The sequence below is a fragment of the Pongo abelii genome, chromosome 22 (assembly GCF_028885655.2).
Source record: "Pongo abelii isolate AG06213 chromosome 22, NHGRI_mPonAbe1-v2.0_pri, whole genome shotgun sequence".
Taxonomy (NCBI): domain Eukaryota; kingdom Metazoa; phylum Chordata; class Mammalia; order Primates; family Hominidae; genus Pongo; species Pongo abelii.
In genome coordinates, this window is record NC_072007.2 from 51827664 (window position 1) to 51971842 (window position 144179).

Below are 144179 nucleotides of genomic sequence, written 5' to 3' on the forward strand. Positions count from 1 at the left end.
AGCCCCAGACAATGCCTACTCAGAAGTCATTCAAGGGGCTGGGTGTGGTGGCACACACCTGTAATCCCAGCACTTTGGGAGGCCAAGATAACTTGAGGCCAGGAGTTAGAGACCAGCCTGGTCAACATGGGGAAAACCCATCTCTACTAAAAATACAAAATTTAGCCAGGCATGGCGGTTCACGCCTGTAATCCCAGCTACTTGGGAGGCTAAGGCATGAGAATAGCTTGAACCCAGGAGGTGGAGGTTGCTGTGAACTGAGATTGTGTCACTGCACTCCAGCCTGGGTGACAGAGTGAGACTCTGTCTCAAAAAATAATGATAATTGATAATGGTTTGGCTCTGTGTCCCACCCAGATCTCATCTTGTAGCTCCCATAATTCCCATGTGTTGTGGAAGGCAGCTGGTGACAGATGATTAAATCATGGGGACAGATCTCTCCTGTGTTGTTCTTGTGATAGTGAATGGGTCTCACAAGATCTGATGGTTTTAAAAAAGGGATTTTCTCTGCACAAGCTCTCTCTTTGCCTGGTGCCATCCATGTGAGATGTGACTTGCTCCTCCTTGCCTTCCACCATGATTGTGAGGCCTCCCCAGCCATGTGAAACTGCAAGTTCAATAAACCTCTTTCTTTTGTAAATTGCCCAGTCTCGGGTATGTCTTTATCAGCAGCGCAGAAACGGACTAATACAGTAAATTGGTAACAGTAGAGTGGGGCACTGCTGTAAAGATACCTGAAAATGTGGAAGCAACTTTGGAACTGGGTAACAGGCAGAGGTTGGAACAGTCTGGAGGGCTCAGAAGAAAACAGGAAAATGTGGGCAAGTTTAGAACTCCCTAGAGACTTGTTGAATGTCCTTTTATTTATTATTATTATTTTTTTTTTTGATAGAGTCTCGTTCTGTTAGCCTAGGCTGGAGTGCACTGGCATAATCTCAGCTCACTGGAACCTCCACTTCCCTGGTTCAAGCGATTCTCCTGCCTCAGCCTCCTGAGTAGCTTACAGTAGATTATGGGCACCTACCATCATGCCTGGCTACTTTTTGTATTTTTGTAGAGATGGGGTTTATTCACCATGTTGGCCAGGCTGGTCTTGAACTTTTGACCTCAGGTGATCTGCCTGCCTTGGCCTCCCAAAATGCTGGGAGTACAGGGGTGAGCCACCACGCCCAGCCTTTTGAATGGCTTTGATAAAAATGCTGATAATGATATGGACAATGAAATTCGGGCTGAGGTGCTCTGATAGAGATGAGGAACTTGTTGGTAACTGGAGCAAAGATGACTCTTGTTATGTTTTAGCAAAGAGACTGGTGGCATTTTGCCCCTGCCCTAGAGGTTTGTGGAACTTTGAACTTCAGAGAGATGATTTAGGGTATTTGGCGTAAGACATTTCTAAGCAGCAAATCATTCAAGCAGAGACTTGGGTGCTATTAAAGGCATTCAGTTTCAAAAGGGAAACAGCATAAAAGTTTGGAAAATTTGCAGCCTGACAATGCAATAGAAAAGAAAATCCCATTTTCTGAGTAGAAATTCAAGTCAGCTGCAGAAATTTGCATAAGTAATGAGGAGCTGAATGTTAATCCCCAAGACAATGGAGAAAGTGTCTCCAGGGCATGTCAGAGGTTTTCAAGGAAGCCCCTCCCATCACAGGCCCAGAGGCCTAGGAAGAAAAAGTGGCTTCATGGGCCAGGCCCAGGGTCTTTGTGCTGTGTGCAGCCTAGGGACTTGATGCCCTGCATCCTAGCCATTCCAGCCATGACTGAAAGGGGCCAACATAGAGCTTGGGCTGTGGCTTCAGAGGTTGCAAGCCTTAAGCCTTGGCAGCTTCCATGTGATGTTGAGCCTGCCAGTGCACAGAAGTCAAGGATTGAGGTTTGGGAACTTCTGCCTAGATTTCAGAAGATGTATGGAAACGCATGGATGCCCAGGCAGAAGTTTGCTGCAGGGTGGGGCCCTTATGGAGAACCTCTGCTTAGGGCAGTGCAGAAGGGAAGTGTGGGGTTGGAGCCCCTACACAGTCCCTACTGGGGCACTGCCTAGTGGAGCTGTGAGAAGAGGGCCACCATCCTCCAGACCCAAGAATGGTAGATCCACCAACAGCTTGCACCATGTGCCTGGAAAAGCTGCAGACACTCAACACCAGCCCATGATGCAGCCAGGAAGGAGGCTATACCTTGCAAAGTCACAGAGGTGGAGCTGCCCAAGACCATGGGAACCCACCTCTTGCATCAGCGTGACCTGGATATGACAGATGGAGTCAAAGGAGGTCGTTTTGGTGCTTTAAGATTTGAGTGCCCTGCTGGATTTTGGACTTTTAAGGGGCCTGCAGCCCCTTTATTTTGGCCAATTTCTCCCATTTGGAATGGCTGTATTCACCCAATGCCTGTACCCCCATTGTATCTAGGAAGTAATTAACTTGCTCTTGATTTCACAGGCTCATAGGTGGAAGAGACTTGCCTTGTGTTGGATGAGACTTTGGACTGTGGACTTTTGACTTAATGCTGAAATGAGTTAAGATTTTGGGGGACTGTTGGGAAGGCCTGATTGGTTTTGAAATGTAAAGATACGAGATTTGGGGGGTGCAGGGGCAGAATGATATGGTTTGGCTCTGTGTCCCCACCCAAATCTCATCTTGTAGCTCCCATAATTCCCATGTGTTGTGGGAGGGACCTGATAGGAGATGATTGAATCATGGGGGCGGGTCTTTCTCGTGCTGTTCTTGTGATAGTGACTGGGTCTCACAAGATCTGATGGTTTAAAAAATGGGAGTTTCCGTGCACAAACTCTCTCTTTGCCTGCTGCCATCCATGTAAGATGTGATTTGCTCCTCCTTGCTTTCTGCCATGATTGTGAGGCCTCCCCAGCCATGTGGAATTGTAAATCCAATGAACTTCTTTCTTTTGTAAATTGCAGTCTTGGGTATGTCTTTATTAGGAGTATGGAAACAGACTAATAGAATGATAATAAGGAGTCATCCATGGGACCTCTCCAACAGGACAGGCTGCAGGAACTGAGGGCACCAACCAGAGGAGCACCAAGTCTGGCCTTGCCTCACCTTTGGTCCCCTGACCAGCAGCCTCAACATCACCCCCTTACAAGGAAATGGAGGCTGGTCCTACTCACCAGGCAGAACTTCAAAGATGCAGTAATTACTTTGAAAAAAAATTGCATAATTTATTTGCATGATATTCATTCTCACAATTGAACTTTACAGTTTAAAAAAGACAAAAAAAGACAAACAATTGTTCACATAAATAAAAAGGGGTGATAAAGAAGGAAGAGGTTTTCACCATTACAACACCTTTTAGGATGTGTCTTGGGGAGCAGGCACCTTACAGTGCCAACTGTTTCCAAGGTCCCTGGGAATGCTGCTGTCTACAGAGGCATGCGCACAGATGGATCCTGCAAATAGGATTGCATGACTTTCCATTTCAAGGTTAAGTCCTAGCAGTAGAATCATTCATTTCATTCTTGCAAACCAGCCTGCTTGGCTAGGAGGCAGAATCATGGTAGAGTAGTGCTCATGGTTATGGCACTTGGCAATGCAAAAGGGACCCTTCCCCTGGTTGGAAACCCACAGCATTGGAAGGGACCACAGAGAGTCCAAAACAAAACACATCTTTCTCTTCTTCACTGCCACCATGGGCACTTTCCTTCAGCACATTCATTTATAGAACGTTAAGTCAGGAGCCAGTCATTTTGTCAAAGTAGCTCAAATAGGCCACCACTCTTACTTGGCAAAGATGATACAGTTTCAAAGAGTTAAATGAAGATGGACTACTTGGAGACATCAAAAGCTAAGATTCCAGGAGCACTGAGGTAGCAATGTGTAGAAACATAACATGGAAACAGTGTACCTTAAACTGAGCATCCTTGATTTCCCCCATGGACCTCAATTTCCAGTGACTAGCAGGCCTGAAGAGGCCAACATGGTGCCAGACTTGGCGCCCTGCCAGGACCAAGGGGCATGTGCACTCTCCAGGGTGCTGGGAGCAAGGTCGGGGAGGATGAGGAGGAAGGCTGAGTCTCCCTCCCAGGAGTCCCACCTGATGTGCAGGTCACCAGGTGTGCTCAGGGCAACTTCCTTTGCAATTTCTTCCCTCGCACCAAGGGCACTGTCTATATTCTCACCCCATAAGAACAAAAATGTTTCTGTTCCCCTTACAAGTGACTACCACGTCACCACCCATGAAGGGCTGGTCCCTTTATTTCTGGCCACCATCCAGGGCTGCTAAGGCTCTAAGAACCAAGCAGCAAAATCCCCTTGTAGGGAGCTAGGCTGGGGACACTACCAAGTAGCCCCAGAGGGCAGCCGCTGCAGGTGCCACCTGGCTGTCTCCCTTTCCATGTCTCTCCTTTTTCATCTCAAGCCGTCCAGCAGCTGAGAGGCGACAGCTCCATGCTCATCCAAAATTGGCCCCTGGAAAGGACTCAGAAGGAAGCTGTCAATGGGGCAGTCTCCACCCCTCTCCTCCACACTTGACCGCCAGTGCCCGCAACCAGCCGGCCATCACCCCTTGTGGATAAGGGGTTAGGGAGAGCAGGCTGGGCAGGGCAGCCACTGAAGCCTGCACAGAATGGCAGAGAGTGCCAAAGCCAGACAAGTTCACTGTTTAATAAAATGAAGTGACCTCTGAATCATCTCTAAGAGTAAATCATGCACGGGGAAGCAAAACCAGCCCCTTTGTTTTCTTGTAGAACGACGTCAAGGACAAAGACCATGTGGATTAGCCATCTGCCTGTTCAAATAGGAAGAAAAATAAGTGTGTTATTTTCTTAAGACAAAGGTGGAAAATAGTTTTTTCCTCTAGGTTCGCATGAAGCACTTAGAAACCAAATAAGCAAGCTTAATAGCACAAAGGGATCATTTTTCTCTCCAACGTGTTGGTCAGAGTCAGGCTGAGCATGGCGGGGCAGGAGCTCCAGGAGGAGCAGGCAGCGGATGTGGAGGCCGGCACGAGGGGCATCTCTTCACCAGAGTCTGGGCCTCCCCCGGCTGCTCTCCTGCCACACAACCCTTCCCTCCCTGCACAGCCACGAGGACCCACCTGCAGCCGCCAAACACACCCGGCTCATTTGCTAGCTCCATCCTGGCGCGAGTCCGCCCCTCAGCCTGGCTGACCGTCCCAGCCCTGCCAGCTTCCCTCCTGCCCTGCCTCCTCCTCCTGGGGTCATCTGTTTCCAGCACTGGGCCCTGTGCCAGGCAAGGCCCAGCTGGGCCCCATGGTCATGGGAAGGCCCTGAGTCCTGCGTGTCATTTGAAGGAGACACAGGTCGGGCCTTAGCAGGAAAGGCCCCCTGGTTCTGCTCCTCCTTCAACAGACTGGGCATCTGGGATACTTGAGAGAAGACAGAATAGAGTGCTTTCTTCTGCTAGTAGCCCAGCCCCAGAAAGCATAGAAATCTGAGAAAACTATAGGTCTGAGGTCCTGGAGATGAGAAGATCTGGTTCTCTCCCCCTATCCGGACAATGCCCAAAGCCAGGGCTCTGCTAAGCAGAGATGTCCACGAGGCTCACAGGGAACCCCTGAGACCTTCCCTCGTGCTTGAGTCTGGGGCATCAGAGGACCCTGGCTGCTCCTGCACTTCCTAACCTTGGGGGCTGCCCAGGGGCCACTCGATAGCCCCAGAAAAGGATGGGCACAGTCGGCTCTTCCGTCTGCTCTCTATGAATCAAAAGTTTCATGTGAGGCTGGGCACGGTGGTTCAGGCTTGTAATCCCAGCACTTTGGGAGGCTAAGGTGGGTGGATAACCTGAGGTCAGGGCTTCGAGACAAGCCTGGCCAACATAGAGAAACCCCATCTCTACTAAAAATACAAAAAGTAGCTGGGCGTGGTGGCACGTGCCTGTAATCCCAGCTACTTGGGAGGCTGAGGCAGGAGAATCGCTTGAACCCAGGAGGCAAAGGTTGCAGTGAGTCGAGATCATGCCACTGCACTCCAGCCTGGGCGACAGAGTGAGACTCCATCTCAAAAAAAAAAAAAGTTTGATGTGAGGTGGCTTGGGTGGAACAGCTGAGTCAGCTGAGCCAGAACTAAGTGTGGTAGGCAGAGCACCAAGGAATTTCACACAAGCCGAGCCCCAGCGCTTTTCATCCAAGCACCAGGGGAAATATGCAAGTGAAGCCAGTGAGAGGCAATGGGCAATGGGCAATGGGTGGACACCGAGGGGATGGGGCTGTGGCTGGAGGAAGCAGGGTTTGCTTCATGCTGACCAGTGGTCAGCAGTCAGCTTCCAGCAGCAGGACCACGCCTAACAGATGTCTGGCTTTGGCTCGAGGAATCGGAGAAGACAGTCAGAAGGAGGACAGGATAGTTACCCTCATTTGTCGATAAATCCAGTCCGTGAATACCGTCACATTCCCATACACTCCTGGTCTGTAAGCTTTGGCACAGCCAGAACCCCAGCTTGTATCCCCGATCAGCCACCAGACATTGTCCTTCCAAGTGACCAGAGGCCCTCCACTGTCACCCTGTGGGACACAGCAAGGTACAGAGAGCAGAAAATCAAGTCACAATCTGCAGCACACCACTGACCAGGCCTAGAAGAGGTGGGGCGGGATGGGGGGGGGTGTCGCAGTGTGAGTTACAAGTGACTGTGTGGGCTTCGAATCTCCACCATCAAGGGGTGATGGTAACAGAGATGTAACCCCCAAAGAGACAGCCCCCATCCTGAATTTTAATCTGTTCAAGCTAATAGTTACTAAATAAATTGCCGTTCATAATTTAAAATAGTCTAAATACTTGTTTCTGTTCCACTGGCACTTTTACCAAATACCAGTTTTTCAGAGGGCGTGTGTGATTTGTTGATTGTACTTGCTTCTGCCACCAGAAGCGTCTGCACTGTTTGTGGCCATCACTTCCCATGACTGTCCCGAGCTGGCTCCGTGTCACTGAGGAGGCTCTGCTGACCCCAAGAATGCCCTCTCTCTCATGGGGGGTTCAGTAGGATCTGGTAAGGGTCAAAGGTAGAATAAAAATGTTGAATTACCTGGCAAGAATCGACGGTCCCCTGCAGGAAGCCGGCACAGATCATGGCTGGTGTGATCAGGTTGTCATAGACATATCTGCTGTTGCATCTCTGTGTCTCAATGAGAGGCACCATGGCCTCGTTCAGCACATCTGAGGTCTTCCCTAAGGACAGGGAGACTTGTTGAGCTCCCAGTGTTGCCAGCAGCTCTTGCAGGGAGAGCACACTTCCCTCCCTGAGACCTCCACACACACTACACAGATGGTCACTGCCCTCTTCTCCAGCCCTGCCCCTGTCAGCTCATCCCAGAAGCAAGCCCTCTCCTGGGAAACCTGGATTCTCCTTATAACTGGCAGTGCCTGTGCTGAATGCAGCTCTGGAGTTCAGCTTCAGGGAAAGAACTTCCCAGCTCTGAAACTATAGGGCTCTATCAGTGCCGTGGAATCCCCCTCTTATTCACCCAACGGCTTGGTTCTGCTGAACCAATTTCCCACTCCTCACTGAACACTACCCAGGACACACAGGGTCTTGTTTCCCCTCTGGCGTGCACACACTCTTCTGGAGCACACGTGACCCTCCCTAGGCCGCCTGCTTCTCGGCTCCCCTGCACATTAGAGCTTCTCAAGACACGGCCTGCACTTGCCACCTCTGCGTTTCCCACTCTCGCTTTGCTGCCTCCCCTCGGGTGTCTTCTGGGCACCGTGGGCTTAACGTGCAAAACCAGAACCCTCCATCACACCTTCTCCCACCCCAAATTCTCACCAACCAATATTTCCTGGCTTGAAAAATGGCACCACCCGCCACCTGGGGGCTTCAGCCGCAGAGTGGAAAGCCATCGTCCCTGACTTCTCACTCTCTCTCCCACAGACATGCAACCCATCAGTAAGTCTGGTGGCTCTAGCCCAAATGTACCCTCATCTCTCTACATCCACACCCGCACTCTGTTATGAGCTGCCTTCCTGTCTCAGGGAACCACAGCAATGGACTTGTCACCATCATCCTCGTCTCCATCCATTCATCCCCACTCCCCACACAGCCGCCAGATCATGGCACTCTCCGGCTCACGATCTCCCTACCTCAAGCAGACGAGAAGCTGGTGTCTTCACCATAACCCACAAGGACCTATGCAATCTGGCCCCAGCCCACCTCCTTGGCCCCTTGACCACACCTTAAGGAACATGCACTAGCCTTTTTGATGTGTACACATTTCTGCCATTTGAGTCTCAGCTCAAATGCCACCTCTTCCGAGAAGCCTTTCCTGACCACCCCTTCAAAGTAGCCGGGACCTTGCGATCCCCACCCTCAGATATTTGGAAGTACCTCACTCAGTTTTTTGTCTCCCATCTGTCTGACCACACCTGCCCCGCCCCCACCACCCACATCCACAAGAGAGGTAAAGCTCCTGACAGCAGAGACGTTTGTCTTACTCTGTTCACTTCTGCATTCCCGGCACCTGAGTAGCACCCAGCCTGATATAGGTGAAGGTGCGCACAAGTATTTGTCGATATTCCCTTCATCTTGGATTCCATGAGGTCTTTTGCCCAGCCTGTAGCTCCACTGTAGTAAGTTTCTGCTGATGAGGAGCCAGGATGCCCTCCACTACCTTCCCTGACACTCCCCACAAATCACCCAACCTTTGTACTTTTCGCCTTGTTTGAAAGGATTTGTTGTCTGTATGGCCTAGTTGCTTTTGAGAAGGATATAAACAATATGTAAAATGAACCTTTGTGCCTGCCACTAAGCACTTCCAACCCTCCATAAAAATGAAGCAGCCAGGCTCCCTTCATTTGAAAGACTGTCAGAGAGAAATGCAGATTGCAACTGAAGGGGGCGGAGAGAGCCTCTCTCTGGTTATCAGGGCAGAGGACAGGCTTAGATGTGGCCACCACGGGTCTAGGATGCCCGTCCTCACCAAGTCCCCGGTCACTCAGCCATGCAGGCCTTGGTGGGATCTCCAGGGCAGCTCTAAACTCACAATGAGTGCAACACAGGAGATCCTGCACCTCTAAACTCGTATGGCCCAGATACTTCAAAAGCCATTCCACATGCTGCTCTGTGTGATTGTAATAAAAACACGGTGTATTAGGTAGGCTGGGCAGGATTTCTCCTATTTAGCAGATGGAGAAACTGAGCCACAAGGACTGGGGGAATCAACTAAAGTCATCCAATCATTGAGTAGTAGAACTGGGATTAAAACCTGGACCTCCCACTTCCGAACCCAATGCTCCATCTGTGGGCCCTGCAGTCCTGTGTGCCCAGGAGCCTCACCTTTCTCCTCGGTGGCCCCCCACCCGGAAATCCAGCAGGGCTGTTCTGGCTCCAGCATCATGCCTGGGTTGGGCAGACACACTGGTTTCACTAAGTCTGTTTCAAGAAGAGAAAACACAGTGAGCCAGGCTGGTATTACCTAAGGCCTCGGGCTATGTCTCCACCTGGCCTTCCCACACGCAGGCCGCTGGGCCTGGCACCCCGGCCACCGTGCCCAGAGGACCCTGCAACCCAACAAGTCCCACATTCTCATTTTCTCCCCCTGCCAGACCCCTCCTTCTGGCAGGCAAGAAGTTATGCTACTTATAGGTAGAATTATTTGCTAGCTCTGCTTATAAGAGGAATTATTTGCTAGCTCTGCTTCTAAAATTACGTATCTCCAGGTGACCAAGATGGGAAAGACACACAGGAGGCACAGCCAAAAAGCCGATTGAGTCAGCTTTCGCCCAAGAGGCACCACGCCGTTGCTCATGCATTCGCTCTTCTATATGTGAACCATTTCCCAATGTGAATACAGACATGCTGTAGGGAGGGCTGAGGTTTTGCTTCTTCTGTATCCACATGGGGCTAGAACATTCCAGACCCTTGGATGGACCAGAGTGGGACCGAATAAGAGGCTAAGAGAAAGCATGTTTGTCCTGAATTAAGCAACTTGGTTTTAGAATGTATCTTTAAAAATCAAGGATCTTTACACGTTTTAGGCCAGTAGTTCTCAACTGGAAGTGACTTTGCCTCAAAGCGGATGTTTAGCAATGTCAGCAGACAACATTGGTTGTCACAGCTTGGTAGCTACTGGCCTCCAGTGAGTAGAGGCTGGGGACGCTGCTAAACATTCTACAAGGCACAAGAGAGCCCTACAACAGAGAACCGCCCCAGATGTCAAGAGTGCTGCAGTGGGAAAGCCCTGTTCTAGCCTTTTCCATGCCTGGCTTCAATCACCACCACTCAGTACAGTACAGAAGAGACGTGGTGGCTGCTGCCTCCTCCAAAATGCGGCAGGTGCTCTTAGCCTCTGTGAGCCTCTCCCATTGGCCACCAGCTGCACGCTACCCTTGCTCAACGCAAATTCCTCCCTTCCATTTGGCATAGCACAAGTGTCATTTCCAATCAACATCTCTTTAAGATTCTGCCAACTTGCTTGCCAAGCCTAAGCCACACGTACCATTGAAAGTCAGAGGCGTCTGCAGCTTCATCAGCGCAATGTCATTGTTCTTGGTCTTGGAGTCATAATTTGGATGAGAAATCACTTTTTCTACTCGGTGTCCACTTTCATAAAACATGAAAGATTGTCTCAAAATCCCCGCAAATGCCGTCCAATGCCATGGATTGTTAAGAGGTCTGGGAGAGAAGAAGGACTCAGTATCTCAGAGCCATAAACACAGAGCTCTCGGTGGATGAACTTCCAATATCAGAAGCTGGAGGCAAGACACCCAGAGGCGGGATGGTTCACCAAAAACCACACAGGGAGATAGTGGAAGAGGGGCTCAGCCTCCCCTTCTCCCCCACGTTCCCCTCACCCAGACTCCCTGCCTCAGCTCCTCACATGGTCCCTCTTTCTGGCTCTTGCATCACCTTCAAGGAATCTGCAGCACCCACAATGGGCCGATATCCCTCCCTGAGGTTTAAAGGCCATTTCTAGCAGGACTGGTCCTTATTTTCCTTTGTACACCAAAGCATTTCCTGGCACAGGGTAGGTGCTTAATAAATGGATACTGATGAACAGACTTGAAGTCCAATATCAATCAAACCATTTCCTTTATCCAGGAGTTTCCCTCTTATGAGAATCCCAGCTCCTAGTGGGCCCAGAGCACCCGGGGGTGTGAAGAGGGGGAGAGAAGGGAGCACCCTTGGGTAACAGCCCTTGAGAGAAACCCAGTTCCTAGAGGGCCCAGAGTACCTGGGGGTGTGAAGAGGGGGAGAGAAGGGAGCACCGTTGGGTAACAGCCCTTGCTTCCTTGACCTTCATAACAACCCGAGAGGAGAAGGGCATGCTCATCTTATAGTTGTACACGCCATGGATCAGAGACGTTGTGTGAATCGTCTAAGGGCACGCAGCCAGAGAGGGCTGGGCCAAGAGTCAAACCCAGTTCAGCCTCTCTCTAAGGCAGAAAAATACATCTGCCAAGTTTGGCCTCCTCCAAAGCAGCATGTGACCAAAAGCACTATGTGTTTAAGGAAAAGGGGAGGGGGTGGTAGCTTCCATAAATGCTAACACTGTCACAGCTAGCCTCACCCCTACCTAACCCTCTGCATAAGCAATGCTGTGGCCAAGAACACTTAACCCCAGGGGCCTTCCAGCAGGGCAGCCTGAAGCCTGTCTGAGTGTGCCCTCTCCTGGGACTAGCGTCCCGGAGACAGGATACCTCAGGGGGCGGGGGCTTTGCTTAAGGGCAGGACAGAGCTCAGAGGACAGTGGCTGGAAGGAACGCTGGTCATGGCGACATCGTGGAGAATGTTCCACCTGCACCCTGTGCCCCGCGTGCAGGGGACACTCAGTGTATACAGCCATGCGCCGCCTGGCATGAGCGCACTTGGTGCCTCATAACCCTAGGAAGCAGGTGCAATATAATACTCTCCCCATTTAAACACAAGGACGCCGGGGCTGCAAGGGTTGAGACCCTGGTCAAGGTCACAGGGTGGCTGTAGGCCAGCCTGGAGCCCCCACCCGGCCCGCGCCGCCCCTGGCATACTTTTCCACGCAGTGGGCGGCTGTCACGATCCACTCGCGGGTGATGATGGAGCCTCCGCACACGTGGACGTTCTGGACGTGCAGGCTGACCTGCCAGGGCCAGGCCCCCGGGAGCGCACTCTGGCCACCCACGATCCTGCTCTGGCGTCTTGAGTTCAAGTTGACCCCGCAGGCTGAGGACGACAAACAGGCCAGTGGGGTGAGACCAGCAGAAGCCGTCCAGCTACCCAGCTGCAAGGGTCTCCCAGGCTGCAAGGACAGGGTGGGGCACCACTGCCAGGGATAGACTCCGGAGGCTCCTGGGGGTTTCCTCTTGCTTGGGGGAGGGAGGATGCCCCTCCAGCCCACCCAGACCCAGGATGGACCACTTCCATGAACACTCCTGTGATCCCATGGGGTCTCCCGGGACCCAGGTGGGGGTGTTCTGGATAACGAGGCCCTGGGGACTCCTTGAGTCTTGGAGGGACTGACACCACTCAGGGACCCCAGATTCTCACACAAAGAAAAGGAAGATGGGAGGCGCAGGGCTGGAAGTGAGTGAGGGGGTGAGGAGACGAGGAGGTGAGTGAGAGGGTGAAGGGGTGAGTGAGTGAGGGGGTGACTGAGTGAGGAGGTGAGTGAGGAGGTGAGGGGGTGAGTGGGTAATTGAAAAGATGAGGGAGTAATTGAGGGGGTGAGGGGGTAATTGAGGGGGTGAAGGGATAAGTGAGGAGGTGAGGGGGTGAGTGAGGAGGTGAGAGGGGTGAGTGAGGGGTGAGGGGGTGAGTTGGGGGTGAGGAGGTAAGTGAGGGAGTAAGGGGGTGAGTGAGGGGGTGAGTGAAAAGGTGAGGGGGTGATTGACGAAGTGAGGGGGTAAGTGAGGGGATGAGCGAGGAAGTGAAAGGGTGAGTGAGGGGGTGAGGAGGTGAGTGAGGAGGTGAGGGCGTGAGTGAGGAGGTGAGGGGGTGAGTGAGGAGGTGAAGGCGTGAGTGAGGAGGTGAGGGGGTGAGTGAGGAGGTGAGGGGGTGAGTGAGGAGGTGAGGGGGTGAGTGAGGAGGTGAGGGGGTGAGTGAGGAGGTGAGGGGGTGAGTGAGGAGGTGAGGGGGTGAGTGAGGAGGTGAGGGCGTGAGTGAGGAGGTGTGGGGGTGAGTGAGGAGGTGAGGGGGTGAGTGAGGAGGTGAGGGGGTGAGTGAGGAGGTGAGGGGGTGAGTGAGGAGGTGAGGGGGTGAGTGAGGAGGCAAAGGGTTGAGTGACAAGGCGAAGGGGTGAGTGAGGGGGTGAAGGGGTGAGTGAGGAGGTGAGTAGGTGAGTGAGGGGGTGAGGGGTGAGTGAGGGGGTGAGGGGGTGAGTGAGGAGTGAGGAGGTGAGTGAGGGGTTGGGTGAGGGGTGGGTGAGGTGGTGGGTGAGGGGGTGAAAGCATGAGTGAGGGGGTAAGTGAGGGGATGAGGGAGTGATTTAGAGGGTGAAGGGGTGAGCGAGGGGGTGAAGGGATGACTGAGGGGGTGAAGGGGTGAGTGAGGGGGTGAGTGAGGGGTGAAGGGGTGAGTGAGGGTGTGAGTGAGGGGTTGAGGGTGTGAGGGGGTGAGTGAGGAGGTGAAGGTGTGAGTGAGGGGGTGAAGGGGTGAGTGAGGGACTGAGGGATGAGTGAGGGAGTGAGGGGTTGAGTGAGGAGGTGAGAGGGTGAATGAGGGGGTGAAGGGGTGAGTGAGGGGGTGTGGGGGTGAGTGGGGGGTGAGGGAGTGAGTGGAGGTAAGTGGGTGGGTGAGGGGGTAAAGGGGTGAGTGAGGGGGTGAGAGGGTGAGTGAGGGGGTGAGGGATGAGTGAGGGGGTGAGGGGTTGAGTGAGGAGGTGAGCAGGTGGGTGAGGGGATGAAGGGGTGAGTGAGGGGGTAAAGGGCTGAGTGAGGGGGTGAGTGAGGGGTTGAGGGGGTGAGGAGGTGAAGGTGTGAGTGAGGGGGTGAGGGGGTGAGTGAGGAGGTGAAGGTGTGAGCGAGGGGGTGAGGGGGTGAGGAGGTGAAGGTGTGAGTGAGGGGGTGAGGGGGTGAGTGAGGAGGTGAAGGTGTGAGCGAGGGGGTGAGGGGGTGAGTGAGGGGTTGAGGGGGTGAGGGGGTGAAGAGGTGAAGGTGTGAGTGAGGGGGTGAGGGGGTGAGTGAGGAGGTGAAGGGGTGAGTGAGGGGGTGAGGGGGTGAGTGAGGGAGTGAGGGATGAGTGAGGGAGTGAGGGGTTGAGTGAGGAGGTGAGCAGGTGGGTGAGGGGATGAAGGGGTGAGTGAGGGGGTGCGGGGGTGAGTGAGGGGGTGAGGGGTGAATGAGGGGTTGAGTAGGGGGTGAGTGAGGAGGTGAGGTGGTGAGTGAGGGGGTGAAGGGTGAGTGAGGGGGTGAGGAGGTGAGTGAGGAGGTGACGGGGTGGGGTGAGGGAGGGATGAGGGGGTGAGTGAGGAGGTGAGGAGGTGAGTGAGGAGGTGAGGAGGTGACTGAGGGTTGAGGGAGTGAGGGGGTGAGTGAGGGGCTAGGGGATCGGGGGTGAGTGAGGGGGTGAGGGGGTGAGCAGTGAATGAGAGGTTGAGGGGGTGAGTAGGGAATGAGTGAGAGGGTGAGGGGTGAGCGAGGCCTTCTGCCTTCTCCACCAGGAGGTGAGTGCATGGGCAGAGGGCAGGGTGGGTGCCACGCGCCCTTGGGGCTATGCTGGACCCCCACTCAGGACCCAAAGAAGACCTGAGCCAGCCCTGCCGGGATGTGACTGTGTCAGCGCCTTCCACCTCTTCAAATGAAAAGCTGAGCTCAGGACCACGGCCCCATGACAGCACTGGGCCATCCCGGAGGAGAGGGACGGTGGTTTCCACATTTGCAAAGTTTGGAAACTGTAAGCACTCCAAACACAGAGATGGGGACACCCAAGTCTAAGCCACCGTCCAAAATTCAGGAGAGAAGAGGCAAGAGCGCTGTTGTTCTCCGGGTTTGTCCCTCCTTCCGGGTCCCACTGGCTGATAAGCGCCTGGTGGCCACACCGTGGCGCTGGACCACAGCCCTGCAGATGCTCCTGGTCCACGTTGGGTGGCTGCCAGGGCTCACTAACGCCACCCCCCTTTGCTTTCTGGAGAAAGAGACCTGCCGGACCTCCAGCTCATGGGTGGCATAAAGCGTAGGGCTTTGTCAGCTTCCTGAGCATGCCTGATCTCAGGGGGTATCCCTTGGACCCAAGGCTGAAGGTGTCTACAGGCCTTGGAAATCTAAACCAGGAGCTCCTTGGAAAGAGCAAGATGCCGCTGGGCACATCCCAACCCGTGACTCCACCTTCTTCCTTCCCATGCCCCCAGAGACACAGGGAGTACTGTTCTGAAAGTAGAGAGCTTTTCCTAGTTAGAAGTATCAAAAGGGGGACTCTAGATGAACTTACCTATACAGCGTAAAGAAACCACTGCTTTTGAAGAACAGGCATCACTACAAAAAGAACAGGGGAAATTCTCGTCACGATAGTGAGGAGTCACCTGCCTCTCACATGCTTAGAAATCAGTCATTTCTTCCGATGTTCCCTCTCCTGTCTTCTGAGACATAGAAGGGTCTGCTACTTACAACTCCAATAAGGTAAGTAAATCCATATAGAGACAGTGGCAAAGACCAGACACTGAGCCAAGGTACACGGCTCACATCCCCACGGTGTGACCTTGGGCAAGTTACTTAACCTCTCTTAAAATTGTACCAGCTCCTAGGGTGGTTGTGAGGGTAAGCATACAATAACGCTAGTTTTTCTTTTTCCTCTTGGAATTTAAAATCATCTTCTAATTTTGTAAGGAAGCCATTTGGAAACCTCTGGGCTCCTATGACTGCTTTAAATTATGTAGTGTTGAAAGCAATATAACCAATAATTTCCCTAGGATTAGAAGAAACGTAAAAGTTACTCATTTGGGAGTCAAACATCCCAGGTTATAGACGAAGAGAAAGTAATCGATGCATTTTGTCCTGCAGTGAATTTCCCAGGCTATGCTGAGAAGGAAAGACGCAGCCCCTGGCATGCAGAGCTGGCCCGCCCCGACAGCTGTGCCATGTGCTCTGCGGAACCTGAATGATTTCACTGAGCATCAATATCGGACTAGGTCCCTCCATGCCCAAGATAGGGCAAGACACAAGGAGCCTCCTCTGAAATGATGTCTGAACAGACAGAACAGGAACCTTGTGGTCACAACCACAAAATCACGACCTGATGTCTCCTCCTGTCCTGGCTAACTTGAGTGATGGACGTTTCTTTATCAATCATAGCTTTAGCCTAGCCTCATTCCAACCTCCTCCTAGAAAAAAAATAATAAAGCAGCCTCACAGAATTACCCCTGCTTCCTGGCAGCATCCAATCCAGAGCAAATCTCTGCTTCCTCCAACCGCCCCCAAACCACCTTGCAGGAGCCCAGGCCCTACAATAATAGGTCCTTCCTGACACCCTCTTACTGAGGCACACCCCCCAGGTTCCCAGTGACTGCAGGTGCATTCCAGGTGGACTCTGGCTCTGGGGCACTGACACGGCCAAGCGAAGACATGTCCCCTTTAAGAGAAGACATTTCCTAAGAATCCTAAGGTCGGTAGGGATAGCCCTGTGTGGTCACAGCGCCAGGGCCCATGTGGTTATTCACAGAAGCCCGACAGAAAACAAGCCAAGAACTCAGGCATCAAAGGGCAACTGCTGCCCAGAAAGAGGAAAAGAGGTGCGCCTCCCCGCCCCTCACCACTGAGGCAGAACAGAGCCTACCAGACAATGGCCTTCTCTTCTTTCTTCCAAGCCCTCCAGCCTCCTTGTGAGTTCCCAAGGCTCTTGCCAACGGATCGCAGCACCTCCTCCCCTCCCCCCGCCCCTGCCCGGCTGGACTTGGCTCCCTGATTCCGTGTGTAACCCAGGAAGACAAAGAACCACTCAGCATTTACAAAGCGCCCAGGCAGCTGTGTTTAGCTTCTCCACAGGGACAAACCACAGCCCTGCTGTTTTGATGGGTGCACCTGGCCGTGCACAGCCCTCCCCACTGGGCTTGCCCTGCCACATTCCCCAGGAAAGCAGGCTGCAGTGGAAGTCAGGCCCCCAGACACCTCTGCCAGCGGCCACCAGGAATGCAAACCTGCCCCAGGCTCCCGCTCAGAGGAAAGGTGGCACGGGGTGATTAGTTCATCCTCCCCCGAAACACAGCACCTGGCACCTGGCGGGCAGGGAGGTGATGCCTAGACACCAGGCATAAGCCCTGGGGACCTGGGAGGCAAGGAGAGCTCATGCGCAAAGGACACTGTGTATCTTTCACGTCAGAAAACACTCGCATAACAGCAACAATCATAGCAAGACTGCAAACATCCTAAATGTGTGCAAAGCAAAAGGAATAGCTTAAGTCCATCCCCTCTTCTGTCCTCCCAGCCAGGTCAGCCACTCATCACGTGACCTGTGGCTTGTGCCCACTTCTATCCCCTGGACACATCACGACTCGTTCCCAGGCCGCCAGAATGCTGCCCATCCCTCACAGAGCACCCTCTGGCACTGCTGTCCCAGGGTTGGGGCTAAGGAGACCAGCCAGCCCAGCTGCCTGGAATGGAGCAGGACTTTCCTTGCTCAAGCCAGTGAAGTACCTGGCAAACTCGGATGAGCCAGTCACCCCGGCTGGGACACTGAGATATTATCTTGGATTCCTAGAACCACGCCCTGACACAATAGGTACATCTCTAAATGTCTGAAGAGGAAAGAAAACTAAATAGAGTTGAATGTCAATGTTGCAGTGTGAGCCGCTACCAACAAGGGCAGACGGTAGAGGCTGAAAATGAAATAGCAGAGAAACCTCGGCCACTTCCTATGAATAAACCAAGGGCTGCTTAGAGTAACTAGGCCTGGTCAGACTCTGATCTCCTCCCAATGCAAAATCCATCCAGACTGAGTATTGCAGCTCAGAGAAATCAGACTCAGGACAGCGATTCCCCATGGTGCCTCCTAGTTGATTTCATTCCAAAATTTTTCAAAGAAGAAATCACTGCATACCTGTGGTACAGTTTTTTATAGATATCGACATTGCCGGCACTTGTGTTCAGTTTCATAAAGCTGGTGGCTCTGCTGTCATCCTCTATTCCTTGGCTAGAGTAAAAATTATCCCTAAAAAAGACAGAAAACCTTATTTATGATAATGGTTAAGGCATAAGCAAATATAAATCCTATACTATGTCATAATACCTCTCATATGACATTCAGAATAAGAGGGAAAAACCTTAATATTTAGGAAAAAAAAACACACGTTCTAACCAAGTGCTATAATATTGTAACGATTTTTCGATTCAATAACCCTAAAGTGTCAGATAAAATTCCTTCATTGGTCGTGTTTCTTATCCGTTAGGATCAAGAAACTATGAGAAGGACATAGGATTCTATAATCATACATACATTTAACCTAATAAAAGGTACAGATGTTAAAATGGCCCCAGTTATCAATTCCACCAGGTTCCTGGACTGTGATGGGGGCTTTGCTGTGTAATTCACCCCTGCTGTTTAGGGATGCCACAGTGACTAGCTAAGATGCCAACTTTCTCATCGAGTGGTAATTCATTCTGAAAACTGGCATATTGAATATCCTAAAGTTGCATAAAAATCACCTGGGGACCCTCCCATGGAAAACGAAGTGGCAGTAGCACCCTACCACTCTCTCCCCCGATGCCTGAGGGCGGCTGCCTCTCCCCAGGCAGTGCTGATAAGTGGTATCCAACCCCCTCCCACCCCTGTTAGGAATCACTGGCAGAGGACACACACTCCCTTAAGCCTTCCCACCTTCCCTCAGAGCTACGAGCAGGAATGACATTTTTTAAGTATCGATCTGATTGATTGATTCTCTCCCCAGCTCAAAAGGCTTCCACGGCTCCCGAATGCAGTGAAACTGGCACAGGGTTTGTCTCTGCTGCTCTCCCCAGCCCAACCCTCCTCGCCGGCTGTTCTGGCCCAACCTCTACCCAGGGAGGTGAATGGACCCTGGCTGAGAGGCACCTTGGAAAAAGAGGCACCTAATGCCCTCAGCCTGCCCCTTTGACCGCATGGCCACAGCACTGGGCACTCCCGAGCAATCAGGAGTCTATAGAGGCCAAGGAGAAGGCAGAGTAGGGTGGCAGTGAGCCAAGGTCCGTGTGCTGGGCACAGCCCTAGCAGGACAAGTTCCACCTGCTGGTTATAGGGCTCAGCTTTTGGAAGGTGACAATTGTCCCCAGCACTCATGTGCCGGTGCTTTCACAGGGAGGCAAAGAGAGGGTCTTCTCCTGTTTCTGCTGTCTGTTCCTGTCACTCGGCGGGTGCTGCCCCGTACTCACTTATAGCCCATGTCCCTGCAGGCTGCCCGCCCATAGTTCTCGTTCCAGTCATCTTGGCACACAGGGTGCCAGGACTTCCTCTGAGATGAGTACACCTGAAGGATGAAGTTTGGTCCATAGAGGCGAACTGCACGAGAAGGAGGATTATCCATGAGTTTCTTTCATTTTTTTTTTTGAGACGGAGTCTTGCTCTGTCACCTAGGCTGAAGTGCAGTGGTCTGATCTCCACTCACTGCAGCCTCCGCCTCCCAGGTTCAAGCGATTCTCCTGCCTTAGCCTCCCAAGTACCTGGGATTACAGGCTTCCACCACCCCGTCCAGCTAATTTTTCTATTTTATTAGAGATGGGGTTTCACCATGTTGGCCAGGCTGGTCTCGAACTCCTGACCTCAGGTGATCCCCCTGCCTCAGTCTCCCAAAGTGTTGGAATTACAGGCGTGAGCCATTGCACCTGGCCTTGTCCCAACTCGTATCGTCCTAGCTACTACCCGAGCCCCGTGCTCCCCGTGGCTCCAGAGGTGACAGCACAGAGTTTACTCTTCTCGAGGCACTGACTGCACACAAAGGGAGGCCACACATTTATTCTTTTTCTGCTAAAAAGTGCTCTCTACATAAGAGAATTGAAAACAAGCACTGGGTCTAAAACTTGCACATATGTTCACTGCAGCCCTCTTAAAACAGCCGAAAGGCGAAAACACTCCAAACACCCACCAACGGCTGGGTGAGCAGAATAGGATATGTCCAAGATACACAATGGAATACGATTCAGCCAGAAGAGGGAATGAAATTCAGACACAGGCTGCAACCTGGATAAGTGCTGAAGACCTTGTGCTCAGTGAAAGGAGCCAGACATACTGCATGAGCCCACTCACATGGAATGCCGCTCATATTGCGTGAGCCCACATATTACATGATCCCGCTCACATGGAATGCCTAGAGTAGGAAATCTATAGACACTAAGTAGATTAGTGGTTGCTTAGGAGTAGGAGGGATGGGCTGGGAGGAGGGATATGGGGTGATAGTTCAAGGGCTTGGGGTTTCTTTATGAGCTGATGAAAATATGCTAAAATTGTCTGTGGTGATAGTTGCACATATTCGTGAATATATAAAAGCCAGTGAATTACATATTTAAATTTTATGGTACATACATTACATATCAATAAGCTGTTTTATATAAAAAATTATATCTCAATAAGCTATTATATATATATGTTTTATATATAAAAGCACTGAATTATATATTTGAATTTTATGGTACATAAATTAGATCTCAATAAGCTGTTTTTAAAAATAAATAAGATAGGCCAGGCATGGTGGCTCATGCCTGTAATACCAGTACTTTGGGAGGCTGAGGCGGGCAGATCACCTGAGGTCAGGAGTTTGAGACCAGCCTGGCCAACATGGAGAAACTCCATCTCTACTAAAATGCAAAAATTAGCCAGGTGTGGTGGCACGCACCTGTAATCTCAGCTACTTGGGAGGCTGAGGCAGGGGAATTGCTTGAACCCAGGAGGTAAAGGTTGCAGTGAGCTGAGATCACACCACTCCACTCCAGCCTGGATGACAGAGCAAAACTCTGTCTCAATAAATAAATAAATATATATATTATAAGATAAAAGGTTTTTTTTATTGTCCAGGAGACTCTAAATCAACATTCTGCTGAAATGATCTCAGCTATTTTATTTAAAGAAACAAAACATTATAAACACTGTTGAAGTCGCTCCCTATTCCCAATCTCTTCTCTCCCTCCCTAGAGGTAACTACCATCCAGAGTTTTGGGGACTTTTCGCTGGGCAGGATAATATGTGGGGTGGGCGTATTCACAGAACAGAATCCCATGCAGCTAAAGGGTTAAGCAGAGCATCATGAACAGGAAGAAGCTTGAAAACAGTGCTGCGGGAAAGAGAGCAAGTGCTAAATGATGCGTTCAGTATCACGTTATTCATGCAAAGCTGAAAGCATGGAAACAATGCTGTGTGGTTTAGGAGAAATATACATGGGCTTAAAGTATAAAGTGAGGACCTGGCTGTGCTCTAGCCTCTCTTCTTACTTCCTACGAGTGGCCCTGACTCACTGGACAGTCCGGTACCTGTGGGCTTGTTCCCCCATGAAATGACTTGGGTCTGATTATTGTCTAATGCCTCTGTGGTGAGTGATTCCGCATCCTACCTGCGAGTCGGTCACAGGTTACGTGAATGGATAAACCTTGTGCTACATCTGGACGACGGAATATTATTTGGTGCTAAAAAGAAATGAGCTATCAAGCCATGAAAACGTATGGAGGAAACTTGAATGCATATTACTAAGTGAAGGAAGCCAACAAAGTGAAGGAAGGTGTATGTGGTGAAGGCTACATACTCCATGATTCCAGCGCTACAACATCCTGAAAAGGCCAAAACTTTGGAGGCACTAAAAAGATCAGATAGCTGGGGTGAGTGGGGAGAGAGAAACAGGTGCAGCCCAAGAGGTTCTAGGGCAGGAGAACTACTCTGGACGGTACTATCATTGTGGCTGTACAGCATTATGCATTTGTCAAATCCCACAGAACTGTACAAGAGAAAGGGTGAAGTCCAGGACTTGAGTTCGTCATAATGTATGCATCAGGTTCATCGGTGTTAATGAACGCACAGCACTGATGTGGGATGTTCATAACAGGGCAACTGTGTGCTGGGGAGGAGTACAAGGAGCTCGCTGCACTGTCTGTTTCATTTTCTGTAAACCTAAAACCACTCTAAAAAATAAAGTCTGTTCATTTTTTTAAAAGTAACTGAAATGAAATACACTTCTTCTTCTTTTTTTTTTTTTTCCTGTTGCCCAGCCTGGAGTGCAATGGCACGATCTCAGCTCACCGCAACCTCCACCTCCTGGGTTCAAAAGATTCTCCTGACTCAGCCTCCTGAGTAGCTAGGATTACAGGTGTGCACCACCACACCGGCTAATTTTGTATTTTTAGTAGAGACGGGGTTTCTCCATGTTGGTCAAGCTGGTTTCGAGCTCCTGACCTCAGGCGATCCCCTCACCCCCCCGCCTCGGCCTCCCAAAGTGCGGGGATTGCAGGCCTGAGCCAGCACACCTGGCTCGAAATACACTTCTGTGATTAAAAACAAAACTGCCACTGTGGCTCAAAGGGAGACACTTCATTCTTGGCTTGTGGGTAATTTTAGGGATTTTCTTTCCCTTCCAGCTATCTGCGTCCGGAAGAGATGGCAGCTGATAAGCCAGAGAGCTGGAAAAGGTCTCAAGCTAGTCCTTTTTTTTTTTTAAATATTAGGATTTTTTTTCTCAGCTTTGTCAAAGTATAGTTGACAAATAAAAATTTTACATGTAGGCCCAGTGCTGTGGCTCATGCCTGTAATCTCAGCACTTTGGAAGGGCAAGGCGGGAGGATCACTTGAGCCCAGAGTTCGAGATCAGCCTGGGCAACATGGCAAGACCCCATCTCCACCAAAAAATATAAATACATATGCATTAGCCTGGCATGATGGTACATGCCTGTGGCCCCAGCTTTTCAGGAGGCTGAGGGGGAAGGATGGACTGAGCCCAGGAGGTCGAGGCTGCAATGAGCCATGACTGAGCCACTGCACTCCAGACTGGGTGACAGAAGGAGATCTTGTCTCAAAAAAACCCAATTGTACATGTTTAATGTGTACAGCATGATGACTGGATATCTGCTGTGAAATGCTCACCGTAATAAAGCTAGTTAACACGTCCACCACCTCACATAATTACCATTTTCTTTTATCTTTTCTGTGGTGAGAATACTTAAAATCTGCCCTTTTAGTAAATTCCAGGTATAGAGCACAGCATTGTTAACTAGAGTGAACAATTTAGTTTCTTTTCTGAGATTCTGAGAAAGACTCACAGAAAGAATAGCAACAGAAGTAGAAAGTGAATTAATGTTAAAATATGCACACACACACCCTTGGGAAGAAAGCGCTACACACATTTTTTAATGTTTTCCATGGGACGGGTCATATTCTTCAGCATCCTAAGGTGTGCATTTCAGCAAAAACAATTTCTACTCTATGAAATGGACAAATTAAAAGTGCACCCTATGCCTGTTCCAGTCTAAGAGAGAATACAGGCACAGCGTTATGTTTATCTGTTTCGTTTTATACGAATAATCAATATGGAAACTGGATAAAACCAAACTGAAGCCGGTCTAGGTCTGTCAGGTTACAGATCCACACACCCTCTGACCTAGCAACCCTAGTCCTGGAAGCGTTTCCTACTGATATGCTCACACACTTGGAGCAGTGTGTGTTGCAGCAAAAGGTGGAAAAAACCTTAAGATCCACCAAGAAGAGACAGGGGCAATAATGGTGCATCCATGCAAAGGACCAACTGTGCCGTGGTGGGAAAAACAGGCGGCTCATTTCCCTACAGAATGCTGTCCAGGATGGTATCCAGTGCAGGACAGTCAACTGGTAGGAACTACTGGGAAACAGGGTCATGGTAACGCAGAAATACATGTGCTTCTTTATGCAAAAACTCTCTGGAAAGAGAAGCAACTCAGATGAGTTGCCCCAAGAAATGTGAATGGCTGGTAAGCAGGTGGGCATGTATGTGAGTGATGCGTGCATGTGTGTGTGTGTGTGAGTGTGTCTGGGGTGTATGGGGGGGAAGGGGCGGTAGGTAAGTAAGCCGAGCAAGGAAGAAGAGATTTTCCACTGCATACCCTTTTGTACTTCCTTGATTTTGACCCAATAATACTTTAATAGTGTACAACTATTAAAGTATTTTAATAAATACGACTTAAATATTAAGAAGAGAGCAACTCTTCAGGTAACATAAGGACTTTGCTGGTGTTTATTCACCCACATGTGCACATAGGAGAACATCAAAAGCCATTCCAGGCCAGGCGCGGTGGTTCACGCCTGTAATCCCGGCAGTCTGGGAGGCTGAGGCGGGAGAATTGCTTGAGGTCAGGAGTTCGAGACCAGCCTGGACAACATCGACGAAACCCCATTTCTACAAAAAATATAAAAATTAGCCAGGCATGGTGGCGAGCACCTGTAGTCCCAGACACTTGGGGGAGCTGAGGCTGGGGGATCGCTTAACCCCAGGAGGTCGAAGTTGCAGTGAGCCGTGATCATGCCTCTGTACTCCAGCCTGGGCAACAGAGTGAAACCCTGTCTCCAGGAAAAAAAAAAAAAAGAAAGAAAAGAAAAAGCCATTCCACGTGCTATCTTAACCTCACGCTACTCAATCTCAAAAACTCCCCACTTTATTTAAGAAACTAAATAAAGCAAAAGAACTATGTTTAATCAGCAAATGCATCATTTTCAAGTGCTAATCCTTTTCTGAGAAGCAAGGCTGTGCTGGAGGAAAGGTATCAGGAACACGGAACACTTGGGCCTGCTCAAGGCCGGCACAAGGGCCGAGATCCACGGGCCAGTGCTCCTCACCAGGAAATTCCACAGCCAGGACTGACAGTGAGGGCGTAACAGGAAACCAGTCCCCACCAAGGATGGCCCTTAGGAGAGGGGGGATTACTTTAGCACGGAAAACTCTTTGTCTAGAATTCTCGGCCAGCTCTGAGGCTTGTGGTTTCTACAGAAAACTCCAGGAGGTTAGAACTGCACTTGAGGGAGGGGAGGAGAACTACCTAAGAGATTTCTGGTAAGTCCTCTGACTCCACAATTCTGAAATTTCTATTTCTAGAAAAAAAAAATGGTTCTAGTGTAAACATGTCAGATTATGCTTAGCGGGAACTAAGATATGAGAGCACACACCACCACCAATGCTGATCCGCAAGCCTGGAATACATGGCTGTGCTTGGGAAAAACTTTTTTTTTTGAGATGGAGTCTCGCTCTGTCACCCAGGCAGATTGTGCAGTGGCGCAATCTTGGCTCACTGCAACCCCCTCCTCCCAGGTTCAAGCAATTCTCCTGCCTCAGCCTCCCGAGTAGCTGGGACTACAGGCCCGCACCACCACATCTGTTTAATTTTTGTATTTTTAGTAGAGACGGGGTTTCACCATGTTGGCCAGGCTGGTCTGGAATTCCTGACCTCGTGATCCGCCCACCTCGGCCTCCCAAAGTGCTGAGATTATAGGCGTGAGCCACCGCGCCCGGCCGGGAAATAAGTTTTAAAGGAAGAGGAAGAAAGTAAAAGGCAGCTCTTAAGGAGAAACGAGCCAGCTCCGTGCCAGCTGCAGAGCCCCGTTCCATACGCAGCTGGCAGGAGGGGGATGATTAGCACAACCCTCATACTCAGGCTCGTTTCCCTGTTCCAGCTACTAACTGCCCTTGAAATCACCCTCAAAAATTCATGAAAAATACAAATAAAAATGCAAATGAAACCACAATGAGGTATATCATTTCATACCTCTTCAAATGGCTACTATCAAAAAGATGGAAAATAACAGGAGTTGGTGAGTGTGTAGAAGAGAAATGGAGCCTTTGCACCCTGGGGGAGGGAGTGGAAGTTGCTACTGCCATTATGGAAAACAGTATGGCGTTTCCTCAAAAAGTTAGAAACAGAACTGCCAGGTGATCCAGCAATCTCACTGCTGGGTTTATATCCAAAGGAAAGGAAATCCGTGTGTTGAAGAGGGACCTGCACGCCCACGCTCACTGCGGCATTTTTCTCAACCTAAGTGTCCATCAGTGAATGAAGGGATAAGGAAAATGTGGAGTGTATGCACAATGCAATACTATTCAGCCACAAGAAAGAAGGAAATCCTGTCATTTCCAACAACATAGATGAAGCTGGAGGACATTATGCTAAGTGAACAAGCCAGACACAGAGATACAAACACTGCATGAAGCCACTTACATGTGGAATGTAAAAACCTCAAACTCACAGAAGCAGAGAGTAGAAAGGCAGCTACCAGAGGCTGGGGGTGGGGGGTGACAACACTGGGGAGATGTTGGTCAAAGGTCACAAAATCTTAGTTAGACAGGAGGAATAAGTTCGAGAGATCTATTGTACATCATAGTGACTGCAGTTAATAAACTATATGTTGCATATTTGAAAATCACTACGAGAGTAGGTTTTATGTGTTCTTAATAAGACACATATATGAGGTAAGGCCCATGTTCTAACTTGACTTAGCCATGCCACAGGCATACACGTATCCAAACATCATATGGTATGCCATAAATAGGAGCAATGCTTCCTAGTTCATTAAAATAAATAAATAGATAAACCACAGAAAAGAAAATGAAACAGATGAGCCCACTCTGTAACAACAGATAGACCTTTAAAGGCAGCTTGTTTTGGAAATAACATACTGCATCTCCAATTTTGTTTTTCATTAATTAATTAATTAATTTTTTGAGACAGCTCTGTCTCCCAGGCTGGAATGCAGTGGTGTGATCTCAGCTCACTGCAACCTCCGCCTCCCAGGTTCAAGTGATTGTCCTGCCTCAGCCTCCTGAGTAGCTGGGATTACAGGCACCCGCCACCGTGCCTGGCTAATTTTTGTATTTTTAGTGGAGATAGGGTTTCACCATATTGGTCAGGCTGGTCTCAAACTCCTGACCTCAGGTGATCCACCTGCCTCGGCCTCCCAAAGTGCTGGGATTACAGGCGTGAGCCACCGTTCCTGGCCTTCATCTCCAACTTTATAAACAGCTTGCTCATCTTAACTGACTTCCTGTGGCAGTTCAGAGCACGTGTGGTTCCAATGACACAGTCCTCGGTGGCCCTGTCATCTCCCTCCCACCTGCTGGGCGAGGTTGGGCTGGAAACACAACCTCTCTGAGCCCCAGGGCTTAGCCTGGAGCAGGGATTCAATGACATCATGTGTCAGCGTACTGGACGCAGGCAAAGCCCAGTCACCCAAAGGGCCCTGGACCCGGCTGCTGTCTCTAAGGTGAGCAGAGCAGTTCCTTCCCAAGGCCAAGGCTGACTCACCACACCGATTCTCGTCCTCCCCGCCGGGGCAGTGTGACACGCCATCGCACCAGTTAGAGGGGCTGATGCAGGTACCTGAGGAGTTGCACTCTATCCCAGAGTCGGAGCACTTGCTGCCCACTTGCCAAGAAAACAGAAGAGAGGTGCCCATCAGGCTGAGAAACCAAATGAGCCTCATGGAGTGAGGAACACGGTGGCATTACTGTAGCTCTCTGCAGCCTCCAACTCCTGGCCCCACTGTGTTTGGTTTGTTTTGTTTTGTTTTGTTTTGTTTTTGAGATGAAGTCTCATTCTGTCACCCAGGCTGGAGTGCAGGGGCACAATCTTGGCTCATTGCAACCTCCAACTCCTGGGTTCAAGTGATTCTCCTGCCCCAGCCTCCTAAGTAGCTGGGATTACAGGTGTGCGCCACCACGCCTGGCTAATTTTTTGTATTTTTAGTAGAGATGGAGTTTCAACATGTTGGCCAGGCTGGTGGTCTCGAACTCCTGACCTCAGGTGGTCCACCTGCCTTAGCCTTTTAAAGTGCTGGGATAACAGGCATGAGCCAATCCTCCACTTTAATAAGGAGGAGAAGTGTCCTTGCCACCAGCACGTATAAGTGGAATTGGCACTGGGGCACCTTACTTCCGTGGGGGCAATGGGAAGGACCCTCTCAGTGTTTGGGTTTGGACGGCACTCACACGTCCTCTCTGCCACACAGGTAACTTCAAGGATCCACAATGGCACGTGGGTCTGCACCACCCCAGGCTGATGGGAAGGCTCAGGCTGCAGTTGCAGGAGGTGGGACGGGGAGGGGCGGGCCTGGTCCCCAACAGCCACTGCTGTACAGTGAGATACAGGTAACTGGGTGTGGCCCCCAAGGTAGAAGAAACTGTGCTCACAGTGCTGGGTGGCACAAAGCACCCCAAAGCACTGGGTACATTCTAAATGCTTTCCCCATGATGTGTCAATCTCATAGCTAAACAAGAGAAGGGAAGAGAGACAGCCTCGTTATGTAAGAGAGGAACCTCACGGAGGGCCTCCAGAGGTCTCAATAGCCCAGAGAGCAGGGTCTGGCTCAGAGCACTGGGGACTGCAGGAGCACATGGTGGGACCGAGGCTCCCTGCACTCACTGAACTTCCAGAGTAGGCCAGCGGCCAGCGCAGCTCCCACGAGGAAGGTCCCCAGGGTCAAGGTGATGCACAGTGCTTTCTTAGTCTCTGGAAGAAGGAGGAGAGTGCAACGTTCAGATCAGAGTTGTTTAGAAGTCATGCTCTCAAATGTTATCTATTATTTTCATAGTACACCATATTAAGAAATAATTGTTTCATATACACTTAAAAATGTGACTTTTAATTTTAAGAAATATCATGGAAGATCCTACTTCTTCCATAACACTAAATCTTATGCAATTTGGAGACCAACAGGAGGAAGCTGTGATCTTCAGCAAAGTACACGGAGGTTAGGCTCTTTTAAAAAGTGTGGTATGCTTCGCTGGGCACGGTGGTTCACGCCAGTAATCCTAACGCTTTGAGAGGCTGAGGTGGGTGGATCACCTGAGATCAAGAGTTCAAGACCAGTCTGGCCAACATGGTGAAACCTCATCTCTACTAAAAATGCAAAAATTAGCTAGGCGTGGTGGCAGGTGCCTGTAATCCTAGCTACTTGGGAGGCTGAGGCAGGAGAATCACTTGAACCCAGCAGGCAGAGGTTGCAGGGAGCCAAGATCACACCATTGCACTCCAGCCTGGGCGACAGAGCAAAAACTCTGTCAAAAAAAAAAAAAAAAAGGATGGTATGCTAAAAGAGGGTCTTAAAATAGGCAGATGATTAATGTAAAAAAAAAAAAAAGAACTAAGACCTCATCTTGGTAATTACAAGCATAAGCAAAATAATAATACTGTCCTAAAAACTATCATTACTCTGTTACCAGTACTCAAAGCAGAATAAATTGTCTTACCCAAGGCTGTTTAGCGAATGGATGCTACTGTCCCATTCGGACATCCGCCAAAGCCACATGTGGCTATTTAATTAATGTTCCATAGAATTAAGTAAAATGATGTAAATTCAAGTGCTCAGTCATCACATGTGGCCGGTGGCTACCATGTCAGACAGTGCAGCTGTAGAACCTTCCCATGGCGTCCCTAAGTCCTGCTGGACAGCGCCAGCACAGGCCTTTTGGTCCAAGGGCAGAAATACCAAACTCAGAGGAAAGGCACATTTCAGAAAAAAATGAATTTGGGAAAGGTCACTGATTTTCTCTAGTGAGACATAGCATTATTGGTCAGAGGGTAAGCCAAAAGTCACACAGAGTTCAGAAGATAGCTACAGGCACCAGAGAGGTATGGCAGAGTCAGACGCTGGGCTCAGCCAGCTCATGGACTAGGAGGGAGGGCGTCCATCCCCATCACCCCAGTGATGCCCAGCAGCCCCAGGTCCAGGAGCTCCTGGGAGCTTTCCCTGAAGAAAGGTGCAGAGGTGGAGGAGAGGGGAGGAAAAGGCATTTGAACAGACCCTCACAGGCTGGAGAGGCGGCTTGGCAGCCTGAAACTGCCCACCTGGCCACACCTGTGCCTCCGGAGGTCTGCCAGGTCAATAAGCTCAGAGCTGACCCATCTGCTGAGGGCTCAATGCCATGCCTCTCTCTTTGTGACAACATTCTGATAATTCTACCATCACTCTCAAACTGTTACAGGCTTAAGAATTACCTGGGGAATGTGGTGGTTCCCATCACCAGAGATTCTATTTCAGTTGGGGGTCGGGCATGAATCTGCATTGCATTTTTTTTGAGACAGGGTCTTGCTTGTTGCCCAGGCTGGAATGCAGTGGCACAATCATGGCTCACTGCAGCCTCCACCTCCTGGGCTCAAGCCATCCTTCCACTTCAACCTCTCAAGTAGCTGGGACCACAGATGTGCACCACCATGCCTGGCTCATTTTTGGTAGATGAGGTTTCACCATATTTCCCAGGCTGGTCTCGAACTCCTGGGCCCAAGTGATCCACTCGCCTCAGTCTCTCAAAGTGCTGGGATAACAGGTGTGAGTCACTGCACCCAACCTGAATCTGAATTTCCAACAGTCTCACAGATGAGGCTAGCACCACTGGTCTGAGGGCCATGCCCAGGCACACAATGTTCTCATAACTCGGCTGCAATGATTATATATGATGGAGGCAAGCTGGGGCCAAGGTAGTTCATGAGAGAAATTCCAGATGGCCTCTCTGGCCCATTACCAAGGTCACTTTCCTCCATCAATGGCTTCCCGAGTGCCGTTTTATCCAAGATAAAATGACTGGTCTGCTGAGATGAGGGCTATTCAATTAGGTATCCTGAACCTCACACTGAGCATGTGCCGATCTGTACAGGTCTCACCAGGAGCGTGTATAAAGCGGGAAGCCCTAAGTTTACTTTGCTGGACAGGCGTCTCTAGTCAGCGCGTGGTCAGTACAGACACCACTGGGTCTTGGCTTGTCACAGCTGCTGTTGCACAGTTTAATTACAACTCACTGGCCGGGCACGGTGGCTCATGCCACCTATGCCCTTTGGGAGTGGATCCCAGCACTTTGGGAGGCCAAGGCAGGCGGATCACCTGATGTCAGGAGTTCGAGACCAGCCTGGCCAACGTGGCAAAACCCCGTCTCTACTAAAAATACAAAAATTAGCCAGTCGCAGTAGCGCATCCGTAGTTCTAGCTACTCAGGAGGCTGAGGCAGGAGAATTGCTTGAACCTGAGAGGCAGAGGTTGCAGTGAGCTGAGATCGTGCCACTGCACTCCAGCCTGGGCGACAGAGCGAGACTCCGTCTCAAAAAACAAACAAACAAACAACAAAAAAACCATGCACACACAACCCACTATCCATTTCCCTCAGTCGTGACCAACTTAAGTTTGTCAACTCAGCCTTATGGTTTCTCATGTTTAACTGCTTGTTTCACATGCACATTTGGAGGACTATGGACCTTCGATTCTCCAAAGCCTAAGCTTTAAGCTGCGTATTCGCTCCTATTCAATCATCCAGCTTCTACGGCTGTAGCTAAAGCAAATAAATACATTAAGTCTGGAAAAATTCCTTATACTCCTGATGGGTGCTTCTGAATTGGTGCTACTCAATAACTGGGAGAAGAGTTTCAAAGCCAAACATTACACTTTCAAAATGTATACATTTCTATATATTAGATGCCGACAGTGTTTTATTAAAAATAGTACCAGGGTAAGTTCAATTAAATTACTAAATTATTTTTGAGTCTACGAGTTTTATAATGCAAAAATCATACATGTAGGTTCATAGTCTTCCCTTATAAAAGCAACTGATAAGGGACTGATATATCCCCGTCCAACTCTGTCATCATCTAGTCTTTCCCGGGAAACGTGGAAATGTGTCCATCAGGTGGGCCAGGGGTTCGTTTGCCTTCCTGGGTTTGGCCGTCACTGGTGGGAACACCACCGTCTGGAGATGCTGACTTCAGGAGAAGACCTTCACTGCCATTTCTTAGGGGGGTAGCTCACACAGACAGTTCCTTAACCCTTTCACCCTGGCTGCTTTCCATCCCCACAATGGACAAAGACCAGGAGTTCCCAACCTCCACACTAAGCGATATTTTGCCCGGAGGATTCTTTGCTGTCGGGGGGCTGTCTTGTGCCTTGCAGGAGGTTGAGCAGCATCCCCGGTGCCTACCTCGGAGCAGCACCCCCTCCCCACTTGTAACAATCCACACTGTCTCCAGACACTGCCAATTGTCTCTGGGAATCCAAATTGTCCTGATTGAGAACCACTGGCCTTGACCTACCCAACCACCCCCAGAAGAACATCAGTGCAAACACAGGTATCTGCTTGGTGGGGAGCATCGGAAGGAGGGAAAGAGACAAAGAGAGAAGGGAGAGAAAGGAAGGAAGGCTCATGAAGGGGTAGAAAACTTAGAGACAGGAGGTGGCCGGAGAGGAACAGGGTGGAAGAGCCATTTGTGAAAGGTGAGGGGGTGAGAGGGGGGGTAGAAACACAGGAGCGACAGCACTTGTCCTGAGCAGAGGAGAAGTGGGGACAGACAGGGCTTCACAGAGCACTGGCATTAATCACGTTGAAGACTGATTATGTGATGTGAACACATGGAAATTCACATTCTGACGAATCTCTAACTGTACAAGTTGTAGAGACAGGATGCACATTTCACAAAATAAAATAAAAACACTATCAATTAAAAGATCAATGTAAAAGATCTTTGGCATAGCCACTGCTGTGCGGGTTCCACCTGGGCAATTCTTAGCACTGAAACTAGCCTGAATTAACAGCTGGGAGGCAGTGCAAGAGGGGGCGGACTGGAAAGACATGAGACCAAATGAAATGGCAAAGAAAGGAGATGAATGGAAGGATGAGGAAGAGGAGGGACTGAAGTGACAGCAAATAAAATTTAACCTCCAGTCCTCCCACGCTCACTCTCTTGCTCCGGCCACCTGCAGGACCCTGAAGCCCACTGAGACAGCTCAGACACTTCTGTGCGACAACCGCACCAGCCAGGTCATCCACTAAACACAAAGTAACAGAGAGCATCTTAAACATGACCTGTCATATCCAGGGGACTATATGACAAAGAAAGGTAAGATAGTTGATTTCTGCTCTTGGAAGCTTACCATTTATTCAAGAACAGCTATCAATAAACCACACAGCCAAGAAACCCAGAGAAGGTGATCTCGAAAGCCTACGCTGAGTAGAACAGGCAAAGCTGTACAGGAGAAGTTAACAGAAGACGGAGGTCTCTGCAGGCCCTAGGCAAGAGGCTAGGCCTGGCGGCGACAGCTGTGACCCAGCAGGAAGAGAGTGGAAAGGCATGAAGACAGGCTGGCTCCGGCAGATGGAAGAGAAGGGTCAGACCAGGAGAGCTGGCGACAGTGGTGGTGGGAGCAGAGAGCCCACTGTGGAGGCAGACCCAGGACCCCGGGCTTATTATAGGAAATAAACACAAAGAGAATCCTACTTGAGGTGCACACTGTCCCCAATGGGGATTTGGGCTGCGTGTGGACGACGGGGTTGGAAGCCTGCGTCAGGACCCTCGGGGCGTACTGGGGCACGGGGGACGGGTAGTACTGAGCCGGATGCACCTCGTAGACACTGGGGGCCACAGTGGGCTGTGCGGGGTAGGGGTTTTCCGGTTGGTATCCATGATTTTCATAGTAAGGTCCAATAGCTGGCGGTGACCCCTAAACAATTGAAAAGAAGATGAATAATATAAAACTCTTATTTGCACTAAAGGGCTACGTACAAACTATCACATCATATCACAGCTATACCAATGATCTTTTAAATTGATAATGTTTTTATTTTATTTTGTGAAATATGCATCCTGTCTATACAACTTGTACAGTTAGAGATTAATAAGAAAGTGACAAGATATTAAAAAGGTACTACAAGGCTGGGTGTGGTGGCTCATGCCTGTAATCCCAGCACTTTGGGAGGCCGAGGCGGGCGGATCATGAGGTCAGGAGATCGAGACCATCCTGGCCAACATGGTGAATCCCTGTCTCTACTAAAAATACAAAAATTAGCTGGGTATTGTGGCGGGCGCCTATAATCCCCGCTACTCGGGAGGCTGAGGCAGGAGAATGGCTTGAACCTGGGAGGGAGAGATTGCAGTGAGCCGAGATCGCACCACTGTACTCCAGCCTGGCGACAGAGCAAGACTCTGTCTCAAAAAAAAAAAAAAGTAAAAGAAAAGAAAAGGTACTACAGATTCTCCCTAGGTGTCTACAACTATGTCAAACATTGAACTTATTTAGAATAAAAACTAACCAGAACTTTCAATTACCAAAGTTTTCTGTTTTGGTTTGGTTTTACTATTCATTCTTTTTTTCTTACATGTCCATTTATTAAACAGGAGTTCCTTCATGAAAATTTAATACAATATTTATTCACGATTACAGTTGAGAAAATTATTTCCCTCTACATACAAAAATACAGATTTGGCTGGGCGCGGTGGGTCACTCATAATCCCAGCACTTTGGGTGGCTAAAGCAGGTGGATCACCTGAGGTCAGGAGTTCGAGACCAGCCTGGCCAACATGGTGAAACCCCATCTTTACTAAAAATACAAAAAATTAGCCGGATATGGTGGTGCACGCCTATAGTTCCAGCTACTTGGGAGACCGAGGTGGGAGAATTGCTTGAACCCGGGAGGCGGAAGTTGCAGTGAATGGAGATCGCGCCACTACACTCCAGCCTGGGCGACAAGAGCGAAACTCCCGTCTCAAAAAAAAAAAAAAACACTATGAAAACAGTCAAGACAAGTACCATGAAAAATGGGTCCTTCAAAAGAAAGAAAGAAGGAAAATTGAGGTCATTGTGAGGCTTTGTTTGCTGTTGGGGAGAAATCAATGGCAGCAAAGCTCTGGGGCCCCTGACCCACTCGAGACACACAGACTCAAACTCGAGAACCACACAAGCCAGGGCAAAACCACCCCAGGGCTTTCGCATCTGCTGAAAAGCCAAGCGTGCAAACCCAAGTTTGCCCAATGGGCTATATATTGTTTAAAATAAAAAAAAAAGTGGCAGACATTGGGATTTAGTAAAATATAGTCATAATTTTAAAAAGTTGTGTAGAGGTCTGGAGTTAGAATCCATTAAGCCAAAATCCTATACTTTTAGTTCCTCCAGTCTTTTCCTTGAATGTTGATATAGAAAATTATAAACTAGCAATACCATAATTATAATGAGAAGAATAATAGCTGACATTGGAGAACTCAGCTGCTGCCACGCTCCTGTACTCATAATCTCCTTGATCACTCACCATAATCCCTCCCGCTGCCAGCAAGACTGGCACAGGTATGAATTAATACAACCATTTTGCAGAGAAAAAAACTGAGTGAAGAAATGTGCCTGAAGGAGCATAGTCTCTGTGTTATCCTGCAAATACCTCTTCTACATCCTCTTCTCTCATATAAGGAATGTATCGTCATTCACTCACCATCTCTTATTAATGGAAATTTGAGTGGTTCACAACATGGGCTGTTAGCAGCTCTGCTGCAATAAACGTTCTTACACATTACATGCATTTTTGTGCAGAGGATAGAAAGGTGTAGCTACATCCCTTTAAATGAATTTTCTGGGTCAGAGTGTGGCCATACATAAATGTGAAAGGAACTGCCTAGAAGTAGCATTTCATTCTCAGCTCTGTCCTTCAGCTGGTGCCTATCTTCTTAGAATGCCCACCTCCCCTTCCTCAGCCTACTTAAAAATTGCCTTCCCAAGGCCTACCCTGTCAAGACTCGCCCCAAACAGGCCACTCTGGGCCCCACCAGCCCACATCTTCCCCTTCTTTCAGCTCTACCTGGTTATCTGTTGGCTGGGCCATTCTGGGAGGCCATGTTTTTCCTCTTATCTGTATCTAAGGGCCCCCATGCAAAACTTTTTCCTATTCATTAATTTCTCCCCCTTGTCTCTCTCTCTTTTTTTTTTTTCTTTGAGACAGTGTTTCCCTCTTGTTTCCCAGGCTGGAGTGCAATGGCGCGATCCTGGCTCACCGCAACCTCTGCCTCCCAGGTTCAAGTGATTCTCCTGCCTCAGCCGCCTGAGTAGCTGGGATTACAGGCATGCGCCAGCACACCTGGCTAATTTTTGTATTTTTAGTAGAGACAGGGTTTCTCCATGTTGGTCAGGCTGGTCTTGAACTCCCAACCTCAGGTGATCTGCCTGCCTCGGCCTCCCAAAGTGCTGGATGACAGGCATGAGCCACCGTGCCCAGCCTGCCCCTTGTCTCTTATTGACCTCAGAGAATGACAGCAAGTTTGTACTCAACGGACAGATGTTCTGAGCAGAGGCAGCATAGCTCTTAGAACTTTAAATGAGGCCTCCAGGGAAGTTGATTATAATGGAATGAGCCAAACAAGGCCCGCAGAGTTCACCCCCACTTAATAGCTCACTAATGCTATCCTTCAAAAGTCCGAAGATTACAACTCTGAACCAGAGCAGCACACGGAGGGAAAACACAAGGTAATCTCTCATCTAAATGAGGGAGCCAGAGGCTGCAATCTCAGCCATCTAAGAACTTGCCATCCACTAGCAAGCAGGTTTGTCCCTGAAAATTCCTGAGCAGTGGACTTGAAATTAAACACAGACCCAGTAAAAAATGAATATCAGTAACAAATAAAGGGGAAAACAAGGTATATTTTCCAGATATAGAATCTAGGAAGTGTTTAAAACTCTTTACTAAATGCATTTATTTTAGGTGTAAGGCAAATGGGTCAGTTACAATGGGGAGCAGAGATTAGCCACATTTGTCTCCAAAGGGAGTGGGCTCCAGGGAGAGGGAGGGCCGGCCCATGCCTCACGCAGTTATGACTTTTCCTAGTCCTTCAGTTGGGCATCGAAGGGATCCCACGTGAGTCTCTTCCCTGGGACATACCCCTGTTATCGCCATCCTGCCTCATCTGTCCCCACTCCTTGTCCCTGCCCCCTGCCCTGCAAAGCAGGAAGGGACGAAGTCAAGGTGAGAATGCATATCACCCACGTCTACCCAACAGCCATGGCTTTTGCGACTCACCTGGGCAGCTGTGTGGCTGCGCACCTGACTCACTCTTTCTAGAGGGTGCCTTGAACAGCATCAGCGTGGCCCAGCATTCCCTACAAATAGCCCTTGCAATTGCTGACCCCAAACAATGTTGGGAGTAACAGAATGACAAAGGAACAAAGAAAAGGTCAGGAAGGTAATAATTAACCACTTACTGAGTTCAAAGCCATCTTGCTTTTATCAACAGCATCGAGTAATGATAGGTATCTGGAATGTTCAATATGACCTAGAAGAAAGAATTACAGGACTGTAATATTTAGTTAGTTTTTAGAAGATAAATCTGGAAAGAACTAGAAGAATCTCTAGATGAAGGTTACCTACAGCAAAGACCAGTGTTGCCTGCTGACCTTTGGCCTGCCTCTTCACCACTGCTTCCCCACATCCCTCCATATTTAAGGACTTTGGGACCCACTTATACCTTAGAGGTTACAGCAGAAGCACTCTCCTCTGAGATCAGAGTGGGTAGGAGGATGGGGTGCAATTGTAAGTGCTGCGGCCAGGACAGCCTGACCAGAAAGAAGAAGGAACACACTCAGTGACTCAAACATCCATCGGGAAGGGCTCTCAGGGGACTGCCTGGGGCTCAAGGCCACCCACAACTCCACTGCCACTAAGCCCAGGCATCCTGCTGGAATTAACCCAGTTCTAACCAGGCAGCTGTGATATCCCCTATACGGAACATCTACTCAAGGGAGACTGCATGGGATAAAACACTGAAGAAACACAACAAGGTAACTAAACCCATCAAGGTCGGCAGAGGTTAAGGACAAGATAGGCCCAGGAGGGAAAGACCTGGGCCAGTTCCTGGCAACACAGCTCCCTGGAAGTGTTGATGGGTGAGTTACTCAACCTTGTTGAAATCTCAGGGTCCTCATGGGAAAACGGACAAGGCAATCACCACCATTGTGTTAAGCTGAGGGTTCCCGGAGAGTGGGGAAGGAGTGCCTCACAGTACCAGGAACTGAGGAAGAGCGGGTGTAATCAGACCGTCTTTCCCCGAGAACGTCCACAGGCACTGCCAGTAGCCACCCACCGCCCAGCGGGTGGTCCAGGGCTCAGCACCAGATACAGCTCATGGTTGACTTTTTAAAGCAGGCCATGTGGGCCCTCCCAATTTTTAATAGATACATACATTTAAAATAATCCATAAAACACGTCCACAGTCACTCAATTTTCTACCCCAAACCCAAAAAAGAAAGAAATTCAGAGCCAACCATTTTGACTATTGCTAAGATTAGCAGTAATGAAAAGAAAGCTGTGGGCCATTTCGTTTGTTGTCCTTTGTGAACAGTTAACAATGATAGATAGAGATACCATCAACACGAAATGCTTTATAGTAAAGCCACATTCTGACATCATTCTCCATGGACAAAGATTCTTTGCTTGATCAAACTTATATCCAGATCCTGAACTTTCTAGGCCATCTGTGCATTTCCTTGTAAAATCCGGTTTTAGCAAAAAACCTTGCTCAGTCAGCTTAGCCAGAACCTCCCACCCTCGGTATCTGATCACTCTGGATATCTGATCGGGTTCCTCAGCCTCCACCGTGCCACAGGTGATGTCTGATCACCCAGCCTGTCTTCAGCAAGAATCCTGTTTGGTTGGTTTAGCCAGAATCCCCCTTACCCTTGATGTTTTCTCTTAGTGATTTTTCTACCCACCAACCCCACCCTGATCCTTGGTTATAAATTAACTCCCACTTGCCCATACTGTACTCAAGTGGATCCCAGTCTCTTTTTCCCACTGCAAAATCTGCTGGCTGTGGTCCCTGTACCTGTCTCCATGGTCCTGAATAAAGTTCACCTCACCATCTTTAACAAGTGTCGTTGGACGATTTTTTTTCTTTAACATGCACTTCTTGAGCAAATAAAGGGCTTTTTTCCACTGCTTCCCACTTGGCTTTAAATGACCAAAGAATATTTTAAGAAACGGGGTTCAAGATTATCCATCCACAAGACCGTGTTCCCAATGAGGGAACAAGAGCCTGGAGGAGGCTCTGGGCTTTGGAGCTGGCCAGACCAGGGTCCACTGCCTGTGACATGCCCACAGAAGGATATTTCCCACCTGCTGGCACAAAGCAGGTGCTCAAACAGCAGCAGGCAGCACTGGGCAGTGGTTCAGCCCCTGACCTCTGAGACTAGACTCTAGATCCAAACTCAGGCACAGCCACTCACTATCCATGACCTGGAGGAAGCTATCAAAGGTTCTGTGCCTCAGTTTCCCCATCTGCAAATGCAGATAGTAGTAACACCTACCTCCAGGGCATTCAGTGAGTTAATACTAATGAAGTGCTTCATGCTTAGCATAAAATGAATGCTATATAACTTTCCGTTAAATAAGAGGAATTATAAAGCTGATAAACATTTAACGACCTGCTGAAGGAAAAGAGGGCTGTCTTGATTTGCAGGTTTGCCTTCGGTAAGTATTCCCAGGCTACCAACATGAAGCCCACCACGGAGCCAAGTAGAGTGGGGCCAACTTCAGCACACCATTGCTTTCCTGTGTCCTAAGCAGAACTAGTTGCTGAATCATTAAACTATAAAACCCCAACAGCCTGCCATGAATGAAAATGAGTATATGGCTTTTTAGTCTCGAGAAACCTCACCAAACAGGTTACGACAAACATACACCGATCATTTATTTACTCTTCACGTACAGATAAAAATATAAGAACCAGGTCATGTCATAGCTTTGGGATTTTTTCTAGGATTAAAACTAGAGTTCACACCTTCCTGGGTATGAGGAAAGGAAAGTGACTAATATACAGGTGGGAAGGATCACCATTTAAAATGTATCGAAAACGTTTTAGCCTTTAGTCACATCTTAATAAACCTTGCCTATGTCTGCTTTGTGAAGAGAGAGGATCCTCAGGCCTGACAACACAATAAATCCCGCATTCTTGTCTCATAAGCAGCAAAGAACTCAGTACCGTCTAAGATTGCTTTCAAAGAGTCCTGCCTAACCAAACACATTCTCACGCCTCTGGTTTCTCGGCTCTCGTATCTCCCCAGTTACAGGTTTGGTTGAAGTTTCAGGAAGTGAAAATCTGATCCCACTGGCGGCTCTCCCAGCTCAGAAGCCCTCTGAAAGGAGTGAAGAATCAATACTCAAAACCCACACTTGCTATTCACTCACGATCCCTAACAAGGAAGCCAGGGAAGGAGCACCGGGAGCCACCACCATTAATTGTCAAATAAAAGCCACAGGACCCAGAGGCAGTCACAGGATAATCCTATCTCTTCCAGCAATCAGAACATGATAAACAAAAATATTCAGTGTGCCCAAATCAGCTACCACGGACTTTGGAATGGAAGACCAGAGTGATGCTGCCAATAACATTCTCCAGCTGGGCCAGGCGCGGTGGCTCACGCCTATAATCCCAGCACTTTAGGAGGTCAAGGCGGGCAGATCACCTGAGGTCAGGAGTTCAAGACCGGCCTGGCCAACATGGTGAAACCCCATCTCTACTAAAAATACAAAAAGTAGCTGGGTGTGGTGGCGGGTGCTTGTAGTCCCAGCTACTTGGGAGGCTGAGGCAGGAGAATCACTTGAACCTGGGAGGCAGAGGTTGCAGTCAGCCAAGATTAGGCCACTGCATTCCAGCCTGGGTGACAGAGAGAGACTCTGTCTCAAAAAAACAAAAACAAAAACAAACAAAAACAAACAACAACAACAAAAACATTCTCCAGCTGAAAATAAAACAAGGGGGGGAATGTCCCGCTCTGACATTAGATCTGCAAGGGGAAGCACTGCTGTCCCAAAAAGACCAGGGAATCACACTCAGTCCTGTTCATCTTCAAAACAGGCATTTCCTCATTCACACAAGCTTGTACATCTCATTAACTCGTTTCTGAAAGGAGCAAGATGTAACGTAGATGGCGAGAGACAATGCTGTTTAGCGAATGCTTGCTCCTGTCATTTAAAGGACCGGGATGATGTCTCTCAATTCTGGAAAGCCAACCATCATGAGCACTCGGGGAAATTTTCCTTTAAGTGCAAAAGAGCAACAGTGGATGGCACTCAGTCTCCATTCCTGGCTGGCAGGGAGCTCCTCCTTCAATACAGACAGTGTCAGCCACTTGAATCTCACAATGGCACGCAGCTGTCCTCGCACTGTTTTGGTCCATCCTGGACTGAGAGCTGAGTCAGCCCATGAGTCACCTGCCTGACCACCATGCAGCAGGACGATGCTGTGGCATCGTATCCGCATCCCATGACGCGATGAAGTTACTGCCAAAACAAGAATCTTTTCTCCTAGTTTCTCTCCTCTGGAGATCTCAGGACACGTTTACTGGAGACTTACTTTCCAAACAACCAAGCCAACGCGAATGAAGTTAGGCTCGTAGACACTGACTCCCACCCAAGATCCAGGGGTATTCTCTGCAATGAAGTCTCCACTGACCTCACTGTGCACCACTGTGCACACACCTGCTCCTTCTCGAAGCCCCCATGTGTGACTGGTACAGTTCGAGTTGCTGGAGGTGTGAGAGGGAACAGACAGCCTCAGACTCAGTGCCCCTTCTTCAAACTCCAGACAGCACTACCACCATCCACGGACACATCCCAGCCAATGACCAAATCATCAAAAAGAGCCCTTTATGCCAAAATAACCGCACTAACATCACATTATACAACGAGATGTTCTATCCTCTTAAGGATAGAATGCACGACTAAATGAAAGTTAGCCAACAGTGGATTTCAGTGGCTGTTCAGCAGAAACTTGTTTATGTATAATCGGGTAAATTGCATACACAATGATTGGCACAAGAGTTCTACTGAGAGAGAAAGGTTGAGCGAGAAACAGAAAGATCACCTCAGGACAGGTATTGCCCGCATCATCCAAGTTTCTATTCCTGTAAACGACTCATTACCACCTGTACCCCAAAAACTATTGGGGAAAAAATTAATAAGCATGTTTGGCAAAGTTGAGGGATACAAGATCAATATAAAAATTTATGTGTTTTTATATACCAACAGCAGATGATCGGAAATGTAAATTTGAAATACAATGCAATTTGCAGGAAAAAAAATATATTTTTTGAATTCCAAAGGCCAAATGAGTAAGATGAAATTTAGCAGAGGGCGATGAGATGCCCACACCCAGACAACACCAGCAGCCCAAGTCAGGACAGTGGGTGACCTCCCAGGAGTCCAGGTGCCCCAAGCTGAGTGCAACTTGGCATGACAGGCAGGAGGGCGGCAGAGGCCCTCAGGTCACTCCAGGCGGAGACTTCAACACCACACACAAGCCACTGGCTAAGGTTTAAAGAACTTGTCCAAGTCAATCTGTAAAATGGGGATGATACAGAAATAGGGTTGTTGCAGGGATTAAGTGAGACAGCAAGGCCGTAGCTCAGCGCCCAACCCATCATGAGCACTCAATAATAACATAATGATGGCAGATAAGGTTTATCTTCCAACACCTAAAAGCCGGCTACATGGAAAAGGAATTCTATTTATTTTGCATACATCCAAAGGACAATACCAGAATCATGATCAGAATTTCCAGAAGAGCAGGCTTGGATTCTATCTGGGGAAATCAAGATTCCAACAATTAGAAAGTTCACATATGGCCTGGAGCTACCTTAGAATGTACCAGATTCCTCAAACCTAAAAATGTATGTTTCAAGACTGGAGGATCATTTCTCCAACATATTCCAGAACAGAATTAGGCTTGAGCATCGAGACCAGACATGGTGATCTTTCAATATTACTCCCAACTCCTTATAAATGCATCATTACCAGTGAACTTGAAAATGTCAGCAAATTCTCTGTTATCAGAATCTTGCACAAAGAACTCCAAGCCCATCATCCCTAGAAAGCATGGTCTCCCATGACCCCTGGGCTATACTGCAGTGGGGTCAAGCTGAGTGCCCTGCCAGGACAGCCCCTTGGAAAGCAATGGCCTTAAAGGGAATTTGACACTGCATTGTGCACCTCGTACAAACAAGCAATAATAAAAAGCCTCAGCTTAGTTCCATCTGCCAAGTCAGACCTCACTTGAAAATATTTTTCTAACAAATCAAATCGTCACAGCCTCTCATTCTGAGTCCCACTTGACAGCCCCGATTTTTCCACCTGGTCTGCCCTTGAGTGAACTTCCAGACTTCTGCTGCCACAACCACAAGCCAAGGTGCCCTTCAAACACTTCCTGCTTTCTTGCCACAACCCTGTGCCCTAAACTCCTCCTGCCCTCCTGCCATGGATGCCCAATGGCTCAGCGCCGTCCACACGTAGATGTCAGAGCCCTCACCTCCCTCTCCCAGACTCACGTTCAGGAGGATGAAAAGCCTGTCTTTGAGTTTCCTGCCCTCTCAAACTTCACTCTGTTTACAACAAAAGTAACTACCCACACCCCTGCCGGAAAACCAGCCTCGACTCCCAACCAGCGCATTTCCACTCATTCAGTTCCTCTCTCCCGACCATTGCTCAGTGACTAGGAATAACCAAGTCCCAGGTCAGGCTCTGCCTCCTCCTGGAGCCCAGCCTCTGTTCTAGGTCATCCTGAAGAGCTGCCTGTGTGCTCAACCAAGCTGCTACCCTGTCACAGATCCCCCTTTTCCTCCTCCTTAGGTGTCCACAGGCTAGGTGGGGCCAGGGTGGTGAATGGCCATGGGGACATCATAAGCCCCCTCCTTCACACCCAGGCCCATACTCCTGGTGCTTGCAAGTCAGGGCTTCCCAAATCACCCTTAGGGCCAGGAGGGGCCCCACAAAGGCTGACTCCTTACAGGCCTCAGCTCTCAACATAATGCTCCTGCACCCCAATCCTGAGGCCACGCAGTGTATCCCATATTGGAGGATCCCCTGGCAGGTGTCCTGGAAAGTAAGGAGGTGTGGGAAAGAGTAGCAAAGACCTGGTGACTGTGGGATGAGGGACACTCAGGGAGTGCAGAGCAGGAGGGACCAGAGAGCAGAAATGCACCTGGGCCTTCAATGCTCCTGGGCTCTCTGGCTCCCCGCAGGGAGCTCTCCCTGGCCTCACTCTCCCCATTAGCAAGGCCACCTTCCAAGTCTTCAGCAACCAAAACCGAACAAGCACTCCCTTGACCATTCACCTTTCCTTTCTACCTCAATGTTCAAGGCTTAGATCTGATCAGTGCTCCCCAAACCCAGAATTTTCAAGAGGGCTTAGAAAAAAAATAAATAAATAAGATGCCTGGACCCCATTCTCAGAGTCTGATGCAATAATTGGGACCAAGGCAATGATCCCATATTATTACGAAGATCCCGTAGGGAATCTTGCCACAGATTCAGGTGGAAAAGAATAAAAGTTATCAGCCAGACTTCTGGTTTACATTTCCTGGTAGGGGGACAACACACTCCAATGATGATGATGGTGGTGGTGGTTACTGGCATAAGGTACTGCATGCATCTACCTTTTCACCTACGGGACATTTGCACCAGAGTCTTGTCACTCAATGCCTCCATGGCCTAGGAGGTCAGCCCTCCGCAGGTCCCCTTTCAGAGTTCCAGGCACTCTGGCCGTGTCATACTGCTAGAGGGGGCAGCACGGAGCCCAGGTGGGGCTGTGGGCAGGAGCTGCACTCTTTCAGGTCAGGGAGAACCAGAGCCTGGCCCAGGAACAAGCCCTTTTCAATCAGGATTCTGGGCGCCTTGTTTCCAGCTTCCTTCCCTCCTTTCCTCCACTTGCTGGTAACTTTCCAACATCCTGGAGGGAGAACCCAGGGAAGGAGCAAAAGCAATCAATACAGTGCCGATTGTCACTAAAGCCCCTTCTAAGCATCCTGTGTCTCCAACTCAGAGCCCGACACTGGAAGTACTGACCTATGGAGCCAGACAGGCCATGTTTATCCCCAGTTCTGCCCCTTACAGGTTACAAGACCTTGGACAAGCTACCCAACCTTTCTTCCCCAGTTTCCTTACAATTGAGTTAAGTATATTATAAAGGGTTTGCAATGATGCCTGGCTGAAAAAAGTGCCACATCAATGTCTGTGGTTATTATTATAATGCCAGTGCAGCCAAATATACTCCTACAATTAAGGTGACTTGAGTTCAAGATACAGCGGCCAACGGTGCCAGGCAGGCCAGCACCTAGCAACATGGGAGGCCCTGCCTGAGGCTCCAGCAACAGCACAAGCTTGTTGTCAGAAGGTTGTCCTTGGCTGGTGGGAATAAGGGAAGCTGCTGGGGACCAAACAAATGTCCAAGCAGAGAATAAAAGCCCAGCCAGCTCACCAGTTGATAATTAAAAATAACCAGAGGCCGAGGTGTAGATGGCCGTCTCCAGGCAGAGGTCTCAGCCGGTAGGATGCACCCCGAACTCTCCAGCCTAGTGTGTCCTTATCTGAGGGTGTTGCTAGGTTTCATTCTAATCTCATCTGTCCAGTAGTTCTGCAGCAGAGCAGGGCAGGTCCCACTTCTTCAAAAGCACTCAGTAAAGGTGGGGAAGTCCTGAGCAACCTCCAGTGACTTTCTGGGGGAGCTCCTGGTTACCTGGCCCACCAGGCCCTCCCTTCACAGCAGCAGCTAAGGAGCCAGGACTGACTTAGCTACTTGCGTCCCCAAGGCCCTTTGCGCTGGTAAACTCTCCCTGCCACTCTCCCAACCCCCATCCTTCCTGCAGGGGAGGCTGGCTCCATCCCCACTTCCTGGAGTACCTTCCCAGATCTCCTGGGACAGGTCAACAACCTTAGTCTCACTTTAGGTTTTCCAAACGCCTTGTAACTGGGCTGCGTAGCCTTTGTAATTTTCCATGATTCGGGAGGTTCTCGCGGCTGGGAGCTCCGTGAGGTCAGGCATTGCCTTGGGCGCGATGCGCTCATCTTTCCCACGGGACCACTGCACAGGTTCGCACGGAGGGGAGGGCTGCGCAGCCTCGAAGCCGAGCCCTGGGTGCTCCCTGCCCACAGGGCTCACCTTGGGCCGCCGTGCTATCCTTTCCTTCCCAAACAAGCCACCAGGATTCCTCGTGACCAGGCCTGCCACTAGGGCGTTCTGAACAGGATTCAGGGCCACCGCGCTGTGCCCTACGGCGGAGCGGGCGAAGGCCCTCCTCTGCCACAAGCGCTCAGGGCTCTCGGCGCACAAACTTTCTGGACGTGGGGCAGTTTTTCAGCTGGACCCGTGCTCGAGCAGAGCGCCCACTGCCAGACTGGAGCACCTGACCACTCAGGGTGCCACTGTGCCGAGCCGGGCAGGACAGGATGAGGTGGACCGAAGCGCCCAGGTGCCCCGCCTTCCCCCCAACCCGGCACCGAGCGCAAGTGGAGGAGCCAGACCGGCTCCTCCCGGGCGGGTTCCTGCCGGTGCCGGGTGTCCAGGCGGCCCCGGCCCTGATCGCCGCCAGCGGGTCGCCGCAACGGGGCCTGAGTCGCGAGCAGTCCCTCCCCGGGACTGACGGGACGTTTGCACCTCGCCCGGGGGCCCTCCAGGAGCCTGGCCCAGCGGTCCCCGCCGCGCCGCCCGTATCGTTCCCGGCATCTCAGCGAGTTTCCAGTTTCTCCCTACCTCTTAGGGAACCAAGAAGCAGAAGGAGTTCAGGTAACACTGCGGGACTGCAGAGATTTCCCCCAAACAAAGAAGCCAACCGACAGCACTCCCAGTCCTCGTCCCCAAAGAGAAAAGGCGCACCGGTGCTCCCAGGCAGGGGCCGTGGAGGGCAGGCGGACTAGGAGCCAGCTTCGGGGACCCCGGGGGACTCTCTTCCACCAACTGGCTAGGGACTCGCAGGACCACCTGCCCCAACGTCGCGACGCCAAGCCAACAGGGGCGGCCAGGGCTCTCCGCAGTGCGCAAGGGGTCCCAGGAGCCCAGCACTCTCCCAGCACCCCCGGAAGGCGCCCTGCCCGGCTGGCCCCAGCGCTCGACCCTCGGGCGCACTCACCTGCCGCGCCGCGCTCCTCACACCCGCTTTCACCTCCGGGCGGGGCAGGGGGCATCGGTGGGTCCCAGGCGCCCAGGTTCCCCTCCCCAGCCCGGACCCCAAGCCGGGACCCTGGTACCGGCGCCGCTCACCTGCCGCGCTCCAGGCGGCGCTCCCCGCCCCTCGCCCTCGTCCTCCGCCTCCTGCTTGGCTCGCGCCTACTCGGCCCGGCCGGCCCTGGCTCTCGCTTTAATCTCAGGAGGCGGTGTCCCAGGGCCCAGGGCGACACCCCCAAGCGGGTCGCGGGTCACCCTGGGCGGGCGGGGGCGGGGGCGGTGGGAGGAGGCGTTTCCCAAGGGGAGCCCGGGACTGGTTCCCTGCCTGGCTCAACCCCGGCTGCGGCGGAACCCACAAGGGACTCTGGGGCGCTTCCCGGGCCGGGCCCCAGAGGCCAGCCTGCCCCTCTCCGGTCCGCGGCGCAGCGCTGCCCGAGGGCTCGAGTTTGGGTTAAGGAAGGGGATTCTGGGGAGCGCTCCTCGAGTCCTGGGTGAGCCCCCGGAGCTGCTACCTCACGAGCTCCTGCAGGCGGCCGGCCCCGTCTTGGCCTCCGGGGAACCCACTGTGGCTTCTGTGCAAGGACCCAGGAGTCGGCCTTGGGGAACCGCTGGCCCAAGCACGAGTGGCGGGGACACAGCGCCGGGCGCTCAAGACCCTCCCCAGTCCGCCTAGGCTGGCCTTTCTTGGCCCCCACCAGCGTCCTGTGGAAAGGGCTCCCCAGGATGGTCTCGGGTCTCTCGGTACCACCAGCCAGGGCGGGAGTGAGGAAGCGGTGGGACACACCTCAGCCAGGAAGACGTGGCTGTTCCCGGGCACTTCAGAGGTTCTTTCCAATGTTTGCAATTGTGGGGGCTCAGAATTCACCAGAATTTAATAGGACCGTAGGAGACCAGAATTCGCCACCCCAAGTAGGACTGGAGGAGACCAGAATCTGCTACCCCAAAATAGTCCTCTTTGGCACATTGTTGATTTGGAACTGATTATGTTGAGAAACTGCAGACACCGGAGTACCTCTGAGCAACTGCCCTTTTGTAAAGGAAATTTGCACCTATAAAGGAAACGTTTGTTAGTCAACATATCTGTACCAGGAAGAGAGCTGTTCCCGGACGACTTTTATCACCTGGGAAACTTTTATCTGCCTCACATGGCAACCTGCGTTCACCAGACACCCCCTCTCCTCACGCTCCCTTCACTCCTCCACCGCTCCTCAGAAGCTTCAAACCCCCATTTCTTTCTGTCACTCAGAGTGACAAATAAGCCTCAATCATCGGGCTGCTACACCTTGATCCCCCCCCGCCCGCCCGCCAGAAGGGGTCTCACTGTGTTGCCCAGGTTGGAGTGACTCAATCATGGCTCATGGCAGCTTCAACCTCCCAGGGCACAAGTAATCCTCCCACCTCAGCCTCCCGAGTAGCTGGGACTAGAGGCGTGTGCCACCACGCCCAGCTAATTTAATTTTTTGTAGGGATGGGGGTCTCCTTATGTTGCCCAGGCTGGTCTCCAATCTGGGCTCAAGCGATCCACCTGCCTTGGCCTCCCAAAGTGCTGGGATTACAGGTGTGAGCCCCCGCACTGGACCCCTCAGTCACCTGGCCTGTTCTTTAGGTCTCATATTCTTGTGGGATTCCCATCTGTGAGTACATACATTAAAACAGCTTTTCTCCTGTTCATCTATTTGATGTCAATTTAATTTGTAGACTAGCTGAAGGAACTAGAAGGGTAGAGGGGAAGCATGTTTTCTCCTCCCCTGCATAATATACAAATCAACATGATTTGCTTTAAAATGAGGTGAAAGCAGAAAAAAGCCTCATTCAGTCCCATCCCAGCCTGCCTTGGCTCACTGCTCCCTTCCTGGGAAGCTCTCCCGGAAGTCTCCTGTGGGGCAGGACTTTCCTAGTAAACCCTTCCCTCTCACTCCCTCCTTTGGCATCTTTTATGGTCTGCTGGTGGCACCCACAACAGGGATTGTCCCCAATATGCCCCAGCCCTCCCCATCCCCCACACTGCCCTGTGCTCCAGGCTGCCCCAGTGGGAGACCCCCAAAGACCCTCTCCAGCACACAGGTCAGGTCCAGTTGTCTTTCCGCGGCACTTATTTCTGTCTTGACAGTGTGTTTGGTGCCTGCTAATTCCACACAGAAACCAGGGAGTAAGTGCTGCCGCAGACTCAGGCCTCTTGTAGTGGTTGTTCATTCACCATTTATTTTTGCTTTTATATTAATAATCAGGGTTCTCCAGAGAAACAGAAACAATTGGAGAAATACAAATATATACACACACATGTATATGCACACACATGTGTATACACACATCTATATTTCTATATATTATTTATAAATATTCTAAATATCTTATATATTATAAATAAATACATACAAATATATACATAAACATGCATATTTATATGCATAATATAATACAGGCATTATATATTATACATAGCTTATATGTAATAAATATTATTTATTATATATAATAATGTAATACATATTATTTATAATATATATAAAAATTTATTATAAGAAATTGACTCATACAATTATGGAGGGTGAGAAGCTCTACAATCTGCCATCTACAGACTGGAGATCCAGGAAAGCTGGTGTTGTAGCTTTCAAAGTCCTGAGGGCCAGAGAACTAGAGAGTAGATGGAACAGATTCCAGTCCAGGTCGGAAGGCCTGAGAACCAGGAGTGCTGAGGGCAGGAGAGGATCAAAGTCCAGCTCACACAGTCAGGCAGAGAGCAAATTCAACCTTCCTCCCCTTTTCTGTTCTATTCAGGCTCTCAACAGATTGCCCAAATTGAAGGCAATCATCATTACACAGTCTTTTCAAACATTAATCTCTTCCAAAAACACCCTCACATGCAGACACCCAGAAATAATGTTTAACCAGTTACCTGGGCATCCCATGACCAAGTCAGCTTCACACATAAAATTAACCACGGCTGGATGCAGTGGCTCCCACCTGTAAACCCACCACTTAGAAGGCTGAGGTGCGAGGATCTCTTGAGCCCAGGAGTTTGAGACTAGACTGGACACCACAGCAAGATCCTGCCTCTACAAAAAGTTTATTAAAAATTAGCCAAGTGTGGTGGTGTGCACCCGTAGCCCAAGCTACTTGGGAGGCTGAAGTGAGAGGATCAGTTGAGCCCAGGAGTTTGAGGCTGCAGTGAGCTTTGATTGTGCCACTGTACTCCAGCTTGTATGACAGAATGTGACCTTAGTTTTATCTAAGCATGAATATACACATATATATATACCGCCATAAGTTGACCCCTTGTCAACTTCGCACCCACACATCTCCTTACACCATACTTTATCTCTAAAGACAATAGCAAAGTAATAATTTTGCCTAATGTGATAAAACTCTTCTGCATACAACCAAAAAATGCACTAAGCCCTTCCCCAGAAGTGGATGTAAAATTCTCAAGTGTTTATACTTCTCCTTGGTATTCCATAACTTAAATACCATAATGTAAAATTAACAATACTTAATACAATGATATAAAGTCAATACACCTTAAGTTATATAATAAAGGAACATGAGAGAAAAGAAAACAGATATATACTGTATATACAAGTATGTGCACAAATGTATTTAGAAAAAGTAATGAGAAAATACTCGTGACAATCTAAGGCTTTATAACAGGTTGCATGGGCAATAGCTGGTGTTTGTAACTGTCTTCTTCCACTACTCACCCTGTGTTCCCTCTGCCTTCGGGAAGCATGGCAGCTGGTCATGGTTCTTAACCTGATGGAGTGATACAAACCTTCATTCCTCAAGGGTCTGGGCCATTAATAGCCCTGCCTGGATTGTGTTGTAGTTTTCCATTGACCTTAATCACAAGCATGGTAAAACTAAAAGATGCCCTAAGGAATCGTTGTATTCCAGACACACTCTTCCTTACTTTCCTGGTGGAGTAGTAGTAGTCTATAGCTTCTCCTTAGTAGTCCAGATCGGTCTCCCCAGCCAATGCATAACTCTCTCTTTGCCTGTTGATTCAGAGGCATGTGGAACTCAGCATGGCCAGGTGGCAGTCGTAAATTCTACTTTAATGGAATCATTGTTGTGTCTCCTGGTGGCAGCATTCCTCCCTCTGGAACTAAGACCTCTAGGTCAGCAGAGCGTAAAGTCACAGAAACAGCAAGCGAAAATTTTGCTAGTGGGCCACTTGGAGTAATAGTGCGTTGTGCCACTCCCATTTCCACCCCTTGATTCCTGGACCGGTGAATCCTGGCTATGGGAGAAACAGCACTGCATATTGGATGCTGATTTGGAGCATATACAGCTTTCTGGAGAACCTTGTCCCAGCCTGCAGAGCATTGTCCCCTAGCCAGCACTGTAACTGCGTCTTCAAAAGGCGATTCCACTATTCTATCAAGTCAGCTGCTTCATGGGGGTGGGGAATATGGGAAGATCAGTCGATTCTGTGAGCATAAGCCCATTGCCACGCTTCTTTGACAAGTCAGTTCCTTGCTCAAAAGCAATGCTGGGTGGAATACCATGATGGTGGATGAGGCATTCTGTGAGTTCCACCAGAAGCACTGTGTGCAGGGAAGACAAATCTGTATCCAGACTGTGTATTCCAGTAAGGACAAAATGCTGCCCCTTCCATACTGAAAGCGGTCCAATGTAATCCACCTGACACCAGGTTGCTGCCTGATCATCCTGGGGAACCGTGCCATATCAGAGCCTTGGTGCTGGTCTCTCCTGCTGGCAGATGGGCACTCAGTTGTGGCTGTAGCCAGTTTGGCCTTGTTCAGTAGGAGTCCATGTTGCCGAGCCCATGCATAATCTCCAGCCCTGCCACCGAGGCCACTTTGTCCACGAGCCCATTGGGTGATGACAGGAGTGGCTGGGGAAAGGCTGACTGGTATCTACAGAATGGGTCATCCTAGCCACTTGATTAATATTATTATTATTATTATTATTATTATTATTTTGGAGATGGAGTCTCACTCTGTCACCCAGGCTGGAGTGCAGTGGCACAATCTCGGCTCACTGCAACCTCCGCCTCCCGGGTTCAAGCGATTCTCCTGTCTCAGCCTCCTGAGTAGCTGGGATTACGGGCACCTGCCGCCATTCTCAGCTAATTTTTTGTATTATAGTAGAGACGGAGTTTCACTGTGTTACCAAGGCTGGTCTTGAACTCCTGAGCTCAGGCAATCTACCCATCTTGGCCTCCCAAAGTGCTAGGATTACAGTTGTGAACCTCCGTGCCCGGCCCCACTTGATGACTAAAGTCCTCTCCTGGCCAGGTGCGGTGGCTCACACCTGTAATCCCAGCACTTTGGGAGTCTGAGGCGGGTGGATCACAAGGTCAGGAGTTCAAGACCAGCTTGACTGACATGGTGAAACCCCGTCTCTACTAAAAATACAAAAATTAACCAGGCATGGTGGCATGCACCTGTAATCCCAGCTACTTGGGAGGCTGAGCCAGGAGAATCACTTGAACCTGCGAGGTGGAGGTTGCAGTGAGCTGAGATCATGCCACTGCACTCCAGCCTGGGTGACAGAGCGAGACTCCATCTCAAAAAAAAAAAAAAAAAAAAAAAGTCCTCTCCTGATGAGGTCATCCTTTGGTGGCCATTCACATGGGACAGAAATATCCTCACATCCTTTGCCCACTCAGAGAGGTCTACCTACATACCTCTGTCCCAACTTTATCACCAATTTTCCTATCATGTTTCTTCCAAGTCCCTGACTATCCAGCCACAACATTGATTACAGCCCATGAGTCCATATATAATTGCATGTCTGGCCATTTCTCCTTTGAAGCAAAGTGCACAAGCAGGTGCACTGTCCTACGTTCTACCTGCTGGGAAGATTTTCCTTCACCACCACCCTTCTGGGTCCCAGAAAAGGGCTGTGGTGTTGCAGCTGGGCACTTCTGGGTGGTGCCAGCACATGGTGCTGAACCATCTGTAAACCAGGCCTGGGTCTTCTCTTTCTCTGTCACCTGATCATAGGGAACTTCCCATGTGGCCATGGGTGCAGGCAGGGGAAGAGAAGGCAGTGTAGCAGGAGGGGATACCATGAACATTGGCTCACTTCTTTATGTAATCTACTTAAGCTTTCAGGACCTCATCAGGCCTGACCACGTATAGACGCTTCCATTTGATGATGGAGTGCTGCTGTGCATCCTCAGCTTTATGATGTGGTGGGGTAGGTAACATCCAGTCCATGACGGGAGCTCAGGTCACATGGTAACTTGTTGGCCCATCGTCAAGTCTTCCATCTCTACTAAGGCCTGGTAGCTGGTAAAGAGCTATTTCTCAAAAGGAAACTATTTATCTGTGGAGGATGGCAGGGCTTTGCTTCAAATCCTAAGGGCCTGTGCTACAATTCACCTCCAGGGCATGCAAACAGCTCCATATCACATCTCTCTCTGTCACTGAAACTTCAAGCACTATTGGATCTGCTGGGTCCTATGGCCCAGGTTCAGAGCGGCTTGCACAGCAGCCCGGACTGTTGTAGAGCCTTCTCCTGTTCTGGGGCCCACTCAAAACTAGCATGTTTTCAGGTCACTCAGTAAGTAGCCCAGAGTAACACATCCAACTTTGTTGCCTCCAAAATCCAAAGACGCCCTCTAAGCATTGTGCCTCTGTTTTGGTTGCAGGAGGGGCCGGATGCAGCAACTTACCCTTCACCTTAGAAAAGGCAACTCAGTAGGCCCCACACCACTGGACCCCTAGAAATTTCACTAAGGTAGAAGGCCCCTGAAATTTTCCAGATTTATTTCCCACCCTCTGACATGCAAACATCTTACCAATAAATCTAGAGTAGTTGCTACTTCTCACTCACTAGGGCCAATCACCATAATGTCACCAGGGTAATACACCATTGCAATACCTTGTGGAAAAGAAATGCAATGAAGTTCCCTGCAAACAAAATCACGGCATAGGACTGGAGAGACGATAGACCCTTGAGGTAGGACAGTGAAAGTGTATTGCCAGCCTTGCCAGCTGAAAGCCAACTGCTTCTGGTGGGTCTCATGGATAAGAAAATGGTGTTTGCCAGGTGAATAGCAGCATGCCAGGTGCCGGAAGATGTGTTCATTGGCTCAAACTGATACAGCAGCTGCAATTGGAGTCACCAGCTGGTTGAGCCTACAGTAATCCACTGTCATTTTCCAAGATCCATCTGTCTTCTGCAAAGGCCACACAGGAGAGTTGAATGGGGATGTGGTGGGAATCACCACACCTGTGTCTTTCAGATTCTTGATGGTGGCATTAATCTCTGTAATCCCTGCAGGGATGCAATATTGTTTTTGATTTACTATTTTCCTAGGTAGAAGCAGTTCTGGTGACTTCCACTTGGTGTTTCCAACTATGATGGCCCTCATTCCACGAGTCAAGGACCCAAGTGAGGATTCTGCCAGCTGCTGTGGATATCTATTCCAATTATGCATCTGGAACCAGGAAATAACCATAGGATGTGTTTGGGGACCAATGGACCCACTGTAAGTTGGACGTGAGCTAAAACTCCATTCATCACCTGTCCTCCATAAGCCCCTACTCTCTGACTGAAGGGCCACTCTGACATTTTTAGTCTCCTGGAATCAATGCCAGTTCAGAGGCAGTGTCCAGTCATCCCCAGAAGGTCTGATTCTTTCCTTTCCCACAATGCACAGTCGCTCTGGTAAAAGGCCAGAGGTCCCTTTCCTTTGGGAAAGGATGGGAGAAAGACTAACAGGATCCATTTTCGGTAGTGTCCTGGGATCCTTCTTCAAGGGGACCCTGTCTCCCCTTCACTCAAAGGGTTCTGGGTTGTAAACTGGCTCAAGCCTGGGAATTAATTGAGGGGCATGAGTCTCCGTTTTGATGATTCAGGTTAGGCCTGCTCATTTACCCTAGAACTTTTCTGCTCATACAAATCAAGTAAGGGTTTAGTAGGCTTCCCATCCAGTTCATGTCTCAGAACACCATGAATAGTTGATGCCATAGATCCACATGAGTCAGACTATTCTGATTTTTGTTTTATACCCACTGTCCATTAGAGTGACCGTGCCCACCTTGCCTTTGGCAGTTGAGTGCTTCCACTTGGCCCCCACCACCTTGGGATCCAACTACTCTTAACTGCATTGACGTTTCCCAATTTAGTGATTGCATTTCTCACTGTAAAGTCTGGCCTAGAGCAAAGAGTAATCACAGAGCTCTTTAACGATGCTGAGGCTCCTCTTACAAACTTATTTATCAAAGTACTAGTGAAAAGTAAGATATACTGGCACCTCCCAGTGTGGATAAGCAGGTCTTAAATAACAAATCCACCCTCACATTTCAATCTTCCTGAGTATTTGAATCCTTTTGTCTATGTTAAACCAAGGCAAGTCCAGCATTTCCAATTCACTGGCTGTGGGTCACCTTTTGATCCATGTTTCAGCCAACCTACCAAACTGTTAGAGCCCTTTCTAACTCCCTGAGCTGCAACATTCAATGCAGAGTCCCTGCTTAGCAAGCCCATTTCAATGAATTTGGTTTGATCCAAAGTTGTGTTCCTTCCACCATTATCCATACCTTTAATATCCATTTCCACACATGTTCCCTGGATTCCTGTTTGTACAAATTAGAAAACTCAAGTAGTTCTTTTGGAATGCAGCACATTTCTTTATGGGTCACACTTTGGACCTCACCTTTAGGAGCCTGTTATAACTTGAGTTTAGTTACAGGTCTAAGCAAAGGGTGGTAGGATGGGTCCTCAGGGGAATCAGGATTGTTTGAAATTACCTGGCAGAATTGCAGAGAAAAAAACTAAAGAGGACTTCTAGAAGTAAAAAGCTGAAAGTTTTCGATAGCTGAAGATGGAATCAGTGACATGGAATATAGACCAGAAGAATTATTCAAAATTCACCTAGGAAGACAAAGCTTTTTGTTTTTTTTTTTTAATATGAGAAAAAGCTAAGTGGTATAGAAAATAGAGTAAAAAAATCTAAAATGTGTCTGATTAGTTTTTTGGAAAGTGATAATTGAGATAATAGGGCAGAATCAATATTTAAAATAATAAATAATCAGGAATTTTCCAAAATTGATAAAAGTCAGAAAGTCTGAGATTATTGAAGCACAACAAATCCCAAGCAAAAAAAAAGAGGAACCTGTAGAAACACATCCTAGTGAAATTTCAGAATCCCTGAAGTGAAGAGAAGACCTAAAAAGCATTATGGGCCTGGCATGATGGTGCACACCTGTAATCCCAGCTACTCAGGAGGCTGAGGCACAAGAATCACTTGAACCTGGGAGGCGGAGGCTGCAATGAGCTGAGATCATGCCACTGCACTCCATCCTGGGCAACAAGGCGAGACTCCATCTTAAAATAAATAAATAAATAGAAATAAAAAGCATTATAAAACAAAAGACAACATCCAGATTGGAGCTAGAATATAGTGGAATAAAATACTTAAAGTCTTGGGGAAAAGTGACCGTCAACATAGAATTTTTTTTTTTTTTGAGACAGAGTCTCACTCTGTCACCCAGGCTCAAGTGCATTGGATTGATCTCAGCTCACTGCAGCCTCTGCCTCCTGGGTTCAAGGGGTTTTCCTGCCTCAGCCTCCTTAGTAGCTGAGATTACAGGTGCCTGCCACCACACCCGGCTTATTTTTGTATTTTTAGTAGAGACAGGGTTTCACCATATTGGCCAGGCTGGTCTCGAACTCCTGACCTCCATGACCTGCCCACCTCAGCCTCTCAAATGTTTGGATTACAGGTGTAAGCCACCACACCAGGCTACATAGAATTTTCTATCCTGCAAAATATCCTTTGAGAGAAGGAAAAAACATTTATGGGCAAAACAAAACAGTGTTGACCACAACAAAAAAACTTCTAAAGGGTATTGCTCAGGAAGTAGGAAAATAATCCCAGGAGAAAGTCTGACATGCAAGAGAAGACGGTGAACCAATAAAATCCTGACAATGTGGGTAAATCTAAGCTAATATTTACAGCATAGAGCAACTCCAGTAGTAACATTTAACTTGTAAAAGAGCAACAACAACAACAACACAAAGATAGAACTGAAGTATTGGAAAACCATACCATGAAAGCCAGTAGTGCGATGAACACAATTAAAGCGAACACAATTAAAGCGAACACAATTTAAAGCCTTTTAATCACTGTATTCTTCTAGTGGAAAAAAGACTTACTATTAACTTTAGGCTTTGTTGAGTATGCTTACTAAAAGCGTAATTACAAAAGAAGAAAAATAGCCAGGCATGGTGACTCTCACCAGTACTGCCAGCTACTTGGGAGGCTGAGGTAGGATCACTTGAGGCCAGGAGTTTGAGTTGGATGTGTTACACTGGGCCACTTACTGAGTGACCTGAAAACATGCTAGTTTTGAGTGGGCCCCAGAACAGGAGAAGCCTCTACAACAGGTCAGGCTGCTGTGCAAGCTGCTCTGACACCTGGGCCATAGGACCCAGCAGATCCAATAGTGCTTGAAGTTTCAGTGACAGAGAGAGATGTGATATGGAGCTGTTTGCAGGCCCTGGAGGTGAATTGTAGCACAGGCCTTTAGGATTTGAAGCATATATATATATATATATATATATATAAAATATATATAATATATATTATGTATATATGTATAATACGTATATATTATAATGTATATTATATATGTATAATATGTATATATTAGCATCCATACCCAAATAATTAAAAAATGGGATGAGAGGAGCCAGGAAGAGATGACTCAATGAAACCAAGCAAAATAAAGCAAAGAAGAATGCCTAAATCTGCAACTGCTCTGCCTTCCCCCGGATCTTCCATCAGCTCGTCTGATTCCAGGGCCAGGTGTGTACGTTCAAGATGATGAGCCCATGCCCCAGCCCCAGCTTGACCCTCTTGTCACTGCTATAGGCAATGGTCTGGCCTTGTGGCCTCCAGCTCATGCTCATTGGTTCCAGCTTGTCCTTGTTCTTCCTCATTTTATAACATCCTTCCCTTCCCAAATGCTTGCCTTGTGGACTTCAAGTCCCAGCATCAGATGCAAAGACAAGAGCCATTGAGAGACCACTTAGTCAGATCCCACAGTTTGACCCAGAAGGCCAAATCCTCTAAGCAATCCCTTTTAAGCACACACACACACACACACACACACACACACGCACACACACACCACATCATTATAGCAAGTGAAACACAAAACCAAATGAGTGCTCAGCATGGAGGAACCTTGAGGACACTATGCTCAGTGAAATATGCCAGTCACAAAAAGACATGTACTGTATGATTCCACTGATATGAGGTCCCTAGAGAAGTCCAAAGTAGTCATAAAGACAGAAAGTAGAATGGCAGGTGCCAGGGACTAAGGGGAGAAGGTGGAGGGTTGGGAGTTAGTGTTTAATGGGTAGAGAATTTCAGTTTGGGAAGATGAGAACATTCTGAAAATAGATGGTGGTGATGATTGCTTGACAGTGTGAATGTACTTAATGCCACTCACCTGTACACTGAAAAATGGTAAAAGCATAAATTTTATGTTATGTATATTTTACCAAAATTTTAGAAATGAGTTACCATTTTATACACACCAGACTGGCAAAAATTAAAATTGCTCAATATTATGTATGGCCAAAATTGGGGATCTGCTGGGGGCAGAGGGAATGAGATGAGCGTATAAATTGGTACAACCACTTTGAAAACCTTTTCAGCATCACGCTGTAATGTTGAAGATATGAAAATCTTTCACCTGGAAATCCCGCTGCTAAGTATGCGCCCTAAAGAAACTCTTGCAACATACCAAAAACCTTCACATGTTCAGAGAAGCACTATTTCTACTGCAAAACCTGGAGAAAAAGAAAACAAATACTGATAGGAAATTCTGTCAGTTCCTACTGACAAGAGGAAAGATAAACATGCGGTGGTGTATGCATGTGACGCAATGCCCTCCAACAATGAAAGATGGTGAACTGCCATTGTATCCATCACGGATAACTCTCAGAAGCAAAGTACTAGGCAAGAAAGCCAGTTGCAGATCTCATTTGCATAAAGCTCATAAACAACCAAAGCTAAATTATGTATAGTTAGAAATATATGCCTAGATACTAAATCTATGAAAAAGGGAAAGAAATTAATAAACACAAAATTCAGTAGGGTGATTTCCCCTAGTGGGAATGAATGGAGATTCAATGGGCGTGGGGGTACAAACTGGGGAACTGGGCAAAATAGTATTGGCAATAATCTGTTTCTTAACCTAGATGAGAACCTAGGTAAATACATAGGTGTTCACTTCATTTTTTTCTTCATTCCTTTTTTGTATTTTATATATATATATACATACATGTTCTTGTATGTATGAAATATTTCCTAATTCGAAAAGTGACATTTGGCCAGGCACGGTGGCTCACGCCTGTAATCCCAGCACTTTGGAGGCCAAGGCGGGTGGATTGCCTGAGGTCAGGAGTTCGAGACCAGCCTGGCCAACATAGTGAAACCCTGTCTCTACTAAAAATACAAAAAATTAGCTGGTCATGGTGATGGGTGCCTGTAATCCCAGCTACTTGGGAGGCTGAGGCTGGAGAATGGCTTGAACCCAGGAGGCGGGAGGTTGCAGTGAGCCGAGATCACAACATTGCACTCCAACCTGGGCAACAAGAGTGAAACTCTGCCTCAAAAAAAAAAAAAAAGAAAAAGAAAAGTGACATTTGATTCATCATTAATGGATTTTAAAATGTGTGTACCTGAAAAGGAATAATGCAGCTATTCATGATGTCAGCAATAAAACAATATTTGTCCCAGTGTTTGTCCCAGTGTCTGTACTTTAGTTTCGATGTGAACCAGCTCTAAGATTCCCACAAGTACTCGTAGTCAGAAGGCAAAACAGAATTCACGAGTTCCTTGTAAAGACAGGATGTGTAGAATGCTATAGATGGAATGATCAGCACTTTTAAGAGCCAGGTGAAGCAAATCTCTGGTGTGCTGAGGACCTTTGGCCATGTCCTCAAGGGATGAATGAGGTCCCTTGTTTAGAAAAACATAACAACTGTCTTAGTCTGTTTCGTGCTGCTGTTACAGAATACCACAGACTGGGTAATTTATTAACAATAGAAGTTTATTTGGCTCATGGTTCTAGAGGCTGGGAAGTCCAAGATCAAGGGGCTGCATCTGGCGAGGGTCTTCTTGCTGCATCATAACATGACAGAAGACATCACATGGCAAGACAGCAAGAGCTGGAATACATAGCCTCAAACCCTCAAGCCCTCTAATCATTAATCCATTCCTAAGAATTAAGCGTCATGACCTAAACACTTCCCATTAGGCCCCATCTCCCAATATTGTTCCATCAGGGATTAAGTTTCCAAAACATGCTTTTGGGGGGACACATTCATACCATAGCAAAGACTTTCATGGCTCTCTTCATACAACCACCAAGCTTTCAGCAAATTCTTCAGATGAATTCCAGATGCCAGTTGTTCAAACAAGGAAAAGGTTGTTTAATATTTGTTGTTTTTCATGATTGAAGCATGTTATAAGGCTCAGCCCCAAGGCTCACTGTGTATTCTATAAAAACAATTACCTTTTACTGAATATTTGCTTTGCCAGTCACCACACTTGAGTTTACATTACCTCAGTACAAGATGGATATGCTGATTTCCCCATTTTGCAGCTGAGAATGCTGGGGTTCAGAAAGGGCAATTGACTTGGCTGTACCACACAGCCCCTAGGAGATGGGCAGCTGAGTTGGAATCAGGAGCTGGGGTTCCTGGGGACAGGATTTGGGAAGGGAACCCTGTTGGTGAGGCTGTTCTGCTCCCATTCGGTCCCCAGGGGCCCCAAGTCCTGCAGGCTCTCTTAGCTCCAGAACCCAGAGGGAGGCAGTTGCAGGGGGAAGGGTGTTTGGGAGCGCATGGGGAGTTCAGCAGCAGCTGAGGGTGAGACACCCGGTCTGCTTCGTCTCCTGCTCCCCTCTCTGTAGGCCTCCTTCTCCTCCCACCTCACTGCTGTCCACTCCACAGGGGCCCCTGTGTCTAGGATGGGGCACCAGCTGCTGAGAATCCTCTCGCTGGGTAGGCAGGTCTTCTGGAGGTGGCTCTGGGGCCTCTGTCATAACTCTAACTGGTCCAAACACAGCCCATTTACAATGATGGGGAGACACAGGATCATTGCAATAAGAACTTCCCCCGTGAAAAAGGTGGGGAGGAGGCTTATATGTCACTCTGAGTGACAGAAAGGGATGGGGATTTGAGGCCTCTGGGGAGCCCATTCTGGTCTCCTCCAGTCCTATTAAATGCTGGAGAATTCTGGTCTCCTCCAGTCCTATTAAATCCTAGTGAATTTGGTCTCCTCCAGTCCTGTTAAATCCTGGCGAATTCTGAGCCCCCACAATTGCAAACATTGAAAAGAGCCTCTGAAGTGCCTGGGAAAAACCACGTCTTCCGGGCTGACGTGTGGCCCACCACTTCCTCACCTCTGCCCTAGTCAGTGGTGCAGGGAGACCTGGGCCCCACAATGGAGTGCACTGTCCTCTGCCTTGCTGCGTGAAAAAGTTTTTTTATCATCCAGGACCAACATTTTCATTACATTGTTGAATGTCAACATTTTTAGACAACAAATGACCACCTGGTGAAGTGCAGATGCTAATAAGATATGAGTACCTGCCGTACCCTTTAAAGCTTTTAATAGACGCAGCACTAGCTCCAACAATAAGAGTTTATGATTAAACAAACTTCATTAAAGGTCAGCTTCCAGAATTACATTTCAAGCTCACATCCTGGGCTTTTTGAAAAAGCACCATTTTGAATGAAAGGCTATATATGTCAAAGATGGGTGAAGTATCACAAGGCTTTTTTAAAAAAGGCCTACAAGGTAAGATCACTGCCCCAAATCCTTCCCAGAAAGGCAGCACCTGCTTTCCATGGTTGAAAAAGTTATTCAAAGACCCTTGTTAAAGATGAAAAGGCAGACCATCCAGGACCATTGCAATAGGTACAGGCACCATGGCAATGGGACTTTCTGGGGTGGGAGAGATTGGGCTCCACTCTACAGCACTGGCAAGTGGGAACTGATAGCCCAGGAGCAGAGTGGGGTCCGTGGATAGAAAATCACTAAGGGGAAACATCAGGGGTGAGAGAGATTCTGGTTAAACTGCCCTTGCTGAGGACAGGCTGGGGTGATCAAACATCATCCGGGGGATGGTGGAGGGTGAAGAACCCCATCAGATATCAAGGGTGGAGTTCTCATCAAACTGACTTAGCAGGGTTCTTTGCTGGAGTTGGATTTTAGAAAGAAATGCACATATGGGCCCTAAAAATGCTCAGGAGCTTGACTAAAGTTCCATCAAGCAGAGAATCTTTTTTTTTTTAATTTTAATTTTTATTTTAAGTTCTGGGGTACCTGTGCAGGATGTGCAGGTTTGTTACACAGGTAAATGTGTCATGGTGGTTTGCTGCACCTGTCAACCTACCACCTAGGTATTAAGCCCAACATGCATTAGCTATTTATCCTGATGCTCTCCCTCCCCGCATCCCACCTCACAACAGGCCCCAGTGTGTGTTGTTCCTCTCCCTGTGTCCATGTGTTCTCATTGTTCAGCTCCCACTTATAAGTGAGAACATGCAGTATTTGGTTTTCTGTTCCTGCATTAGTTTGCTGAGGATAATGGCTTCCAGCTCCATCCATGTCCCTGCAAAGGACATGATCTTGTTCCTTTTTATGGCTGCATAGTATTCCATGGTGTATATGTGTCACATTTTCTTTATCCAGTCTGTCATTGATGGGCATTTGGGTTGATTCTATGTCTTTGCTATTGTGAATACTGCTGCAATGAATGTACAAGTGCATGTATCTTTGTAATAGAATGACTGATATTCCTTTGGGTATATACCCAGTAATGGGATTGCTGGGTCAAATCAAGCAGAGCGTCTTTGTCATCATCTCGTCCCTTGGGAGTTCTCCACGGCCTGGGAGTTCCCTGCAGTAGGAAGGGATGAGGAAAGGAAGCCAGAGGCTCCAGTGTGGGGCAGAAGGAGCTTGGAGGAGCCGCTTCTCCCTCCCCAGGACAGGAGCCCTGGTACCTAGCTCTGCCTGTGGCGTGGGGCAGGGCAGTCCCACAGCAGTGGGGAGGGGATGGCCAGGGTGGAGGCTGAGGGAGGGCAGGCACCAGCAGTCTGAACACCGTCTGTTATCCACCTCGGCTGGGGCCCATTTTGAAGAGGGTGTGCAAGATTTCATCTGCAAAATAGAGGCTGCTGCTTTCAAAGATTTGAAAGTCCCTGCTGTTTGAGGAGGAGGCAGGGATAGATGAGACCCTGGAGGCATCGCAGACTCATCCAAAGAGCTTAGTTTGACCTCAGGGCAAGGGCATCCTGCAAGGGTTCAAGAGGGGAGTGACTTCTTTCCTCAATGTATGGACGTTGAACGTGCACCTCTGATTTCTCCTGCCCCGTCCCATCTTCTGCCCACCCCAGCCAGGTCCACAGTAGGAAGGGGCACATGCCTATGTTCTGGGGGATAAGACGTCAGTGTGGTTGGAAGCCCAGGAAACTGGTTTTAAAGCTTCATTTGCATAGAAAATAATCTACCTCTCCTATACTTTTAACATTTTACTAAAATTTCTTTCTAAATGAGTAGTACAGTTTTTATTATGTGTTTCAGAACACATTACCTACTGTGTGTCAAGAGAAAATAAAGTATATCTGTTGCCAAATGCAATTTTATTTCCAGAAAGGTGGCTCTGATAGAATGGGCCTCACTGAAGCCCTCTCCTAAGGCTGGGCCTTTGCCCTCCTCCACTCCCACCCAACAAAGAGGAGTCTCTTCAGGGGTGAAGATAATCTGGATCATATTTTTTTTTCATTGCTTTGAAAAGGAGAAAAGTGAGAAACATTATTCCACTTAGAATAAGTTTTTAAAGATCTAAAATTCAAGGTTTTGTTCACAAGTCTTTTTTTTTTTTTTTGAGACAGAGTCTTGGTCTGTGGCACAGGCTGCACTGCAGTGGCGCGATCTTGGCTCACTGCAACCTCTGCCTCCGGGGTTCACGCCATTCTCCTGCCTCAGCCTCCCGAGTAGCTGGGACTACAGGCGCCCACCACCACGCCAGGCTAATTTTTTGTATTTTTAGTATAGACGGGGTTTCACCGTGTTAGCCAGGATGGTCTCCATCTCCTCGTGATCCTCCCGCCTCGGCCTCCCAAAGTGCTGGGATTACAGGCGTGAGCCACTGCGCCCGGCCGTTCACAAGTCTTTATAATCATAAAATATGCTTTTTGATCCTTGTACATTTCTTTTTTCTAGCTAAAATACAGGCAAGTAACTTTTTAAAAATAGGTTAAGCCAGCTGGGCATGGTGGCTCACACTTGTAATCCTAGCACTTTGGGAGGCCGAGGCAGGAGGATCACGAGGTCAGGAGATTGAGACCATCCTGGCCAACATGGTGAAACCCCATCTCTACTAAAAATACAAAAAATTAGCCAGGCGTGGTGGCGGCGCCTGTAGTCCCAGCTACTCAGGAGGCTGAGGCAGGAGAATGGCCTGAACCCGGGAGGCGGAGCTTGCAGTGAGCCGAGATTGTGTCACTGCACTCCAGCCTGGGCAACAGAGCAAGACTCCATCTCAAAAAAAAAAAAAAAAAAAAATAGGTTAAGCCAACCGGGCAGTCCACGGATGCTCCCGCGGTGCTCACGCTTAAACGCCTTTGAGGCTCTGGGTTACTCTGGGGCTCCTAAAGCCTTGACGGCCAGGCACTGCTTCTCCTGCTGCACTTACCCACCCCCGGCCCCTTCCATCTCCTCCCAGTCCCAAAACCCCGCTGCCCAGTCAGAGAGTCCACTTAGGGAACTGCACCTGTTTTCTGTTTGTTTGTTTTTTTTCCTGAAAATGGCTGGCCCAAAGGAAGGTTCATAAAAGCCTTGAATCTCTGTGTTTGCAGAGAAACAAACAAGAAGTGTAGCTAAAGAGGGACTAAGCAAAGAGTCCGTGAAACACACAGATCCATAGGGATGGGGGCGACAGGCTTCCGCGCTGAACAGGAGCGACCCTGGGGTGGCTGCCCGTCGCAGATGGCTAGGTCACTCCTCTTTCATTTCTTCAGGGACAGAGAAGCACTACACTGTGAGCCTGCTGTTATCACTCCCAACATCCAGTCAGGAAGCAAACCAACTGATCAAGGAGCAACATAGTTCATCCTACTTGAGCACCTCGGCTTCCAGATTTTGGGATATATAACATGCTGAGAACAACTTAATTATCTATGCACATATATGTGTATGTGTGTATGCATGTGTATACATATGTGTACAAACAGGCATATACACAGTATGTATACATAAATATAAATATAGTTAAATATATATTTATATTTGTAAATATATAGTTAAAGATTCAAATACACAAGTGCCCATTTTTCCCACTGGTTTTTGGAAACTGTAGATGCTTTAGCGAATCTGTCCTTTAAGAAACAAGAACTTTGGCCAGGTGCAGTGGCTCAAGCCTGTAATCCTAACACTTGAGGAGGGCCAAAGTGGGTTGATCACTTGAGGTCAGGAGCTTGAGACCAGCCTGGCCAACATGGTGACACCCTGTCTACTAAAAATACAAAAATTAGCCAAGCGTGGTGGTACACACCTGTAATCCCAGCTACTCGGGAGGCTGAGGGAGGAGAATCCTTAAACCTTGCAGGCAGAGGTTGCAGTGAGCAGAGATTGTGCCACTGCACTCTAGCCTGGGTGACAGAGTGAGACTCTGTCTCAAAAAAAAAACAAAAAACAGAAATGAACGCTTAAACCACCTGTGCCCCACACCCCAAACAGCTCCCTGTGTAATTAAGGAGAGACTTTGCTCTTTCACTGTTTCCATTCACGTGACTGGCAGTCATTCCAGGAGACTCCAGCCCCAGTAAATGGAATGGGGCAAATTTCTCATGGAAACCTCCAGAAAGACCCATCAGCTCTTCAATGGAAAGCAGCAACTTTGTGCTCTAAGATTCTTTGAATCTCTCACTTAAACGCCTTGCCTGGCTGTTTCCACCAAGCTTGGCTGGTGTAACATGGTCCACACCCACTCCTCATCAACCCCTCGACCCCTCGACCCCTCGACAGGGAATGTTCCACCTTATCCCAACTCCAATCTTCAGGGGGTTCCAACCTCGCCCTCCTGCCTCCCAGGCACTGCGTGTCTTCGCTTATCGCTGTGACTAATAAGCTCGTTTTTTGTTGGTGTGTTAGGGATCTGGAGAGCCTATGTCTGCCAATAACCAATGTCATATGTAAATATACAGTGATAAACTACTCAATAAAACTAACAAAGAAAATAAAACTGGCTATGTTCCTGGTTGTAAAGGTCTTCCAATCACAGGAACAAAATGTCTGCTGTAAAATAGTAAAGAATTCTACTATAAAAAGAAAGCGGGGTGTGGGGAAGCTACTTCCTTCTTACCTACTCTGTCCTTCAAAAATCACCTGCAAACCCTTAGGCTAATGGCAGTTTGAAAATTGTTTTAATATCTGAGATCCTAAAAAAATGGTCAAGAATTTCAAGATTCCTGCACAAGGTTGAGTTAGAGCTTTTAGGTGATGAGGTCGTCACAGGTGACAGGAGGTCACAGGCGTGTGTGTAGTGATTATGCTCGCCTCCTGGGTGTCACCCAGCCCCCTGTGTGAGATGCACGTGGAAGGCGAAAGCACCTGTGCTCAGCGCCTGTGAGCTGGCTCAGCCAGGCATTTAACTGCTCACTGGAACACTGATTCCTGGTCACCCCAGGCAGCACACTGGGAGGGACTGGAGCTTACCCCCAGGGTGGACTGTGGGTGCTGGGGTAGGGGTGAGGATACCCACCTGCCCAAAGGATAAGGAAGATGCACCAAGTCATGCAGGGTGGAGCATATCAGCTCCAGGGACCCCTTAGATCAGAGCACAGATTTGCCCTTCACTGTACCTGTAACCACTTCCGTAATCTCATACACAAATTGCTCAGCTTCCCTGAGAATTAGTTGCTTTATCCACAAAATAGGCATAATAACGTACTTCCGGGTGATGAAGAATTAAATTAACCAACGAATAGAGAGAGACTCGTGAACTACAAAGAGCTAGACAAATACAAGGTATATTTTCCAAGAAGCAGAGAATTCACGCAACTTGCAAAGCAGTCTAGGGCTGGACTGGGCTGGACAGAGACATCCATACCTAGGGTTGCCACATGTAGTTGTTCAGGTTGTATACTGTACAAATGTAGGGATGACTTTCACATTTGTAGTCATGAAGGATATGTATATTTAATATGATATTTTCCTGCAGATGCCTTAAAATGTCTTATGGAAAGGATGATGTATTCATATTCATAAGAAAATGTTGAACAAACTCATGGTGAGGTTATCTGTCCATGCCCTATTTTGTAAGATGAAGGAAATTAAACCTTAAGGCTGAACTCTCTTCTACATGGGTTGTAACACTGAATCACAGTTTTGTATCTTAATTGTTCTTTGACTTACATATACAGCTGGAGGCCAGAAATAAAAGCATCAGCTTTTAAAAATGCATCAATCAACTTTAGATTGATCCAGAACAAAGCTGTCAGTTGATTGTAGTGGGCCAAACCAGGTACAATGTGTCTTACTAGAAACACAGAAGTTTACAAACATTTGAACTGACATCTTAAAACTAGGAGACTTCACATAAAATTCAGCTTTCCAGCTTCTCTTTAAAACATGGAAGACCTGGCTCACCGGGCCACCTTTTAGAGGAGCAGGAAGGAGCTCCCCAGCCCTGCAGGCATCTGAGTGGCAGCCCTGCAGGCAACTGAAATTCCACTCTCCTAGGCTGTTCCAGGAGATGCTGGGGTCTGGTCAACCCCTGATGCCCAGCAGCAAGTTCCAGAGACCCCGTCTCCCCGCAGAATGGAGGTCAGAAGCTGCCGCCAAGCACATGAACCATCTTGGCTTCCCTCTGTGCACCCTCTCCGCTTCCTAACTTCCTTAGCTTAGAAACAATGAGGAAAACGCTGGGCGCAGTGGCTCATGCCTGTAATCCCAGCACTTTGGGAGGCCGAGGTTGGTGGATCACCTGAGATCAGGAGTTCGCGACCAGCCTGGCCAACATGGTGAAACCCCATCTCTACTAAAAATACAAAAATTATCTGGGTGTGGTGGCAGGCGCTTGTAATCCCAGCTACTCGGGAGGCTGAGGCAGGAGAATCACTTGAACCCGGGAAGCAGAGGTTGCAGTGAGCCGAGATCATACCATTGCACTCCAGCCTGGGTGATGGAGAAAGACTGTCTCAAAAAAAAAAAAGAAAAAGAAAAAGAAAAGAAACAGTAAGGAAAACGATAGAGGCCCCACACCTGCACCCCTGCATCTGCTCTGCAGGATGGCTGCACACATTTACTGCCCACCTGTGCTGGGAAGTTCAAAGAGAGCAGAACATGCAGCTTCCTGCAGCTTGTGTCCCAGCAGGGAAGGCGGAAACTAACACATAATGAATGTGCAGTGCCAGTGCTAAAAAAAAAAAAAAAAAAAAAAAGTAAAGCCAGGATAAGAGGCCAGCCTGACCATCGAAGGGGCTCCATCTCCGGCAGGAGTCTGGGAGGGTGTCCATGGGCAGGAGAAGCAGCAGGTGCCTCTGCTGGGGGAGGAGCTTTCAGGAGGGCGATGAGAGTGCATTATGGAAGACCCTGAACACTGCAGGAAGGATTCAGAATTGTATTCTGGATGACTGGGACCAGAAAAATTACATATCCTGGTTAACACTTCAGAAGAAACAGTCTGCTCTTTGCTGTGTTACATTTTTTTTTAGTAGAGATGGGGTTTCACCATGTTGGCCAGGCTGGTCTTGAACACCTGACCTTAAGTGATCCGCCCGCCTTGGCCTTCCAAAGTGCTGGGATTACAGGCGTGAGCCACCTTGCCCAGCCTATCTGCTGTGTTACAAACGACGTGCTAGGAGTAGTGCCAAGGAAGGGAGGTCCGAGCAGAAGGCTTGTTCAATAGTGCTCAAGACATCCTAGAGCGGGGGTGGGAATGGAGGACTAGCAAATGGAATGTGGGGACTGAGGGGAACTGGGCAGTCAGAGGTAACCCCCAGGGATTTTAGTCTGAACAGCTGAAGGAATGGAGCCGCCACCAATGGAGATGGGGAAAGCGGATGTGCAAAATGACATCAAGAACTTGGCCTTGGACATGTTCAACCTGAGGTGCTAATTAAACCGGGAAGAGCAGGTGGTGGCAGGCAGTTGGAGTTGAGGGGATGGAGATGTGAACTCGGGGGGCGCCAGCAGGGAAGTGCTACTTAGAGCCGGGGCCCAGAGGAGCTCCCCAGGGAGGGAGGGTCGGCCAGTGAACAGAGGCAGAACGGGGGGATTCCAGGAAAGACATGAATCAGCAAGAAGCTGTGAAAATGATTTCCGTCCACCTGAAAAAAGTGCACGGCACAGACGTGGAAGAAAAGGAATGAGGACGATATTAAAGTATTAAAATCCCATGTACTTGAGACAGTAACGATAAATAAAAATAAACCCAGTGTTGCCAGGGATGTGAGAAATAAAAGCATTATTTTTTTGCAGGAGGGGCCCTGAAGATAGATTTAATGTAGTCGAGAGCAGGCACCAACTATGCGGCAGGAGTTACGAAACTCTGTCCCCAGAAATATTCTCTAAGTGGGGAGGTGGCAAGTTCAAAAAGAAACAAATGATAACAGCCTTCTCAAAGCTCTGAAAGCAGCGCTCTCACACTGGGCAAAAGTGGACCTCACCTCAATGCCCTGTAGCAGGGGACCCCTAAGCACGCAGAGGCTGGGTCTCAGCAGGTGGGCGTCTCAGTCCGCAGGTGCAGGGGAGCCAGTGGCCTTCGGTCCTACAGCTCAGCAGAACTCTGCCTCCCAGCTCCCATGCCATCCAGGTGGCCAAGGAAAAGCCGGAAAGACGCACGCGTCACTCTGTCCAGCTCCCGCCTCCTTCTCCTGAGAAATAAAGTCCACAGCCAGCTCCAGTCTGCCTGAGGGAGAGAAAAGGGAAAAACAAAAGAAAAATACATAAATTAATATCCAAAAATAACTGGGCACATACAAAACCACATATAAAATCACAGCATAGGACCGGGCAGGATCATAGGCCATGATCTTGCCTATAGCATGAGATTAAGCAAAATAACAGAATTAATAATAATAATAAAGTATTGTTGTTCTAGATGAAGTTACTGACAAGGCTGTTGCCCCAAAAGTTGAAAGTAATGACATAATTGCTTTCTGACAATAAAACTGCAAAGGCAGCTCATGCAGGATCAGAGTGTAGGTATTCAAGGTCATGTTTAAAAGATAAAAATAGCTTAATGCCAATGAGATCTTATCTTCATGGATCGAAAGTAAGCATACAACTAAACACACAAACAAAAACAGAAGAATGTGCCATGGACGAGCAGGGTTGGCTGGCCACAGGAGTTTAGAAAATGCCATCACGGGGATCAGTGCTAGCCGGGCCTGCTGTCAGTGAGGGAAAGGGGACCCAGATGGGAAGCAGGGGTCTCCTGGCGAGGGCGGCTGTGATTGGAGACAGAAGCACCTCATATAAGGGACAGAATGCTCAAGGTTCTGGTCAGAACAATCACATGTGTGGGTGTATGCATGTGTGTGTGTGCGTGTGTATGTGTGTGTGTTGGGGGTGTATAGGTAATATCTCCAGTGATTCTCAATTGTCATTCCATATAAGAGTTATTGAGAAAGCCAGACTTTAAAAAAAAATGCAAATTTCCAGACCTTGCCTCCAGCGAGGCAGGTGTTCTTGAGGTGAAGCTAAGGTCGGTGGTCCAGACCCCAGTTGCTCCCCTCCCAGTGGTCTCTGGGCTTGGGGACCGTGAGACTGTCCTCTTTTTGCCCCTGGTGGGCTGAGGAGTCAGATCTCAGCCTGGAAGAGTGAGGAGCAGCTCTGCATTGTGACTTCTGGGGGGCATCCCCCTGTTGTCTATGAGAGCCTCACCTAGGGGGCGGGCCCAGGCCACCCCTCCCTACACACGCGCCCTAGGTGCCTCTACCTGAAGGTCACCCGCTGTGAGACGGTCTGTGAGCCCCCCGTACCCTCTTCTTTTGCTTCCATTGTTGATAAATACATAAAAACACGGCCATGTGTCAACAAAAAAAGTGAAACGCTATAAAATATTTGAAGAATTTTATCCTGAGCCAAACCTGAGTGACCATGGCCCATGACATAGCCCTCAGGAGGTCCTGAGAACATGTGTCCAAGCTGGTTGGGGTGCAGCCTGGTTTTATACATTTTAGGGAGACATGAGACATCAAATGCATTTAAGAAATACATTGGTTTGGTCTAGAAAGGCGGGACAACTCAAAGTTGGGGGGGTGGAGGATGGGTGGAGGGTGCTTCCAGGCTATAGGTGAATTTACACTTCTTTTTTTTTTGAGATGGAGTTTTGCTCTTGTTGCATAGGCTGGAGTGCAATGGCGTGATCTCAGCTCATGGCAACCTCCGCCTCCCAGGTTCAAGCGATTCTCCTGCCTCAGCCTCCCGTGTAGCTGGGATTGCAGGCATGCACCACCACGCCGGGCTAATTTTATGCTTTTAGTAGAGGTGGGATTTCTCCATGTTGGTCAGGCTGGTCTCAAACTCCTGACCTCAGGTGATCCGCCTGCCTTGGCCTCCCAAAGTGCTGGGATTACAGGTGTGAGCCATTGCACCCGGCCAAATTAAACATTTTCTGGTTGACAACTGGTTGTGTTTGTCTAAAGACCTGGGATCCATAGAAAGGAAATGCTCAGGTTAAGATAAAGGACTGTGGAGACCAAGGTTCTTCCAAAGTCTCATAGTGGCTGCCCTTAGAGACAGTCAATGCAAAATGCTTCCTGTTCAGACCTTTAAAAGGTGCTAGGCTCTAATCTCTTCAGGATTGGGAGGGCCTGGAAGAAAAAAGATCTAGCTGTGTTAATAGAGATTATTTACAGACACAAATTCTCTCCCACAAAGGACATCTTTGCAGGGCATTTCAAAATATGGCAAAGAAACACGTTTCAGGGTAAAATACTTTGATTTTCTTATTTGTCACATAATGTTATGCCAGAGTCAGATTGGAAAGTCAGTCACGATATATAGGGTTAAATAAAACCCATCTGACAAAAATTTACGGTTTGTAGGAAATGACTTCCCAGACCCCTTAGATAGGAATTTGGGCAAGATAAGAAATCAGAGTTTAGTCCTTAGCTCACCAAAGAAGAAGAGTTTATAATTTAATGGTGCATTTCCTTTCTTAAGTCATCTGAGTTAGATTGGCTGTAAAAATAACCTTACACCACTGGCTATTGGCTCCTTCTCTTCTTAGACCTGGACACAGAGCCCGATGTCCAAGGCTGAAATGGTTTGGAAACATGACTTTAAGGTAAGACAGGGACTCCAGTGACAGCTACTGAGTCCACTGAAATGCAGGGAGGGGTCTTGGGCTTCTCAGAACCCCACCTAGATTTGGAGAGAACCTCTCTGAGGGGTGCACATTCATGGACAAACTCCTGGGGCGCCTGGGGAGTGACATCCCCCAGAGATATCTGTCTTCCTCTCCTGCTGTTGCTAGGAAGCTATAGGCATCCTGGAGTCTAGGCCCTGCCACTCTTAATCCAGAGGTGAAAAATAAAGAGGGTGTCCATGCGGCCACCAGGGAAGAAAGTCTTGGTCATTTCCTCAGTATCTTCTCCACCATCAGGGAAAAAATATCACCTCTTTCATTAGGAAAGACCCTGGAATCTGCCTCTGCTTCTAAACATTACGGTTTATTTTATTTTATTTTATTTTTGCATAGTGCATGCACCCAGAGCTTACTGTCTTCCTGAATTTCTGTTTTGTTTTGTCTTTTTGTTTTTGAGACAGAGTCTCGCTCTGTCGGCCAGGCTGCAGTGTAATGGCACTATCTCAGCTCACTACAACCTCCATCTCCCAGACTCAAGCAATTCTCCTGCCTCAGCCTCCTGAATAGCTGGAATTACAGGCGTGTGCCACCACATCCGGCTAATTTTTGTATTTTTAGTAGAGATGGGGTTTTGCCATGTTGGCCAGGCTTGTCTCGAACTCCTGACCTCAGGTGATCCACCCAGCTTGGCCTCCCAAAGTGCTGGGATTACAGGCATGAGCCACTACACTTGGCCCTTCCTGGATTTCTTGTATTACTTTTAATAAAAAAAAAAAAACCACCAGAAAAGAAATGATGTATTCGAGCCCCGTCTTTTGCTTCGTGGCTCTTATACTGATGCTGTGATTGTAAGCTGGAATTCTGGGTCGTAGGCAATTTTCTGACAAAGCTCCCCACTTCTCCCTCAGCCTGCTGCCCCTGCACCGCCCTCAGCATGAAGCTTAAAAGGGAGAGAATGTAGATCCCACCCCAAGGGCAAAGAGTCAACGGGTCCACATCCACAAGTCCTGAGCACTCTTGCATTTATTTCACAAGTTAGTGAAAGCCAAAGGGATCTCCCTTTCCGATGCTGCATGGGAGCAGTGAGAAGCAACCAGACAGGCATCACCTGGCCAGGCTGCTGGCTGGCATGTGGGGGTGGCTGTGACCAGCTGGAGGGGACTGCTGGGCATGGTGGGGGTGAGGGGCAGAGGACAGCACCTGAAGGATGCTTGGAGAAGGGATGGGGAGCAGAATCCATCAGGGCACTCCCAGTTCGGTAGCAGGGACAGTGCTGGCTGCTGGGGTGTAAGGCAGTAGGAGAGCAGGGAGAAATGCAGTCAGTGACCAGGAGGATTTCTGGTAATCAACGCCACAGTTCTTCATTTGGGAGGCAGTTTTGTTGAGGATAAAAGCTCCTGGAGTCCAGACACTATAACCCCCTTGACACCTCTTGATTCCAGGAATTCACTCTGTGCTTAGGACAATTATTTGCTCTATAAAGAGGGACTGGCTGACCAGTGTGTTCTGCTCAAGTTGGTTACAACATTGATTTTGACATCAGGCAAGTGGTCTTAACCCTTAGAACCGTCATTCCTGAGATGTGTAATCTAGAAAAGTTGCTTAAATTCCCTAAGCCTCGGTTACCTCATCCATGAGATGGGACAAAGACTGTCTATGCTGTAGGTTGATTGAAAAGATGAAAGCCATAAGGTACCTAAGGCAACAGCATGGTGCTCGCTGGATTCTGAGGAAGCACAGCCTCTCCTTGTCATACTTGGGCAGCATCTAACAATGGTCAAAATTCTTTCACGTGTGTTTTTCAGACCTCAGGTCAACCCCAAGATAAAGAGACAAAGAAAAAGTGTTTCTACTTTTAGAGAATACCCGTGATGATAGCTTGATGTAAAACCAAGGGGTGAGAGACAATGGAACCAGCTGGAGGAATTAAAATGCCAAGGGCCAGGACTTAGGAAACAAGCCTGTGGCTCGATCCTGAGCATTTTTGTCTGTCTTTTTTCCCTAAATCTTTGTGTTTTTTTGGAGACAGAGTCTTGCTCTGTCCACCCAGGCTAGGTGCAGTGGAACGATCATAGCTCACTGCAGCCTCGAACTCCTGGGCTTAAGTGATCCTCCCACCTCAGCCTCCTGAGTAGCTGGGACTATGGGCACGCACCACCACACCCAGCTAGGTTTTTTAAAATTATTTTTTGTAGAGACGGGGTCTTGCTATGTTGCTCAGGCTGTTCTTGAACTCCTGGGCTCAAACAATCCTCCTGCCTCGGCTTCCCAAAGTGCTGGGATTACAGGTGTGAGCCACTGCACCCAGCCCTGTTTCTAAATTTTAAACTCATTGACCAGACACGGTGGCTCACGCCTGTAATCCCAGCACTTTGGGAGGCCAAGGTGGGTGGATCATTTGAGGTCAGAAGATCAAGAAAAGCCTGGCCAACATGGTAAAACCCTGTGTCTACTAAAAATTCAAAAATTAGCCAGACGTGGTGGTGTATGCCTGTAATTCCAGCTACTCGGGAGGCTGAGGCAGGAGAATCACTTGAGCCCAGGATGCCGAGGTTGCAGTGAGCCGAGATCATGCCATCGCACTCCAGCCTGGGTGACAGAGACTCTCTCAAAAATAAATAAAAAAATAATAAATAAATAAATAAATAAGTTTTAAACTCATAATTTCACCCATGGCATCGATGATGGAGACATGGAGCTGGACCCCCACCTGGCGATAGCTTGATCTGTATATGGAAAATGCCTTCCCTGTCCTGAAATTCAATAAAGAGAAAATGACAGAAGAACTACATGCACTATTGTTTTTACAAATCCTAGAGTCATATAACTTCCCTAAGAAAGACATTATTAGCTGAGTACCATTTTATTGGGAGGAGTTGGGAGTGTGAGTGGATTTCATGGTGCCACATCAGCTCTGGTTTTGTGGCAATCAATAAAAGACACCCAGAGCAACAGGAGCAAAGCCATAGAAGAGACAGTTTATGGTCAATATTTTTGATATGTAGAACCTGTGAAGCCTACTATAAAAAGTAATTACAATAAATATTCCAATTTAAAATTTTCATCATTCATAATAGAACTGTAATCAAATAGGTTTGATTTTAAGTGATGTGTCATGGATCCAGTATTTTGATAAATGCTTCCTGAATATTCTCTCATTCCATCCTTGGAATAACACTGGGAGGTGGGGTTAGTAGCCCTGTTTTCCAGAGGAAGCACAGGGTCTGAGCTTGTTGTTCAATGTTGCCTGGTATTTGGGGGCTGGGCTGGATTTGGAGAGGGGAGGGGGACGGGGCTGTGTCTACCTTCATTATAGTCAGGCTGAACACTGTGTAGCCAGGGACAGTGCAGTCAAGGTGGGTAGGGATGCGGAGAAGGCACCAGCCAGGCCAGTGCCACCCTGAGTGGGTGCCAGCAGACTTGTGCCCGGGCATGAACCCTAGGGGCGATCCATCTGTACCCAGACAACCCAGTATGGTGGGGGGGCGGTTCCCAAAACTCCAGCTTTATTTTTGGGTCCAGAAGGCAGCACTGGCCGGGGTAAGGCTGTTGGAAGAGCATTCCCTGTCCCACATGGGAGCTGGGTTGGTAGCCAGGGGCAAGCTGAGAAGCTGGGAGAGCTGGCAGGAACAGGGGACTCAGTGAGGAAGTGGCAGCACAGAGATGGAAGTGAGTCCTGACCTGTCCTCTGCTCGTGCCTGCATGCTATGCATCCACTGCCCTGGGGGTCGAGGTGATGGCCCCGTACTGGCCCCAGGATCCGCTTCTGTCATTCTGCCAGCTGGGATTGCAATGATTTGTCCACTTGCTGAACGATTCAGCATTTTTTTCTGCTACTTTTCTCACTACTTGCATCTGAAAATAATTCTCGTCCCTGGTCAGCCTGCGGTCACCCCGGGGGATTGGCTTGCTGGTTTTTCCAGTTGGACCAGATGCACCCATCGGAGCTGCATCAGCCTCTGGGCCTGGAGGAGAGAATGTTTCCTTAGGCACATCTCGGCTGCCACCAGAAATGCCAGCCTCGCCGGGCGTTATATGGACTCATGTGCACATCCAGGCAGGGACCAGAGCCCAGGATGTTTGCATTCAGGTCCAGGCCCCTGGTTTCCAGCGAGATGGCTGTCTGCCAGCCACTGAGCCCTCAGCCTCAGCCTCACCTCTGTAACGTGGGGATTTGGTGATCTGCCCAGCCAGTGGCCACATGAAATAATAGATCTGAGAATGCTTTGAAGAGAGAAGGAAGCACCAAAGTAGTCCACAGCTGGCTGGGTGGGCCGGGTTTTCTCTGGTCTTGGCTCATTCCGGCTCATTCTCTGTGTCAACACTAGCAAGACGCACCCACTCTGCACAAACTCTGGGCGCTCAGAGCTGCTGGAGGGAGGATGCGGCATATTTGCAAGGAGCCTACAAGGGGCCCATGCTAGTTTTGTAGAGGATGAAGCTTATACAATGTGGGGGAACTTCCCTAAGGAATAGTATACAAAATTATAAATACAAGAGCAGATCCAAAGCAGATCATATTTGTTTAAAATGAGAAATGAAAATATAATGGATTACAAATTCTAAAAAGCTAACAGTATCATAATATCACAAATCCACAAAAATAATATAATAATTTTATTAATTTTATAATTCCTTTTAAACTACAGCTTTGAGGTGCATACTCTTTGCTTACTTCTTAGGACAGTAATTATAAAAATAGCATTCCTGCTGAGCACTTGGAAGGATACTTCAGCCTTCTCTTGACATGGTAGCTTCTGGCTCTGGAATTCTAAAACCCCCTTCTCTGCTCTGTTTCCCGAAAACTGAAAGTGCTGGGCACCATGGGGCATACTGTACCTCTATGGTGGGGAGACACCTGGCCCTGCACTTTGCCACCCAGCAGTCACTGTGTGTGTTACGTGTATTCCTAGAAGCCATTCCCACGGCTCAGAGTTAACCACAAATTACCTGCACATGACTGCTGACAACATAAGAACTAATCACTGGTCCCAACTTCGGTGCACCTCCCACTCCCTTAGCACCGCGCCAGTGTGCCTGAGACCACTGCACTACGGCCAGGACACCCAGAGAGGAGAGAGAGCATGAACAGAAACAGACAGCCATCCTCAGGATTGCCATGAAAATAGCTTACTCTTGCAATATTCGCAAAATGCCACAGCCATGCAGCTTTCTCCCAGGACTTCTAGACTCCAGCTTTCCAGGAAATCTCCCATTTGAGCTCGACAGGAAAGTTCTGGAACCAACCTAGCTTCTCTGCAGTGCTTGGGAGGTCTGAACCCATTGTTCCCAAGCCAGTGAGACCTGGGCGGGCCCTTTACCTGGACTCCTCCAACCTGGACCGCTGCAAGCCCGTCTGTCTCTGCTTCTGCAGGTGAAGCGGGAGGAGGAGACCAAGGCCAGCGCAGCCCACCCGCCCTGCACCAGTGCATGGTCCCCACCCTTTCTCTTCCTTTCCGTGTCTTTACTTGTCAGCCACCTCATTTGATTAGTTCAGAAGAGGCACAGGTAGCTCATTGCCTTTCTCTCCTTATTAGTGAAGAGACAGCATTTGGTGTTTCTAGTCCAGGAAGGGTGGAGCAGACAGGGGCAAATTGGTGGTGAAATGATCACTGGGGTTCAGACAAGTTAGATCTGACATGAATTCTGGATTCCCAAAGGGAGACATCAAGGAGGCAACTGAATATCCAAGTCTGGAGTTGCAGAGAGGCCCGGGCTGGGGGCAGGAACACAGGAGTCTTTCCCATGTGGGTATCAAGACAGTATTTAATGCCATAATGCTGGCTGGGATCTCCCAGGAAATGAAGCTGGAGACAAGAGCCCCATGCAGTTCCCTGGGGCACAGCAGAAAGCTCTAAGGAGGGACAGGAGGAAAACAAGGTGAAGGGGGTGCTTGGGCTAAATTGTGGCCCCCGAAATCCATATGTTGAAGTCCTAACCCTGTACCTCAGAATGTGACCTTATTTGGAAACAGGGTCTTTGTGGAGGTGATTAAGCTCAAATGATGGCATTAGGGTGGGCCTGGTCCAATCTGACGATGTCCTGTAAGACGAGGAGATGAGGACACAGATGCACACAGAGGGATGACCCTGTGAGGACACAGGGAGGAGACGCCATCTGCAAGCCGAGGAGAGAGGATTCAGAGGAACCAGCCCTGCCAATAACTTCATCTCGGATTTTCAGCCTCCAGGACTTTGAACCAATACATGTACGTTGAAGCTCCCCACCTGTGGGATTTGTTATTGCCGCTCCATACAGGTGGGGGCCTGGGAACCTGGACTCATACAGGTGGGGGCCTGGGAACTTGGGAAAATCGTGCATGGCAGAGTTGGGCCCAGGAGGCCACTGCTGCTGGGGACCAAATGAGAGCAAGGCTGGGAATGTCCCTCCTTCCCCAAGAGCGTTCTGAATTGTTTTCTGATAATAACTGAACAGATATGTTTGGAAATAGTTTAAAATCTGGTACCATGACTGGTGCTTCACATATTTGTTTGCCTCAAAACACACAGATAGATAAACTATATAAAGAGAAAACAAGAAGACACAGACTGGAAAACAGATCTGGTTGTTACCAAGGCATTTAGCATGCAATTTCTCATCTGCTGTGGACGCAACGAGAAGAGAATTCCTCACTTGGTTTTCTGTCTGCCACCTTGCTAGCGATCAACCCACTGGGAACATTTTATTAGCCCTTTATTAAACTTTTATTAGTTTTACTTCCATTGCCTAGATAAGCACTGTCCAATGAATACAATGCAAGCCAGAAAAAAAAAAAAAAAAAACACTACCGAAAATCCAGAGGGACACATTTTGTGGGGCAGAAATGGAACAGAAACGCTTAGCAGCAGCAGCGAGGGACATTGCAGCCACCAGCTGAAGAAGGGCTCCTGCTCCAGGGGTCCTGCATGGTTTGGGTCTAGGGGTCATGGGGCCAAGAGGGCTTCCAGAGAGACAAGGAGTCAGGGTCAGAATCAGACTCTGGGAGTGCAGGTTGAAATAAGACTGCTGCAGACCTCCCTCCTGAAATGTTTGTAGCAAACTGGTCACAAGCAGGCCTGGGGACAAGAAGGTGTCTCAGCAGGATGGGAAAAACTGAGATGCTGGGCCAGGGACACTCTGCTGACTTCTAGGCAGGGCTTGCGAATGTCACGGTGAGACCTGGTCCTGGACAGAGACCAGCAGGCAGGAGGAGGCAGCCACGGAAATCTACAGAGAGAAAAGAAATTGCATAAGGAGATGGCACTCCTCAAATGGGGTGGGGCACCACAACTCCAGAATAAATGCCAATGCAGGGCACAGATGAGAAAAGCCATCATTAGAATATGCATCTTAGCTGGGTGTGGTGGCACGCACCTATAGTCCCAGCTACTCGGGAGGCTGAGGCAGGAGAATTGCTTGAACCCAGGAGGCAGAGGTTGCAGTGAGCTGAGATCGCGCCACTGCACTCCAGCCTAGCAACGAGTGAGACTCCATCTCAATAAATAAATAAATAATCACTATATTGCCTAGGCTGGATTCCAACCCCTTGGCTCAAGCGATCCTCCTGCCTCAATACACATACAAATTTTTGTATTTGTAGTAGAGACAGGGTTTCACCATGTTGGCCAGGATGGTCTCCATCTCTTGACCTCATGATCTGCCCACCTTGGCCTCCCAAAGTGCTGGGATTACAGGCGTGAGCCACCGCACCTGGCCAATTTTTTATTTTTTTATAGAAATGAGGTCTCACTATGTTGCCCAAGCTAGTCTCAAACCCTTAGGCTCAAGCAGTCCTCACACTTCAGCCTCCCAAAGTGCAGGGATTATAGGCATGAGCCACCATGCTTGACTTCAATTAAAAAAAAAAAATAGGCATTCTTTCTAGGAAAATTAATTTTACGGAAAATCTGACATAGACTTTAAAATAGGTATGTGAAGTCCACTCACAGAGATAACTTCTATTTCTCTGTTTGGATTTCATGATGCCCCGGAGTATCTTTTATGCATAGGAAAGATGATTTGCAATGACTTTTTAAAAAAATATATTTGATGTTTCAATAGCTACAAATTTTAAAACATGGTTTTTCCTTAGGCTTTTGTGTTTAATTCCTCTTGTTCTACTTAGAAATCTGGAGAATTTTGATAATCACTCAGAAAATGGGCTTTACAATTTTTGTTTATTAAATGTTCTCAAATATTTTGAATTGCATTTATCATTTTTAAATATTTTTAGTTTCATTTTAAGTACTTCAGTTGTCTAACAAAACTTTTTCAAGTACATGTGTAATTTTAATAGCATTCATTTATAAATATGGTTATTTGTAAGCTGTCTTAAATAGTTTAGTATTGTTTCGAGAAACAGAAGAGGTATGTTTTCAGCTTGATAGCAAAGATCTAAATTAATGCCTCAAAAACACACTAAATTGCAATCACAAGTCCAATTTGCTATATTCTCAAGTAGTCCAAACTGTCTTAAATATTACAAACATTTTAAACCCCTAATCTGCACAGGTTATTCCTTAACTTAATTTTTTAAGCATTGGTTCTCTTGATTTTTCATTGTCTTTGTTGGGGATTTGATAAAATTCACCCTTTTCGGGGCCTGCAGCTTGTACAATTTAGGGGCTCTCTTTAAGAGAAAGAAAACACATTCATGACTATGAAGCGAGCTCCAGGGACTCAGGAGGGGCACACACTGTTAAAGGGCCTGAAGCTTCAACTTCATTGATTTCATGGTAAATTCACCTATAATTTCTATGTTTCTTCAAAGACTTTCCCAGGGTTAAAAATCACTTACCTATCAAGTAAAACAATTTCATATTCAAAGCAAGCGGGGGTGATCCACCCAGGCCACGTTGTCACTGTCCTCACAGTCCATCAGTGAGGGCTTTCGCTCTGTCTGTGACACCCAAGGGGCCTCCAAGTGCTAACCACCTGAAAAAAATCGAGGTCTGATGAGGGATGCTGCAGCGATTCTTCAGAACATTAAGGACAGTGGGGAAATCCCAAGACCACCAGAGGGAACAGATGGATTTAGGAACAAACGATAGCAGTCAGTGAACTTGGATCACCAGAAGCAGACCCTGGAAAGAGGAAGAGCTTCAAAGCACTGAGCAAAAAAAACCCACCCAGTGGAATCTTACACCCAGCAATAGTTGATTCAAGAGTGGAGTGGAAATAAAAATATTTTCAGATAATAAAAAATTAGTGGTTTTCCCACTCACTGTCTCCCATTAAAGGGATATTAGTATAAGTCCTTGAGTAAGAAGCAAATTGAAACTAGGAAGGGCTGAGCGCAGTGGCCCATGCCTGTAATCGCAGCACTCTGGGTGGCCGAGGTAGCCAGATCACCTGAGATCAGGAGTTCGAGACCAGCCTGGCCAACACAGTGAAACTCTGTCTCTACTAAAAATAAAAAATTAGCTGGGCATTGTGGTGCATGCCTGTAATCCCAGCTACTCAGGAGGCTGAGGCAGGAGAATCGCTTGAACCTGAGAGGCAGAGGTTGCAGTAAGTGGAGATCATGCCACTGCACTCCAGCCCAGGCGAGAGAGCAAGACTTCGTCTCAAAAAAAAAAAAAAAAAAAAAAAAAAAAGAGAAAGAAAGAAAGCTAGGAAAAGACCAGTGATTGAAGAAATGAAGGTAAACATAGAAACGGATAAAATAATGGGAAATTAAATTTCCTGTTGGCAGAAAGAGTAGTAGGCAGAAAAACGGCCCCCAAAAGATGTCCAGGCCCTAAATCCCAAAACCTGTGAGTATGTTCCCTTACTTAGCAAAAAGCACTTTGCAAATGTGATTAAGAATTTTGAGACAGGAGAATATTCTGGGGTTTCCAGGTGAGTCTAACATAATCAGAAATTAACCTTTCCAGGGTCAGGAGAAGAGAGGTGTGACTATGGAAGAATGGTCAGAGACACATGATGCGGCTGGCTTTGAGGAAAGAGGATGGGGCAGCCTCTAGAAGATGGAAAAGACAAGGAAACAGAGTCCCCTTTGGAATCTCTGGAAAGAAACATAACCCCTTTGGCATCTTGGTTTGGGCCCAGCAAGACCCATGTCAGACTTCTGACCTGCAACACTATAAGATAATAAGTCTGTATTGTTTAGCTCACTCCATCTGTAATAATTTATTGCAGAAGCAATAGGAAAAACAAAACGAATATACCCACTCACCCGCCCACTCCCCACCCCCCCCACACACACCTTTTTTTTAAAAATATTTTTATTATTATTATTATTATTATTATTATTATTATACTTTAGCTTTTATGGTACATGTGCGCAATGTGCAGGTTAGTTACATATGTATACATGTGCCATGCTGGTGCGCTGCACCCACTACCTCGTCATCTAGCATTAGGTATATCTCCCAGTGCTATCCCTCCCCCCTCCCCCCACCCCACAACAGTCCCCGAAGTGTGATGTTCCCCTTCCTGTGTCCATGTGTTCTCATTGTTCAATTCCCACCTATGAGTGAGAATATGCGGTGTTTGGTTTTTTGTTCTTGCGATAGTTTACTGAGAATGATGATTTCCAATTTCATCCATGTCCCTACAAAGGACATGAACTCATCATTTTTTATGGCTGCATAGTATTCCATGGTGTATATGTGCCACATTTTCTTAATCCAGTCTATCATTGTTGGACATTTGGGTTGGTTCCAAGTCTTTGCTATTGTGAATAATGCCGCAATAAACATACGTGTGCATGTGTCTTTATAGCAGCATGATTTATAGTCCTTTGGGTATATACCCAGTAATGGGATGGCTGGGTCAAATGGAATTTCTAGTTCTAGATCCCTGAGGAATCGCCACACTGACTTCCACAATGGTTGAACTAGTTTACAGTCCCACCAACAGTGTAAAAGTGTTCCTATTTCTCCACATCCTCTCCAGCACCTGTTGTTTCCTGACTTTTTAATGATTGCCATTCTAACTGGTGTGAGATGGTATCTCATTGTGGTTTTGATTTGCATTTCTCTGATGGCCAGTGATGGTGAGCATTTTTTCATGTGTTTTTTGGCTGCATAAATGTCTTCTTTTGAGAAGTGTCTGTTCATGTCCTTCGCCCACTTTTTGATGGAGTTGTTTGGTTTTTTCTTGTAAATTTGTTAGGGTTCATTGTAGATTCTGGATATTAGCCCTTTGTCAGATGAGTAGGTTGCGAAAATTTTCTCCCATTTTGTAGGTTGCCTGTTCACTCTGATGGTAGTTTCTTTTGCTGTGCAGAAGCTCTTTAGTTTAATTAGATCCCATTTGTCAATTTTGGCTTTTGTTGCCATTGCTTTTGGTGTTTTAGACATGAAGTCCTTGCCCATGCCTATGTCCTGAATGGTAATGCCTAGGTTTTCTTCTAGGGTTTTTATGGTTTTAGGTCTAACGTTTAAGTCTTCAATCCATCTTGAATTGATTTTTGTATAAGGTGTGAGGAAGGGATCCAGTTTCAGCTTTCTCCATATGGCTAGCCAGTTTTCCCAGCACCATTTATTAAATAGGGAATCCTTTCCCCATTTCTTGTTTTTCTCAGGTTTGTCAAGGATCAGATAGTTGTAGATATGTGGCGTTATTTCTGACGGCTCTGTTCTGTTCCATTGATCTATATCTCTGTTTTGGTACCAGTACCATGCTGTTTTGGTTACTGTAGACTTGTAGTATAGTTTGAAGTCAGGTAGCTTGATGCCTCCAGCTTTGTTCTTTTGGCTTAGGATTGACTTGGCGATGCGGGCTCTTTTTTGGTTCCATATGAACTTGGCACACACACCTTTTTAGTGTGTTAAAAATGGTTAAACCTAAGCGTCAGGGGACAGTAGCAGTAGGAGGTCTGCAGAGGCGTGGCTAAGAGTGTCTTCTTGAGAAGGAGAATAGAAATGCTGATTTTCTTAATCTTTTCTCTTTTTTTTTTTTTTTTTTTGAGATGGAGTTTCACTTTTGTTGCCCAGGCTGGAGTGCGGTGGTGCGATCTTGGCTCACTGCAACCTCCGCCTCCCAGATTCAAGGGATTCTCCTGCCTCAGCCTCCTGAGTAGCTGGGATTACAGGTGCGTGCCACCACGCCTGGCTAATTTTTGTATTTTTAGTAGAGATGGGGTTCACCATGTTGGCCAGGCTGGTCTCAAACTCCTGACCTCAGCTGATCTGCCCGCCTTGGCCTCCCAAAGTGCTGGGATTACAGGCGTGAGCCACCACACCCAGCCAGATTTTCTTAATAGTTTAAAGAAAATTTGTGGTGACTTAAGCATATTAAAGAAGGACCATCTCTAAAGGAATTGAAACATATAAAGCTCCAAAGCAGGGGAAGGGAGAAAAGGGAATGCAAAAATGTTATTACTTCAACAGAAAGTAGAAGAGGAGAGAAAAAGGGAATGAAGAAAAAATTCAGTCAGAAAACAAAAGATGAACTAGAGAAATCCCAAATGTATTAGCAACCACAAAAAAATGTAAATCACATACAAAAGATAGGAATGATCAGATTGAATAGAAAAACAAAATCCAGCCATATGCTGTTTAAAAGATGTAAGCCCAGGTAATGTGTTTGTGAGCAATAACCTAAAGAAAGCTGCTGTAGTCATATGAAAATTAGACAAATAAAATCCCAGGGCTCAGAATATGCTGCCCCAGAATAGGACACCCTGGCATACTGAGTATTTTAAGCTGAAGGAAATTGAGAATCTCGCAGAAGCAGGACGTTCGCTCTCTGAGCTTCCTCCTTCCTTCTCTCCTGGAATAGGTCATAAGACCCTCATCCCAGAGGAGTCCTCCTCTACCCGGAAGAAAGGAAGGAAGACACAGAGATGCCAAGAAGGATCTGAACAAACAGGTCTGGCTAAGCTCCCTTAACCTTCATTAAACGTATTAAAAAACTTCATAAACGTTCACTGTATTACCATTAGATCAAACCCCGTTTGTCCCCTGTCATAGTTTTCCACAACTGTTTATAGAAATACACAGTTTCAGCCAGGCATGGTGCCTCACACTTGTAATCCCAGCACTTTGGGAGGATGAGGCAGGAGGATTGCTTGAGCCCCGGAGTTTGAAACTAGCCTGGGCAATATAGTGAAATCCCGTCTCTACAGAAAAAAGAAAAAAAAAAAAAAGTTGGGTGTGCTGGTGCATGCCTGTGGTCCTAGCTACTGGGTAAGCTGAGATGGATCACTTGAGCCCCAGCATTTGAGGCTGAGGCTGCAGTGGGCTATGATGGCACCAATGCACTCCAGCCTGAGCGACAGTGCAAGACATCATCTCTAAACAAAACAAAACAAAAAATACACCATTTCCCTGCTTCTGTGGGTCTTTATTTCTGAAAGCACTCATGTGACATAAATAATTTTGTATGACACTAAATAATTTTGTATGCTTTTCTCTTCTTACATCTGTCTTTCGTTATAGGGGTTTGGGCTGTGAACCTAGCGATGGGTGAGAAAAATATATTACTTTTTCTCCCCTATTAGATTTTAAAGGAAAAGGCATAAGCAGGGATAAAGAACTCCATATAAGAATAAAATGGCAATCTACAATCTTTTAAAGGATATATGTAACATATATTAAAATTGATTACATAACATGTTACAAAGTATGTAAGTACTTTGTAAGGAAACAATTAATAGAGTTACCTATACAAGCTAGTAAATGTAATGGAAACCTACAAAACAATAAAAAGAATCAATCAAACTGGTTCTTAAAACAAACAAAAAGCATAAAATAGATAATTTCCCATCAAGACTGACCAAAGAAACAAGAGGAAAGGCACAAACTACATAAGAATAATAAGGAAGATAAAAAGAGAGATTAAACATTTTAACAAAATATATACATGACTTTATATTTGTACATTTTAAAACTTGCACAAAATGTGTACACTTCTAAAAAAAAAAACCAAATCACCAGAATTAACTCAAGAAGAAAGTAAAAGCCTGAATAAATCAATGCAACCACTAAAGAAATTGAATCTGCATCAAATACCTCCTTACAGCCTAAAAAGATACTAAGCCCAAATTTACAGAATTTTTTTTCTTTTATCAAGAATTCAAAGAATGCTTATCTTATGCAAACAGTTACATAGACTAGAAAAGAAAGTTGAAGCATTTTGGGTCTGAACACCAAAACCAAATGAAAGCAGTGTAAGTTAGATACTAATCTCAATTATGAACTTAGATGCAAATATTTTATTTATATACATAAATAAAATATCAGCAAGCTAGATCCAGCAGTATATATTTAAAAAACTTAAGACCAAGTAGCATTTATCATAGCAATGTAAAAGTCTATTAATTTTATAAACTATCTTTACAGATGCTCTCTATTGCCAGTTCTGGTCAATATTGTGCTAGATTCTAGCAAGCAAGCAAGCAATAAAGAAAGAAAGAAAGAAAAGAAACTGGAGGGAAGGAAGCAAGGGAGGCAGGGAGGGAGGGAAAGGAAGAAAGGAAGGAAGGCAAAGAAAGAAAGAGAAGGAAGAAAGGAGAGAGAGAGGGTGGGAGGGAGGGAAAGAAAGAAAGAAGGAAAGAAGGAAAGAGAGAGAGAGAGAAAGAAAGAAGGAAAGAAAAGAAAGAAAGAAAAGGGAAAGAAAGGAAAGAAAAAAGAAAGAAGGGAAAGAAAAGAAAGAAAGAAAGAAAAGAGAAAAACTGGAGGAGAGGAAGGAAGGAAGGGAGGGAGGGAAAGGAGGGAAGGAAAGAAGGGAAAGAAAGAGAGAAAGAGAGAAGGAAGGAAGGTGAGAGAGAGGGAAAGAAAAGAAAAGAAGGAAAGAAAGAAAGAAAGAAAGAAAGAAAGAAAGAGAGAGAGAGAGAAAGAAAGAAAGAAAGAGAAAGAAAGGAAAGGAGGAAGGAAGGGTTAAATCAAGTTTAGCCTCAAGCTGCTCCTTACATGTTTTAAGTTCAGCCCAAAGGTTTCTCTGTACCTGGTGACTATAACCTAAATGGAGTTGTGAGCAGACCATAGCCTACTCTCGTGCCAGTCACTGAGTTTTGGCCGATCAAAGGTGGCCAACTCTTCAAACCATGTTCAAATAAGGCAGATGCCGAGCTGTAACCAAGGTGGCTATTTCTGTACCTCACTTCTGTTTTCTGTATGTCACTTTCCTTTTCCTGTCCTTAAATTGTCTTCCACCACGTGGCTGTGCCAGAGTCTCTGAGCCTATTCTGGCTCAGGAGGCTGCCCCATTTGCAAGCTCAATTAAACTTTGCTCAATTAAACTCTGTTAACTTTAGTGGCTAAGGTTTTTTTTTCTAGAAGAAAGGAAAGGAGGAAGGAATTAGAGAGGAATAGGAAAAGCTATCATTATATGCAGTAGATATAACTGGCTACTAGAAAATGCAAGAGAATTTACGACTACTAGCACTAACAAGACAGTCTAGCAAGGTTTTAGATACACAACCAGCATATAAAAATTAGCAGCAGGTGTTTATACCCCACAATGTAATCCAAAAAAGGATTCCATATAATTGCAGCAAAAAATTATTTGACCCCTAAATCTAACAAAAAATCTGCAAGAGAAAACTTAAAGCTGATTTAAATAAAAACATACCATGCTAATAAACAGAAAGACTCAATATCATAATGATGTCAATTCTGTTCTTCCCAAATGAATCTGCAAATGCAATGCCATTTTGAGCAAAGCTTCTAAGGGCTTTCCAAGTGTCTTGCCAAGCTGATTATAAAATTCATATGAAAATCAGAAGTCCAAGAATTTTAAAGAAGGAAAATTCATCTTCCTAGGTATCATAATTCATCATAAATACATAAATTAAAACAGCATGGAACTGTTCAGAGAACAACAGACAGACCAATGGCATAAAACAGAAATTCAAGAAACAGACCCTCACATTGGTGGCAAATTGGTCCTGAGGCCAGGTGGCATGACAAAACAGTGAGGGAATACTTGGTAAATGCTACTGAGGCCCAACTTTGTGAGGCAGGGGGTTTTGAGAGTTGGGAACACCAAACTGGCCTGAGGCAGAGGAAAGCTGACTTGCTTTCTACCTGGCCCCCGTCCCCAACACTCCCCAGCCTGGGGACCACTTCTATTCTAGAGCGACAGATTTGCTCTATAAAAACAGTTGCAGTTAGAACTGGGCCATGCTGGGAGGCTGCTGGCAGGGAGGCTGGCAAGAGCTCAGGGCTGGGTAGAGGCTCTTGGGGGTGCAGGGACAGGAGACACCTGTCTCCTTTTCTGGGGTGCCAGGAGTCCTGGCCGGTGATGGACAGGAATAAGCAGAGGCCCTGAGAGTGACAGCTGACTTATTTTGGCATGGGTTCACATTTGCTGAGCTGTTTCCTCTGTGGGTGGCCCAGCTCCCAACCTGAGACCTATCTGAGCATCCGTTGCAGCCTAGGTTCTGCTCTTACCTAAGGAATCCTTACAGGCTTCAAGATTTGTGGAATCTCTATTTTATAGAGAGGAGCAAAGGTGCTCAAAGAGGCTAAGTAACTGGTTTTTTTTTTTTTTAATGGAGTCTTGTTCTGTCACCCAGGCTGGAGTGCAGGGGCACGATCTGGCCTCACTACAACCTCCACCTCCCTGGTTCAAGGGATTCTCCCAACTCAGCCTCCCAAGTAGCTGGGACTACAGGTGTGCACCATTATGCCCAGCTAATTTTTATATTTTTTGTAGAGCCAGAATTTTGCCGTGTTGGCCGGGCTGGTCTCGAACTTCTAGCCTTAAGTGATCCACTCACCTTGGTCTCACAAATGCTGGGATTACAAGTGTGAGTCAACATGCCTGGCCCCACATGCTTTTTAAAGCAGATTGGCTGGGATTTGAACGCATGAGCTTCTGACAACACAGGTCAAGAAACATCTCCCACCATACCCTCTTTAAGAGGCCACCAGCACTTCTGTTAGAAGTTGCAGCAGAGAAAGGATCCTTTAAGCACATCTCCCAGATCCTTGCGAAGAGGGGCAAAGGGAACTTGGGGGAGGCCAAGCTCCTGGGAGAAGAACTGTATTTAAATGCAGATGTCCTATTGTTGCCATTAGAAAAGACACACCCGAAGCTGAGACAGGGCTCTCCCAGAAGTGAAGGAAGATTTCTTAGTAAAAGTTTACAGATGGGGCTGGAAAGATAGGCTCTTGAAACATGGGGCTTCTAACATCCTTGGGTGAGCCCCTAAAGCAGGTGGGAGCGGGGAGAGGGTACTTGCAGTGGGTGAAGATAGTTTTAAGGTAATCAGTAGTTAGATCTTCATTTTACAAATGTGCCTCCCAACCCAAAGCATCCTGCCAGAGAGGCATCTGAGGACACAGCCCTGCTCCACTTCCACCTCCTGACCTCGCCCAGCTCCCCCTCCCCAAAAGTGGGAGGAGGTGATTGGGGTGTGGAGACAGCGATTACCCCATGACTAGGTATTGATCCTGCAAACCAGAAAGTTTCCAGTTCTTGGCTTTAAGCAGGGCAGATGAAAGCCCTAAATTCGTTGCCCCCTGAGAGACCATTAAAATCACATTGATCGTTACTGACCATAGGACCCACGAATCCTCCCCATCCCATAAGGCAGACATTGCCAGATGACAGATGGGGAAACTGAGGCCCAGGAGGCTGTAATAGCCTGCCTGAGATTGCACACCTCGTAAATGAGGAGCAGGGCTGGGAACTTAGAAGTGTGGCTTTCATCATGAATTCTGGGGTGTAACCTGGGAAGACTTCACAGAGTGAGTGGGATGACTCTGCAAAGTCCCTGTGTTCCCATCCACTTCTCCAAGGCAAGCTTGTTTCCTCAGCACTTACACTGATACATCAGAGAACAGAGGCCAAATTGGTGCTGAGCTGTCTCATTCATGCACGGATGCATAAACAAAATGGGAACCTCAGAGCAGCCTGTCGACTGGATTTCTGCCCCTGCCATGCACGGATGCACAGCCTGTCAACTGGATTTCTACCCCTGCATGTCGGTAAGTAGCTGGCTGTGCTCAGGCTGTGCCCAGCCAGCACCCAGCCCCATGGAGCTCGGGGAGTGTCTCCAAAGGGGGAAGGGAATATTGGAATTTATGGTCAATTTGAAGGGTGGCCTGAGGCAGGACATTCACTGCCTGGCAGGTGAAGTCGGACATGATTAGAACCCGGCTAGGGTCTTCAGAGGATTGGTGGGAACAGCCAGAAGAGGACTTTGAAGCGAGGTGTTTGGAAGAATCTTAGCATTGTCCATTGATATCTTCCATTGCAGTGTTGACGGGTCTTTCAGGGAGTTACTCTAATCAAACCATTTGTCAGGACGCAGGTGCCTGGAACGGTCAAGAAATGCGACAAGGAAAACAGAATGGTGAAGTCCTCTCAGACTGGGAGCTGTGTCTGTCCATGTCTGTGTCTGTGTGGGTCTGTGTGTGTCTGTGTGTGTCCGTGTCTGTGTCTGTGTCGGTGTCTGTGTGTGTCTGTCCATGTCTGTGTCTCGGTGTGTCTGTGTGGAGGGGTATGAGTTCTCAAATCCTGCCACCTCATGAACAGATCCTTTTCTGATAGATGCTATTAAACACAGAAGTTACAATTGTAACAATATTTATGCTATACTTATCGTTGTCACCAACTGTGCATGAATCATTGAGATGATAACTCCATTTCAGGAGTTATCAGGGCCCTATGCCTCAGAGTTTTAAATTTGCACTTTCTTCTAGGGGAGTATGACAAGTTAATCCAAAAAAGACATAAATATATATTGTTAAATAAATTTGGACTTAGGAGAAACTTTACTGGATAAGATATTCAAACAGGCTCCCTCTCCCTCCTCTCCCTCTCCCTCCTCTCCCTCTCCCTCCTCTCCCTCTCCCTCCTCTCCCTCTCCCTCCTCTCCCTCTCCCTCTCCCTCTCTTCGGTCTCCCTCTACTTCTTTTTTCGGTCTCCCTCTGTTACCGAAGCTGGACTGTACTGCCGTGATCTCGGCTCGCTGCAGCCTCCCTGCCTCGGGCTCCTGTGACTCTCCTGCCTCGGCCTGCCGAGTGCCTGGGATTGCAGGCGCGCGCCGCCACGCCTGACTGGTTTTTGTGTTTTTGGTGGTGACGGGGTTTCGCCGTGTTGACCGGGCTGGTCTCCAGCTCCTGGCCTCCAGTGATCTGCCCACCTCGGCCTCCCGAGGTGCTGGGATTGCAGACGGACTCTCGCTCACTCAGTGCTCAGTGTTGCTCAGGCTGGAGTGCAGTGGCGTGATCTCGGCTCGCTACAACCTCCACCTCCCAACCGCCTGCCTTGGCCTAAAGTGCTAAGATTACAGCCTCTGCCCCGCCGCCACCCCGTCTGGGAAGTGAGGAGCGTCTCTGCCTGGCCGCCCATCGTCGGGCATGTGAGGAGCACCTCTGCCCGGCCAACCCGTCTGGGAAGTGAGGAGCGCCTCCGCCCGGCCGCCCCGTCTGGGAGGTGAGGAGCGCCTCCGCCCGGCCGCCCCGTCTGGGAGGTGAGGAGCGCCTCCGCCCGGCCGCCCCGTCTGGGAGGTGAGGAGCGCCTCCGCCCGGCCGCCCCGTCTGGGAGGTGAGGAGCGCGTCTGCCCGGCTGCCCCGTCTGGGAAGTGAGGAGCGCGTCTGCCTGGCTGCCACCCCGTCTGGGAGGTGAGGAGCGCCTCTGCCTGGCCGCCCCGTCTGGGAGGAAGTGAGGAGCGCCTCTGCCCGGTCACCCCCTCTGGGAAGTGAGGAGCGCCTCCGCCCGGCCACCCCGTCTGGGAAGTGAGGAGCGCCTCCGCCCGGCCGCCCCGTCTGGGAGGTGAGGAGCGCCTCCGCCCGGCCGCCCCGTCTGGGAGGTGAGGAGCGCCTCCGCCCGGCCACCCCGTCTGGGAGGTGAGGAGCGCCTCTGCCCGGCCGCCCTGTCTGGGAGGTGTACCCAACAGCTCCGAAGAGACAGCGACCATCTGAGCGGGCCATGAGGACGATGACGGTTTTGTTGAAGAGAAGGGGGGGAAGTGTGGGGAAAGGAAGGAGAGATCAGATTGTTGCTGTGTCTGTGTAGAAAGAGGTGGGCATAGGAGACTCCATTTTGTTCTGACTAGGAGAGATTCTTCTGCCTTGGGATGCTGTTGATCTATGGCCTTTCCCCCAGCCCCCTGCTCTCTGAAACATGTGCTGTGTCAACTCAGGGTTAAATGGATTAAGGGCGGTGCAAGATGTGCCTTGTTAAACAGATGCTTGAAGGCAGCATGCTCTTTAAGAGTCATCACCACTCCCTAATCTCAAGTACCCAGGGGCACAAACACTGCAGAAGGCCGCAGGGACCTCTGCCTAGGAAAACCAGAGACCTTTGTTCATGTGTTTATCTGCTGACCTTCTCTCCACTATCATCCTATGACCCTGCCATATCCCCCTCTCCCAGAAACACCCAAGAATCATCAATAAATACTTCATTAAAAAAAAAAAAAAAAACCAAACCAAACCAAAAAAAAAAAAAAAAAGATATTCAAACAGAAAGAAAGGGACTATTGCAATGGGGAAGAGGGACTATTACAATAGGGACAGGCGACTTGCAATGGGGGAGGAGGACCTACTGCAATGGGCGAGAGAGCTACTGCAATGAGGGAGGAGGATCATTGCAATGGGGAAGGGAGATTATTACAATAGGGAGGGGGACTATTTCAATAGGGACAGGAGGACTATTGCAATGGGGGACAGGGATTATTACAGTAGGGACAGAGGTACTATTTCAATGGGGAAGGAGGACCTATTGCAATGGGGGATGGGGATTATTACAATAGGGACAAGGGGACTATTTCAATGGGAGAGGAGAACTATTTCAACGGAGAAGGAGGACCTATTGCAATGGGGAAGGAGGACCTGTTGCAATGGGGGAGGAGGACTATTGCAATGGGGAAAGAGGACTATTGCAAATGGGAAGGAGGATTATTACAGTAGAGACGGGGGACTATTTCAATGGACTATTTCAATGGGGGAGGAGTTCTATTTCCTTTTTTTTTGAGACGGAGTCTCGCTCTGTTGCCCAGGCTGGACTGCAGTGGCGCGATCTCAGCTCACTGCAAGGTCCGCCTCCCGGGTTCAAGCCATAATCCTGCCTCAGCATCCCAAGTAGCTGGGACTACAGGCGCCCACCACCACGCCCGGCTAATTTTGTTTTGTATTTTTAGTAGAGACGGGGTTTCACCGTGTTAGCCAGGATGGTCTCCATCTCTGCACCTCGTGATCTGCCCACCTCAGCCTCCCAAAGTGCTGGGATTATAGGCCTGAACCAACGCACCCGGCCCAGGAGGACTATTTCAATGGAGGAGGAGGACTTACTGCAACGCGGGAGGGAAGCTATTGCAATGGGGTAGGATATTGTTACAAAGAGGGAAGGAAACTATTGTAATTGGGAATGACAATTGTGAATTGGAAGCAGTTATTCTCCAACCATGAGACCTGCAAGCATCTGAAGAGGTAGACATAAAGGGATTTTCTTTTGTAGAGGGGAGTAAACAAAACTAGGAAGAGCAGAGTCTGGGGCAGTGAGATGGATGGGAGGCACACGGTCAAAGAAGGTTTGACCTGAGGCCGGCCTCTTCTCAGGAGGGGCTGCCTGCAGGCACAGGCTGAGGGCAGCCCAAGTTTAGGAGCCCAGGGAAGGAAAGAAGCTTAACCAAAGTTTGGTTAATGAGGCTTTTGTTCTGATTGATCAGTGGGCAGAGCAACTCAGCTAATCACTGGTGGCCAAGGAATAGAAACCTGGAAGGCCTCACACTGGCCTTGTCCTAAGTCAACATGGACCATGGGTGATGTGCATCTACATCACATGGGAAGGCCATTCCTTGCAGTAAGCCATTTTCTGGAACACAAAAGCGTAAGAGGATTTCTTAACCTCCAGGAAAAGTTCAACGTTGTCGATATTGAATGTATTTTACATTTAGATAAAATCAGTAGAGACCATAGAGCAGAAATGCAAGTTCAGGGAGAAAAGCATTCCCATAAAATTTCTGTCAGAGAGCTGGTTTTCACGCTTTTTAAACGACTAGTGGCTGATGTCAGATCGCTGTGCTAGTTAGATTCCATTGGATACATTTTAAAGATGATGTGAATTTTGTTTAAAATGTCAATATTCAAATTACGCTGATTCCCTACTTGACTAATTAAATGTATGATAGAAGTGTTTAGATATCAGCTTTAAAAGTACAAAAGGGCCGTGGTCTTTCAAAACACTTTAGAAATTCTGTAAGTAAAGATCTAAAGACCGCTGCCCCAGGAGTGGGTGGGAGTGTGTCTTCAAGGTGATTCTCAAAGGCTGCCTTAGCCATGGGTGGTTGCTCGTGATCCCATCAGCAGCCCAGTCAAGTAGAACTGGAGGACAAGACACACCCCTCAGCCTAGTGGTCAGCCCACTGGCCTGGAGGCTGCAGGTGATTCCTGTGGACTGACAGGCTTAGTAACGGAAGTGCTTACTGCTCAGATCCCAATCCCTGGGGAACCCAGGCCTCAGGAGGATTTTCACCTCCCAGGTGACGCCCAGATGAGACAGGTTGAAAGCCTCCACTGGCAAAAAGGCCCAGTGCACCAATAAGCAAAGGGTTTTGCTTCTTTCTTTTTGTTTTTAACGTTTATTTTAGGTTCAGGGATACTTGTATAGGCTTGTTACATGGGTAAATTGCATGTCACAGGGGTTTGGTGTGCAGATTATTTCACCACCCAGGTAATAGGCATAGTACCCAATAGTTTTTCTGCCCTCATCCTCCTCCTTTCCCTCACCCTCAAGTAGACCCTAGTGTCTGTTGTTCTCTTCTTTGTGTCTGTGTATACTCAATGTTTAGCTCCCACTTATAAGTGAGAACACATGGTATTTGGTTTTCTATTCCTGTGTTAGTTCTCGTAGGATTATGGCCTCCAGGTCCATCCATGTTGCTGCAAAGGACACAACCTTGTTCTTTTTTATGGCTGCGTAATGTTCCATGGTGTATATGCACAACATTTTCTTTATCCAATCTACCGTTAATGGACATTTAGCTTGATTAACAGACACTATTCAAAAGAAGACATACACGTGGCCAACAAGCATATGAAAATGTTCAACATCACTAATTATTAGATAAATGCAAATCAAAATCATAGTGAGATACCATCTCACACTAGTCAGAATGGCTATTATTAAAAAGTAAAAAAAAAATAATAGATGCTGGCAAGGTTGTAGAGAAAAGGGAACGTAAATTAGTTCAGCCATTGTGGAAAGCAGTTTGGCAATTTCTCAAAGAACTTAAAGCAGAATTACGGTTCGACCCAGCAATCCTATTATTGGGCATATATCCAAAGGAATATGAATTGTTCTACTGTAAAGACGCGTGCATGGCGTGTTCATCACGGCACAATTCACAGAAGTGAATTTTTTTTTGCTTTGTTTTTGCCACACTGTAGATGATCGACCTGAGAAACAAAGAGAAGTAACTGTTTGCTACTAACTGAACCCAAGCCCTGAGTTGCCTCGTTTCCTCTTTTCCTGCTTTTCTCAAGTAGAGTTTCTCTCCTTTAGCTCATTCTGTCCTGAGAGAAACACCACTCCAGATGCTGACCCATCTGTAGCAGGAATTCTCCAAGTGTGGCCCCTCCCTAGCCAGGCATGGGTCTGGGAGGAAGCCGGCAAGAAGAACCAGCCTGCTTTGGGTTTTCACCTGGAAAAGAGGCAGAGTTATGTTGATTTTAGTTTGTGTAAAGCAATGAGCTATTTGCCTGTAGCCTATGAAATAAATTATTAAAGATTACAGGCCGGGCGCGGTGGCTCACGCCTGTAATTCCAGCACTTTGGGAGGCCGAGGTGGGCGGATCTCGAGGTCAAGAGATCAAGACCATCCTGGCCAACGTGGCAAAACCCCGTCTCTACTAAAAATACAAAAGAAAATTAGCTGGGCATGGTGGCTCGCGCCCATAGTCCCAGCTACTTGGGAGGCTGAGGCAGGAGAATGGCGTGAACCCAGGAGGCGGAGCTTGCAGTGAGCAGAGATCGCGCCACTGCACTGCAGCCTAGCGACAGGAGACTCTGTCTTAAAGAAAAAAAAAAAAAAGATTACTACTAATGCTATGTATTCCCTAGCTAAAATGAGCAGCCTGCTACTTTACAAAAAATTCCAAAGTGGCCCCGACGGTGCCCTGAGCGCTTCCCGCTTCTCCTGTGTTCATGAAGCTGCCTCACACCCCGTGAACTAGACCACACTGGCCACTAAAGACACCGTCCTGTGAGAAAATCCATAGACAATTTAACAATGCAGATTAGTCCGATCTTTACTTAAAATATAAAATGTGTTAATTTCATGACACACATTACAAAGGTCAGATGTTGTGTGTATATAAATTCCAATTTGCCACATTGTTTTTTTCCCCAAGCTCTCACTTGATGAAGCCATTTCAATCTAACTCTCCTTCCCTCTATGACATACAGTCTTCTTGTTACAGACGTGCCTTTGAGCTAATCTTTTCCAAGAGAACATTATAAGGTCTTCAGTTTCCTCTAATTTGTTTGAGCTCTGCTGACTTCAAGATACTGTTGCTGGAAACTATCCCTAGCTGTAAGTACTGTTTATATAACATTAGAACATTGTTCCTTTTTCATTCCTTTTGTAAGAGAATTTACACAACATAGACAACCTATTGCTTTTAATGTGGTTTTTACATGGCTATATATATATATATACACACACATATATATGGAGTCTCATTCTGTCACCCAGGCTGGAGTGCAGTGGCGCAATCTCAGCTCACTGCAACCTCCAAGAAGGCTTATTTTTAACACCCTACACCTCTGAATATGAGGTCATACCTCCTGGAATAATTCAATCCGTGTTAAATATCTTTTTTTCTTTATCTACTGTTAGTGATTCACCCCCTTGGCCACTCTGGACGTCCCCAGCAAGCGCAGATTGGGTCAATCCAGGCTACTGTGCCTCCTGGAAAAAGAAACTGGCCTTTTGTAGAAAAGCTATTGATGTTATGTTTCACAATAAAAACATGAGTTTAAAAAGCAAGTATGAGAATGCCTTATAAAAGACTTCATGAGAATTTAAGTGGAAAGCAACCTGCTAATGTCTTAAAAGGTTATTTTTTTGAGCAGGAAGAATATTTAGGAACATATTCAGTGATTGTGATTGTGATTGCTGAAGATTTTGAATTTGTGGTATCACTAGTGTTGTTTTGAGTTGGCTGTGGTTTTCCATTGCTGCTTCATGCTTTCTGCTTATAAATTACTCTTAATATCAGCCTTAGTATTATCAATTTGATTTTACTCTTGAGTTAACAAATTGTTAATCAATTTGTGTTGTTTGGTTAACTCAGGAGTAATATGTTAATAGAACTGTCTAGGATTTTCCTGTAACTAAGCCTGGAGCCTTGTACCATTGGAGGTCACATGTGCTACCTAAACTTTCTCTGCCAGGTAAACATATGTGGATGCAGCCTAATCCCTACAGGCCTTATTCAGGCATTAACAATGTGCTGCCTGTAAATCTGCACAGATGAAAATATAGGGAAAATTTTCTCACAGTAAGTATATTAAAACTATCATATTATTTGTAACTGTATAGAGTGTTGTTCGTAATTCAAGTAATATATATAAGTCGATATTCTCTTCTAATGAAAGCATAAATAAGTCATTCATAAACATTTCTAAGGCAAGTTGAATATTTGCTTGTCTCCATTTTGTTATCACCAAATTCTTTTTCTGATGCAGCATGAACGCGGGTAGATACTGGCAGACCTCTAGGTCTTTTGCTCTAATTAAGTTCATTGTGATCAAGGAAGATTCTGAATTAGTTGATCTCTAAATTCTATCTAGTTTTGATTTCTAGGCACTCAGGAGAGGTATGCAGTGGGGTGTGTGCAACTGTGCACTCCCATGCACACAAGCTCACACATTCAAGTTACATGTATACATATGTGGGAAGGCACAAGTACATACATGTACACATAGACACACACTTTCACACAGGCACCCCTGTCATCCTTTGTTTTCTTTTCAGCAATTCCATTCTCCAGGTCAAGATCCACCCGGCGAGAGTGAGGACCCTTCAGTCTCTACTGATGGTAGAAGGGGAGGAAGAGAGAAGGAAAGGGGGTGAAGAATCATTGAAAGTTTCATGTGTTCCATTAAATAATCAAACATATTTTTATAGTCATATAGACTGATCTGAAATGGTTCTCTCATTTCTCATTTCTCTTCTCAGGAAATAAAAATGACTTAATAATGAAGCCCGAAATAAACTGTCTGAGAGGCTTTACACAGTGGCTCATGTCTGTAATCCCAGCACTTTGGGAGGCTGAGGCAGGTAGATCATTTGAGGTCAGGAGTTTGAAACCAGTTTCACCAACATGGTGAAACCCCGTCCTACTAAAAACACAAAAATTAGCTGGGTGTGGTGGCACGTGCCTGTAGTCTCAGGTACTTGGGAGGTTGAGGTGGGAGAAATGCTTGAACTCAGGAGGTGGAGGTTGCAGTGAGCCAAGATCGTGCCACTGCACTCCAGCCTGGGTGACGGGAGTGAGACTCCAACTCAAAACAAACAAACAAACAAACAAAAAACAAAAAATACTGCCTGAGAGCCACGTTTCACAGAAAGGTTGACCCTCAGTTGGCATCTGACCCATTCTAAGCAATCCCCCAGCCCTCACAATGGTCAGACTTTGACTCATGGAAGAAGCAGGTTGGGAGGAGCTGGTCACAGAGCTGTGCCTAAACCAGGCCAGCCGCCTCCCCACTTGGTGTGAATGACACACGATCTCATTCAATCTTTCAAGCAGTGCTCTGTCTTTTAGTTCTGGCTCAGGTAAGGGAACTGAGGGCGTTTTGGGTCTGGATAATTGTGTTGGATCTGGAGACTGACGAAGGTTTTAGGGGCCATTACTTTCAAATAACAAATGCCTTCTGAACTGTAAATTTCTGTAGACTGCCAAGCAGCACAGCAAAGGGGAATGCACAGCAATCATCCAAATACACTCTCAGGTTCACCACTTCATCCTCTGTCCTCCCAAACTTAGCAGAAATGGCAAAGTCTCCCTAAAGGATGGTTCTCAGCTCTAGAGAATCTAAACCAACCGTTGAAATTCCAGCTTCCTTGAGAGTAATTGGTCAGAGCCCCCAGGTCTAAGCCAATCAACACAAGGCATTTCCATGGTAGCCAGGAATCGGCTCAGAAATGGACAGGAGACCAATTAAAGCCAATGAAACAGCGGGGAGGTTGGCTGGAAGCTGCTGGAAAAAAATCCCTTGCTCTGTGAAGGGAAGACGTCTTTCTCTGTCACTAAATGTTACCATGTGTATACACTATGACTGCTGTGGCCATCTGTTAATGAACCACTTTTAGGATGAAGCTTAGAGACACAAAAATACCTTGATATTTGGTGACCTTTTAAATTAATCAAAGTCCCAGTAAATGGCACATTGAAATTGGGAAAATTTGGGGAAAGTTTAATAAAGTGACTGTTTTAAAAGGTGTAGAATGGGTAAGGGAAGTACTTGCTTGAAGTTAGTGAATGTAGGAGGGGGTGTCCCCATCCTGTTCTCCACCACCAAGTTCTGAAAGGGGGGTTGGGAGGTACCTTCCCAGAACCTGAAGACCGAGAGCCTCATGGATAGGCCTTCTGGGAGGAGGCTGCACCAGCCTGGAGGTGGGGGTGCCTGCAGGGAGACAGCTGGGGAAATAAATACCCAAACTCACTTTGCTTTCTACTATGATCACCTGCTGATGCTCCCCATTTGCTGAATTCAAATGGAAGTCTGTAAGGTCAGCTTGCTGGGACAGAGAGGGCTGCGGAGGCAACCTGGAAGGACAAGTGCAAGCTGGGCGCGCAGCCTCTTAGAGCAACCAGACACTGCTGGATTTGCAGTTGCATGAAGCTGTCAATTGCTTTATTTTAAAGACGCTTTGAATTGCAATTTCTGCTTCTTGCACTCAGAAGTATCTTAACATGCATAGGGAAAATATTCTACATACAAAGCCATCCTAAAAATAAAAAATGTTATGGGTTAGGAAGGGAATGGATATACACAGAAGGGGCAGGCAGAATGCACAGATGTAGAAACGGGCAGAGCCACCAGGATCCCAGCTCCTGAATGGGAAGGGGCATCCGTGGTTTGTGCTTCAGGAGCCTAGAGTCAGCCTCTTTAGGAAACAAAGAGTAGGAGTGGGACTTTGCTCCCAAGAGTAAAAGGCCAGGTTGCTTTGATAAGGACTGCTTGTCTGACCTTGGAAGGGGGCGAAGTTCGAGGTGGAGTTAAACGCAGGCCTACCAGCCACAACAGAGAGGTGAGAGAAGAAGGAGAGCGAAACAAACCAAGCGATGGGAGCTTGCAAAAGAGTGTTTCAAAGCCGGGGGAAAAATACATGGCTTGAAAAAATTTACAATAAATGCGACAAATTGGAGAACGCTTCTGAGGAAATCGAAATGATAGACCAATCATGAGAGGATTTATTTAACTGTGTGTGATGTTCAAAGAGACGAAAGGGACAACCATAGGAAAAAACAAAAATAAAGTGCTGTGAACAGCTTGAGCAGCTATCAACACGAAGACATAGATTAGATAAATGAGGGATTGGAGATTCTGAAAATAAAAAAACTATAAATATTGAGATAAACAATAAGCAAGTAAATGCAGTTAAAGCGAGAAACGGCAGATCGTACCAAGGAATTAATGCTAACAGGACAGAGACAAAGAAGTAAAAACATATGAAAGAGACAAAATAATATGGAAAATAATATAAGACACTCCAACATACATCTAACAGACGTTCCAGAAGCAGAGAATACAGGAAATGGTGGAGGACATATCCAAACTATAATACCTGACAATTTTCCAAAATTGAAGATAGACATGATTTTCCAAATAGAAAGATAACATTGAGAAACAAGGAGAATAAATAAAGATAAATTCATAGTCAGATGCAGTGCATTAAAAATGCAGGATATCGAGGAAAAAGAGAAAATCTAAAGGCTACTACAGCAAAAAAGATTTAAAAAACCCACACAAAGCCAGGAAGATTAGGCTAAGAGCTGACATCTCAACATTAAGAATGGAAGGTGGCTACTCAGGAGGCTGAGGCAGGAGGATGGCTTGAGCCCCAGGAGTTCAAGTCCAGCCTGGGCAACACAGTAAGGCTGTGTCTTAAAAAAAAAAAAAAAAAAAAGAGGAATGTGGTGAATGAAAATATTCAAAAGTCAGAGGAAAATGACTTTCAACCTAGAATTCTGTAAACCACCAAATTTTTATTAAGATTGAATTCAAAATAAAGACTTCAGACTGAAAAAGACTGAAGAGTTTACCAGACAGACTTTTGATGAAAACTATAAATCAGTAGTTCTCAACCTTGCGTGCCCATTAAAACCACCAGGACATTAAAAAATTCCAATATCCAGACCAAACCTAGACCCACGTGGTATTGCTTTTTAATCTTCCCAGGTGATTCCAGTGTTCAGCCAGGGTTGACATCACTGCTTCACCTAATTACTCCAGAAGAAGAAAACTGAATTCAGAAGAGGTTACCAAGAGCACCTAAATCAGTCAACTGCCAGTTAACAATGAACTATTATTTGGGGACGGGATCCTCTGTGTGACAGTTTCATTGCTTGGTGTGAGAGTTTTTGAACAATTTGAATTTCATTTGTCTTATTCTCTCCCAAGTGAGTTTTTCCCGTTCATTTTTCAAGTAACTTATATTTGTTTTGGGGAGAAGGGCTGGTTGGTGGCCTAATGTTATTCACATCAGTGGATTGTAATCTCACTGCACATTAGAAACTAGTCCTTGTGGTTCCACTTTAATCTGTAAGCAATGAGGCTCACCTACAGGAGTTTTCAATCTCTCCAGGGGCAGCCAAGTTTGAGAACCACCGAATTAGTTCTCTGGGTCAAGGACACCAGAAGAAATGAAGAGGAGAAGGGAGCATTGAGTCTACTGAGCAGTTGTGGAGACCCCTTAGAAAGAACAGCACTGAGTTCTTGAGAAGGTACAGAATTGGCTCATTTTCACAACTATCTTAGGTAAACAATCCGTGCATTAAACAAATTATTGTTTTCTGAACAAATTGGCAATATCAAGAGTGTGCTGGTAATTTAGAAAATTGCTTACTTTTATTTCTTCTTGGCCTATTTCTACTATTCATATCTGGAACAGTCAGCTCATTGGAGGGTGTTGGTGGTTCAGAAATCTAGTCTCAGCCAAGCTTTTTCTGGGGGGACTTTGGATGAGTCAGTTTATCGTTAGGTGTGGTTACTTCCTTAACTATGGTGGGGAAATCCGACTAATCTTATACGTAAGTGTGTTTTACAACGATTGGATGCCATGCTCTGGGCAAGGCCCTGGGCGGTTATTGGACGATAAGGTGATTGCATGGGGCTTCCTTGACAGCCTAGTGACCTTCATTCAAGCATTTCATTTTAGTTCATTTCAACAAGCATTACCTGGAGCATCTGTTACACATATGCCCTGAAGCCCAGGATGAGTAAGACACCATCCCTGCCCCGAAAATTGAAATCTGTCATAAATAATTATTCTTGGAACAGGAGTTGCCAACGTGAATGCCTAGGGAACAAGACAGTGATGCTGTAAGTCCAGAAGGCAGTGAAAAGGAAAAGGGTTATTTATGTGAGCACAAAAAGCAAGGCTCTCATTAACCCAGCTGTCTAAACAAAGGCATCTCCAAGTCGACTTTCATGAGACCTTATCACTAAAATAAAAGCTGGCCAACTTTGGAGGAATTAAAGCATTCCCTTCTAGAATCAAACTGCTGCCCAGCCTCTCAGGGTTTTCCACACTTTCATATGCATAAAAACCCCTAGCACACTTGGTGTAAAATGCAGATTCCCTGGTCCTACCTGCGCAGACACTGCATCAGTGGGTCTGAGGCAGGGCCCAGGCATCTGCATTTTAAATCAGCTCCCAGGAAAATTGTTGCAGGGGTGGGTCACACTTTGTTAAACCTTGTGGGTGTGGGCACTTCTCCCTGCAGCTCCTTCCTCTAACAGCCGGGTGTGTCCGCTGGGTCCCTTCTGGCCGACCTCCTCTGGGCAAAAGTCACTTCTCTACTGACCTGAAATCTACCACACAGCTCAGTAATGGCTCTGATAAACAGGGACGTCTCATTTATTGTTTCTTTCCTGGAACACTTTATGGTCATCAGTGAGCTGTCACCATGAGGGCTCATACAGTCTCAAAGCAGAGAGCCACCCCGGCAGTCAGCAGTGGCTCAGGGGCCCAGGTAGCAGTGTCCTGCTGGCAGGGCCAGGTGACTAGTCCCCTGCAGAGTCTCTAGGTAGGTGGGCTTTAGAGATCCTCTGGTTTGATTCTCTCATTTTACATATGGAGAAACTGAGAAACTGAGGCTTTAGAAAGAGGCCACGTGCTTCCCCGGGTCCCAGCACTGACGCAGAACCAGGCTCCACTCGGGCTTCCTGCTCCCTTCCTCTCTGCTCCGACCTGCTCCAGCCCCTTTATCCTCGCTTTACCAGATTCTGCCACATTTGGGGGTGTTTGAGGAATGCCACATTTTGCAGGATTCTCCGTCAGCACAGAGTGCCTGTCGTGTGTCGACTCCCAAGGCCAGCACACCTGCACCATTGGACATGCGCCTGAAGCCTGCCTCTATGGCCCTAGAGCAGTGTGGAGGGGACCCCAGCTTTCTCCCCACCTGGGGCAGGATCTCTTGCCTGACTTGCAGGGGGATGGACAGCTGGTGCGTGCTCTCTCTCTCTCTCACACACATACACACACACACACACACAGAGACACACACACACACAGACACACACACACACACACCCTCACAGATTAAGAGCACCATTGGATTGGTCTGCTCAGGCCAAGATCACAGTCAGAGGAGAAAAAGAAACATGACCCACGACAGCATCACCATCGACCATGAGGCATCACCTCTGCCCCCAAAATAACACAGACAAGGGAGGGCCGGGGACTCAGCTTTGGGGTCACCACCATGAGGTCCAGAATGAGTCTTCATCACCTAGGTTTGCAAGGTGTGGGGCGGAGGAGCACTGGCAGGCAAAGGCTGCAGTAGGACTGCCCAGGGGGCAGTGGCTTGAGCTGCCCAGACGCAGAGACACGTGGCAGGTGGCATGTTGAATTTTAACCAGAATTTAATGTAGGCAGTTTTAACTTTTGCCTTAAAAGTAAGAAAATAAACTAAAAAAAAAAAAAAGAAAATAAAACAAAGCAAACTACCACTCAACAGAATAGGAGAAGCGCCACACGGGGCTTCGGGCCCCACAAATGTGGCCTGGCCTGGCTCCTCCAGCCTCCCAGAGGCAGGCAGCTGGCAGGCAGATCCTGGCCTGGAAGGTTCTGGAGGCAGCTCTCCTGAAGGAGTCACCTGTTCTGCCATTGAGTGGCCATGTAATGCTCCCCCACCCTGCGGTCATCAGGGGAAATCCCCAAGCAGGGAGCTGTGGCTGCTGTTTCCCTTTGGCCTGGAGTTTGTCCAGGTTGGGGCAGCACTGGGTGAATGGCCTGGAACCTGAATGTCCAAGGGCCTTGCCCAGCTGTACTTCCTCCTCTCGCGTGGTCTCTAAGGAGGGAATTATGAAGTCATCCTCACTCCGGCCTCTCCACCACTCCAGCTCCTAAAGGGCTGGCTTGGTCAAGCTGCCTTGGAGGGTCACCAGCCTTGGGATACGACACCTGCAGACGGCGGGCGCTGCCCTGGAGCCATGCCATTCCATCTGCTCCAACTCTGTCTCACACTGTCTCCTTCCTCCCCTTCCTGGCCAAACTTCTCAAAATAGCATCTGCTGCTGAAAGTTTCTCGCCATCTCTTCTGTAGTGCCCTGTAGCCTGGAGTCCACCTAGAACTCTACAACCACTGCCCTACGAAGGCCCACGCCCTCCCGTTTTCACCCACTGGCCCTGGTGTTGTTCTTACCCTCAGATTTTGGCAGCACATGTCCCTTCTTCAGAAGGGCACCTTCTTTTGCCTTCTCTTCCACCGGGACACTCATTCCCCCTCCATGCCCCCAAGTACACATATCTGAGAAGTTTCCAGTTCTTTGCTCCACATCTTTTCCCCTTTGGCAGTCTGCGTGCTGCTGTCTGACCCTTCTGAGGTGTCTGGATGAGCGATGCTCCATCTACCCTCTCTCCTAAGCTGCATCCAACAGCCTTGGGACCAGGAAGTTGGTCCTGCTGGGTCATTTGCAGAGTTGCTAGGGCACCTCGGAGAGAAACAAGATGGCGCAGGGGGCCATCAGCAGTGCACAGCCAAGTCTTCAGGTGACAGTGCTGAACAGGGGTCTCAGGGGAGCTGGAAGAAAAGTTTGTCCTTTAGGCCACTTGGCGCAGCTCCAACCAGAGGTGGCCTGCCTCCCACCTCCTCTTCTTCATCCTCCCTTTTGCTTCTTGACCTGCCTGAAGAAGATCCCTGGGTCTGGACAGCTGGGACTCTGGCTGCCCCAGCAGGAAGCTCATGGTCCTGGAGTCCTGGGAGTCCATGCTGGAAGATGTTTACCCTCCAGGTGTCAAGCACCCTGAGGGTGTCCAGGTGGTGGAGGAGGACTGGCTCTTGAAAGAAGATGTCCTTCCCATCTCTTCCCTCCCCAGCAATTTCTACTGAGTTCTAGGTGGACCCCAGATGGCAAGAGGCAGAGTGCAGGGGGACGGTGAGAAGCTGCAGGTAGCGGATGTGATTTCGAGAAGTTTGACAGGGAAAGATAGGAAGGAGACCCTACAAGGACTGGAGGGAGCCGTGAGTATGAGAAGGGGGTGTGGAGAGATTGAAGGGGACGGGTCCTGAAAGAGCCCGGAGGACAGAGAGTCCGGCAAGTCCCAGGCGCTGCCCTCACAATCGATTGAGAGCCATGGAGGGGCTGCGGCAGCGGCTCAGGGTTGAGTTTAAAATTAGCTGGCAGAGCTCACCGCTAGGCATTGGGATGTCCTGCAAATGGCTCAACACTCAGGATGCAGAGGCTTTTTCAAAGAATTGTTTGGAGCCATGTGCCTCTCTCTCTCCTGAAATGAAAGATTTGGGAAAGGTGACAATGCTGAATTTTCTTCTTCCTCGCTAGATATTCTTTCTGCTACATTTGATGGAGCTTCTAGGAAAAAGTAGATAGTAACTAAAACTCTCTTCGATTTCAGACTTGATACATATTTTCAGCTTGAGGATCCTGATTTCTCTGTTTAGTAAAAGGTGGCTGGGTTCAGTGGCTGATGACTGTAATCCCAGCACTTTGGGAGGCCGAGGAGGGGAGACTGCCTGAGCTCAGGAGTTTGAGACCAGCCCGGCCAATGTTGTGAAACCTAATCTCTACTAAAAATACAAAAATTAGCCGGGCGTCGTGCCAGGCGCCTGTAATCCCAGGTACTTGGGAGGCTGAGGCAGGAGAATCGCTTGAACCCAGGAGGTGGAGGTTTTGGTGAGCTGAGATGGTGCCACTGCACCCCAGCCTGGGTAACAGAGTAAGACTCTATCTCAAAAAAAAATAAAATAACATAAAAGTAACAAAGAAAACATGTAAAAATGCGCGCTTGGGTGTACCTGGGAATGGTTCACGGTTGCCCTTTCGAAGGCAGCAAGGCAGAGAGAAAGGCACGTGGAGTTTGCAGTCAGAAGGACCAGACTGGGTTTGAACTAGGGGTCTGGTCGTTACCCACAGGTGACCCCATTGCCTTCATCTCTCTGAGTCTCAGTTTCTTCCTGAACACCGTTAATTGTTTCAGGCCGGGCATGGTGGCTCATGCCTGTATTCCTAGCACTTTGGGAGGCCACGGCAGAAAGATCACTTGAGCCCAGAAGTTCAAGACCAGTCTGGGCAATATGGTGAAACCCCATCTCTACAAAAATATACAAAAAAGTTAGCTGGGCATGGTGGTGCACCAGTAGTCCCAGCTACTCAGGAGGCTGAGGTGGGAGAATCGCCTGAGTCAGGGGAGGTGGAGGCTGCAGTGAGCCTTGATCCCACCACTGCACTCCAGCCTGGGCGACAGAGTGAGACCCTCTCTCAAAATAATAATAACAATTAATTGTTCCAACAGTGCAGGAAATGCCTAGCATCGCACTCGCCCCACATGTAACACCTTCCTGCATTCCCGCTGCATTTAGCAGACCGTTCAGTTTCTGTGGTGACCAGCAAGGCTCGTGAGTCACCTGTTCCTAAAAACTAGAGCAAAACGTTGCTCCCATATGCCTGGTTGTTTCCTTGTTGCTAAATCTTTTTTTTGTTTGTTTTTCGTTTTTTTTTTTTTTTTTTTACAGCTTTCTTCTCAACCGACATCTGGAAGCTATTCAGTGCTGCATACACTTCCTGCAGGCTGCCCCTCTGTTCTCTCCCCCTTCTCATGAGATGAGATCACGTGATTGATCACCTGACAAGCTATCTGGATTTCCTAGTGCCCCAGAGTTGCCCTCAATCAACACACAACACGTTCCCATGTGGAATCTTCACCAAGTGTTCATTTCTTCCATTACAGGAAATTGTATTCTCTTCCTGTCCCCAAAACTTTGCAGTAAAGACCCCTGACAATCTAGTTCAAATGTCAGTCATGACACTGCTAGCTTTCTTTTTACAAGACTGTGTGAGTCCCCCTGCAAAAAAGTCAAACTGAATTTTATTACATGATATCTACTATAGTCCTTCGAGTAATTGTCACTGCATCTTTTCAGTTATGGTTACAAAAGATTGTGTTTAAAATTAGCTAGCAGAATTCACTGCTGGGTGAGGGGATGGCCCACAAATGATGCAAATGACTAAGATTCAGTGTTGTTTAAATTGTGTATGTTCTGTAAAGGAGTCACTTTGTCTACTTGAACTTTAGAAGTTATTTACTAATGTTGCAGTGTGATAAAATTGATCATAATCTAGGCTGGGCACTGTGGCTCACGCCTGTAATCCCAGCACTTTGCGAGGCTGACATGGGAGGATTGCCTGAGCTCAAGAGTTTGAGATCACCCTGGGTAACATGGTGAAACACCATCTCTACTAAAATACAAGAAAAAAAAAATAGCCGGGTGTGGTGGTGCTTGCCTGTAGTCCCTGCTCCTCTGGAGGTTGAGGCATGAGAATCACTTGAGCCCGGGAGCCAAGATTGTGCCACTGCACTTCAGCTTAGGCTACAGAGTCTCAGACTCCGTCTCAAAAAAAAAAAAAAAACCAGCACTCTGGGAGGCTGAGATGGGTGGATCACCTGAGGTCAGGAGTTCGAGACCAGCCTGACCAATATGGAGAAACCTGGCTCTACCAAAAAAAAAAAAAAAAAATACAAAATACAAAATTAGCTGGGCATGGTGGCACATACCTTTAATCCCAGCTACTGGGGAGGCTGAGGCAAGAGAACTGCTTGAACCCGGGAGGTGGAGGTTGCAGTGAGCCACGATCGTGCCATTGCACTCCAGCCTGGCCAACAAGAGCAAAGCTCCGTCTCAAAAAAAAAAAAAAAAAAAATCTAACAAGAAAATCTCAATTTCAGATTGATTTTAGATTTAAAGAGGGAAGATAGCATGATGGGGGAAAAATGGATGAACTCTGACACCTGAACAAGTCTCCTTCTTGTTAAAACCCAACAGTGGTTTGGAATGGGATAAACCCTCTGCCTTGAGCACATGCCTGGGCTCACCCAGCTCCCCCCTCGCAGTGCCTCCTGCCTGGGGAACCTGGCACACCTGTTCCTTTTACCTGGATGCTCTTTCCCCCTCTTTGCCTGGTTAATCCTGCTGAATCCCCCTCAACTCTGGCCTCAAAGCTCTCCTTCCTTGATGAGGTTTTCCCTGACCTCTCATGAGCTCACATCCCAGAGTTCATGCTTTTCTAGCACCACACATCTCTACAGTTGCTCTGGGGGATGAGCTGACGTCTCCTGGTACCTCTAGGAACCTGTCTCCTTGCTGCTCTGTCCACCTGCTCCAGCCCAGGTGAGCCAGGCATGGGCTGTGCCAAGTGAAGGCCTTGCCATCCTCAGCACTTTGCAAGTTTATCACAGTGAGTTTACATAACTAGCCTGCAGAGGAGGCGCCACCACTGGCTCATTTTATGGGATGAGGAAATTGAGGCTTACAGAGATTAAATGTATTGTCCAAAGGCCAATGGCTGATAAAGGATAGGTTTACCATCAAGCTAAATATTTTTCAATATTTCCTTAAATCAGATCTGGCTTTGACTGAGTTATCCAGACAATTGTCCCAGACTTGGCTTCCCTAGGGGCACCTCGAACCCTAATTTGTAATCCAGAGGGCAAAGGGGCCACAGAGTCTTTCAAGGTGGCTCCTGGAGATGAGGAGCCCAAGAGCTGACTTCCTGTTTCCTCCTCAGTCACCTGGGTGGGATTGGTTGGGGGAGTTGGAGAACAGCAATCAGGTCCCCCCACCACCAGGAAGCCTTGCAGAGGGTGGGGCAATGGGGGACCCCGTCCCACTCAGAGGGAAAGCGTGGTCTGTGTCCTGCCCCAGGAAGGCAGCAGTTGACGGCCAGGAAAGGGGAGGGAGTTTCCTTTGCTTCTCCAGCAAAACAAAATGGATGGATGGATGGATGGAGGGATGGATGGATGGATGGATGGATGGGTGGATGGATGGATTCCTTCTATTCTTGTAAGGATTGTAAGCCTTGCCAGTCATGGCTTGGGTGCCACTTTTAGAGACTAGTTTCCATGTTCACTGGGGCAGTCTCATGACTTACTACAATCCTTGTCAGTCTTTCATGCTTGAGTGACAGTGAGTGTCAGCTCACCCCCGTCCTGACAGCTAAGACTTTCACATAGAAAGAAGGGTCCCTAGCGACTGAGGGTTTAAAGTGCCAGGAGGAAGTGGAAGGGCCCTGCAGACAATCTGTGTCCAGGGTCCAAACTTTTCTCTGTCAGACCTGCCCCATTTGCAAGCCCCAGAGCAGCAACCTGGAAGAGCAGAGCCATAAAGAGCGGGGCTCCTAGAAGGGAGCAAGCCTGGCTTCAGGATCAACTTCTCTGCTGGGGCAGATGGCGGCATGCGGCCGAGGTCCTAGCACATAGAGGTTAGCATGTATGAGAGGTTCTCCTGGGGACCTGGAGGGGCTTCGTGAGTGCCTGGGATCTGCCCCTCTCTGAGGTCTCTTCCTGGAGGGAGAAGAACACACCTGCACTTTGTTACCCAAGGCCAGTCTGCTTCCATCAGCCTTGCCCCCAAGTCCCGCTTCCTCATGACGGAGTACCAAAGGCATGGGCCACTCATGCCTTCAGCATTTGTTTATGTGCCAGGCACTGTCTGGGCAGCAGGATGTTGCTGTGAGCCCTCTCCCAACACCTGCCGCGCATGTACTGTGCCAGCGACTTCTCCACAGCTCAGTGGATGGGTCCAGTCCTTCCAGCTCTCGCCATTGTCCCCACCACAGATTCTGCCTCTTGGCACCTTTGCCTTGCCCAGCAGGCTGTGAGGCTTTGCATAGACGCTGCCACCCACCCACATCCTCCTAATGTGACTGTAAATTGCCTCAAGAAAAGCTTTAAGAGCACACATCCACATTTGTTCTTGGACCTAATCTTTGCTCAATTGGTCTGGATTTGGGATATGAACTCTTTGGTTTTGAACACCCTGGGACCACAAGCCAGTTGTAAATGCTCATGACAGCCAGAAAGGCCTGGAACAGGAGGAACATAAAAAACAAGAAGGAGAGCAGAGGGTGGGCTATCCCAGAGGAAGAAAAGTGACAGGAGGCTGGCACCTCCTCCAGACGAGGGCTGGACAGGGTGCTGCACAGATTGTCCAGGTATGGAGCAGAACTAAAACCTGGGAAAGGACAGGAGGGACCAGAGCCGTTTGGGAAAAGTGGAAGCAGTTTGGTGTCGCTGGTATTTTCTGGGTGTCTCAAGATGAGATGCAAGCTGATATTATATTAGACGCATTTGAATTGTAGCTTAGAGTGTCAGACTATTTTACAATGCTTTAAAATTCTAGCTTTGTTTCACAACGTTCCTATAAAGCAGACAGGGAGCACTGTTTTCATTTTATGGACTGAGCCAAGCACACGGCCGACTCGCTCCCGGTCAGGTAGAGTTAGAGAATGAGCAGAGATGCAAACTCCGCAGCTGCTGCTTCCCAGTGTTGGCAAAGTCCACAGGATGGGTCCTTCCAGGCCTTGGGCTTGTCACCGCCTCCTTTCCAGACCCCACCCTTGGGCCCCCTAGGATGCAAGGGGAAATGAGCAGAGGGGCCCAAGGAAATGGGGGACCCAGCTAAACAAGAGGAGCCGACAGAGCTGCTGGGAGTGGGCGAGGAAAAAGCTCAGCCTTTGCCCAGGAAGCATCCGAGGCTCCCAGACTGCAGGGACATCTTCCAGTCACTCTCGATGGCCACCTGCCCCTCAGGTGCACCCCCCTGCCACTCATATGAAGCTGGAGCAAACAGATATCCATATCCAAAAAAATAAGCCTCCCCTCCCTTATACCAGATACAAAATTTAATTCAAGTGAATTATTGACTTAAATGTAATAATGAAAACTATAAACTCCTACATTTGGGCAGGCAAACATTTTTTAGGCAGCACACAGAAAGCACTAGACTTTATCAAATAAAAATTATTAAGAAGATTAGGCTGGGTGTGGTGTCTCATGTCTGTAATCCCAGCGCTTTGGGAGGCCAAGGCAAGAAGATTGCTTGAAGCCAGGAGTTTGAGACCAGAGCCAGCCTGGGCAAGATGGCAAGATCCTGTCTCTACAAAAAAATTTTTTAATTAGCCAGGCACTCCTGTAGTCTCAGTTACTTGGGAGACTGAGTCAGGAGGATCCCTTGAGCTCAGGAGTTTGAGGCTGCATTGAGCTGTGATCATGCCACTGTACTCTAGCCTGGGCAACAGAGAGAGATCCTGCCTCTAAAAAAAAAGAAGAAAGCAGCCACATGCGGTGGTTCATGCCTGTAATCCCAGCACTTTGGGAGGCTGAGGTAGGCAGATCACCTGAGGTCAGGAGTTCAAGACCAGCCTGGCCAACATAGCGAAACCCCATCTCTACCAAAAATACAAAAAATTAGCCGAGTATGGTAGCAGGCACCTGTAATCCCAGCTACTTGGGAGGCTGAGGCAGGAGAATTGCTTGAATCTGGGATGCGGAGGCTGCAGTGAGCCAAGATTGTGCCACTGCACTCCAGCCTGGGCAACAAGAGCAAAACTCCGTCTCAAAAAAAAAAAAAAGCAAGAAGAAGACAGGTAACGAGAAAATTAACAGGCGACAGAGAGACTGGGGAGAAAATATGTGCAATACAAACAGCTGACAAAAGAATTGTATCCAGAATATGTAAAACACTGGTACAACTTGAAAATAAAATGAAATAACATAAAATTTAAAAACACAAATGACCCAATGAAACTATGGGCCACAGGCTGATATTCCACATAAGAAGATACACAAATGGTCAATATGTGAAAAAATGGCCTTGGAAGAGTAACTTAGTCTTCCCAAGCCTCAGTTTTCATATCTGCAAAGTGAAGATAGAAATAACCACACCAGGCCAGGCACAGTGGCTCATGCCTGTAATCCCAGCACTTTGGGAGGCCGAGGCAGGTGGATTACCTGAGGTTGGGAGTTCAAGACCAGCCTGACCAACATGGAGAAACCCCATCTCTACTAAAAATACAAAATTAGCCAGGCGTGGTGGCGCATGCCCGTAATCCCAGCTACTCTGGAGGCTGAGGCAGGAGAATCACTTGAACCCAGGAGGCAGAGGTTGCCGTAAGCCGAGATCACGCCATTGCACTCCAGCCTGGGCAACAAGAGCGAAACTCCATCTCAACAAAAAAAAAATAAAATAACCACACTGTTCACCTCACAGTTTTTAAAAATTGTGGTAATAAACACACAACATAAAATGTACCATCTTAATCATTTTTAGACCCACAGTTTAATAGTGTTAACTCTATTCATATCATTGTGCTCTCTGGAACTTTCTCATTTTGCAAAACTGAAACCCTACATTATACATGGACTCCTCATTCCCCCTCTTCCCAGTGCTGACACCCACCATATTCTACTTTCTGTTTCTGTGAGTTTGGCTACTTTAGACTCCTCACAGAAGTAGAATCATAATAGTATTTGTCCTCCTGTGACTGGGTTATTTCACTTAGCATCATGCACTCAAGGTTTTTCCGTGCTGTCACATGGGACAGGATTTCCTTCTTTTTTTAAGACCGATTAACATTCTCTTGCATGTGTGTGTCACATTTTGTCTATTTATTTATCTGTCCATAGACACCTGGATTGCTTCCACATCTTACTATTGTGAGTAATGATGTGATGAACACGGATGTGCAAATATCTCTTCAAGACCCTGATTTCAATTCTTCTGGGTCCCAGAAGTAGGATTGCTGGATCATATGGTAACTGTATTTTTAAGTTTTGAAGGAACCTCCGTACTCTTTTTCACAGTAGTTGGACCATTTTACATTCCCAAGAGTGCACAGGGGTTCTAATTTCTCCACATCCTCACCAACATTCATTATTTTCTATCATCATTGTTTTGGTAGTAGCCATCCCAATGGGTGTGAGGTAATATCTCATTGTGGTTTTGATTTGCATTTCACTTGATAAGCGATATTAAGTATCTTTTCATATGCTTCTTGGCCATTTGTATATATTCTTTGAAGAAATGTCTATTCAAGTCCTTTGCTCATTTTAAAATCAGGTTATTTGGGGCTTTTTGTTGTTGCTGAATTGTAGCAATTCTTTATATATTCTGTATATTAGCCACTTATTGCATATGTGATTTGCAAGTATTTTCTCCCATTGCATAGGTTACCTTTTCATTCTGTTGATTTTACCTCATAGGGTTTTTTAAATGACTCTTTTGAGGTATTATCAGCTTACAATAAACTGTGCACATTAGAAGCACCCAGTTTTGTAAGTTTTGACATAGGCATGTTTTGATATAAAGGTTCTTTTGATGGCAGGATGCAACCCAGTGACACTCAGATAGATGAAAGCAGCAATCTTTGCTACTTCCAAATGAGAGAAGGCTGTTAGGCAGGGCCACATAGAGGGTTGCCTGGGGACAGGGTAACGGCAAGCTGGAGCTGTGGGGGCAGTTCCTGTGTCACCAGCAAGGTGGGAGTAGATGGTGTTAAAAGAAAACCTTCAGACAAATTAAACTTAGCAGAGTTATATGAGCAAAGAACAATTCATGAATTGGGCAGCACTCAGATCCAGAAGGGGTTCAGGGAACTCTGCCCAGCAGTGTGAGCAGCAAGATTCTACAGGCTGAGCTTTTATAGGCTGAACATGGAAGCAAAGTAGGGAAATCACCTGACTGGCTACAGCTAGGCATCTGCCTTATGTGGGCTTGGTGTCAGGAGTTGGCTGCCTATGATTCGCTGAGCCTCAGCTGTTATACTCCTAAGTTAGGTTTCAATTTGTTTACATAGTAAGTTAGGTTGCAATACACTATGCAAGAACTGTAAGTATGGAAACAGCTTCAAGCAGTAGCCTCCTACTTATTTAATTTCACACTAGGTTTTGGGTGTTCCTTGTGGATTGGCTAATTTGAACAATTCTGCAGACTCTAAGGCACAGGGACTCTCCCTAGTTGTCTGGTACCTGGCTCTGGGGTGATTAGGGCAGGTATATAGCAGCCCCTGAGTGTGAGAGTGTAATCAGCTGCTTATGAAGGGAACTGACTGGCCTCTGGCCAGGGCCTCAAAACTGGGGCAAGACAGCACTTTTACAAATATACACATATATGTTATATGAAATATATATCAACGTATTCATGTGTAAAACTCTCACTATAGTCAAGATAACGAGCATATCCACCACCCCCAGAAGTTCCTTGTGCCCCTTTGCAATGCCCCGCTTCCTGCTCACACCTTCTCATCCCTCATCCACTTCCTGTCACTGCAGGTGAGTTTGCATTCCCTATCATCTTGTACAAATGAAACCAGACAGTAGGTGCTCTCTTTCTGCCTGGTTCCTTTCACTCACCATAATGACTTTGAGACTTGTCCATGTCATCTCCTGCATCAGGGATTCATTTTTTTTCATTTCTGAGTAGATTTCACTGAATGGAGATACTACATTTTTTTATTCACTTGTTTAAGAACATTGTAGTTTGCCTACAAGAGTTTGCAGGAGGCCAGGCCCAGTGGTTCACACCTGTAATCCCAGCACTTTGGGAGGCTGAGGTGGGTAGATCACGAGGTCAGGAGTTCGAGACCAGCCTGGCCAATATGATGAAACCCCATCTCTACTAAAAATACAAAAATTAGCTGGGCATGGTGGCACATGCCTGTAATCCCAGCTATTCAGGAGGCTGACACAGGAGAATCGCTTGAACCCGGGAAGCGGAGGTTGCAGTGAGCTGAGATTGCACCATTGCACTCTAGCCTGGGTGACGAGCAAAATTCCATGTCCAAAAAAAAAAAAAAAAAAGAAAGAAAAAAAAAAGACTTTGCACAGACATGTGCTTTCATTTCTTTTGGATAGATACCCGGGAGTGGCATGGCTGGATCATATGGTTGGTGTATGTTTATTTTTATATGGTACAGTCTCTAGATATGAAGTATGTTTTCATTTTAAAGTTATTATACAGCCTAATGCTAGATGACGAGTTGGTGGGTGCAGCGCACTAGCATGGCACATGTATACATATGTAACTTACCTGCACATTGCGCACATGTACCATAAAACCTAAAGTATAATAATAATAATCATAATAATAATAATAATAATAAAAAGAAGAAATGATGAATATAGGAAAAAAAAAGAAAAAATAAACACAACAAATATAAAAAAAAAAGTTATTATACAGCAATGTTGAATTTGGGGGGTGAATATTAACAGTTATATAGATTCATGTAACTGCCACCCCATTCAGGATATAGAACATTCCTATCACTCCAAAACTCCCTCATTCTACCCCCTGATACTCACATCTTTCCCTATCCCCAAACTCTGGCAGCCACTGATTTGTTCTCCATCACTATCTTTTTGTCTTTTTGAGAATTTCTTTTTAAATTTTTTTCACCACTGATCAGAAGGCAGAGAATTTTATTTAAAGGTGTGTGCCATTAATCCCACCTACTCGGGAGGCTGAGGCAGGAGAATCGCTTGAACCTGGGAGGCAAAGGTTGCAGTGATCCAAGATTGAGCCACTGCACTCCAGCCCTGGTGACAGAGCAACACTCCATCTCAAAAATAAAAATAAAAATAAAAAAATAAAGGGAATTGGGCAGCATGTAGCATTTAGCAGGCTTCTTTCACTAATCCTCTGATATTCAACCTAGTTGTTGAGTGCACCAATAGTTTGTTCCTTTTTATTGCTGGTTAGTATTTCACGGTATGGATGGACCACAGATTGTTTATCTATCACCTGTTGGAGGGCATTAGGGTTGGTTGCAGTTTTTAGCAATTGTGAATAGAGCTGCTATAATAAACTTTCATGTTCAGGCTTTTGTGTGAACACAAGTTTTTATTTTTATGAAATAAATTTCAGGAGTGAGGTTGCTGGATCATATAGGATGTATGTTTAACTTTTTTTTAATAGACTTTATTTTTTGGAACAGATTTAGGTTCACAGCAAAATTGAGCAGAAAGTACACAGATTTCCTATATGATCCCTCCCCCTCTCCTCCCTGACATGCACAGCCTCCCCACTATCGATGTTCTGTGGCAGAGCACACATTGTTACCATCTATGGCCTACATTTATACGTCATAATCATCCAAAGTCCATAGTTTAGGGTTCACACTTGCTATTTGTATTTTATGAGTTTTGACAAATGGATCATGACGTGTCCACCCTGATGCCATTATACAGAATTATTTCACTGCCCTAAAAGTCCTCTGTGCTTCACTGATTCATCCATCCCTCCCCACTAACTCTTGGCAACCACTGAGATTTTTACTGTCTCTGTAGTTTTGCCTTTCTCGGAACATCATGTAGTTGGAATCATACAGTATACAGCCTTTCAGACTGCCTTCTTTCACTGAGTAACATGCATTTAAGTTTCTTCCATGTCTTTTTATGGCTTGATAGCTCATTTCTTTTTAGTGGTGAATAATATTTCATTGTATGGATGTACCACAGTTTATTTACTCATTTACCACTGAAGGGCATCCTAGTTGCTTTCAAGTTTTAGCAATTAGAAATAAAGCTGTTATAAATGTCTGCATGCAGGGTTTTGTGTGATCATAATTTTTTTTTTAATTTTTGAGACAGAGTCTCACTCTGTTGCCCAGGCTGGAGTGCAATGGCATGATCTTGGCTCACTGCAAACTTCACCTCCTGGGTTCCAGTGATTCTCCTGCCTCCAGAGTAGCAGGGATTACAGGTGCCTGCCACCACACACACAGCTAATTTTTGTATTTTTAGAAGGGATGGGGTTTCACCATATTGGTCAGGCTGGCCTTGAACTCCTGACCTCAAGTGATCCACCCACCTCAGCCTCCCAAAGTGCTGGGAATACAGGTGTGAGCCACCACGCCCAGCTGATCATAAGTTTTTAACTCATTTGGATAAATACCAAGGTAAATACCATGATTGTTGGATTGTATGGTAAGAGTATGTTTAGTTTTACAAGAAATTGCCAATTTTTTTTTTCCAAATTGGTTGTAGCATTTTGCATCCCACCAGCAATTGATGAGAGTCCTCACCAGTGTTTGGTGGTGTTGGCGTTTCAAATTTTGGGTATTTGAATACATTTGTAATAATATCTCATTTTGTTGTGATGTTTGACTTTTTAAGGAACTGTGAAACTGTCTTCCAGGGTGGCTGTACCATAAGCAATGCCTGAGAGCTGCACTGGCTCCACATCCTTGCCAATATTTTGTGTGGCTACTCTTTTTAAATTTTAGTAACAAAGTTTCTGTCCATTTGACCCAGCAATCCCATTACTGGGTATATACTCAAAAGAATATAAATCATTCTACCATAAACATACATGCACATGTATGTCCATTGCAACGCTATTCACAATAGCAAAGACATGGAATCAACCTAAATGTCCATCAATGATAGAGTGGATAAAGAAATTGTGGTACATATGCACCAGGCAATACTATGCAGCCATAAAAAAGAACAAGATTGTATCCTTTGCAGGAACATGGATGGAGGCCATTATCCTTAACCAATTAATGCAGGAACAGAAAACCAAATGTTTCCCATTCTCACTTATAAGTGGGAGATAAATGATGAAAACATGGGGACACATAGAGGGGAATAACAGACATTGGGACCTACCTGAGGGTGGAGAGTGGGAGAAGGTTAGATTAAAAAGAATAGCTATTGAGTACTGGGCTTTTGTACCTGGATGACTAAATAATCTGTACAATAAACCCTGTGCCATGAGTTTACCTATACAAAAACCTGCACATGTACCTCTGAACCTAAAATTAAAGTTAAAAAAAAAGAAACACAGTTTCTTATCAGCTTTTTAACGCTTAAATAATAAATAGAGCACAGGCATATTTCACTGAGTCCTCTGCTTGGGTCTCAGCCAAGCTCTAATCCAGGTGTCTGGCTGGCTAAGTTTGCATCGAGCTTTAACCAGAGAAAAGATCCACTTCCAAGCTCACTCATCTTGTTGGCAAGATTCAGTTCTTTGCAGTTGTTGGACTGAAGGCTTCAATTTCCTGTTGTCCAGAGGCCACCTCAGCTCCTACAGGTGCCCTTAGTTCCTGCCAAGTGGGTTATCCAACATGACCACTTGCCTCCTCAAAACCAGCAAAGCAGAGAGAGAGAGTCCAACAAAACTGATGTTAAATTTTACATTATTGTAATCACGGACATCTGGCCACCTTTGTGGTAGTCAGTTGGTTAGATGCATGTCACAGATCCTTCCCACGCTCATAGGGAAGGAATTGAACAAGGTCATGAACTCCAGGATGGGGGCGGGTTACTGAGGCCATTTGAAGAGTCTGCCCACCACAAACATAAAGCTGGGAAAGGCTATAATATACCAGTGAAATCAAAACAAATAAATAGAATTTTAACATGTAAAGGACAAATTATTCTGGGAATAGGGGAAATTGTCAAAAAATTGTCATGAATTTGTACATTCTTAAAACCAAAACAGCATGATATAAAAGAAAAGCGATCAGAAATAAGAAAGCACATATGAAAAACATTAATCCAATAGTTGAAATATTTTAATAATCAGTCATAAATAAAGACAGGAAAACTTCCAAGACAGTAGAGACTTATCATGTTTCTAATTTTTTTCATCAACATATTCAATAAAAAATAAATAGAATGTATGCAGGACTTCAAAGTTATGATGGTAAATTCCAGAAGAAATGAGGAGTGATTAATTATCTTTGGGTATTGGAATTGGGTGGGAGTGAGAGAAGGATAAGCTGTTTTATGATATCTTTTAATAGTAGATACAGTTCTTAAATATATGATAATATTGCTTTAACTTTAAAAAAAAAAATAAATAGACAATGACGGTGCCAGGACTTTAACTTAAAGAATGAAAAATAAATCTAAGAGAATCATAGAATGGCATTACCTCGACAAATATAACCTGTTCTATATTTTGCCTCCCTGTCCTATGGATTCAGACCCCTGGCTTTTCAATGAATGCATCTGTAGTAGTAGACTCACATTAATCAATGTAACAGAGACTGATGTATAAACCATAACACTAACTTACAATTTATAGTGAAGTACACAATCACCAAAGACCATTTTTCTTCATTGAGAGCCTAGGAATCCAAACCATAATCAGAGAATTGCAATGGTAGATCTGGGCTCACAACAAGGGAGTCAGTTGGATAAATGGGATATACGGAATCTTTTAATGGAAGAGTCTTGTTTGGGATATGGGAATATTTATTGTCCTTGCCCCTAGACTAAACTTCTATAAGCCCAGCCAATCTTTGTCTCTGTGACCCTCCTTTTACTCTGCTTGCTTGGCTGATAAAATTGGCCCTTCATTTACACACCTAATTGATTAAGACATGATATCATTCAGGTCATTGTCAAGTTCAGCTTTCCTGGGCACTACTCTGTGTCATTAAAAAAGGTTTGCACATCTTTGCCCTGATCAGCTACTTCTGTATCGTAAGGTTTAACTCTCAGGGAACAATCGTAGTTTCCCTATTTTCAAGTGGTTAAGAAACCATTCCACTATTTTCCCAAAGTACCAAAATAGATATTAATAGAATATTGGCTAAGATAACCCTATTTCCAATATTAATTGATTAGTCTATTTTAAAATAACTCTGTTTAGAACTACTTTAAGTTCTCCTTACTTTAAGTTAAGTAAAAACAGAGGCTTTTACTCTCTGCTTATTTGATAGCAATTAATGAGCACTTTAAAAGTGCTTCATCTTCCTAAGAATTAAGCTCAGAAAAAACTCTGAACTCCCCATAAAATAAAGAGAAGAAATAAATTATTTTCTCAGCTGCTATCTCCTCAAATATTGCTTCTGTCCATTTTCTTTCTTCTCTCATCCTGAAACTCTGGTCTTTTCACCATGTATTTCAAGTCTAATATTCTCTCTTGTCTTTCTCATCTTTAGTCTCTGCTTGCTTTAATCTGGCTATTTTCTTGTGGTCTATCTTCCAGTTTAATAATTTTCTCTTCAGCTGTTTCCATTCTGTTGTAAAACATGCTCCTTGCACTTTTAATTTATTATTGTATTTTTCAGTTCTAGAATTTCTTTTTTTTCCCCAAAGCTGCTCTAATTTCCATAGATGAATATGTTTGGTATTCTATTGATATTTTAAATGTTGTTTTTCATATCCTTGAACACCATAAACACAATTATTTTAGAGACTGTGTCTGATAATTATTTTATTTAGGGTGCTTGTGTGCCAGTTCTTTCTGCTAGTTCTAAGTTAGGTTGTCACATCTCCTGTGCTTCTGTCAATCTTTGATAAAATGCCAAACAAGTATTTAAGAGATTGCTTAGAAAGAATTTGAGACCTGATAGGATGTTGCTTTCTCCAGAGATTGTTTTCTTTTATTTCAGTCAGGTGCCTGGAGATACCATCAATCTGGGATTACCTTAATACAATTTCAGTGGTGATATTTTTTAGGGCCACTCAGGTGTCTTGAAGCTGAGACAAGTATATGTGAGAACAGGTTTACCTTTTGTTTCTCCTTACTCCTCACTCAAAAGAGTTGGGATCCCAACTCAGTTTGAGGGTTTTATGAAGGCCTTAATCTTGGCAGAACTTGGACTCCTGCACTTGACTTCCTGCCTTATGAGGCAGCCAAAAGTGTTGCGCAGCTTCCCAGCCTCCTCTTCCTGAAAAAGCAGAAACCCCCAGACACAGGCAGCACCCGAAGCCAGCTGCACTTCTCTAGATTTCTTTCTTTTCCTAGATCTTCATCCAGACAGTGTTACCACCTTGTTACAGCTCCAATTCCTTTAAACACTTTTAAAAGACATTTTATTCAGCTTTAGAGTTGTTTTCATTTGGATTATTGATCCAAATTACCTAGTCAGTTCAAATAACTAGAGGTGGAAATCACTTAAAACTCTGATGAATAAAGATGAGTTATGTGTCCTTTTTCCATGAATATATTTCTCCAAGCCTCAGTTTTAAAATGTTCCATACTTTAAATATTTACACCTCAGTTTACAATCTATAACCACCCACTTTAATAAACTCAAAGTCCAAAGTGTTAATTAGGACTCACACCACAGCAGTTTTTTTTCCTTGCCATTCTTTCAACATTCTTGCCCATAACCTGAACATCCTCAAACAAGAAATGGGGTTCATTCCTAACAAGAAAAACACTTAGATGGATGAACAGTTGTGTCTATTCAGATGGGACACAGCTCAGAGTTTTAAGAGAGGGTTTGTAATATGAACACACTCATGCGCAACTCTGCTGTTAGATGTGGGTTGTGTAGTATCATGAGGAGGTCTTTGGCTTTTAGCACGGCACAGTTAGTCTTTACCAGATGTGGGGAGTGGGGAAGAGAGGGCTTGAAGTGGATGTATCTGATGGTAAGAGACAGTCGCAAGCCATGCCTCTCCCTAATCTCCCTCCTCTCTGCTTGCAGAAAACCCATGCCTGCTCCATGAACCCAGCTTTTTTTCACCAGCCATTGGCAGCACAAATCCATGGTGTGCAAAGCTAAAGGGGGTCAAAAGTTGGAACTGAGATCTGGGGTGGGGTACAATAAAAGGGCTTGGCTGCCAGAGTAAATGCTCTTCTGAAGTGGTGAACAGCCATATTAGGAGGCGGTCTGTTTCTATGATGTCAGGAGAATAGCTTTAGCAACTGTGATTGTGCGGTCAGACAAAGCTAGGAGAGATTCCTGTATTCAATAGCATTTCATTTTACAATCTATAAGGCATGGGGCCCTAAAAGGGAAAATATAAAAATGTGGGATTGCCATTCAATTCAAGGGTCTTTAGAACTAGTGCTAAAGCAAAGCCCAATCTAGTCAAAGAAGCGCAGTGCAGGTGGAGAGCTCAGACTTCTACAAGAAGACAGAGGAATCAATCAACAAGTCTCTTTCCTGAGGACTTTGGCTGACGACTTGCCCTTTGCTTAACTTTTGGGGTCCATGACATGGTGCCTCCATGAAGAGGTTTAGAGGAAGGCCAGCATAGCCAGCAGCTGGGGGAGGGACGGGGGGATTTAGGGGAGTCTTCGAGCCAGGTACTGAGAGGGAGAAAGAGAATTTGGATTTTAAGTAGTTCTTCTGTGTGCTGTGGAATAGCTTGTTCTGTTTTATGAGAATGTATAAAGACATACAGAGCTTCTTCCTTTCTTCCTGCTTACTTTTAGTCACCTGCCAGCGTTTTCTGAATACCAAACCTTGTGAAGATGAGCGTTAAGAAAGGAGTAGGAAGGTCCCAATTTGGAATTTTGACATCCTAAAAGCCTTGGGTGCTGCAGAATGAGTAAGCTGGAGGGTACTGTGTAAAGACCTCTGCGACTGCAGCAGAGAAACAGATCAAAAAATCAAGACCGGCAAGAGGAAAGTGATTGAAAGGCCATCATTGAAAGACGTGACAAGCTTGGATTTGGCAGAGCAGGAGGGATGCAGAGAGGGACGGATGTGAGAATCCACAGGAAGAAGACTTCTGATTGGAAGGGTGCTTGGCTGTGGATGTGAGGGACAGAAAGGGGTCAAGGCTGTCACTGAGATCCTCAGCTTCAGCAAGGGGATGCATGGTGCCTTAATTTACTGTGAGAACATGGAAGAGGCACAGGTTTGGGGGGCGATATGGAGCCCCACTGTGGAAATGCAGGGTCTGAGGAGTGCCTGGCCTTCTGCTGGCGCTGCCCAGGAGAGCACTGGAGGAGCAGATGTGGCCTCCGGGAGATGCTGGGCCGGGGCTAAGGACATGAGATGCGCAGGGAGGGCGGACCCTCCCACCAGGTCAGAGGAGAGGCAGGGAGGCCAGCCCTGCCAAAGCCAGGCCTCAGTTTATTTGTAGAGTGAGAGCTTGAATTTCAGGATCACAAAAGGTTTTTTCCAAGAGCCAAAAGGACTTAGTTTCTAACTGTTCTCCTCCCTCCCTTTTGTGGCTGACAATGAACAACCTAATCCCCTTCCTTTCTGAATACTTCTCCCGCCCAGTGACTCACCCAGGTGCAGATGAGACACAGAGCTCATGGTTGCCACCTGCAAAGTGCAGAAAGGATGGAGCAGACAGGCCCAAAAGCACTGGCCTCCCAAATGAATCAGGAGGGATGTGCAGGCTGGGTGACGTCTGCCCCAGAACCAGAAAAGTGCGGCTGCTTCCTCCACACCCCGCCCGCCGCCGCAGACCCAGGGCCCTTCTGAAAAGTGAGCATTGAGTTGTTCTTTAGACTTATTTTATATGAAAGCACATCACGCTCTAAGAAGAGTCACCCAGGCTTTCTGTTCTCAAGTGGAGCCTCCCTACACCCCACACACACGGCGGCTGTTCCCCGAGACACAGCGGGGGACAAATGGCCACCAGGAGCCAGGGAGTCACGGGGAAAGGACGCAGATGGTTCGTGTCCTGGAATTTCATGGGAGCCATTTGAAATCATCAGCAAATGACGCCCAAGATTCTATAAGGGACCTCAGAGCAGGGGCTGGATGAGACAGGGTGGGCAGCCACAAAACAGGGTGGTGAAGGCCCAAGGCCAGGGGGCCACCAGAAGGAAGCAAGCAAGCTCCCTCCCTCTCTCTCTTTCTCTCTGTCTGTGTGTCTTTCTCTCTCCCTCTCTGTCTCTCTCCATCTCTCTCTCCACCCACACCTCCTGAGGATTGTTGGGTTTTCCCATGGATTAGGGTTAGACAGCCAGCGAGTCTGAACTGAAGGCACTGGGCATGGCAGCGGGGAAGCGAGGTGGGGCCTGGAACACATGGACAAGGGCCTCTGGGAGGACCGCGCAGGCTCCGCACACTGAGCGGACTGACTGCAGACCCTCCTCCCACACCAGGGGGACCACCTCTCTGTGCAAAGATGTCCTCACTTGATATTCTCAATTCTTTGAGGTCAAGGTTTTATTAACACTCCCTGTAAAGTGGGAGAGCTTAGTGATAAGACTGTATAATTTTTGCAAGACACAAAGCAAGCACAGCTGGATGGCATGTGCCAGCTCCCTCGCCATGCTGGGCACTTTTACTCACATCTCACCCCTGCAGAGAGATGCCAGTGTCCTCACTCACCCACTGGGGCAGACATTATTAGTTGCCAATGCAATACCCATTTCCTCATGTCCTAACTAATAGAACCCCAATTGTGTCCAGGCAGGTGACGTGCCCAGCTAAAAATACTCACCTTTTCAGACTCGCTTGAAGTTAGTAGCGGCCACATGATACTTCCAACAAATAAGACATACACAGAGATCTGCTGGGGCTTCTGTGAAAATTTTTACTTCCCTGAAACAGGTACCACCTTCCTTCTCCCATTCTTTCTTCCTCCTTGAAGCACAGAAGCAATGCCTGGAGCTGCAGCAGCCATTTTGCGATTGTGAAGCAATGACCTGGGGAATGAAGGCCAACATCAAGGATGGCAAAACAGAGAGAAGAAAAGGGCAATAGTCCCCTGATGGCATGGCTGGGCCACTGCCCCAACCCTGTGAGGCCATGTGACTCCTTATTACATGAGCACAGGCTAGTCGGGGTTTGTGTTATCTGCAGGTGAATGCTTGGAGATTGTACAGAAGTTTATACCGGAGGCTTTGGAATTCAATAGAAATAGACCTGGGTTAAAGTCAGGAGGATATTTTGGCTGTCATTGGTATTGTTATTGCTGATAAGGACCCACAAGGCCACCACTAATGGGGCCTCCAGACCAGAGCATGTTGGGAGTTTTCGCTTGTCCCTAGAGCCTACGCCTGTGGCATGATCATGGAGTTCTGTGGGGTTTGCTGATGAGCTGGGCACCATGGAAGCAGACCCCAGCTGTTGTTTGTTTCTTTGATGTTCTTTTGTTTTTACTAAACATTAGGCTGTCTTCCGGGTCTAAACTTCTTTACTCCCAGCCCAGGGTGGCACGATGGCCATTAGATGGAGTTGGAACGAGGAGGAAGACAGAGCCCACTGGAAAACTTTTTCTGACTCTGATAACATGACCTTGTATCATTGGGGTTGTGGGGAGGACTTCCACATACATAGAACACTATTTTGGTCAGAGAAGTGTTTTATTTTTCTTCCTGTTTTACAAGAATGCACACTAAGTATAGCTGGTATTTGTATGAACTCAGTCACCCTGAACCCAAATATTGACATTCCAGGTGAATTAGTCCTGCACTCGGGTCTGTTGGCTCACCTCAGGTGCCAGCATATACTCAGGAAAGAGTGCCAGGCCCAGGTGAAGAGGGCCCGGGGCTCCTGAGAACTGCTGCACAACACCCATGACCCTGCTCGGCAGGGCCCCAGATAAATTACGGGCGATTCTGTCCGTGGCCCTCCCTCTGCCAGCACTCAGCCTCAGGCCAGTCCCACTGCTGCATTCCAGCTGATGGAACAGCAGGACACACGGCCACTGCTCTCCTGGACAGCCTTGGCTGCTCTCGTGGTCCTGCTGTGGGGCAGGAGGCAGGGCAGAAAGACTGAGGTTTGCAACTCTAACGACAGAGAACCAGACTGGCTGTGTTTCGCCCCCAGATCTAGCTCAGCCCTGCCGGGTTGTCCACTCCTAGGAGGTCAGCGCCAAAGTGTTAATTTTGTATCTCTGGCTAGAGGCACAGTGCCTGCATGCAGCAGGCGCTCACAGTTTGTTTCATTGAGAATGTTTTTACTATTTGAAATACCGACATACTTTTGTCTTTGAAGAAAACGGTCCTTTATGTTATTTAAATGCAAACAGATACCTGGTGAGGCTAAAATCTTTCAGGCACTTGGTTTAAAACGCTTCAGGCTTTTAAACCATTCACATCACATGGTGTTTGGTGTTCACCGTGGGCTCGTTTTAGGCAGAGTTTGATACACACAACACACACATACCACACACACCACACACATATACACACACATCACAGTAGACACACACACCACATACCACACACACCACACATATACACACACACCACATACCACACACATACACCCTCCACACACATATACACACACTCCACGCCACACACACACCACACATGCCACTCACACCACATACCCCACACACACACCCACACACACACACCACATACCACACACACCACACATATACACACACACCACATACCACACACATACACCCTCCACACACATATACACACACTCCACGCCACACACACACCACACATGCCACTCACACCACATACCACACACACACACCCCCACACACACACATACCACACACACCACACATATACACACACACCACATACCACACACATACACCCTCCACACACATATACACACACTCCACGCCACACACACACCACACATGCCACTCATACCACATACCACACACACACACCCCCACACACACACCACATACCACACACACCACACGTATACACACACACCACATACCACACACATACACCCTCCACACACATATACATACACCCCATGCCACACACACACCACACTTGCCATGCAGATGTCACACACCACACACACATATATCACACACCACACACATATACACACACACCCTCCACACACATACACACACCCCAACCACGCACACACCACACATGCCACACACATGCCACACACCACACACACACACCACATGCCACACACACCACATACCACACACATACACCCTCCACACACATACATCCTTCACACACATATACACACACCCCACACCACACACACCACACATGCCACACATATGCCATACCACACACACACCCCCACATACCACACACACACTACATACCCCACACACCACACATATACACACACACCACATACCATACACACAAACCCTCCACACACGTACACCCTTCACACACATATAAACACACCCCACACCACACACACCACATATGCCACAGACATGCCACACACCACACACACATACAACACATACCACACACACCACACATATACACACACACCACATACTGCATATATACACCCACACACATATACACACACCCCATACCACACACACACCACATACACTACATACCACATACATACACCCCACACACACATACACACACACCACATACCACAAACATACACCCCCACATATACACACACCCCACACTACACACACACCCACACACCACACATACCACACACATGCCACATACCATACACACACAGCCCCCCACACACACCACACAGGCACACACACCCCCCCCACACACACACCACACACTCCAGACACCCCTCACACACATACACACACCATACACATACCACACACAAACACCCATATCACACACAAACACACACACACTGCACACAAACCACACACCCCCACCATACACAAACACACACGTGCCACACACACCACACTCACACAAACACCACACATACAAACCACACACATGCATGCTATACACACAACCCACAGGCACATACAGACACACTACACACGCACACACCACACAACACACACAAACACCATGTACACTACACGCACATATCCTAGACATACCACATATAAACACAGCACACACACCACACATGCACACACCACATACACACATACCATACACACACCACATGCACACATGCTCCCCACACAGACACACATACAATACAACTCACAACATACACAACACAACACACACACACCCTCACATACACCATACAAACACACATACCACACACACCCCGTGCATACACACATTACACTTATGCACCACACCCACACACATACACATTCCATGCACACAAACATATGATATGTACACATACCACACGAACCTTACACCCACATCCCACACACACGCCACACACACCACACACACGAGTGTGAGACAGGCCATGCTTGACCAAGACTAAGACGTCATGCATAGTCAGGTACTCCATGATTTTATGCACCTCTAAGCGAAAATGGCAATTGCCAGCTAAGCTACTATACGTCCTCACTTGGAAAATGTAGCCCCAGGGCCAGGCGCAGTGGCTCATGCCAGTAATTCCAACACTTTGGGAGGCCAAGGCGGGCAGATCACTTGACCCCAGGAGTTCCAGACCAGCCTAGGCAACATGGGGAAACCCCTTCTTTACCAAAAATACAAAAAATTAGCTGAGCATGGTGGCATGCACCTGCAATCCCAGCTCCCCGGAAGGCTGAGGTGGGAGAATCTCCTGAGCCTAGGAGGCAGAGGTTGCAGTGAGCCAAGATTATACCACTGCACTCCAGCCTGGGCAACGAAGTGAGACTCTGTCTCAAAAAAAAAAAGAAGAAGGAGATGTATCCCAGTGTCACAGATGTTAAAATACAACCTTGAATCAATGAAATATGGTATTTATTTATCTTTCATTTATGGGGGATGTCATTTTGGAGAGATGAGATTTATACACTGAAATAAATTTTAAAGCCCAGACGATCCATAATGATGAACTGCATGGTTTGGTGTGGGCGATACATGTCATAGGAATTCTGGAGGGAGAAATGTCAGCTGGTGCTAAGAAGGGTCGGGGAGGTTTTTAAACAAAGGTGATCTTAGCAGAGTCCTGAAGATGAAGTTCTGGATGAGAGGAAAGCAAGGAAATGGCATCGTGGAAAATATCCTGGAGGATGTTTCGTGGGGGATGTCCTGGGCAGCACCAAGCTACTGGGAGTGCCACTCACCTGGACAGGTCACCTGGCAGGTGGGCAGCTCTGCACATACCTCATCCCATCCCATCCCACCACAGCCCTGGAGTGAGCTGGATTCCCCAGAGGCAGACCTGAGACTGGATTCGTGGACGAGTGGTATATTCAGGAAGTGCTTCCTGGGAAAACCAGTAAATAAGCGGATGAACAGGCCAGGGAAGAGACCGAGCCAGGGGTGACTTTGGGCCAAGTCCTGGCCTCAGCCTGATCCCACACGGGGCACTGGAGTATCAGTGATGCCTTGGAGTAAGGAAGCTGGGCGCACACCTGTCAGGCTTACAACTGAGGCTGCCCTGGGGTTGGGGGGTGTGAATTCCCAGGCAGTTCAGACTCCTGGAGATATGTGGCCAAATACGTAGCCTGAGAGCTGCCCTCCAAAGGGAGTGGTGGGTAAGGGCTGTCAGAAGCAAACACATGCAGAAGCTGGGGAGGTGTGCAGATCTGGGAAAGGGGAGCCTGAGAGCCTCTGTGTGTAGACCTCTAGGGTTGTGCCACGACCCTGTGACAACCCCTTTACAGGTGAAGTATCTGAAATACACAGAGCGTAATTAACGTCCCTAAGAGGTACACTGTTAGGAATCAGAGACGGGCTCTCTGACTCTGAAGAAAGAAAGCAGTTGATGCATTTATCCATTCGGTGAATAATTACCTATTTTCCTTCTCATTCTCTTCCTTATATCCAACTGCCAAGAAAAGGTTTTGATTACACAGTAAAGAAACATGAATTAAAATGGGAAAAGCAGAATCATCCACGAGCTGTTGAATTTCTCAACTACCTTTTGTTCCCTTTGTTTTACACTTAAAATACACTCTCTCTGTCTCTCTCTCTCTCTCTCTCTCTATATATATATATATACACATATATATATGCCAGTCATGGTGGCCCACACCTGTAATCCCTGAGCTTTGGGAGGCTGAGTCAGGAGGATTGGTTGAGCCCAGGAGTTCAAGACCAGCCTGATAAACACCGCAAGACTCTGTCTCTACAAAATGTAAAAGTTCAGCCAGTCATGGTGGCATGTGCCTTTAGTCCCAGCTACTCCAGAAGCTGAAGCAGGAGGATCACTTGAGCCCAGGAGTTCAAGGCTGCAGTGAGCTGTGATTGTGCCACTGTACTCTAGCTTGGGTGACAGAGTGAGACCCTGTCAGACCCTCACGATCATCCTGCTATGATCTCTTTTTTTATTTTGCAGATTTTTAAAAAAATTCTTACATGTTGAACCATTTTTTGTTTGTTTGCTTGTTTCATTTTTTAAATTTCAGTAAGGTTTGGGGGAACAGGTGGTGTTTCATACATTAATAAGTTATTTAGTGGTGATTTCTGAGATGTTGGTGCACCCACCACCCCAGCAGTGTACACTGTACCCAATGTGTAGTCTATTATCTCTCACCAACCCCAGCCCTCTCCCCTGAGGCCCCAAAGTCCAATGTATCATTCTTAGGTCTTTGCATCCTCATAGCTTAGCTCCCACATACAAATGAGAACATACCACTTTTGATTTCCCATTCCTGAGTTACTTCACTTAGAATAATAGTCTCCAACTCCATTCAGGTTGCTGGGAATGCCATTATTTCGTTCCTTTTTATGGCTGAATAGTATTGCATTGTGTGTGTGTGTGTGTATGTATATACATCACATTTTCTTTATCTACTCATTGATTGATGGGCATTTGGGCTGGTTCCATATTTTTGCAATTGCAAATTGTGCTGCTATAAACATGCGCATGCAAGTATATTTTTCACATAATGACTTATTTTCCTCTGGATAGATACCCAGCAGTGGGATTGCTGGATCAAATTGTAGATCTACTTTTAGTTCTTTAAGGAACCTCCACACTGTTTTCCATAGTGGTTGTTCTAGTCTACATTCCCACCAACAGTGTAAAAGTCTTCCCTTTTCAATACATCTGTGTCAACATCTTTTTTTTTTTTAATTATGACCATTCTTGCAGGAATGAGGTGGTATCACATTGTGGTTCTGACTTGCATTTCCCTGATAATTAGTAATGCTGAGCATTTTTCCATATGCTTGTTGGCTATTTGTACATCTTCTTTTGAGAATTGTCTATTCATGTCCTTAGCCCACTTTTTGATGTGATTGTTTGTTTTTTCTTGCTAATTTGTTTGAGTTCCTTGTAGATTCTGTATATTAGTCTTTTGTTGGATATATAGATTGTGAAGATTTTCTCCCACTTTGTGGGTTGTCTGTTAACTCTGCTGATGATTTCTTAAGCTTTTTAGTTTAACTAAGTCCCATCTATTTATCTTTGTTTTTGTTGTGTTTGCTTTTGGGCTCTTGGTCATGAAGTCTTTGCCTAAGCCTGTGTCTAGAAGGGTTTGTCCAATGTAATCTTCTAGAGTCTTTGTGGTTTTGGGTCTTAGACTTAAGTCTTTGATCCATTTTGAGTTGATTTTTGTATAAGATGAGAGATGAGGATCCAGTTTCATTCTTCTACACGCGGCTAGCCGATTATCCCAGCACCATGTGTTGAATAGGTTGTCCTTTCCTTACTTTATGTTTTTGTTTGCTTTGTCAAAGATCAGTCAAAGCAAGTATTTGGCTTTATTTCTGGGCTCTCTATTCTGTTCTGCTGGTCTATGTGCCTATTTTTATACCAGTATCATGCTGTTTTGGTGACTATGGCCTTATAGTATAGTTCGAGTCAGGTAATGTGATGCCTCTATATTTGTTCTTTTTCCTTAGTCTTGCTTTAACTACGCAGGCTCTTTTTTAGTTCCATATGAATTTTAGGATTTTTTTTTCTAGTTCTGTGAAGATTGATGGTGGTATTTTGATGAGAATTGCATTGAATTTGTATATTGCTTTTGGCAGTTTGGCTATGTTCACAATATTGATTCTGCCCATCCATAAGCATAGGATGTGTTTCCATTTGTTTGTGTCATGTTCTTTAGTTTTCCTTGTAGAGGTCTTTCATGTCATTGGTTAGATATAGTCCCAAGTATTTTATTTTATTTTTTTTGCAGCTATTGTGAAAGAGGTTGTGTTCTTTATTTGATTCTCTGCCTGGTCACTGTTGATGTATAGCAGAGCTACTGATTTGTGTACCATAATTTTGTATCCTGAAACTTCTTTGAATTCATTTACCAATTCCAGGAACTTTTTGAATGAGTCTTTAGAGTTTTCTAGATATACAATCATATCATCAGCAAACAGTGACAGTTTGACTTCCTCTTTTTCAGTTTGGATGCCCTTTAGTTCTTTCTCTTGTCTGATTGCTCTGGTTAGGACTCCAGTACTATGTTGCATAGAAATGGTAAAAATGACCATCCTCGAATGCTTTCAACTTTTGCCCATTCAGTATAATGTTAGCTGTGGATTTATCGTACCTTAAGGTATGTTCCTTCTATGCCGGATTTTGCTGAGGGTTTTAATCATAAAGGGATGCTGGATTTTTTCAAATGCTTTTTCTGCATCTATTGAGATGATCATGTGATTTTTTGTTTTTAATTCTGTTTGTGTGGTGTATCATGTTTGTTGACTTATGTATGTTAAAACTTCCCTGCATCCCTGGTATGAAACCCACTTGGTCATGGTGGATTATCTTTTTGATATGCTGTTAGATTCAGTTTGCTAGTATTTTATTAAGGATTTTTGCATCTATGTTCATCAGGGATATTGGTCTGTAGTTTTCTTTTTTTTGTTATGTCCTTTCCTAGTTTTGGTATTAGCATGATACTGGCTTCACAGAATGATTTAAGGAGGATTCCCTCGTTCTCTGTCTTTTGGAATAGTGTCAATAGGATTGGTATCAATTCTTCTTTGAATGTCTGATAGAATTCAACTATGAATCTGTCTGGTCCTGGACTTTTATTTATTGGCAACTTTTAAATTACCATTTCAATCTTGCTGCTTATTATCGGTCTGTTCAGAGATTCTATACCTTTCTGGTTTAATCTAGGAGGGTTGTATATTTCCAGGAATATATCCACCTCCTCTAGGTTTTCTGGTTTGTGCACATAAAGGTGTTCATAGTAGCCTTGAATGATCTTTTGTATTTCTGTGGTATCAGTTGTAATATCTCCCATTTCATTTCTAAGTGAGCTTATTTGGATCTTCTCTCTTCTTGGTTAATCTCTCTAATGGTCTATCAATTTTATTTATCTTTTCAAAGAAAAAGCTTTTTGTTTCATTTATCTTTTGTATTTTTTTCCTGTTTCAATTTCATTTCATTCTGCTCTGATCTTCATTATTTCTTTTTTTCTGCTGGGTCTGGGTTTGGATTGTTCATGTTTCTCCGGTACCATGAGGTGTGACTTTAGATTGTCTATTTGTGCTCTTTCAGACTTTTTTATGTCGACATTTAATGCTATGAACTTTCCTCTCAGCACCACTTTTTCTGTATCCCAGAGGTTTTGACAGGTTGTGTCACTATTATTGCTCAGTTCAAAAAATTTTTTGATTTCTATCTTCATATCATTGTTGACCCAATGATCATTCAGGAGCAGGTTATTTAATTTGCATGTATTTGCATGGTTTTGAGGGTTCCTTTTAGAGTTGATTTCCAATTTTATTCCACTGTGGTCTGAGAAAGTGCTTGATATAATTTCAATTTTCTTAAATTTACTGAGACTTGTTTTGTGGCCTACCATATGGTTTATCTGGAGAATGTCCCATGTGCTGACGAATAGAATGTATATGCTGCAGTGGTAGAATGTTCTCTAAATATCTGATAGATCCATTTGTTGTAGGGTATTTTGAGTCTATTGTTTCTTTGTTGACTTTCTGTGTTGATGACCTCTCTGGTGCTGTCGGTGGAGTATTCAAGTTCCCCACTATTACTGTGTTGCTGTCTGTCTCATTTCTTAGGTCTAGTAGTAATTGTTTTATAAATTTGGAACCTCCAGTTTTAGGTGCCTATATATTTAGAATTGTGATATTTTCCTGTTGGACTAGTTCTTTTATCATTATGTAATGTCCTTCTTTGTCTTTTTTAACTGCTGTTGCCTTAAAGTGTGTTTTGTCTGATATAAGAATAGCTACTCCTGCTCACTTTGGGTGTCCATTTGCATGGAATATCTTTTTCCACCCCTTTACCTTAAGTTTATGTGAGTCCTTATGTATTAGGTGAGTCTCCTGAAGACAGAAGAAACTTGGTTGGTGAATTCTTATCCATTCTGCCATTCTGTATCTGTTAAGTGGAGCATTTAGACTAGCATTTACATTCAGTGTTAGTTTTGAGATGTGAGGTACTGTTCTATTCATCATGCTATTTGTTGCCTGAATACCTTGGTTTTTTTCTATTGGGTTAGCGTTACATAGGTCTTCTGAGATTTATGTTTTAAGGAGGTTCTATTTTGGTGTATTTTGAGGATTTGTTTCAAGATTTAGAGCCCCTTTTAGCAGTTTTTGTAGTTTTGGCTTAGTGGCGAATTCTCTCAGCATTTGTTTGCTAGAGAAGACTGTATCTTTCCTTCATTTATGAAGCTTAGTTTTGCTGGATACAAAATTCTTGGTTGATAATTGTTTTGTTTAAGGAGGGTACAGATAGGACCCCAATCCCTTCTAGCTTGTAGGGTTTCTGCTGAGAAATCTGCTGTCAATCTGATAGGTTTTCCTTTATAAGTTATCTGATGCTTTTGCCTCACAGCTCTCAAGATTCTCCCCTTCATCTTGAATTTAAATAACCTGATGACTATAGGCCTAGGTGATGAACTTCTTATGATGTATTTTCCAGGTGTTATTTGAGCTTCTTGTATTTGAATGTCTAGATCCCTAGCAAGGCCAGGGAAGTTTTCCTCTATTATTCCCTCACATAAGTTTTCCAAACTTTTAGATTTTTCTTCTTCCTTGGGAACATCAATTATTCTTAGGTTTGGGCATTTAACATAGTCCCAAACTTCTTGGAGGCTTTGTTCAATTTTTTTATTCTTTTTTATTTGTCTTTGACAAATTGGGTTAATTCAAAAGCCTTGTCCTCAAGCTCTAAGTTTCTTTCTTCTGCTTGTTCAATTCTATTGCTGAGACTTCCCACTGCATTTTGCATTTCTTTAAGTGTGTCCTTGATTTCCAGAAGTTGTGACTGTTTTTTATTTACACTATCTATTTCACTGAAGAATTTTCCTCTCATGTCCTGTATCGTGTTTTCAATTTCTTTAAGTTAGACTTCACTTTTCCTTGATGCCTCCTTGATTAGCTTATAATCGACCTTCTGAATTCTTTTTCTGCCAATTCAGAGATATCTTCTTGGTTTGAATCCATTGTTGGTGAGCTGGTATAATCTTTTCGAGGTGTTAAGTAAACTTGTTTTGTCATATTAAGGGAGGAGACCACCCCTCATATTGTCTTTTGCCCACTTTCTGCCTCCAAAGAAAGAAGAAGTAAGAACTAAAAGGCAGAAATGAAATCCACAAGCAGACAGCCCAGCGCCACACCCTGGGCCTGGTAGTTAAAGATCGACCCCTGACCTAATCAGTTATGTTTTCTATAGATTACAGACATTGTATAGAAAAGCACTGTGAAAATCCCTGTCCTGTTCTGTTCCATTCTAATTACCGGTGCATGCAGCCCCCAGTCACGTACCCGCTGCTTGCTCAATCGATCACAACCCTCTCACACAGACCCCCTTAGAGTTGTGAGCCCTTAAAAGGGACAGGAATTGCTCACTCGGGGAGCTCGGTTGTTGGAGACATGAGTCTTGCCGAAGCTCCTGACCGAATAAGGCCCTTCCTTCTTTAACTCGGTGTCTGAGGGGTTTTGTCTGCAGCTTGTCCTGCTACAATATTGCTAGAATTGTTTTTCTGGTTCCTTCTCATTTGGGTAGACTACATCAGAGGGAAGATCTGGGATTCAAGGGCTGCTGTTCAGATTCTTTTGTCCCATGGGGTGCTCCCTTGAGATGGTGTTCTCCCCCTTTCCCCTAGGAATGGGGAGAGTCAAACTATAGTGATTGTTATTGCTCTTCTAGGTCTAGCCACACAGCGGAGCTACCAGGCTCCAGGCTGGTACTGGGGAGTGTCTACAAAGAGCCCTGTGATGTGATCCATCCTCAGGTCTTGCAACTGTAGATACCAACACCTGCCCTGATGGAGTGAGCAGGGGGTTGATGTAGACTCTGTGAGGGTCCTTGGTTGTGTTTTGGTTTAGTGTGCTGGTGTGTTAGTTGGCCTCCAGCCAGAAGGTGGCACTGTCAAGAGTGTGTCAGCTGCAGTCCTGTAGGGAGGATACAAACCAGCCCTAGGTACACCTGGGTATCCCTAAGTATTCAGGTTTCTCAGGCAGTGGGCAGGGCCATAGAGTTCCCAAGAGATTATGACCTTTGTCTTCATCTACCAGGGTACATAGAGAAAGACCACCAGGTAGAGGCAGGGATAGGCATGTCTGAACTCAGCCTCTCCTTGGGCAAGACTTGCTGTGGCTGCTGTGGGGGATGGGGATGTGGTTCCCAGGCCAATGGAATTATATTCCCAGGGGGATTATGGCTGCCTCTGCCGAGTCATATAGGTCACCAGGGAAGTGGGGGAAAGCCAGCAGTCGCAGGCCTCACCCTGCTCCCACGCAGCCCACAGTCCTAAAGGCTGGTCTCACTCCCTCCGTGCACTCCCAATAGCAATGAGTCTATTTCTACACAGCCGGTGACCAGGGCTGAGAACTTGCCCCAGAGCATGAGCCTCCCTGCTGAGAAAGCAAGTGGACTCACAGGTTTTCCACGTCCCATGGAGCTTGCAGTGTTGATCCTGTTCCTTCAAAGGGTCTGTGGATTCTCTCGGCTTTCCTGGTATGTTCTTGCGGTAGTTCTTGGAGCAAAAGTTTATGATGTGCGTCTCCACACACTGCTCTGTCTGTCCGAGTGAGAGCTGCAAGCTAGTCCTGCCTCCTATCTGCCATCTGAATCCCCTCTATTTTGCAGAGAGTCCCAAAACCTCAAAAGTAGAGAAGCCAACAGTGCAGCCTTCAGTGTGGCTGAAGGCCCAAGAGCCCCTGTCAAACCACTGGTGTAGGTCCAAGAGTCTATCCAAAAGCTAAAGAATTTGGAGTCCTATGTTTGAGGGCAGGAAGCACCCAGCATGGGAGACAGATGGAGGCCAGAAGACTCAGCAAGTCAAGTCCTTCCACATTTCTCTGCCTGCTTTTATCCTAGCTTCACTGGCAGCTGATGAGATGGTGCCCACCCAGACTGAGGGTGGGTCTACCTCTCCCATCGCACTGACTCAAATGCTAATCTCCTTTGGCGACACTCTCACAGACACACCCAGAAACAATACTTTGCATCCTTCAATCCAATCAAGTTGACACTCAATATTAACCATTACAACAGCAGATATATAATTTTATATGCAGGTATATACAATTGGAAATCTTTAGAGGTTACTAGGGCAAAAAAAAATTTTCAGAAAATTTATAAAAAGACAGAATAAATCATGTGCTTGGCCTTTCCTATAAAAATACCAATTCAGGGCCGGGTGCAGTGGCTCACGCCTGTAATCCCAGCACTTTGGGAGGCCAAGGCGGGCAGATCATGAGGTCAGGAGATCGAGACCATCCTGGATAACATGATGAAACCCCGTCTCTACTAAAAATACAAAAAATTAGCCAGGTGTGGTGGCGGGCGCCTGTAGTCCCAGCTACTTGGGAGGCTGAAGCAGAAGAATGGCGTGAACCTGGGGGGCGGAGCTTGCGGTGAGCCAAGATGGCTTAACTGAACTCCAGCCTGGGCGACAGAGCAAGACTCTGTCTCGGGAAAAAAAAAAAAAAAAAAAGCACCGATTCAGGCTAAGTCAATAGATAGTGAAGAAAGGTTATTCTTTATAGAAGAATTACAGCTATAAATGCAGAAAGAACAAGAGTTAGAAAATCGCTTTGTTGCAATGCCCAGTGGAATAGTAGCTCTAAGCCATGATTCTCATCATCTGCTAAACTGAGGGTCGAAAAGCTGATGGGGACAGGCCAGCACATCTCAGTCGGGGGCAACCTGAACATCCCCACGAGGGAGGCACCCAACACCTCCCGGGACGTCTTCTTTTCCAAAGGATTGAACCTGCATTTCAGCCCATCTGCGGATCTCCCATTTTGCAGAAAATACTGACCATAGCGGAAAATTTTACACAACATCCTACAGACACAAACAGGCTAGTCCAGAATGCAGGAAGCCCCTTAGGACAAATAACAGGATTTTCTTCAATAAATAAATGTCAGGAAAGGATGGGGAGAGAATTGCTATAAATTAAAAAGAACTGAGGAGATACACCATCCACTTGCTTCCTATGAGCCTTGAGCCTTGTTTGGATTACAGCTTTGCGCCACCACACCAGGCAATTTTTTAAGTTTTTGTAGAGACAGCGTCTCACCATGTTGCCCAGGCTGGTCTCTAACTCCTGGGCTCAAGTGATCTTCCCACCTCAGCCTCCCAAAGTGCTGGAATTAGAGGCCTGAGCCAACGCACCTGTCCCTGTCTTTTTTTTTTTTTTTTTTTTTTTCTGAAATGAAGCTTGCCTGTTGCCCAGGCTGGAGTGCAGTGGCGTGATCTCGGCTCACTGCAACCTCTACCTCTCGGGTTCAAGTGATTCTCCTGCCTCAGCCTCCCAAGTGTCTGGGACTACAGGCGCGTGCCACCATGCCTGGCTAATTTTTTGTATTTTTAGTAGAGATGGGGCTTCACCGTGTTAGCCAGGATGGTCTCGATCTCCTGATCTTGTGATCTGCCCGCCTCCGCCTTCCAAAGTGCTGGGATTACAGGCGTGAGCCACCATGCCCAGCCCCCCTGTCTTATTTTATATAAGCAAAACCAGTGGAACATAGATTAGGTATTAGAGAACTGCTGTTCACAGTTACCTGCTGTTAGAGTTTCACACTTGTATAAATCTTGACAGTATGTACATTAGGTAAGTGTAATAGGTACATGTTTCTCTACACATAGATTTTTATAATGTGCTTATACCTCATCAGTTTGCCCATGTTATAAAATACCTTGCCCTTCTTCTCACATGCACACACAGTTCTACCTCTTTCTTTTTAATGCTTATGTATTATTTCACTATACAGATATGCCAAAATAATATCATTCCTCTATTAATGATTTTCATCTTGTTTCCTTTTGCTGTTGTTGTTGCTATTACAAAGAACATCATCAAAAACACTCTTGTTCATATATTTGTGTGCAAGCATTTCTGTTGGGCTGATTCCTAGGAGAAAATATGTACATACTTTTCTTTTTCTTTTTCTTTTTTTTCTTAAGATGGAGTCTTGCTCTTGTTGCCCAGGTTGGAGTGCAATGGCATGATTTCGGCTCACTGCAACCTCTGCCTCCTGGGTTCAAGAGATTCTCCTGCCTCACCCTCCCAATTAGCTGGGATTACAGGCACCTGCCACCACACCCAGCTGATTTTTGTATTTTTAGTAGAGACTGGGTTTCACCATGTTGGCCAGGCTGGTCTCGAACTCATGACCTCAGGTGATCCACCTGCCTTGGCCTCCCAAAGTGCTGGGATCATAGGCGTGAGCCACCGCGCCTGGCCTGTACATACTTTTCAAAAGAAGAAGAAATAGGGTCTCTGAATGCTGACCTGCCCGAGGTTGCAGGATCAGTAAATAGTATGCAAAGCCAGGACTCTGTGGCACTGAAAGCCGACCATATCTTCCATCTCCCTCATTGCCTCCACACTGAAGACTCTTCCAGACAATGCTATCCATTGACCTCAAAGGCCTTGGGAGGGGCTGCAGCATCCCACTTCACTGACTGCAAATATCCAAAAACTGCAATCGCTAAATCTGGGGATTAGGAGCCTCTCCTATGGTTGAGTGATTTTTTTTAAGTTGTCATCCAGTATATTGATGGAGCCCATAAACCCTCACTCAGCATCTGAACCAGGTCCCCGGTGGTCACGAGGTGGCAGCTGCATGAGAGACAGTGGATGGCAGCAGAATTCCTCTCCAGGGATTGCACTTGGTAACACACACCGGCCACACCTAGGGGCTTCACTGTCGATTCCATCGAATCGAGGACTCTGGAGACGAGAGGACAACGATGCCACTTGGGTAGGTGGCCCCCAGAGAGGCTCGCCTGTCCTGTCCGCTTCTAAGGGGCAGTGGGGCTGACCTGAAATAAGAAGCCTTCTTTTTGGTATCTCCCCTGACCTGTTTTGTCTATCTCAGGTGAAGGAGGTGTTGCCTAGCAACTGGAGAAGGGCAACGATGTCCTTGGAATATTCTGTTCCCGTCATTGCGATACTTAACCTGGTTGATCATTAGCACAAAGACTGAGGAGGTGGCAACCTCCTTCCAGAAAAACGAGTTCTGTAAAGTCACCATGGGACTGAGAGGGGACTTCTAGTGTGGCTTTGGGAAGGGGTCTAGCTGGCACCAGATTTTTCGGTTCTCAGAAAGAACCTTTCCGCCGAAGTTGGTAACATTCCTTGGTCGAGTGGACAATAGGGGTTAAGAAACTCTTTGAAATATGAGCCATGCCATTTACTTACTATCTAATCTGTAAAACTGCAATGCAAATGTGATATTTGTTGGCATGTCTCTCTGGACATTTATGGCCTTTATACTTTGTAAGTACATTAAGCAACAGCAAATAATATCTGTAAGTCCTATGATATAGCATTAATGGGCTTTCTATGTCCTTTTCCATAGAATGTGTTAATCATTTACATTTTAACTAAGGGTTACTGCTGACACCGCGGTAGAAAGACTTCTCAAAGGGCCATTTCTATTACTGGGTAAATAATCCTAGATAAGCCTTTGCTCACCCTGAGACTCAAGTAGCTTGGAAACTTGAAGGTATGCCCTTGAGAAAGTTCGTTTGGCCGCCCTCCTCCCAGAGTAAACCAGCAAAAATGAAAGAGTGCTTGCTCACACAAAAGAGACTCAGGGTGCTTTCCAAGGGCTCCAAAGCTCATGGTTCTAGGTTTGAGATAGAGCAAGGGTTGTCTTTGCTCAGTGCTGCAGGACAAGCGGCAAGGATTTCACCCACCCTGCAAGTCACAATCTCTATAAAAAGTGAAGGAAAAGAAGTTGCACATATTACTGCTCCCTAGGGAACCATGGTAGAGATGTTGGTGTGATTTCTTTAAATCCTTTTTCTGTAGTGTGTGTGCTGCTGAGTGCTGGGGTAGGGGAAGGAAACTTGCTTATTCTTTTGATAAATTTGTGGCCTTGTTGTTGGTACAACTTGGCATCCTCCTTTTTCATATATGAGCCTTGTTTGTGATATAGACCTCTTTGCAGAACAAATTGCAAGGGCGGCAATGATAGGGGAGAGAAAGTAATACCTTCCTCACCCATTGCCAAGTTCGTGGCTGACACCCCATCACAAAAGACGGATTAACAAGAGAAAAGCATAACAAAGGTATTTAACCGGAGTTTTACATAACACATGAGTCTTCAGATATAGAGAGCCCAAAACACAGGGAAAACTGTATTTTTATGCTTAGATTTAATGAAGAAGGGATAGTCACGTAAAAGTGTAATTGGACCAAGAGAAGGTACGATTTAATCATAATGAACGACGGGGAACTTAGCAAGGCCTGTTTCTTCAGACTCATCTCCAGGTTCTCTGGGTCTTCATTCCTTTCCTCTGGATGCGGGGCGGGACACTTGTCACATGCGAGTCTTCAGGAGCGAAGGAAGGGAGGTCACGGAGAGAACGTCCTATTTCTGTGGTTTTCCAGTTTCCTCCAGCTTAAAATACTCAGCATCCCAAAGTGCCGTATTTAGGGGGTATCCTGCTCTGGGCCCTGACACAATTGTCCTCCTACTGTGAATCCTGGAGATCATTTGCACAATGCTTCACTATATCAGATAATTTGCTATATCGAAAACCAAACACTGCATGTTCTCACTCTTAAGTGGGAGTTGAACAATGAGAACACATGGACACAAGGAGGGGACCATCACACACCAAGGCCTGTCGGGGGTGGGAGTAAAGTGGAGGGAGAGCATTAGGACAAATACCTAATGCATGCGGGCTTAAAACCTAGATGACGGGATGTTAGGTGCAGCAAAGCACCATGGCACACATATACCTATGTAACAAACCTGCACATTCAGCACATGTACTCCAGAGCTTAAAGTAAAATAAAAAATATGTCGGGTGCGGTGGCTCATGCCTGTAATTCCAGCACTTTGGGAGGCCTAGGTGGGCAGATCACCTGAGGTCAGGAGTTTGAGACTAGCCTGACCAACATGGAGAAACCCTGTCTCTACTAAAAATACAAAATGAGCCAGGCGTGGTGGCGTATGCCTGTAATCCCAGCTACTTGGGAGGCTGAGGGAGGAGAATCACTTGAATCCAGGAGGCAGAGGTTGTGGTGAGCTGAGACTGTGCCGTTACACTCCAGCCTGGGCAACAAGAGTGAAACTCCGTCACAAAAATAAATAAATAAATAAATAAATAAATAAAATTAATAATAATAATTTGTTGTATCAAAGCAAGGAGGAACTCTAAAAATAATGAAAATAACAAACCGGAATTTAAATTCAGGCAACAGTGTGTACTACCTCACCAACATTGCAAAGCTCAGCTATTGAAAAAGGTTTTGCCTCGAGATTCCCCACAGCTCACATCTGCTCCCCTGACATTTCAGGCTGGTGTTTCTGATCCTTTTCCTGATATTCTAAGATGTCTGATAGGTGTGGACTTTGACTGCTTAGGTCCAATGACCCCAACACTGGGTATAGATGGGATTCCCTGAAGCAGCTTGTCTGGCCTCCTTTTCTCCGGCGGGCTCTGGCTCCCTTCTGGGTGAAATCCTGGCATCTCCATCGTGCTGTCTCTCTGGAGCTATCAACAAACAGCTCTTGATTAATAGCTGCAGCCACAATAACCTTATTTCCACAGGGACAAGGACAGAGCTGCCGGCTCCGCACCAACACTGTCAGCCGGGTGTGTGCTTTGGTGTCAGGTCTCACTCACCGAGTTGTTGGGGTTGAGTTGTGTCTCCAAAAAGATGTGTTCAAGTTCCAACCCCTGGCACTGTGCATATGACTTTATTGGAAACAGGATCTTCGCAGATATATTCAAGGTAAACTGCAGTGAGACTGGATTAAGGCAGGCCCTGGTTCAGGATGACTGCCGTCCTTATAGGAAGAAGGAAATCTGGACAGAAACACACAGGGAGAGGCCGTTTGAAGATGGAGGCAGAAGCTAGGGTATTGTGGCCACAGGTCAAGGGGCACCGAGAAGCTGGAAGCAGCAGGAAGGACCCTCCCTCTGGTTTCAGAGCGAGCGTGACCCTGCGGACACTTACATCTTGAGCTTGTGGCCCCCACACCAGGAATAAATGTCTGTTGTTTTCAGCTTCTCAGTGTGTGGTGTTATATTTGTTACAGCAGCCTCGGGAAATCACACTGGGGTGCTAAAGAGGGAATTTGGGGGCAGTCACTCTGTGACTGCATGCCCTTAACCTAGGCGGTGGGAACCCAGACTCCTGTTCTCACGCTTCTAATTAAGACGTACCCAAGGCTGGGTAATTGATAAAGAAAAGAAGTTTAATGGACTCACAGTTCAACATGGCTGGGGAGGCCTCATAATCATGGTAGAAGGTAAAGGAGGAGCAAAAAGGCACGTCTTACACGGTGGCAGGCAAGAGTGCATGTTCGGGGGAACTGCCCTTTATAAAACCATCAGATCTCATGAGACTTATTCACTATCACAAGAATAGCACGGGAAAAACCCACCTCCATGATTCAATGACCTCCCACCAGGTCCCTACTACAACACGTAGTATTTGTACTACAATTAGAGGTGAGATTTAGGTGGGAACCCAGACCCCTGCCTTTTGGGTCTCCTGGGTCTTGGGGGGACAGAGGAGAGTGAAGTTCATTGGTCAAGAGTAAACTCCTCAGGGTGCTCCTTCTGGGAACTCCAGCAGGGTGGGCCTGGGAGGGGTCTCCCAGCTTCCTTCCTACCAACTCGGTCAACAGCAGTGAGGTTACTCGCCCTCCTACCTTCAACAACTTCTCTCCGCTCATCAGAGCAAGCCTGTGGAGCAAGCAGAGACTGGGGTCCCTGCATCTCTGGGCTCTGACCCCTGCAGACCCCAGACAAAGTCTCCATGGCTCAACACCAGCAGAACAATTCCAAGAAAGAGCAGCTTCACCAGGGAGTGGGAACAGCCTGGGCAACTGGCCTGGCCTGCAGGACACCCTGTGGATGTGCATGTGTGTGGACACGTGTGTGTGCCTGTGTACGTGTGGGTTAGCCTGGCCTGCTGGGTAACATGTGCATGTGTGTGGACATTTGTGTGTGTGCATGTGTCTTAGCTTGGCCTGCTGGGCCAAGTCCTGTGTGCTAAGGCGCCTCCTTCCCAGGCCACAGCTGCCCCGCATTCATGTCCCACTAGGAACCCACAGGGACAGGATCCCAGACAGTGATGCACTCCGGGATGGGATTCAAACTCACACCTTGACTCAGGGTCAGGGTGGAGACCCATTG

General features: G+C 46.9%; 1 protein-coding gene, 1 long non-coding RNA gene and 1 other non-coding gene across 5 annotated transcripts; 2 read left to right on the forward strand and 1 right to left on the reverse strand.

Moving 5' to 3' along the window:
• Positions 1–2903: 2903 nt before the first annotated feature.
• On the reverse strand, positions 2904–46667 carry TMPRSS2 (transmembrane serine protease 2). Of its 2 annotated transcripts, none has more exons than XM_054542565.2 (14): positions 46585–46667; positions 36761–36831; positions 33022–33244; positions 28189–28275; positions 27073–27192; positions 19210–19336; positions 17903–18013; positions 15302–15345; positions 11929–12100; positions 10401–10576; positions 9239–9334; positions 6992–7134; positions 6321–6473; positions 2904–4739 (listed from the first exon to the last, which is right to left on the reverse strand). In XM_054542565.2, the coding sequence occupies exons 2-14, from the start codon at positions 36773–36775 to the stop codon at positions 4728–4730; spliced, it is 1479 nt and encodes a 492-aa protein (XP_054398540.2). In that variant the 5' UTR covers positions 36776–36831; positions 46585–46667; the 3' UTR covers positions 2904–4727. The 2 variants fall into 2 exon arrangements, with proteins under 2 accessions (XP_054398540.2, XP_024095308.3); XM_024239540.3 differs by lacking the exon at positions 46585–46667 and adding an exon at positions 46454–46569 and having other exon boundaries at positions 3150–4739.
• A 31705-nt stretch (positions 46668–78372) lies between these two features.
• On the forward strand, positions 78373–78493 carry LOC112130564 (small nucleolar RNA SNORA32). The gene has a single exon (XR_002912811.3). It is a non-coding gene; the product is annotated as a small nucleolar RNA SNORA32 (small nucleolar RNA).
• A 25764-nt stretch (positions 78494–104257) lies between these two features.
• LOC129052390 (uncharacterized) lies at positions 104258–107178 on the forward strand. Of its 2 annotated transcripts, XR_008517394.1 has the most exons (3): positions 104258–105397; positions 106687–106789; positions 106907–107178. It is a non-coding gene; the product is annotated as an uncharacterized LOC129052390 (long non-coding RNA). The 2 variants fall into 2 exon arrangements; XR_008517396.1 differs by lacking the exon at positions 106687–106789.
• Positions 107179–144179: the final 37001 nt, after the last annotated feature.

Excerpts from the sequence above, each read along its gene's own strand:
- TMPRSS2 (XM_024239540.3), bottom strand. The coding sequence starts at position 46,508 with ATGCCCCCTGCCCCGCCCGGAGGTGAAAGCGGGTGTGAGGAGCGCGGC. Across the intron at positions 19,337-27,072 it reads GGAGGACGAGAATCGGTGTG|TTCGCCTCTATGGACCAAAC; the intron begins GTGAGTCAGCCT and ends CTTCTCGTGCAG. Across the intron at positions 15,346-17,902 it reads TATAAAAAACTGTACCACAG|TGATGCCTGTTCTTCAAAAG; the intron begins GTATGCAGTGAT and ends TTCTTTTTGTAG.